The 144,179-nt window shown below is 44.4% G+C and overlaps 3 protein-coding genes and 1 long non-coding RNA gene across 20 annotated transcripts in view; 1 reads left to right on the top strand and 3 right to left on the bottom strand.

The window, feature by feature from the left end:
- The window catches only part of EBF1 (EBF transcription factor 1), a 331,639-nt gene extending 303,793 nt beyond the window's left edge, over positions 1–27,846 (bottom strand). For 5 of the 12 annotated variants that reach the window (XM_037906747.2, XM_037906749.2, XM_037906750.2 and 2 more), the window contains exons 1-6: positions 27,030–27,814; positions 25,172–25,328; positions 24,537–24,600; positions 23,808–23,863; positions 12,496–12,569; positions 3,643–3,711 (exon numbers count right to left, since the gene is read on the bottom strand). In XM_037906747.2, coding sequence (XP_037762675.1) covers positions 3,643–3,711; positions 12,496–12,569; positions 23,808–23,863; positions 24,537–24,600; positions 25,172–25,328; positions 27,030–27,163 — 554 coding nt within the window. In that variant the 5' untranslated portion in view covers positions 27,164–27,814. Of the gene's footprint in view, positions 1–3,642; positions 3,712–12,495; positions 12,570–23,807; positions 23,864–24,536; positions 24,601–25,171; positions 25,329–25,622; positions 25,810–25,900; positions 25,997–27,029 lie in introns of those variants that run through there. The other 7 variants (XM_037906743.2, XM_037906745.2, XM_043553063.1 and 4 more) reach the window with 5 other exon arrangements.
- Positions 27,847–51,296: 23,450 nt separating this feature from the next.
- RNF145 (ring finger protein 145) lies at positions 51,297–107,548 on the bottom strand. Of its 3 annotated transcripts, none has more exons than XM_037906652.2 (11): positions 107,362–107,548; positions 93,865–94,080; positions 84,185–84,293; positions 75,471–75,562; positions 69,791–70,026; positions 64,708–64,883; positions 59,500–59,640; positions 58,003–58,185; positions 55,523–55,670; positions 54,255–54,611; positions 51,297–52,953 (listed from the first exon to the last, which is right to left on the bottom strand). In XM_037906652.2, the coding sequence occupies exons 2-11, from the start codon at positions 94,046–94,048 to the stop codon at positions 52,507–52,509; spliced, it is 2,073 nt and encodes a 690-aa protein (XP_037762580.1). In that variant the 5' UTR covers positions 94,049–94,080; positions 107,362–107,548; the 3' UTR covers positions 51,297–52,506. The 3 variants fall into 3 exon arrangements, with proteins under 3 accessions (XP_037762580.1, XP_043408995.1, XP_043408996.1); XM_043553060.1 differs by lacking the exon at positions 107,362–107,548 and adding an exon at positions 106,297–106,718; XM_043553061.1 differs by lacking the exons at positions 84,185–84,293; positions 93,865–94,080; positions 107,362–107,548 and adding an exon at positions 83,229–83,345.
- A 4,805-nt stretch (positions 107,549–112,353) lies between these two features.
- LOC122466854 lies at positions 112,354–117,402 on the bottom strand. The gene is made up of 2 exons (XR_006292747.1): positions 113,401–117,402; positions 112,354–113,280 (listed from the first exon to the last, which is right to left on the bottom strand). It is a non-coding gene; the product is annotated as an uncharacterized LOC122466854 (long non-coding RNA).
- Positions 117,403–126,381: 8,979 nt separating this feature from the next.
- On the top strand, positions 126,382–142,451 carry UBLCP1 (ubiquitin like domain containing CTD phosphatase 1). 4 transcript variants are annotated; one of them, XM_037907097.2, is made up of 11 exons: positions 126,382–126,578; positions 128,874–129,064; positions 129,589–129,680; positions 130,079–130,164; positions 130,256–130,371; positions 131,603–131,701; positions 132,550–132,587; positions 135,362–135,460; positions 135,965–136,081; positions 138,418–138,545; positions 141,434–142,451. In XM_037907097.2, the coding sequence occupies exons 2-11, from the start codon at positions 128,911–128,913 to the stop codon at positions 141,459–141,461; spliced, it is 957 nt and encodes a 318-aa protein (XP_037763025.1). In that variant the 5' UTR covers positions 126,382–126,578; positions 128,874–128,910; the 3' UTR covers positions 141,462–142,451. The 4 variants fall into 4 exon arrangements, with proteins under 4 accessions (XP_037763025.1, XP_037763026.1, XP_043408974.1 ...); XM_043553039.1 differs by lacking the exon at positions 126,382–126,578 and adding an exon at positions 126,582–126,739; XM_043553038.1 differs by lacking the exon at positions 126,382–126,578 and adding an exon at positions 126,626–126,743.
- Positions 142,452–144,179: the final 1,728 nt, after the last annotated feature.

The raw sequence follows: 144,179 nt of genomic DNA, 5'->3' as shown, positions 1-144,179 counted from the left end.
CAGAATTCAGGAATAGTATGGAACCTGTAGACTGAACATGACCCTTTATGCTGAAGTTAATCTGCCGCATGTTGGAGATTGAAACAACTATCTGTATTTATCTTAACCAGCAGGACTACTGTTTCCTAGATCCATCCATAAAAGGTAAAGAAAAACACAGCAAGCATTGGTATCTCAGTTGAATATCTAGATCTACAATGGTCAGGTGGGTTAAAAGAAAGTTTGCAAGGGTGCCAAGATACGGAAGCAGCTTTCCCAAATCAAGAAATAATATAAAGTTCCACTTTCCACCCTTTGTGACTTTTGTCATTATCATCTTTTCTGATTTTTACAAAGCAAACCTAATTAGGAAGCTCTCTCATTAGTCTTCCAGAAAAATTAGCACAGCTTATGCTAATTACTCCTGTAAAATTTAATAAACTCGTTGAAATGGGAATAGTCTAATGAGGTTTTATTTATTGAACTACGATAACTGTAAGGGAAAAGGTTAGGACACAGGGATATCTAGTGTGGTAATAAAACTACAATTTATTCAATTTCTGCACAGGAATTTTATTGCAAATCTTTTAAATTCAAATATGAGTTATAATTTGAATGTTAAATCAATCTAGAATTTAATATAATAACTGCAAGTGCTACTTTTACTTTATCTAGGATTACTACACAGCCTATTGCTTCACTTGTAACAGGAATCATCGTGCATTTGTGTTGTGACAATAATACCCCTTTTACAATTAGTTCTTGGTGATAGAGCTTCACTCAGATACATGTAAAGCTGAGTTAGTGATCAAGTATACAGGCAATTCTAAAAAGATAATTCCACTGTTTTTTCCAGGAGCTTCCTTGAGATGACTGGTCTATAACAATAATAGATTTATACCTCTCTTCAGAGAAGAGAAGGACGCTAAATTTCTCTAGGTCACTTTTATAATAGACTAAAATATAAAGTAATTTTCTGGACTGTTCTCACATGCACCTACTGAAATTTTTAACCACACTTTTAAGTAAATAAAAAGGTACAGTCCATATTTCCTAAATATCTAGAAAAAAAAAATCTAACTTTTAAGTTGATTGTACATGTTAACTTTGTAGCCATAAAGACTGCTCTATCTGTATCCCACAAATGGCTTTCTTGAATAACCAATCAAAAAGACAGTCACGGGGAAGAACAGGGCAGGGTTTTTCATATAAGTATGGTTGTCTAAAAAACGGTAAGAGTTTAAGTGGTGATTCTGTGTTAAAGTCAGATTAAATTCAAAGATAAGGCTTTATCAGACTGCAAGGCATGTGGGAGTGCTTCAGCCCAAACGTCAAATGAATTCTGCAAGCTCACATACAAATAAAAATAGCTAAATATGGTTCTGCATCTCAATTGACACAATAGTTTAAGATTTAATGCATGCAGAAGTGACAACAAGCGCAACTAAACACACGTTCTGACTTGTGAAGACATTTTTTTTACAACAATTGTTAAAGTACTCCTCTTAAGCTATAGCAGCTCCATCTAGATGTCTTTATACTTTTCAAACCAAAAGGGGAAAAAATGAATAGGATAAATGTCACAAGAAACATCACTAAAGCCACTAACTGTATAAAGCACGTACTTATTTGGCCTAAATTGTCTGAGCTAGCCAGGGCCAAGAAAAGGTTTTAAGTACCCTACTGGGACAGATGCAAAGCAGCAACAATAGCCACACTAATGCGATCCAGGTAACACAATCCTGTTTCAAAAACACAGGGAAGGCTAATTACAGCACTGCTGAGTCAAATTTCTTATCCCATTGCAACCCACAGGAACAGGTCAAAATCAAATGTTATTCAAACCACAGTCATATCAACCTTCGGTATCAAAGTCACAATTTAAAACCAAGTGAAGAACTTAAAAGCTTAACCCATTCACAAGCAAAAGGGGGTTCAGTGCGGGTGGTGAGGTAAGATTTATATTATAATCTAAACAGCATTCAACTTGTTTTTTAAACCTGGTGTTCAAAATTGCAAGTTTTGTATCAGTTTAAGTAAATACTGCTAATTTGATCACTACTAGGAAGTTAAATCCATTTTTTCATATAATTGGTTCGTTGGTTTTTTTCCCTTAAAGCTGCTGAAAATCTGTAGGGTTCGCAGTTTAAATGAGTTGCAACTAACAGCTCTGCCTCTGCATATTGGATCATTAAACAAAATATTTCTGTAAACCAGGTATTAGCATCTTAACATTTCATTTTTCAGTACAATGAAAAATGCATGTGAATTTTGTAGCTTTCATGTGGCTCAAAATGCCCACTTTAACACCCTATTTTATACTGTTCAACTCTGCAGCCTGCTCAGAGATACCTCTACAGAGATGTGTGTTTATATGTGTTCTTTTACTTCCCCTGGTGTTACCTAATTCTAATATCAGGTGAACGGAGGCATAGTTAAAATATATATGTTCGGAGATTAAAACGATCTCAAGATTAGATATTGTAACTAACCAAAACGTTTTCTCTAAGCTGCCAAAGCATGCGCTTGCTGAACAAACTCAAACAAGACATAAACCTGAAAGACTGCCTAAGCACAGTGCCAAGTGGTGCCTCTCTGCTATGTTCTCTTTTATATAATTCTGTTTTGATGTGGTGCTAAACAGATCTGACTCTTTACCTTTTTTCATAAAAATGGACACTCCAGCACAGAAGGTATTTTGAACTTAATATAGCGAACATTAACTCAGACAATAAGACAAAGAAGAACTATACTCTATACTCTGCCTTTTCTGAGTATAGGTTAGTTTCCCTTCAGGGTCCCTGTATTCACCGATTACTGCACGGTATTGCTTTCCCTGTTTGATGACAGACAGTTTCAGTCCTTCATGGCCATTTAACTCTCGCAGAGTAATGCCACATAATAAACTGTTTATCATATATGTTTCCGTACAATGAATTTCAATAATTAAAATATAAAAATGACTATTTGGCTACAACTTTGCATAATTTGCAAACAGACTGTAAATTGCTCAGAACAACTAAAACAGATTTATCGTTCTACAGTGATTTACTTGGTCATGTCAGATTAGTAATATGGATCTGTTTAAAAACACAATAATTAAGACAGGCAAAATGAATTAATCAGCTGACAATATAGTCAAAATAGCACTCCAACCAAAGAAAATAACTGGAGAAAATCTTAGTTTGCAGATTTTTTTAAACTGTTCTTATGCATAAATAAAAACCTTAAAATGTAGATGGATTGCATCCAATAGAACTACTGTAGCTAAAAGTGGTAATGATTCAAACATTTTTCAAATAAAAGTTAAATATTTATAAGCACCCAACCACATTCCATAAATCACAAACTATTATTTTATTCCTGAAGCTTCCCTGGCACAGCATGTGAATTGGGCCACAGAAAGTCAGCAAGAAAAATATCCCCTTTATGAACATGAATCAGATACAAAAACTAGAGCATTCCAAAGAGCAGGTCTCACAGTTACATTCCATATGGCCCTTCCATGGGAATCACAATTGCACAGCGCAACGAATTCGGTATCAACAACAAAATTTCATCCATATATACACACATAGCCCCTTTCCCATTAGCAACACAGCGCAGGTGTTTCATTATAATGAGGAATAAAATAAAATTGAAGGAAACAATAGCGGTCCTTACCTGTCAATTATCACTGGATCTGATGGAGTCTCATTTCTGTTGCCACAGCTTTTCTTGTCACAACACCGGCTACAGAGCAAAAGTGAGAGGATTTAGTGCAACCATTACACTGTAAAATCATCATTACGAACACAGGAGGTTCAAATTGCAAGCTAGAGTTACCATTCTGTCCCTGTCTGGAAATCAGTCGAATTTAGTGGGTCACATATGGGTTAATTACTATGTTTAACTTCTTGCACAGCTGGTTAGTAACGGCAAACATAAAGAGAAAGGGGTTTTGCCTGCTTTCACAAACAATAGTTCAGGGATCACTTCAATGGGGAGTGTGGTCTACCCCTTTTCATAGGGCCAATACACATACATCAAGACCAATAACAAGAGAGGGCTATTTTTCCAGTGTACATAATTTTAACATCTGGGTTGGTGCTCATATTATACTATTGGTTTCCAGGGGAAGCAGAAATTCCCAGCACAATATTTTCCCCTTTTAAAATACTGTTGTTAGCAGGGAAGCTAAACCAGAAATGCCATTGGCTGATGATTTTTATGCTTGAGTGTATCTGTTTCTCTAAGTTTTCAGAGAATTTTAATGATTGCTAACAGTACTATGGAAAGCATAGTGCTGCCGGCTGGTGCCCTGTATTAGGTCAGAGACAAAGCAGGCATGTGAAACGTAAGCTCCCTCTACCAAAGAATTGCTCCATTGCTGACCTTGAGACTTGGATTCTTTTGAACTAAGATGGCTCAGTTTCCAAAGAGAGTTAAGTTGTTGTTTGTGATGATTTCTTGTCAGGGGTTATTGTCTATTAAGAGCCTGACTCATTAAAATATCACACATGATCTCTCTCACAATATATACCCATTTCCACTTAGGGCAGAAAATTCTCCAGAACATAACTAGTTAGAGATGGATACGGACTTTCCTGGGAACCAAACCTCAAAGCCCTTACTCTCATGAGCAGTCCCATGTAACCAATCAGATTCTTACCCACTTCCTTCACCTCCCTGGTGGCAGGACATAAATATCCACCCACCAAGGATTCCCCCTTACAACCCCTCCCCCGTGACTCCCCTTAATAAGGGAGTAAAAGAAGTAAAAGAACACAGCCCCAGGCCGTAGGGGCACTTTGTCTCTGTGCAACCAGGGCAACCATGCAGCCCAGCCTCGGCCTGCCCCTCATTCCTCAGCCCTGACACAGATCCCTACCGTGCCCTCAGCGGTGCCCGAGCTTACAATGCCATAGCGGTTACTAAGCTTCCCTGTCATGCCAGGGGGTGGAGATCTGTTCATGGAGGAACCTGTCTGTGTGTGGATCTAGGGCTGGGGTCCCCTATATTCAGGGCCCTCCCGGGGGCGGTGCAAGGCCCAGGGCAGAAGTGACGACTCCGTCACTTTCAGGGCTGACCGGTCACTTCTGGGACTGACCGTGCCAGCTAATCACGCCGGCCCACGGGGGCCCCCCAAAGTGCAGGGCCCAGAGCAGTTGCCCCAATTCGCCGTACCCTAGGGATGGCTCTGCCTATATTACGCCTAGTTTGTACCTAGATGGCCCCTCTGCATCAGGCAGACTTACTGACTGTGGGGTGACCATATGTCCTGATTTTATAGGGACAGCCCTGATATTCAGAGCTTTGTCTTATCTTGGTGCCGATAATCTCCCCGAACCCTGTCCCGATTTTTCACGCTTGCTATCTGGCCACCCGAACTGACTGGGACTGACAAGCCTCACCACATACAACAAACCTTTCTGTAAGTGCCAGCTTTGCTCTGGGTGGAACTGAAGAAAACTGTAAATTGTACGTCACTTCTATTTTCAATTTCAACATTCAGGGTTAGGGTACTGGTAGGAATTACTGGTAGGCTACTCTTACTTCATCTAAGAGGGACTATTTTGTTCCTGGAGAATGTGGAAGAACACCAGCGCAGGAAGCAGTCATTAGAAATGCCACACTATATAAATAGCTCTGCTGGGAGTATGACAAAGGTTCTCTTATGCTCTGAACAATAGAGCGAATAATGTACAGTAACCCACCAAGACTAGCAAGACAGCCACTAGCCACACTAAAAATAACAAACACCAAAAAAAAAAAAAAAAAAAAAAAAAGGGCTTTACAAACCCAGCCTGTTGAAATGTGGTTTCCAACAGGAAAAAAAAGTTTTGAAGAGGAAAAAAAGACATAATGCTTTTCACTGTCAAAGCTTCAAGGCAACTATTCAGGACTGAAACTTTTCACAGGTAATGCATTTGAGGGATGTTCAATTCTGTGCAAGTCACATTGTTTAGGACAGCCCAAAAAGCTGTATCATTCCACAGTACAACCCCATAACTGACACCAACAACATTAAAAGCCTTGGCACACAAAATATATCAGAATTTAGGAAGGAATAAAATAAGCTCATAGGTCCTGGGGCCTTTTTTCCCCCTTTTTTTGTTTATAAAAGGGAATTTAGCTAGCATATGTGGGATGGCAAAATTTACCCAAAAACAAAGTAATAAAAACCACTAATATTTTTAAATGATTAAATTTTAATTAGAAGCATAGTTGGCACAAGTTAAGACACATAGTTCTTGTGACTAACGTGAAGCAGGGCCAGATTCTGGCATTCTCACTGAAGTTTAGAAGAACCTTATCCCGTGAATAGCCCCATCGACTCCAAAAGGATTATTCCTAGAGCAAGCTGGCACTGAATGTGAGGGTATCAAAACCTGGCCCCCGGGGCCAGAATCTGCCACTCTTACTTATGCTGTTCAAGGCCCCAACCCTAGAAGCCGATCCACATGGGCAGGTGCCAGTGTCCACACATTACCCAAGAGGGGCCTGTCCACATGAAACAAGTTCCTGGATCAGGGCCAAACACCTCACTCTAGTGTTGGGACACGCCCCCTGAAAGGGACCCCTGTAAAGAACAAGCCAAGGTGGAGTGAAGATGCATAAATTAAGATGGGGAGGATTAACACATACCAAGGCTAAAGGGGGAATGGAATGGCTTCATTTCCTTGCAGGGAAGCTCCCTTTCAAAAGTCTGGGAAACACTGCCTTGCTTATTGAGTGGCCATTGAACAGAGCTTCCTGAGCAGTAAGGTACCCGTAAACAGGAGTAGGGTGGACGAATGCAGCCTTGTGTATTATGTGAAGGTGAAAAATAAAGAGTCTGTGCCCTTTTCCTTGCAGCTTAATGAAATACAAGGTAAGGCCAAAATGCTGGGGTTTAAGTGGTTTTTTCCCCTGCTTGTTTTTTACAGTAGAAATTCAAGCATTGTCTAATCCTGGTTTTTCTATGGACAATTGGAGAATTAAGACATCACAGAAAGCCTCAGTTTGAAACCTCAAACTGACATGAGAAGTGATTTTTGTATTCAGTCTGATTCAAACACTCTGAGTTTTGTGAATAGCTAATTAACACTTGGGAAGACAACTGTCTGTGCTAAATATCCACCTCCCTCATCCCTTCAGCTAAGAACCAAGAAAGCTCCCAATACTCTTCTCTGAGTCCTCCAAGAAATCCTCTGGTTAAAACAGGGAAGGTGAGACTTGACATTCTTGATGCTTCCAAGGTTAAAAAGTACCAAAGAAAAGGGTTGTTTTTTTAAAAAAATAAAATAAATACTTTTCTTTATCACCATAATGAATGTGGGGAAAGGGCTCAATCCCAATTTTTTCCTCCCTTGCGGGTCACTTTTCAAACATGCTTTTCTTATGAAGTTCCAAGAGGAAACATAGTGTGCATGGAGGTTCAACTTTTCCCCCTGCTGACCTCTCAAGAAGGTCCACATGGGACAGTGGCCAGGCAGCTTGCATGATGCCTTTCGGTAATGCTGGCATATTTGGGCACGTGTAAACTCAAGCACCATGCAAGAATGCCAGTGCCCATTCTGAAGTGGTACCCAGAGACTGATGGTTGCATCTCTCTCTGATTTAACATGCATTAAAAAGGAAGCCACCAAGAGGCTCTCAACCAAATCTGACCTGAATACAGCAAAGAGAGAGTATACTAATGTACCCTTCTCATCTAGCTCTTCCTGCTCCTTTTGCTTTCTTCTCCTTCCCTATATCAGACGGATGCTGCTCTCTTCACGTCCAGACCAGCCTCCTGCTTCCCATCCACCAGGTACCATCTCTCCCCTCCGTATAGCCTACTTCCTCCAGCAGTCCTTCCTGCCTTCTTCACACCAACCACCTATATGCTCCCTCCCTTGAGCTGCTGGCCAACATCATCGATGATGTTTGCCTGGCCTAGAGCCAGGCCGTGACTGGCCCTTGTGCGGTTGGAAGGGGACGGGAGCAGCATACAGGGAGCCTCCTCCCGTTGCACACGCCATGGAAGGGCCTCCTGACATGACAGTCCCTGCACTTGGGAGCACAAAGACTAGTCCCTCTATGGTTCCTAGGGGACGCCCATGTCCCTAAAGGGGATGGGAAGAAGGCAGGGGCTTGGCCTCATTCCCCACTCTGCACCTGACATGGGTCATCAGCAGGGTGGGGATCCTGAGATCCACAACACGGTCCACAGCCCCTTCAGCTAACAGAAAAACTGGTAGCAGTAGAAAGCTGTTATCTTCAGCATGGACCTGCCACTAGAGGAAGATGGAGACACACACTTTGGCAGTGGGATTCACAGCAACACAACGTTGAGACTCAGGAATAATGGGTTTGGATTCCAGGTTCTGGTGAGGTGTGGGGGGGGGGGGTTTCTATTGAGAGCACAGGACAGACAGTCCCCCTTCTCTCAGTCCTGGAACCCAGTACCATGGTAGCCCCTGGCAGCTAGGCGGAGCAACTGCAGGTAAAGTCCTGCTCAACCCATGCATTCTCACGCAGAAGCTGCTCAGTTGTTCTGGAGCAGCGTCCCCAAACTTTGGAGGGTCAGACCTGCCCTTACCCCTGTCCATGCCCCCTCATCCCTCCCGGAGCTGGGGCCAGGAATGGGGCTGCAGCTCAGGGATGGGGGACACGGACAGAGGCAAGGGGGCAGAGGCTTGGGCCACAGCCAGGGGTGGGTCTGGGCCGGGGCTGCCACCTGGGATGGGAGTGGAGCTGCAGCCGGGCTGCTGTGAGGGGCTGGAGCATGCTCAGTGCAGAGGGCATCTTCCGAGATTTTGATGCCAAATTTCAACAAGTCTCTATTGAGCATGTGCAAACTGCGTTTTTTCAAGAGGCTGATAACTTAGCCAAATATGGGTGGTTTTTCATGGGGATGGCACTAGGCAGCTGTCTGACATCAACCATGCTGCCTAATTTCAAGTCCCTGCTCCACAGCATGGAGATGGTAGAGTTTCTCAGCCCAACAGCTGTCATATTTTTTTTAACATGGACAAAACAACATATTTTCCCTAACTTCATTCTTGGAAATGGCAGAGCCATAGTAGCTTAAACTTTCCCAAAAATACAGCCTTAGCCATTTACCATGCAGAGGGAATTTCAAGCCTGAACAGTAATCAACTTCACCAAAGTTAGAAGCGACTGAAAACAGGGTTTTACAAAGGAAAGTGTCAGGCAATTCTAACTATCGGCGTCCCTACCTGCGCTGCCTGTAACAATAATGAATTCCACTGAGTCAATGAATTCTTCCCAACCATTAACATGTCAGCCAAAAGAACAGCCTTATTTTGTAATCTGCAAAGAACAATGAAATCCCCACAGATAAACAAACACCTGAAATGTAACTCACTCACTTTTCTCTACAATTGTCAGGGGTCTCTCCTGTACATTTGAATTCTTGGTCTTATCCACCCCATAGTTTTAGTACACTATAAATAAACCACTTTTGTCGCCTAAATGCAAAGTTTTATTGTGCAGTTAGTCTTGATAGAAAGCACTGCAGAAAGTTGTTTAGGAATTAAATATCTAAAACAAGCTATTTTAAAATACAGAGCCCTCACTATTTCATGCCTGAAATTAAGAAATTTCATCTTAGGGAGAGCAAGCTGTCTTTCACACCATATGGCTAATGGTAGTGCATAGCAATTAGCTGGGCTGATTAATGGGGAACAGACTCTAATTTTATGCTTATAATTGAGGCTGCATTTGCACCCCTGGTGCAAATTCAGCACATCCCAACTTCCACTTACAACAGGCAAGAAATCAAGAGAAATAGAATGGTATGGAGAGAGATTTTTTTTTTCCTCAAGTCCCCTAAAGAGCATCAGATTTGCAATTTAAAGGAGTGTTAGCAACACAATAGATGACAGATTTGTGTAATAGGGTCAAGCAGCCTGGTAAACAAACAGCACTCCTTACAAATCTGTGGGCTGCCAGGAAAATTGTAATCTCTAACATTTGCAGTATGAAATTTGAATTTGGTTTTTCCCTATCAGGCATGTAACATTTGCCTACAATGGTCTGAGAATTTTTTTTCTACCCCATACTTTGCATTTTTGAAAAACACAGAAAGCAACTAGCGATAAAGGAAGACAATCGTAATAAAGAGCTTGAGCCAATGAATTTTAAGAACTTTAGCATAAACTGCATTAATAGAAGGGAAGACAGCATTTGAATGTCATATTTTTCAGCATTCCAATCACAGAATAAATGTTATTTCAGTCAAAGTACATTGACATGAGTGTAAATCTTAGACGTCGATATGTGCTGGTCTGTTGGCTGAAATCTAGCTGTGTGTATATTCTCCAATTTTTAAAAAAAGTACACCTGGGAAAATTAATGCATCAAAGTCTCTATAATTCCTACTCTTTCAAACAGAGACAAGGTGGGCGACGGAGTATCTTTTATTGGAGCAACTTCTATGGGGGAAAGAGACAAGCTTTTGCACTACACAGAGCTCTTGGGGTCTTTCAAAGAGCATTGAGTGAGATTTCTGCGGGCACTGGCTCTGCAGAAAAATGAAGCCACTCTACTGGGTTTAGAATGGGGATTTGCTTCTGCTCCAATGGAAGTTAAGGGGCATCATGCTAGTGTCTTCAATAGCAGCATGGTCAGGTCCTCCACGTAGAATGATTATTATTTGTATTGTGGTACCACCCAGAGGCCCTAATCAGGTGTACATACAGACATATAGGCAGACAATCCGTGCGCAAAGCACCTGGAATTTAAGAACTAATCAGCCCATTATCCAGTAACAGCAGCAAATATGGACACTGACCCTCAAAACACTTCAGCGGGTGTTTAATTTCGATCAAGTAACCAGTGCCATTGTTGTTCTAGGATTATTTATGTGCAAAAAGTGACACTTGTGCAGCTCAGGGGCCTTATTCAGTACGTACAGTTCATTGTTGGGTCTCTAGACAGCAAGCAGTGCAAACAGGGCCCACTTATTTTAGGGTGATCCCTCAGCTACTGACATGACTCTGCTTCCATCTGTGATCAGAGAATGGCCTGGGAGTCCACAGAAAACCAAAATCACAACGGCAGTCAGGAACTGCAGCACCAGGCACCTCTTGCAGACCTTAGTTTGCCTCCTCATTCCATGCTGCAACTGATGATCTCAAATGTACTTGAAAAACGTGTATTTTAGCAAGACTGAGTTGCAAGCTAAAGGGCCAAATCCTACTAAAAGGGCGGCAGGCAGCCTCACAGACAGCTGAATCAATGCTGTTCCGCTGCACAGGGGTCCCAGCCACAGACTGGCCATGCAAAGGGCCTAATCCACTTACCCCACGTGCCACGGCCAGGGGCAGAACACTGCATCTGAAGAGAGCTGGGCTTGAGGATGAAGCCGGTGACTTAGCACTAGTGCAGATCAATGGGCCAAGCCCACCCAATAGGCAGGCTCTGGTGGTGGAGAATCCACCTGGAGACTTTGCCCAGGCACTCTCAGATCCACAGGGAAAGCCGGAGCAAAGCTCATTCGCTCAGAAGCAGGCATCAGGATTTGGGCCAAACTGCTACCGTTTAGTAAATATTTTTAAAGGCCACCATGCATGCAAGTACTGAGCATGCGTTTTTCACACATTCAAATGACTGCTCTTAACAGCAAGCTCATGCCAAGATTCCCTGTGTCTCACTGGAGAATTCATTCTTTTCAGCATTGCTACTGTCTACCTCCTGCACTCTTCAAGCAGGCAAAACACCCGCTAACTTCCCTGGGATTGCAAAGCCAGGGTCATAAGCGTGTTCTAAGGACTCTGTGAAAAGATCTCCTTAGCAATAAGACAGAGAAAACAGGAGTTAAGCATTTTTACCAGCTAGAAAAGAGACAGGGGCAGCCACCAGTTTTAAAATGGCCACCTTAGGGAGAGCAACTGCTTGGCTCTGCCAAATTTAAAGGGCCAGCCCCAGAAAGGAACGCTGGGGGGAGAAGTTCCTATAAAAGAGAGCAGACCCACAGTGGGGCAAGTTAGGAAATCACCAAGAAAAATCCCCTGTGTTTTGATGTTGCTAGTTGAACAGAGGACTAACCAATTCTGCAACCCATACTGACAAGCGTAGCCCCAGTAAAGACAAACTGCAAGGAAGGTTTGCGTTAAGTGGAAGAAGAGAGAGCTATAAATTTCAAGTCTGAAGCCGGCTGAATTAAAGCCACCTGGGCCATCAACAGAATGCTTTGTCATTTTATTAGCGCAGCTATAGTTGTGAGGTTAGATAATTACAGCTAACAAGATTGCAGTTTATTTTATTATTTTTGGTGAGGAAACATATTCTGGGCCCATTAATGCTAAGGTGTCTAAATGCAAACCAGTAGCCGACTGCTAAGGACAAACCTTTATAAATAATTGAAAACTGGTATGATGACTGAGACTTTGCTGCTAATTACATGAGCAGAACTCTGTTATTTTGGGATTGTTTAACACAAGAAAGATACATTTAAGTCCTAAAATAGCTCCAGGTCCAACCTAGATTTTGAGAGACAAATTCATCTTCTCCTTGCTAATTAACTGGAAACAGGGTCTTTCTTACCTGCACATTATTTCATGTGTGAGAAGAACTCTGCACATTTCTGGGTTCTTGTCTTGGCCTTCATACACTATCGCCTAGAAACAAAATACATTTTTAGCTACACGCCAAACTGAGTTTGGAGAAAATAAAATGCATCACAATAACTGAATGCTGAACTATTGTTGCGGGCTGGATGGCTTGCTTAAACCGACTGCGTCACCGTAAAGACTGCTTTCAAGGTTTGTAGTTGGAGAACACAGGCTGACTAGAGTTAGTTTCCTTCCTCTCAACCAATACATTATGCACATCTTCAGAGCAGTGTGTAGGACGGGCTTTCTTAGTAGTCAAGACAACCACAATTTTCCTTTCAATTCAGAATAAAATATAGACCTAATAGCATTAAAACCCAGAAGGGCTTAGCATACTTTGGGGCCTATTCTTTTTTAAATAATTAATTAAATAAATAAAAACAGCTCATGTATTTTTTATTTCAAAAGCAAGTCTGCTGTACCACCTGGGCACGTTACTACTCGCTACCAAAGAAGTTAGGGTCTGATGGATTCTCCACTCCCGCCCACAGTGCTCGGTTGATTTACAGTTGTATAAATGAGATGAGAATCAGGGGCTCTGAATGCAAAGACCACTGGGAAGTGGGTGAGGATAAAACAAATAGGCATGGATACATGATCTTAGCTGGGTTAGGAGGAAAATCCTTATTATTTGCAAAAACGCTGGGAATACGATACAGTCACATCTAAAATAGGGTCTACCCCTACACTGTACACACAAATGGCACCCGGTTAACGGGTATATGGTAAATGGACTGGCGTTACATGCCAGGCTAAGTGAATAACGCTGCTCACAGCTGATTAGGAATTGTTCCTACCTGCTTAGCAGTGATAGGTATGCATTGAGCAACCGCATAGCTGCATTTGCTGCTGGTAGCAAGAAAGGATGATCTATCACTATTGTTTTGCCCTAGAAAACATTTAAACTAGGTCAGTGCCATACCACAATGTCACCCTAACACGGCACAGCCCTGCACGTTGCTAGCAATGCCCCATGCACCAGTCCCCTGGGAGGGGAGTCAACGAGAATGCACAGAGGGACCAGATGACATTTTCCAAAGCTCCCACATAATTTCTAATAGGATTTAGGCTTCTAAGTCACTTAGGCGCTTTGGAAAATGTCACCAAGTCCCAACAACCCACCCCCAGTGGGGTCTGCCCTTCCCAGAAGCCCAGAGAAGATGTACCAGGGCATCCGTGTGGGGCTGAAGCTCCGTGGGGCTGAGTGGGCAAGAAGCAGGGTTAATTTCCAGCCTGAACTGCCCTCTGCCCTGGGAGAGGAAAGGAGCAGCAGGGATGGGCAATGGCAGCACAAAGCCACCTTGCCGTCAGGGAGCTGGAGAACACACTGGAGGGTCCAGGCCTGTTTAGGGCAGCCCAGGAGTCATGGGTTTGGAGTACAGTTCCTCAGGCATGGCAGTGTTGTCTAGTGGGTAGGGCACTAGACTGGGAGTGAGGAGACCTATGCCCGCCCCCATTTTGCCTGTCTCATCTATTTAGAACGCATGCTCATTGGGGCAGCGACTGTCTGTGTTTGTACAGGGCCTAGCACATGAGGCCATGAAGTCTGCTGTGGCCTGTAAGCACTACAGCAATTCACATAACGCAGTAAGATCCCAGGGCTTTGGTGCTTTAAAGGTTCATGCCTTCCGCCTCCTCCACAAGCCCGTAAACACCACCCCATAGAGGGGAACATTAGAAGGAAATGTTGTGAGGTGGACAGCATGGAGTCCATTCCCAGGGACCCTGCCGGAGGATTTCATACACCCTTAGGAAATGTTTTCCCATTACTCAGTAACCTTTACTTTTATTATTGCGGTATAACATAAGATAACCAAGGGAACCTTTACATCACTAGTTGATTCAGCTACTAAGGCCTCAGATATAATGCTTGAAGGGGGATGAGGTTTTCTTAGCACAAAACGTGTTCCCATATATGTCTGATCCAGTAAAACTATATTTAAAGAAAATACAACTAAGCTACACATGATGAAGTCCCTAAAACCAGCAATAAAATAGTTATTGTAAATAAAAAAGTCTCTTATGTTACAAGATAAAATGGAAATGGAAATATGGAAAGCAATAAGTAACAAATTAAGGTATCTTAATATATGGTAAAAAGAGATGATGATAGACTGGTTTGAATTCAAAAATATCTCCCACTGAAATCAATAAGTGTTCTTCCTATACAGAGTCATGAATCTTAGGTACCATGAGCTGATTTTTTAAACAGGGTATTACAGCAATAATACGTAATATTAACAATATGCTTTATAATATGGATTTAGCAATACCACAAATAATATCAGGGATTGGTTAGTATTATCCCTGCACAGGATCCATGCTAATTTTCATTGCATGACTCCGATGTCAGTGTGTGTCTCCCCAAAGCAACCACCGGTATGTTTTTGCTGTTAGGATAAAACAAAAGACATAAGGGACTGGATTTCCCAGCACTCCATTGTGAGTCCGTCTAATGGGTGTGGCGTTTCATCCCGGGTCTCCGATCCCATCTCACTCCAGTCAGGGCTGCTGCTGTTGCTGACAGTCAGCACTAAGCACCTTAGTCTGGTCCCAAAAGTCCAACCCCACCTTAGTCTGGTCCCACGAGTACAACTGCTGAGAGAGTTCAACACCCGCTGAAGTCAAACCCCTCCCCTCCCCCCCAGGAGTCACTCAGCACCTGGCAGGATTGGGCCCTTAGTTTCAAATCAGCCTGCAGGACAGCAGCAGGTGGCTTGAAAGACACACTGGAAGAGCTGGATTGTCACGTGCAATGGTGGAAATCAGTCAACTCAGAGGGTGGATTACCCCACCAGTCAAACCAGGAGGGCTTTCTAAAAAGTAATTCCCATGAACCAATTATAATGAAAACTTGTGGTGAGAGCCTGTGACCTCTGGGCAACAAAAGAGCCCTATTTTTATTTGATGCGTCAAATGGGAACCTGGAGAGCAAACGGGAAACAAGCAAATCAGCCAGACAATCTAATGAGGGGTTCAGTGCGGAATTTGACTGCTAACCTGGGATAAAGCAAAAGTTACCCCCAAATCAAGTCACTGACTGGAGAAACACCAGACCACTCCTGACACCCTTAGCTGGGCGAAATGCCAGCTGGAATCAATGGTCATGCCATTTCTTATCATGCAGAATTCCCCACTATGTTCTGTGTAATAATCCTTGGCACAATATGACCCAGTCACAATTTTGCCTGAATAAGGATTTGACCCACGATGCAGGATTTGACCCATTATGTTTAAGCCCTGCTTTTTTAAAATATGGTTCACCTAATGTGGGCCAATCGTGAGCCCACTGAAGTCAATGAGAGCAGGATTAGGTCTGCCAGAAACTACAAATGAGAATGAGGAAATTAAATTTCCTCTTTTCCTTTTCTCCCTCTCCCTTCTTTCTTCCTGCCGCTATGTTTACTTAACCTCCAGGTACCCACTTAAATAACCCAACTAAATAGCAATAATGAACACACAGAGTCAACAATATGGTACCTAATCACCTTGTCGGTTGTGTTTATCATCAGTGATCCTCTGCTTGGGTGCATGACGTTCTTTAGCCTTCCAGTACATTAAAGGTTCGTTTTTTGCTTTGTTTGCACTTGACTATTGTTACTGAATCTATACATATTGTAACTTCCCAAAATAATGTATACACATCTCTAGAGCTCAGTCTTCTCTTTGCTTGAAAGTATTATGGGCTTGATCAGAAAGTTATTTTCTTAGCAGGTTGCCCCAAACTCACCCTCCCATAGTCTATTTCCCAATTTCTTTGCGAAAAGGGTGTGTGAACACAACTGTTCATTTACATGAAGCACACATTCAGCAGCCCAACAAAATAAAATGATCAGCTGATATGTCTATTGGCTTTATCGTTATTCTATTCGCTCTCAAACTGTGCTGTTATAAAAAATTATTTCTACAATTTGTTTTGAAAAGGAAACAGGAACTGCTAAAGTTTCAGATCTTTACAGCTGCCACAAGCACAGATTACTTTACAGGAAGAGGCTAAAACGGTGCTGCAGTGAAAAATGTCAGCATTAAATTAAATAAAGGCATTCTTTCACCAAAACTATCTTCATTTCCCAAAATATTGAAATATTAATTTGTGAAGTCTGAGCTTTGGATTGGGTCATCACACCAGGATTCAGCAGAGCTCTGGCACAGTCGTAATCATGCCAAACAGCTATTGCACTAAACAAAGAGTTAAAGTGAAAGTTACGATGTACAAAGTTAGATCACAGGGGCAGGGGATGGGGTGGGGCGAGTGTTGGGCTAAAAATAAGTTTGCAAATACACAGCAGAATCACATTGCAAAAGAACGCCAAAGGAAATACACAATTATATATTTTGTTTTTCCTTTTTGTTTACTTCTACTGTAGTTTTAACTCAATTTATTTCCTACAGTGGGAAGACACTTTAGAAGGGGTTCTTCTTCCTTCTGCGTGACTTTATGTTAAACGTTTGCCTTAAAATTCACCTTCTGTTTTGTAAAACCTTACACCTGTAAGTAATCCTCGTGCAAGAAGTCCACTGAGTAAGACCTACTCATACGAAAGAGTTTACAAGATTGGCCCCTAATATAATAGTGACAGATACTGATTTCCAGTGAAATGAAACAGAGTATGAAGAAGTATCAGCTGTAAAACACTTGTTTCCAGAATATGAAAATTACTCAACTGGGCACACTACAGTCATTCCTTGACTTCATGTATTCAGTGACACTGAATACATGAAAAAGGGAAATATCAAAATAAGGGTCTAATCCTCAGCTAAGTCAATGGGAGTTTTTGCCTGAGTAAAGACTGCCAGATCAAGCCATGAAATAACTGGTGTATAAACTGGAAAGATACAGAGCTAGATTCTGCTCTCTGCTATTCCAGGATCATCCAGATTTCTGCCAGTATAATTGAGGGCAAAATAAGGCTCCCAGTGTCAATTTACCAGTCAAGCAGTCCTGTTTTCAGAACTGGATTAGAAACAATCCTGAAGGAATGAGATCATGTTGAGTATATTATTTGGTTATGTCATAGCCTTGATTTACAAAAGAGAGAGAGAGCGAGAGAGCACATGCACCGAAAGCCATGCACCGTTAAATGCTTCATTTATGTTTCACAAAACAAAATGTCTCATTAATTGAAATAAAGGAATATGAAAAACAATCGGATTTAAAAAAAGAGGGTCTTCTTAAAGATGGGACCAAAGGGTCTTTGCTGGTAATATACAGTGATATAGTTTTTTATATATATATATTGCATATATGTATAGAGAGGATAAAATCCTGACCCCATTTAAATCAATGGCAGTTTTGCAATTGACTTCAATGGAGCCAGGACTTCACCCAGAAAGAGTTATAGCGATATCACCTATATATAAAATGCTGTCAGCTATAACAGCGCAATACATTATTTTGACTTGGAATGATTGATTCGCCATTAATGACCGAATCCTGCACTCCTTACTCAGGCAAAATTCCCAATGATTCCAACAGGGATTTAGCCTGCACAAGTAATGCAGCAGTGGGTCTCAAAGAGAGCGGGTTTAATTCTTTCTATAAAGCTCTAAATAGAATTCACTAATATCTAATTATTTTGTCCAGTCTCTCTATGTCTCTGATATGCCAGCCAGCTTAGTAACTTATTCAGACGAATTAAATAATTTCTCTCTCCTAATATGTTTATTTTTAATGCTTTTCAAACATTCACATGGAAACAGCTCTAGCGTAAATATCCCCGAACAAATGGCTGTATATTACACAGGAGGCAGCAGTTGGGCTGCCAGACTGGGAATGCACTAGGCCATCTGGCTTGAGCAGTCTCTCCAAAATCCTCAGCTTTGTTTTCACCCCCAGACTCCAAACAACACATTTTCCACTGTGATGAGTTTACATTTTCCCAAACACAGGTCCTGATCGTGCATGCAAATTCCAAACTTCTTCATTCCTCTCTGTCCAAGAAAATTAAAATCACCTGCGCTTTTGACATGTTACCAAAGGAACAAGAAAGCTGCTAAAATCTGGCACAATGTAAACGTCTTTGTTTTGTTTCACGTTTCTGCTGAATATCTGATATTCTACTGAGTCTTTTCTGAACTTATGGATAACATTTTCTTTCTTTACACAAATATGTGGCTGCCAATGAAGAATCAGGCTAGGCACTGAATCGAGAGGTGATCAAATATCTGCGTGCACGGCAGGATGCGAAAGGGCAATCAACAGAAAAATGCACTTGCAACTAGAGTTTAAAGTACTGAAAAAAATCAAACCATAAACAAAGTGTGTAAGGCTGAATGAAGGATTTTAACTCAGTAGGACTCTGGATACTGGACTAGAGGTATCACACATGACCTGAAATACTAGGACTCCTTAGCCTTATTTCTATTCACCAGATCTCTATGTACATGAATGGATGGGAAAAAAGAGAAGGGGATAGGTAAAGTATTTACTATTTATTTTCCTACATGTTTCCTAACCGTGAAATATTCAAACGTTACGAAAACTCAATTGAAGGACTGGGGGCATTTATATATCTATATCCTCGGCCTTGTCTGAAAGCACCAGCTTTATTGGAGTGGATACATTTCACATATTGCAGACAAACTCAAAATGCATCATTGTTAGCAACAGACCTACTGCAGTAGGAGCTGCTGGTTTACTGAAAGCAACAGCTATAAAGTTGGGGACCCTACAGGGCTCTGAAGGCAGTAGGAATGTGATACTGATGTCCAATGAGGTGCTGAGATAACATAAAAGAAAATTTAATTAAGACAATATTAACATTTAATGCTTTTACCCTTAGAAAAATAATTTCCCCATATAATGAATTATTTGTATCTAGTATTTACAATTTAGAAATGACTGATGCATTTTATAAACATTGCAGTCACCTCAAAGGGCTGAAATTAGCTTGTCATACCACCACTTCTTTGGTGAAACCACCAAAGGCCAAGCATTAGCCTGGATATAGCATGATACTACATATTTTGAGCCCAATTCTACATTCCTTGCCCATATAAAACTGCCATGGCCACTCCAGTTTGAGATGTGCAAGATAGCAGGTTCCAATTTTGGTGTGTACACATGCACAATGGGCCAGATCCACCTCACATTGCAGCCAATGTCGAAATTCTCAATGAGTTCAGTGCTAGCAGGGTCCTGTCCTATGTCCCCCAGAATATCGCAGGTGACAGAGAATACATACACACCCCACGAACTGTGAATTACCGTGCCGTAGGCATGATAGAGCTTTTATCCGTTTGTGTGTGTGTTGAACATTCAGCCACTCAAGAAATACTAACGTGGCCCGCTCTGTTTAGACTAGGAACTCAGGGTATGTCTGCACTCCAGCTGGGAGCAAGCCTGGGTAGACAGACTCAGGCTAGCAGGGCTTGCACTAAAGGACACTAAAATTAGCAGTGTGGACATTGCATCTGCGGAAGAGACTTGGGCTAGTCAGCCGAGGTTAGACCCAGGGGACTGGGCAGGTTTGAAAACCAAGCGGCTGCCCGAGCCGCAGTGTCCACACAGCTATTTGGAGTGTGCTGGCTCAAGCCCTGCTAGCTTGAGTCTGTGTACCAGTGCTGGCCATCTCGCTCCCAGCTGGAGTGTAGACATACCCATACGGGACCAGGACTCTCTCTTATTCTGTGTGGTTACAGCACCTAGCATAATGGGGCCCTATTTCAGTGGGTGGTCTCTAAATGCTATTATAATACAAAATAACCATTCATGTACAGCTTTCGCTAAAATTATGAGAAATGTGTTATAGAGAGAGAGATCATGGTTTTGATTTACTGAACGTAAAACTCCTTCGCAATTCACAGTTATATAACATTTGCACTTTACGGCTCTGACGTCAGGAATGTACATTAATCAGATCAATTATATCAAATTTTACAAAAATCTGAGGATATTTTACTATATATTCTGGGGGCCTAACCCACTCAAAGCTTTGCTTTTGTGGGATTTTTAAGTTGTCACCAGAAACCTCAGAGTAGCTGTATTTTCAGTCCAGACATTCACAATTACTGAATGTGTGTGTGTGCGCGCGCATCTAGGAGCATCAAGAAGACTCTTGCTTGCTAAAACGTGTATGCTCCTGCAGCAGCGTCATTTTCAAGTAATCGTTTCATTATCCAATTTGTTCTGCGCCTCCTGTATTAGAATACTACACCTCTGAGGAGGCTGACAATATATATTTAACTTTCATTAAAAACTGGAGAAATTTCAGACATAGTTTAATATTTAATTACAATTTGATGGTTAGAAAGTTACTTGAGAATCCCCTATATAATTCACTGTGGCTAAAATATAAATGCTATAGTCATATTTGGGTAAATCTGTGTCATATGCTGTACTTTGCAGTCTAATGAGTATTTTATTGACTGCAATAAAAGCTACCAAACCTCTGAACAATTGCACTCAGAATAAAGAATAAACAAGGAGATTTACTGTTCAGAAATAAGTATTAGGACATGCCACAATTATGACATGATCATTCACAAGTTTTGTTTAAAAAAATGATAAGTAGATCTACATAAAGGACATTCATGCAACTAATAGGAAAGCAAATGGGTTTTCCCCTACAAATACCTAGTAGGAAAGCAAATTAGTTTTCTCCTACAAATACCCTTTATTTCACTGTTTTCTTAGTCCAAATTCAGACCGATATTTTAAACACTGTCTTCATCAACTCTACTGTGCTTTCCCAAATAAAATAAAGCAGATATTTTGCACTAGCTTTATACATGAAGACTAATTAAAAGCAGACAGAGAATTTCCCTTAATTGTAAATATGTTTTATATCTGCATTATTATGTTTTACAAATAAACTGTAATCTCTTTTCTCTCTCTCGCTCTCTCCAAAAGACCTTCTGATGGCTTGATAATAATGAGAGAGCAAGAGGTCAAACAGTGCCTTAGGATGGACTGCTCATATGCAAGATGCCTTTGTTAAAAAAATAATATTTTGAATCCGTTTCTCTACATCAATTAAAAGATCTGTTTTCAACCGAGTTGCATACAGAGGGAAAAAATAGCTTTGCATTTCTGTAATGATATGAAAGCTGTTTAAAGATCATATTTATTGATAATGGTTGTTGTACGGTGTACAATGCAATACGTGGGATCCAAAACAACTAAAAAAAAAAAAAAAAGCTGATATATCCGAAGGAATTTTGTTACTTTAAACATGACCTGACCAATCTGTGCCTGAAAAATATGAGTGACACAGGAAATACTTTCCAAGATGTGTTGTTGAAGGGTACGTTGTTGCTGTTTTAATTCATACAGGCTCTGGTCTATGTTTTAGAAGTGTATATTTAACACAGATCAGATGCATGGTTGAATTGTATATTATAATTACTCCAAGTTTCCTCTTTTTTTTTAAGAAAGGCCAGTCTTCACTGGCAGGAAAAGATGTTTTGAGAGCATCAAAACCAGTTTTCTAAAACAAACTCAGCACATGGAACTTTACATTTTGGTGTCAAAAAAGAACCATACTACAAGCCACAGGAAGAGTGTCTGAGCAGATGACAGTATTTTGAACATACAGGAACTGACATTTCTTCTTCTATGTAAGACATTTAATATTTTAATTTGCTTTTGTAAATAATACACGGAACTTTTTTTCTATAGAAGTAGAATTGGAAACAAGTCCACTAACTGATTAAAAAGACGAAAATTCTAGGGGAGCGGGAGGCTGTTTAAATGTATTTAAATGGAAATTTATGATAACATATCCATGATCTTTAAAATTAGCAGGATAGAATACTAGAATCTTCAGAATGTTAATAATTTTGGAAAAATAATATCTGATTTTTTTCAAAAAATTATTACCCAAAAATACTGGTTTATATATAGATACACACACATACAGTGGTGTGGTTTTGTAGGTATATACACACTTAATTCCTGTTTTGGAAACTAAATGCCATGTTTAAAATTAGTTTCAATCATTTTTTTCAAGCTGGCTGTTCTAAAACTACCGTTATCTTTGACTGTAACATGTATAAAATAATTACTTGTCCTGCATGCACATTTTCAGTGGCTGTTTACACAATGAAAATCACTCATGATTTAATCACTATTCCTTTAAAACAACTAACAAAGTAATTGCACATAAACAAAGGATAAATATTTGCTACGGTGCCTGGCTGGGGTTTTGTGCTGATACGTTTGGTTGCTTATGTCTTTTCATTCTCAGAATTAAAGCAAAAACCCTGGGATCGAAAAGCCTTTAGGGAATGTGGAGCTATGCGTCTTTATTTGTAAAGCTACGGGAAAACGTCTGGGTTTTTGTTGTTTTTTAAATCCTGTCTCTGTTCATAAATGTTTCTTTCGGGACATAACTCAGACTGGGTGTACACTGGACCTTGGATATGAGGAAGCTCAAACCAGGGCTGTTTCTGCACCTTTAAACCCCCAGCTTAGGTGCACCGGCTCGATCCTAGCCAATCTAAAAGCGAGGGTCCGGGGCGCTTTTTGGAACTAGGCTTCCCCCTCCCAGCCACCCTCGCGGTCCGAGAAGCTGCTGTTCGCATTCCCAGTCAGGGAGCCGCGCTTCCTGCGCTCCGCGCTGGGCTTTTATTGCTTGGATCGCATTGTTTGTTATTGTCCCTGTCCCTGGGGGGTTCAGTGTTACAGGGGGGCCTTTGCCCTGCGTTCATGGCCCTGGCTGCAGCGCGGTGCCCAGGATTTCAGGAGGGGAGCTGGGGAGAGCTGGGGGCTGGTTTCATGCGCGCAGCAGCCTCCCCATCCCCGGAGCAGGACGGCTGCAGCTAAGCGCCCTCGAAGTCGCAAAGCTCTTTAACTAGCCGGAGCGGCCAATAAAAGGGGCTGGTTTGGGGGCAATGAAGTCGGGCTGCGAGGGAGCCCAGCGCGGGGAAGGGGCTGGTCCCCCAGAACCTCCTTCGGGGGCTGAGTGTAAAAGGCTCCGAGCCACTGTGGGTTTCATTTCCCCGGCTGCACCGGCCCCCTGCGGAACCGGGCGCCCGGTGCAGACGGGCTGGGCTCGCACAACGAAAAGGGAACTTGACCAACGCCAAAGGACCCTCACACCCCCCGCCGCCGGCTCCAGCACCCCGGCCCCGCTCGGAACCAGCCCCACTCTGCCCCTCACCAGCCAGGGGGCCACAGACGCCTCCTTTCCAGCAGCCCCTGGGCTGCCCCCGGAATCCAGCCCCGCGCACGCTGCAATGGGGGGTGTTTGTCAGGACGAATAACAATGAATGAAGAGCCAGGATCCAGGCACCATCACTTACTTGTTTGGTCATGGAGTCGATGAGACGGACGTAGAAATCCTGCTCGGTTCTTATCCCTTAAAACAAAAGGGGGGGGGGGGATGAAGATGAGCAAGGTGCTGAAGTTCACTGACTCTCCCGGCGCGCCCGGGGGCTTTGGGGAGCGGGGCAGCACTGGGCCCGGTGCTGCCTGCCTGGCCGCGAGGGGAAGCGATCTCCTTCCACAGCAAAGCACCCCACGCAAAACAGCCTGAGGCCAGACAAATGCACCCGCCAGGAAAACGTGCTTCCCCCTTCTCGCGTGGGATGTCCGTGGGAAAGGGAGTCGGGGCTAACATTGCCCCCTGGAAAGCTTCAGCCGTGGCCTTGTTTTGCTTTGCGGTGTGTGTGCGGGGGGGACTTTCAATCAATACTGGGGGGGGGGGCAGGGAAATGTGACAAGAGAAAACAATTCTCAGCTGGGCGCCACTTGGGGGAAAGGCAGCGTGTGCCTGGACCCCACAGCCCCGCGCGTGGGAAGCCAGGGAGCAGGGGGAGGTTATTTCACTGCGCTTTGCAATCGGTGGGTCCTTCTGTTCCTGAGGGCCCCGCTCCAAGCCCAGAGCCAGACTGCCCCGCGGGCCGAGCCCCGGGACCAGCAGGGAGCGGGGCCCGGGGAGTCCTGTCCCGGAGGGGGACGCGCTGGCCGCGGCTCGGAGCTGCCCGGCCGGGCGGGTGGGATCGGCCCCGGGCGGGCGGGGAGCGGCTCACCGTTGCTGTAGAGGAGCTGCAGCCGGTAATGGATCCCGTTATTGGTCTTTTCGCTGTTGGCTTCCTGCGTTGGAGGGAGACACATGGAGCCAGCGTTAAACCTCCCCGATCGCCCGCCGCGCTTGCAAAGCCCGGCGCTTCCAGCTCGGGGTTTATTCCCCCTACCCCGCCCTCCCCCCCAACAGCCAGGGGTCTTGGCGGAGCAGCGAGCGCACACCGGGAGCGCGGCGTGGGGGCAGAGACCCCCCGACCCGGCACCTTACCCGGCCCGGGGCGCGCTTTGGGGGCGCACGGGTGATTAGGCGAGTTGGTGGCTGGAAGTTGTCAAAGTCCCCAAAGGGGGGATGATGGAGGGCGCAGGGGAGCGATTCTGCCAATATCTGAGAACGGGACCCAGCACGGGGGGGAGGGACAGACGGATCGGGACCCCTGGGGGGGTGGGGCGCTGTCGCGAAACCGCTGCCCAGAGCCTCGGCTGGGCCGGACCCATCCCCACGGGGTGCAACATGCGGGGAGCTGGAAAACAGAGCCCCCGGGGCGCACCGGCGGTGCAGAGGGGTCCATGCAAGGGGCAGCCGAGAGGCCGGGGCCGGGCAGGAGCCAGAGGGAGCAGCCACGCCTCGTGGGCCACTTACTTTCTCCTTCTCCACGAAGCCCACGAAGGCAGTGCGCTCGATCTCCACGGGCTGCCCCTGCCTGTCGTACAGAGCCAGGACGAAGTGGAAGAAGTTGGATTTCCTCAGGTTGGAGGGGGGCTGCTTCTCAAAGTGAGCCCGGGCCAGCCCCACTCCGCTGCGGCCAAAAAGACCGGGTTAGAGAGACCGAGCACAGAGCCCCATTCAGCACCCCTTTCCCCCCCAGCACCAGCCAGAGGGACCCCAAAGCAGCTCCCCACGGGCTCTGCGCCCTTCCCCAGCCCAGAGCAGCAGCGGGCGGCTGTTGGGGGGCCATGGAAACTCAGGGCGTGAAAGCTGGGCTCTCAGAACAAGCTTGCATTGCAGGTGAAGCCCGCCCGTCCCTATTTCTGTTCTTGGGGAGGGGGCACCCCAGTTTTGCAGCAGGATCGGTGGTTGGGAAGGTTCCTACTTGTCAAAAATAACGGAGCCTGGAGCCAGCTTGTGCTGCCCCCGACCCATCCCTGTTCGTTACGGGTGCAAATGACAAGTCCGCATTGCAAACAAGAAGCCAGGCGGCAAAGTAGCCCAGGGAAGCAAAGTTCATTGCCTGATTTCGAGATGGAGATGGGTGTGTGATTCCCCCCAAAACCCAGGCATCCAAGGAGAGAAATTTATCCGTTCAACTTATAAAATCTCATCCCGCCCCCGAGATGCATACTAATTTCCCCCCATCCGCATGAAGCTAACCGCCGTGCAGATCAGAACAAGAAATCTGTAACGTGTTATTGCAAAGTGGGGTTGTTTTGCCATTTCCCAAACTCTAGTCAGAGCTGTCAGTAAATCGACCATGTGCCTTCTCCTTCAGCTTGAGCAATAAGCGCTGCCCCCCTTCCCCCCAGGCTTTTGATTCATGGTAAACATCCCAAAGCTGCCTGAGTAGAAAACTTTAAATATTTCAGCATTTGGGTTGTCGCTGCCGAACTTTCCCTTCCTTAGAGGGCTCCAGGGGGAGGGGGTGGGGGATGCTGTGAAATATACCAGAAGATGTCAACATTAAACTTGTTAGCTGATGCTGTCTCGCCGGTTCCAGCTCCATACTCTAGATCACTGTGCGGCGGCGGCAGGAGAGCGAATGACAAGAATTAAAGCTATCGTGGATGCAGCTTTGCAAAAGACACTGGTACTTGTAAAGAAAAATGGCGGGGGGGGGGGAAGGTGGTTCTAGAGGGATGCTTAGAATTAAATATATCCTGGACAAAGCTTTGCTCAACTCACTGGTTGTTGTTTTTAAAGGCGATCCTCGTGGGGATAAGGAGGAGACATATTTTGAATACATCTTTGCAAAACTCACCACTTCTTGGGGGGGGGGGGGGGAGGTGCTATTGAGGGGCTAACAGAAATAAATATACACTGACTACAGCCTCGCAAAGCCCAGTGCTGCTTTAACAATAAAGTGATACCGGACGGATAATATCGTCACATAGGATCTGTATATTTTGCATACATGTAGGTATAAGCAATATGCAAGTAATATACAGTAAGTATATTTTTGATGCAGCTCTGGAAAACTCAGCTTCTTGCCAGCCAAGTGACCACGGGAGGACAACAGGAATACATATCTCCTGGTTACATCTACGTAAAACTCCCCGCTTCTTGCACCCACACACACACACAAAGTGATTCTGGGAAGACCGTAGGAATAAATATCTCCTGGTTACATCTACGTAAAACTCCCCGCTTCTTGCGCGAGCCCCAAGTGCCTCTTTCTGTGGTGTCGCCCTTGCGAAGCGCTGCCGGGCTCCCAGGCTGGGTCTCGGCTCTGCGCGGCACGGAGAGGGGAAGTGGAACTGATGCTGCGAGGCGCAAGCCTACCTACCTCTGCGCGGCTGTGTTCGCATCCAGGACGCCGGCTCCCTGCATCCAGGTCCTGACCGCGTTCATCCCCGCGCCCAGGGGCTCTTCCTTCATGCTGCTGCTACTCCGCTGGATGCTTTCCTGGATCCCAAACATGAATCCCAGACTGTCCGCCCGCCTTAGCTCGGACACGCACAGCAGCGAGGACAGCGCCGGGCAGCGGAGGGTCGCTCTAATCGTCGCGCTCGGCGGCGGCTCTCGGGAGGCTCAGCACCGGCGGCCACACACATTTACCAACGCCCCAAGGAGCCCCGGCTCTCCAGGCAAGCGGCCCCCGGGGCGGGTGGGTTGGTGGCGCTCCCGCAAGCCGGAGAAAGTGGCTCTGCGCAGGAGGACACCCCCGGGGCTGGCAGGAGAAGGCAGGAGCTGGGGTGGCCGCTTAGGAAACAATGGGATCACGCGAAGCTGCTGCAGGCTGGGCTACACCAAGTGTCATTTTCCAGTGACAAGGGAGGCAAGTTTCCTCTTCCGCCGCCCCGCTTTCTCTCCCCCTCTCCCTTCGCCTCTTTTCTGTCTCTTCTTTCCTCCCAGCCCGGGGTCTCTGCCCCCTGCTTTGGCCGCGCAGGACAGGGAGCGGGCTGCCGGAGCCAGGCGCAGGCAGGCAAAGAGAGAGGGGCAGCCGCCCGGGTGGATGGAGATTCTCTCGCCTCCCCCCCTCCCTCCCTCCCGGCCCTGCTCAAACAGGAGTGATTTGCGGGCGCTCCCTATGGAATCCACTTTGACTATCCCCGCCGCGAACCAGGAGCGCACCAGCCCCCGCGGGCAGGGGGCGGGGCCCCGCCGCCCGGCCCCGCCCAGCCCTTTGCATTCTGTCGCCACGCCCCCGCCCCCGCCGCCGCCGGCGCCGCTGGGAGCCGCCCCCCTCATTAGCATCGCCCCGCCTCTCCGGGGCGGGGGGGCGAGGAAAGTTGCGAGGAGCGGGCGGTAGCGGGGCTGCTGCGGGGTGGGAGGCCGTTGTCACTGCGCGCCGTCAGTGCACTGTGCGCGCATAACCCGACAGGCTCGTTTGGTGGGGGCACGGCACACGCGCGCGCGCACACACTGGGGGCACACTTCTGCAAGTGCGCGAACACACTGGGGGCACACTTCTGCAAGTGCGCGCACACACTGGGGGCACAGTTCTGCAAGCGCGCGCACACACTGGGGGCACACTTCTGCAAGTGCGCGCACACACTGGGGCACAGCTCTGCAAGTGCGCGCACACACTCGGGGCACAGCTCTGCAAGTGCGCGCACACACGGGGCACTGCTCTGCAAGTGCGCGCACACACGGGGCACTGCTCTGCAAGTGCGCGCGCACACACACACTGGGGCACAGCTCTGCAAGTGCGCGCACACACGGGGCACTGCTCTGCAAGTGCGCGCACACACTGGGGGCACAGCTCTGCAAGTGCGCGCACACACTGGGGGCACAGCTCTGCAAGTGCGCGCACACACGGGGCACAGCTCTGCAAGTGCGCGCACACACTGGCAGGGCCCCTGGCTTGCACCCAGTTATCCTTGTTTCTTAACTCCCCCCAGCAATTAGCCAAGGGGTGATTAGCTACAGGGAGTTAATAAACACACTCCCTCCAACTCCCCCCTCCCGCCCCCCGCCGCCACCACCACAGACAAAAAGACCCTCCACGTGTAAAGCCAAAACACAGACTCTACTATAGGTCCTCGATTTCCTCTTCATTAATAGCGGGCTATTTGCAGCGTGGCTGGCCGGAAAATGCCCCTGAGCTCGAGGTGTTTCAGAGGCACGGCCGACCCCGACCCCCCCCCTACCGCCCAGGGAAATATACTCGCCCGTGCAGACGATTGTTTAACACGACTCGCGCGGCCGAGGTTAGGATTCACCCTCAGCGACAGGCTGTTGCCAGAACCGCGTCTGGCGCGATCAGCAGCCGGAGGGTAAAAAGATCTTTCAAGGGGACACTGACCCCCCCCCTCCAAAAAACCCCCTCTGCTCTCCCAATGTGCCCGTTTCAAGATCCTCCTCTCCGCCGTAGATTGCCCTCTCACGAACAGGCTCTGAGTCGGATTTATTTCCCATCTAGAGCAGAAGAGCGTCATTAGCGAGAGGTACCAGACCTCCCCTCCAAAGCCGAAATTCCCTGCCTCCTGCCAGACGAACTCAGGAGATGGCAGGAGGTGAATCGTATCGATTTGTCATCAATAACCCCCGCGGGACACGGGTTGCACGTGTTTAACAGACACAGCCACTCCGTCCTACCCGCCCCGCGCCACACCGTGTCTACACGTAGAGTCCGGGGGCGATGCGGCTCGTGTCAGCACCAGAGACAGGAGAGAAATAAGATTATTTTTCTCCCGCCGTCAATAACCCAGGCTGTCATGAGCTAAACAATATTCAGGAGAGTCAACTTCCCTCCCTCTCCCCCGGGCGCGGGGCTCTCTAAAGGGGCAGGGATGATGGGAACAGCGCGCTGGCCTTTAACCCGTCCTTAGGCATACGCAGCGTGGGGCACCCAACAATCTGGGGCACCACCCTCCCTGGCTGTGTCACGGACTCCTGCAATGCTGGGCCAGCCGGCTTCTCCCTGGCCCCTCCCCTGCAACCACTCTCTCCTCAGCTGGGGGCCGGGGGGCCAGGAGCGAAAGTTTGCATGCGAGTGAGCAGGGGGAGCTGGGCCAGGCGGGGGGCGGAGGGGCAAGCAAGGCTGGGAACAGAGCAGCGGAGGCGGAGACCCGAAGGCTGGGAAGAGACGGGGAAGCCGAGCTCGGGGGGTAGAGCCAGGCATGGGACTTTGGGGAGCAGGGGGCAGAGGAGGAACCGGGCTGGGGAGCCGGGCCAGGCGGGGGGGGGCAGGCAAGGCTGGGAACAGAGGGCGGGGGAGAGAAGGGGAAGCCGAGCTCGGGGGGTAGAGCCAGGCAAGGGACTTTGGAGAGCGGGGGTCGGAGGAGGAACTCGGCTGGGGAGCCGGGGCGGATGGAGGAGGAACCAGGCTGGGGGTGGCTGGGGGGAGCCGGGCTGGGAAGGGAAAAGAGCGGGGTGGGGGGGTCTTTTGTCTGGCTCAGTGAGCTAGCAGCGAAGGCCCTAGGGCCTCCGGGGGAGCAGGCTGGTGGCCCCGGGGGAGAGCAGCTGTTCCGAGCAGCCCCCCACTCCTCCTGCCCCTCTCCCCTCTTCTGCCCACATGCCCTGCCCCGGCAACTCCCTGCGATCTCTCTCCTAGTCTCCTTTTCACTCCGCCTCCCTCTGCTCTGAAGTTTAAGCCCAGAGGCCAAGGATCCCCTCTGGACCGTCACCTTTCCTCCCCGCCGGCTTCAGCCGCAGCGGGCCGGGAGCAGGGAGAGGCGCGCACACAGCCTGGCGCGGGAGGAGGGAAAGTTAAAGGAAAGTAAAAGGTGGCGTTTGCTTTTCCTGCCCATTCACTGTATTCCGGTGTCAGCAGGAGGAAGCTGACCCTAAAGCAACGGGAGGAGGGGGATGTACCGGAGCCGAAAAGCAGCAACCAGGGCTGCAGAATGCCAGGGCGGGAGCCACCTCTTAGCCGGGGAGGAAGAGGGACTGGCACCGGACAAGGCTGGAGTAGCTGAAAACTTTTACTTAGGGGAAAGGGACATGATTTTTTTTTCTTGTGGATCCCAGCACCTCCAGGGCTGTCTCTCACGCTGGTAGCATTTTTAAGGAGGGAGAGATCTAAACCGTGCAGAGCTGAGTGGGATTTTAAGGGTCCCTTCAAGAAGGCAGCATCTTCTTCCTCCCTCCTCCCTCCCCCAAAGACCTTTTAAAACCGCCTTAAATAAGCCGAAACAAGAGCCACTGTTCAAATGAGACGTGGCTGGTTAGGGCTGCAGCCCGAAGGTTGAAGCCTGGTTGAAGGTGCGTGTGACTTACCCCCGGGACAATCCCACCCTCCTCCCCCCAGGGCACTGGGGGATCCGGCCCACAGCGCTGCGGTGCGAGCGGAAGCAGAAGGGGCGGCGTTCGCCTTTCTGTCTCACTCTCCCACCGACGCACTTCTCTGGAGCAGCACTTACAGCCCAGTCCGGGGCTTGTCCGACTTGCTCCAGGTGAAATTCCCCTCCCTACCCCGTCAACTTGCTGCAGAGTCATAGCCCCCCACGCCGCCCCGCTCCTGTTCGGGTATTTGTTGGGGGCCAGAGGGTCTGCACAGGGAGGGTGTTATCCTGTCCTGACCGACTCGATGGTCTCGCCAGCTATACGTTTATAGTCCCCAAAGAGAAACAGAGAAACACTAGCAAGCCCGGCTGCTTCATTCCCCGGCAACGTTACCCCTCATTTCTAAAGCGGCGTCACCTAGCACGACCCCTGTCTGGGAGCGCTCAGACCTAACCCCGGGGCGGCTGCAGCTCCGGGCCCCAGGCACGGTGCTGCCCTGAACGAAAGGATCCTTGGCTGCAAGTGCTACGTTGCAATTTCTCCCACTGCCTAAGTCCCCCGGCCCCTTGGCCCTTCGGCCTGGGAAAGGTGCGGATGGAGGAGGAGAGGTGGGTGTTGTGGAAGGGGGGACCTGCAGTCTTCACTCCATTTCAATCGTTTCCAACGGCCAAGGGGCCTGATTCCAAACCTCGGTAGACAGAATCAATAGAGTGACGCTGCAGGTGTCTGATTCTCTAGCTCACCTGGAGTTCAATAAACACATTCATTAAAAGACTGGTCCAAAGCCCGCCGCAGTATATGGAAGGACTCCTATGGGTTTAAATGGTCTTTGGATCAGGTCCATACAGTCAAAAATATAACAGCCACACACCATAGACAGACACTCATGTATAATATGTGGATATAGCTTCACACACTTATACGTGTGTATCAATGTGTGTGTGATATGTATATGCCTAAATATTGTCTGTGGCTAGACACTGTAGGTATGTATGCACACGTGTCTCAAATAGTCAGCAAAGCTTCCCAAATAGTTATTGCCACTGGGAGTTTTGCCTGACCCTTGGGCTTAGATATGTATAAGCACTTACTTATTCATATTTAATATATATGCCCTATCTACTCGCCTATGAATATATATGATTTCACATACCCTGGAGTGATATTTGAATCTTCACACCAGGACACCATGTCATGCATGAGGCATCCCCTAGGGATGCAGAAAAAGAGTGAATACACACAGTCACAGGTGAGTGTATACGGCATGTTTATTGTAGAGGCGTGGGTAAGTCCCTGGGCCGCTCCTGCATGACTTGTATCATACCCAGACTAAATGTCTCCATGGTGAGAGAGACTCTCTGCAATTAAAAGCAATTTGCACCTGCAGCAATTGTTCCTTTCCCAGGGCAGGGACCTGCCAGAAGGGGGGATAATCATCACATCAGTGCTTCGGAGTGAATTCACTGAGCTGGTTGGCGGATTTTGCCCTTCAAATCTCTCCAGGGAACAGGGGGCTGCTTCCTTTCCTGCTCTGGGGCGGAACACACCAGCAGTGTCTGAACACCTCACTGAGCCACAGTGGCCATTCACTACTATAGTGAAAATCACAAGTTCTCTGCTGACTTCTCTGTCGCTCTCTCGCTCACACACACACACACACACGCTGCCTTTAGCTGCTAAACTGCTGCAATTCTCTAGCCCCAACTATGCTTAACCAGCATCTGACACTCTGGGGGCCCCAGCTGCGTAGGGGGTGGGAGAGGCCACACTTCAGGCTCTGCACATTTTCAGAGGTTGTAAGCAACTAATTGTTGCAAGAGTGAAGGAGTTAAAGGCTTGCTCGACCCCTGCAGAGGGGGTGGGAAAGGAAACGTAGCGCTGAAACACAGAGGGGGTGAGAAAGTCCGGATTTTACAGAAAGGGGCAGGCAGCAGGGAATCTGACTTCTGCACTCCGAGGCCTGCCGTCGCCACACACAACTTCTTATGATTTTTATCTTTAAAAGTTCCCACTTACATTTAGCCTCCCTTTCCCCGGATCGGCCAGGGCTGCGCTCTTTTGAACCCCAGTCGAATCATGGGCTGCAGAGGAATTACTCCTGATTGTGCACCAGTGTGAGAGCGGTACCATGCCTGTTGTAAGACTGGAGTGTGTTTGTGTCCTTTCCTCAGCATGGCAAATTAGCTGGGGGGGCTACTACACAAAGTATCACGAGGGGTGTTTGCATGGGGGAGGCTGAGAAGGTGCATTTGGTTGTTCTTTTCCTGCAGAGAGAATCTCTAACACATTAAGATGTCGCTTGCCTGTAATTTGAAGTTACGTGCTCTCACCATACAGTGCAACATAAAACACACAGAAACTTGGAGCCTTGTGTTTACTCACACATGGGAGAAAATTGCTTCATTTCCAAAGCCTGTGTGAATGGCACATTTGGGCTGTGGATTTTACCCAGGCAATGTGAACCAATACCTACAATGTCGAGATAGCAAGGAAGAACAGACTGAGAAACGGGCTGCAGGGTCTGGGGTTTGGGCTCGGATCTGGTGGTGTGGAGAGCAATGTCTTTGGGGAGAGGCTGCCTGGACTCGCACGGGCAGCAGGTACTGGTCCATGCTGGAATCTCGATCTCAGGGGAAGGGATGGAAGTGAAAAGGTGTGTCTACACTTAGGGTGTCCAGATGTCCCGATTTTATAGGGACAGTCCTGCTGTTCAGTGCTTTGTCTTATATAGCTGCCTATTACCCCCTATCCCTGGTCCCAATTTTTTACACTTGCTATCTGGTCACCCTATCTACACTGCAATGAAAAACCCCTGCCAGCTGAACTGGGCTCACAGGGCTTGGGCTACGGGGCTGTTTCACTACAGTGTAGGTGTTTGGGCTCGGGCTCGGGCTCTAGGATGTTGCAAGGTGGACACTACAGTTAAACAGCTCGAGCCCCATGAACCCAAGTCAGCTGACTCAGACCAATCATGGGTGTCTAATTGCAGTGTAGACATACCCAAAGAGGCCTGGCCCAGCTGGCTGGAGTCCTGCATGGATAGAAGCCAAGGCCCCAGGGAGCCGCTGGTGGTTGAAGCCTTAGGACATGGAGGCCTGGCCCAGGCTGAAAGCTGAGACCTCTGGAGGAGCAGGAAGGTCTAGTCCTAAAAGACTGGAAATAGAGACCCATAAAGAGAGAGGCCCTAGCAGGCTGAAACCAGAAGTCCCCAGAGCCCAGGATTCCAGCTGTGCAGGAGTAAGTCTCCTTGTGTCTGTTGACCTGGTTTCTAGCTGGGACCAAGTCCTCTCTTGAGCTTCCAGATAGGATAACTCCTCTTCCCTAGCATCTTGTCTTCCAGCCTTGCAGCCTCTCTTTCCTGGGAGCCCCAGCTTTCAGCCAGCCACAGGGGCCATCAGGCCTCTGTTTCCTCCTGCCTCACCCTAAGGGGTGAAGGCCTGGTTGGAACCTGGGACTTCCAGGGGAGAGGAAGTGTGGTTTTGGCTAGCCAGGAGCTGGGTCGCAGGACAGCCCTGCCCTTGCTCAGCGTTGGGTGGGGAGGAAGGTGATAACTCCACTTTCGTAGATCTATGGGATTCAAGAAGGCGAAGCTAGTGCCTTCTGTCAAGGTGGGGTTTGAGGAGCAGGGCAGCTGCAAGCGGAACGTTAACCTGATGCTTCCTATGCACGAAAGAAGGGACAGGACTGGGTGCTTTGGGGCAGTGATTCTCAACCAGGGGTCTGGGACCCCCTGGGGGCCTGAGCAGGTTCCAGGGGGGCTGCCAAGCAGGGCCAGCATTAGACTCTCTGGGGCCCAGGGTAGTAAGCTGAAGCCCCACGGCACAGGCCTGAAGCCCAGGGCCCGGGCCCCGCCACCCGGGGCTGAAGCCGAAGCCTGAGCAACTTAGCTTTGCGGGGCCCCCTGTGGCGTGGGGCCCAGGCAGTCGCCTGGCTTGTTAACCCCTAACGCCAGCCGTGACTTTTCTATGCAGGAAACCAGTTACTGGTGGCACAGGTGGGCCGTGTTTTTATAGCATGTTGGGGGGTAAGGGGGGGCTCAGAAAGAAAAGGGTTGAGAACCCCTGCTTTGGGGCACACCTCATGTGTATCCCCATAGAGAAGATGTTTGTTTGCTAAAGAAAAGAAAGCCACCTGGCTCCTGCTTATATCCAAGGAGAGTCCACCTGAGGCATAAACCAGCTATCAAACCAAACCATCTCGGAGGCGGCACGGCCACTTGGCTGCTCCCGTGTAACCCAGGCCCTGGCACCAGTAAAAGTCACCCGCTTCCCATTCATTTCCCGATGGATTATCGACTCTTCTCTTGGTTCTCTCAATGAGAAACTCAAGGTTTTTCATTACTGGTGACTGAAGGGTCGGGGGGGGGGAGGGGAGAGTTATCTGCCCCCCCTCCCCCAGTTTAGAAAGCAGGTGTTGGAGGGCAGGGGTGTTAGGTTCCATCTGTCTTGTTAGGAAGGAGGCAGGGGTCAGGGTGACAAGGGCTCGGCCTCTCTGCCTGAGAATGGGATGGAAGTGGAGGGCGGTTAGGGTCTGTCCTATGGGGAATGTGCATTAGGATCCCACCTTTGTCCTGGGTGTTGCAACGCAGCCATACCCTGTGTCACAGGTGATGTCACGGATAGGCGCTCCCCCGCTCCGAATTCTACAATGTTCGGGGTTGGGGAGGGGATTCAGGTGAGTGAGTTTGGCCCTGGATGCTTGGAGCTGCAGTTATGGGGTGTGTCTGGTTCTGAATGTCTAGGCAACAGGGGGAGTCCATCTGCTCCTGAATGCAGGGGAGGCTGCCTAGCCTGGAGGGAGAGTGCGTGGGGGGTTAACTAGTCTGGTTCTGAACTGAGCTGTGGGCTTTTAGGAGCTGTCTGCCAGCCTTGCATGGATGAGCTGGGGAAGGTTACAGGGTCTGTCTGCCTGGCCCTGTCGGTGGAGGAAGAGGAGGTTATAGGGTCTGCCTGGAAGGGGCAGGTTAGGCTGAGACTGAGCCCAGTGATCTGCTTTGCGCTCAGAGCTGCCTACCTCCCTCCCCCGCCCCCCATGAACCATCTGCCTGGGGGCCAACGCGGGATCCTGTATTACAGATCTTACTGCAAGGGCTTAAAACTGCCCCTGGGCCTCACATGGGGCGGGGTGAGGGTGGTGTTCCTGCATCTAATTGCAATGGAATAAGCACCCCCACCCGGCAAATCCTGTGCAGTGAAAGAAACGGACTCAGTGGCCACTCCCTGGGCCCCATCCCAGAGCAGAGGCCACCGCAAGCCCTGTGCCCCCTGAGAGAGGGGAGGGGACAGCCACCAAACAGAGGGGCTTGTTCCTACTTGTCACTTCCCTCTGGTACAAGGCAGGAGGGACTCCGTTTACACCCGGGTAATGCTGGGTTTACTCACAGAAGTGTCACACATTTTAGCCTCAACCTTCCCCAAATAATAATAGTCACCCAGAGAACAGGTTTATTATCTGAATCCCCCACAGCTCATTTAAATCAGTGGATCTCAACCTTTCCAGACTGCTGTGCCCCTTTCAGGAGCCTGATTTGTCTCACATACCCCCAAGTTACTCCTCACTTAAATAAACGACTAGCTTACAAAATCAGACGTACAAAGTGTCACCGCCACACTAGTGCTGAGAAATGGCTGACTCTCTCATTTCTACCATCCAATAATAAAATACATCGGCTGGAACAGAAAGATTGTACTTACATTTCAGTGCATAGAGCAGTCTGAACAAGTCATTGTGTGACATTTTAGTTTGTCCTGACTTCAGGCTCCTGCTTTTTATGCAGCCTGTTTAAAGGAGGCAAATAGCTAGATGAGTTGATGTCCCCCCCTGGAAGACCCCTGCGCACCCCCAGGAGTGCAGGTGCCCCGGGTTGAGACTGGCTGATTGCAACTATAGAAAAGTTCCCGTGTCAAGCAGGTGGGGAGCAGCTTCTGGCTCACCTGCTAGAGGAAGGCGGGGGGTCCTTTATTTTGAATGAAACAGTCACCAGATCACTGAATCCCTCGCAGCTTTTTCCAGAGGCTGCTGCGCTAAGTTCTCTATTTGCTTCTGCTTTCGAGGGACTGGGGGCGGGGGGGGGGGCTGCCTCTTTGGCTGATGAGATCCTTATCCTTTGTCTGTTGCAAGAAAACCCACCACCAGCGGCCCAGCCCCAGTTGGCGAGGGCACGTGCCGTGGGGACCCCGGCAGCAGCAGTTGACACAGTTTCGCTGGCTGAATTAATGCAGCAAAGGGGGGGGGGGGCGGGGTCCAGCTCTTCCCTTTGGGCTCCTGCCTCGACCCTGCTGCAGAGCGCCAGTTTTCCTTTCTGGCTTCCCAAATTAAACGGTCAATTTCCCGTCCCCCCACCCGGGAACGCTAGAACAATTGTTTATAGAGTGGGGGTGCTGAGATTTATTGAACCAGCCCGTAAATCCTGCATATAATGGAAACCACTTCAAGTCGGGGGGGGGGGTGCAGCAGCTCCCCCCTAGTCCCAGCACCTGAGCCCCTCCCCGAAGTTGCGGATGAGAGGGGGGAGGGGCTCCTTCAACTGGGGCACAAGCTAAAGGGGGGGTGGGAATGGTTCTGACGATGCCTTTAATAATATTCCCGCTAAAATCGCCCGCACCCCAGGTCCGGAGCCCCGCGGGGAGCCGGGCCCGCGTCCCAGCCCAGCTGCCTGGGAATCCAGCCGGCGTCGTCCACACGCTCCTGCCGGACGCGGAGCAGGCTCCCCCCCAGCAGGTGCTGCCCAGCGCTGTCCGGGGAAGGGGCGTCCCAACGCCCCAGCGCCCAGCCAGCCCTGCCTGCGCCCCGGGCAGCCGAGCCCCGGCTCGCCCCAGCGCTGCCTCGAACCTGCGGCTCCGGGGGCGAGCCCCGGGCCCCAGCCGGGCCTGGCTGTGTGGAACAACGGGGCCCTCTAGCGGGCAGCGCGGGGAAGGGCAGCGTTACCCCTCGCCCGCTCCCGGGCCCCGGCCTGGGCTGTCTGCGGCTGAGAGGTGCCTCGCCCCAGCCTCAGCTGCCCCCTTCCAGCCGCGGGTTCGGTTCCCGTCGCCCTGCGGGTCGCGGGTGTTTCTGGCTCGAGCAGGACTGTCTGCATGACACCATGGCCTGTGAGATCGCCAATGACTTCACCGGATATTTGCCGGCCCTCCGCGCTGTAATGGAGGGGGCGGCTGCCCCGAGCCTCGCATCCCATTACTTAGGAGGGAGTCATGCTGGGGACTGACTCACACCCTTCCCGAGCATTGGCTCGGCCTTGCACTCTGCCTCCGCTCCCGCACCTGGCACTACCCGGGATTGCTTTCTCACCATGGCCTCACATGCCTCTTCCTTTCCCCTTTCAGGCTCTGTGCTAGTGCAGAGAGAAGTACATGCCTAGCCAGCTGCCCAAGGACCAGCTGAATGTTAAAAGTAAAAAGGGGAGAAAACAAAACTGTCCCCTCAATAAGACACACGGGGCTTGAATTGTTCACCCACTGACACCAGGGGCAGGCTTCCCCTTTGGCAACAGCGGGAGCGGACTTCTGCCCATTGAAATCAGTGTCAAGGCCATGCCATAGATCCTGTTAAGTAGGTATCCCTCTCTCTGTTGTAAGTTAGGCTTGACCGATGAATGCTGAGAAAGAAAAAACACTTGCAAGGAGTCATTTCACTTGATCCACCGCCCTTGAAGTCCTCACCAGAAAAGGGCTCTCATCTTTAGGGTCCTGCCCTGTAGAGGATGTAAATTCCACATTCCCATTTGGGCCCATAGGGCCCAGACCTACTTCTGCTGAAGCCAGGGGCAACAGAGTCAGGCCCCTTATCTTTATTATATGGTTAACAATTATTTGAAGTAGAATCATGTCTGTGTTGTATGGGGATATTTACGGATAAGTACACAGTAAATATCTGAGTTGAATGCACAAACTCGTACGCAAGGTTCAGCTGTGGCATTATTATACACTGACAGGGAATTTGCTGTACTGTCCTAAAGAAGGATTCGACAGGGGTTTGGGTGGCATTGTTACACACAGGTGTAGCTTTGTAAATGTATTACAGCACAGTTTGGACTGTAACAGGCTAAATACATTGTTACTCAGGGTATGTCTACACTAGGAAATTAGGTCGATTTTATAGAAGTCAATTTTTAGAAATCGATCTTATACAGTCGATTGTGTATGTCCCCACTAAGTGCCTTAAGTCGGCGGAGTGTGTCCTCGATACGGTGGCTAGCATTGACTTACGGAGCGGTGCACTATGGGTAGCTATCCCCCAGTTCCCGCAGTCTCCGCTGCCCATTGGAATTCTGGGTTAAGCTCCCAATGCCTCCCCCCGAGAATGCCATGCAGCTGATCACAGAAGCGGAGTGACCGTTTGGCTCGTTTGTCTTTTGGTAGGCTTGCCTAAGCGCCTTGACTTTCATGCGGCACTGCTGTGTGTCCCTGGTGTAGCCTCTCTCCACCATGCCCTGTGCAATTTTGGCATATATATCAGCATTTCTTCTTTTTGATCGGAGTTCGGTCTGCACAGATTCTTCTCCCCATACAGCGATCAGATCCAGCGTCTCCCTTTCGGTCCATGCTGGAGCTCGTTTGCAATTCTGGGGAGACTGCACGGTCACCTGTGCTTCTGAGCTCGCCACGCTGACCAAACAGGAAATGAAATTCAGAAGTTCCCGGGGCTTTTCCTGTGTACCTGGCTAGTGCATCGGAGTTGAAAGTGCGGTCCAGAGCGGTCACAATGGAGCACTCTGGGGTAGCTCCCGGAGGCCAATACTGTCAAATTGCATCTACGCTACCCCAAATTTGACCCAGCAAGGTCGATTTTAGCACTTCTCCCCTCCCCGGAGAGGAGTACAGAAGTCGATTTTAAGAACCCTTTAGGTCGACGGAACGGGTTTGGTTGTGTAGATGCATTTATTTTAAAATCGACCTAATGCATCTAAATTCGACCTAAGCCTGTAGCGTAGACCAGGCCTAATAAAACAACAACAGACTTAACTAATGGTCACTTATCAGAGGGGTAGCCGGATTTGTCTGGATCTGTAAAAGTGGCAAAGAGTCCTGTGGCACCTTATAGACTAACAGACGTATTGGAGCATAAGTTTTTGTGGGTGAACACCCACTTCGTCAGATGCATGTAGTGGAAATTTCCAGAGGCAGGTATAAAGATGCAAACAAGAATCAGGCTAGGGATAACGAGGTTGGTTCAATCAGGGAGGATGAGGCCCTCTTCTAGCAGTTGAGGTGTGAACCCCAAGGGAGTAGTTGGTGAGCCAGTCACAGTCTTTGTTTAATCCTGAGCTGATTTGACACCATCAGCTCAGGATTAAACAAGGGCTCCACTGTAAGAGGCATGCACACCTGTGCGCTCTCAAATGGAGACTTTAAAGCAGTGTCCACTGGCCCAGGCTGCAAGGTGGTCTGGTCTAGTGGTCACAGCTGGGTGGAGGTCTGCACGCACGGGACGGGAGTCACCGGGCAGGAGTTAGAGGAATCGCAAGGCCAGGTCCCATAAACAAGAGTCAGGCTGGAGTCAGAGACCAGAGATCAGGAGGCAAGACAAAATCTGACATTACAGCAAGCCAAGGTCTGTGTAATCCCGCAGACAGCTTCCCTGGGGCAATCCCTGGGGTTAAGTAGGGGCACTTGGCCAATCAGAGGGCCACAGGGTACTGCCACTCGGGGTCTCCTGGGTGGTACTTCCTGAAGCACCTACTTGCTACACTGCTCCCTAGCTGCACCTCTGCATGGCCCGCTGGTGGCACTGTGAGAATATCAGCCACTCCAGGCTCTAGTCCCCGGGTCCTTACGACACCTGCACAGAGCAACTCCTGAAGCATACTCCTCCCATATGAGGGTGTATATAGAGGTGCAGACCTGCCATCACTCAATTCCTTCTCAACTGCAAAGCCAGAGACTCTGCAGCAGAGGGCAGGAGGTGGAGCACCCATAGGGACAAAAGAACTCAAAGGACTGTATAGGTAAGTAACCGCTCCTTCTTCTTTGAGTATATATCCCTAGGGGTGCTCCACCATAGTGACTCCTTGGTACCAATCTCAGCCAGGGTCTCCACAGAACCACATAAGGGATCCAAGGTCTCCCAGGAGTGAGATGGATGGGGTGACCTACCCCACTTCTTTGGGACAGAGGGTTCTTTGTCTTAGAAGTCTTAGTCTTTGGGGCTGCTGCCAAGGGTCCAGCGCTACCAAAGTGGCCTGAGATGTTGTGCCCAATGTACAAGGAGGGGAAATGGACCCTCAGGAGTGGTCCAGTGAGATAAGCTTCAAGTAGCCTCTTTGCCTTTTCTAGGCCTGCCTGTAAAGCCCACGCTGACGTTGCACCTTGGTGGGATGTGAGTGTCTCTGAGACACAGGAGACAGCTATAAGGCCTGTCACTACGGGGGAAAGACCTGGGCTTAAATCCTGGGTCTTCACATAATCTGGCTTGCAAAACACTAAACCTAAAGTCCTGAATGGGGGAGCCACCCCGCCTCCTTGGGAAGCACATCTGTGCTGCAATTAAATCAAAATAACAAGTAAATAACTAAAGTGAGGGGGAAACATCACAGTACGTGAGAAAAGGCGGAAAGCTGCAGAACTGCAGACACCAAGTTTTGCTCCTGAGTTGCAGGTGGTCGAGAAGGAACTGAGTGAGGGTGGGGCCTCACCTCCCGCTAGGCCCACGAGGAGCTGCTCTGCCCAGGGCCGCAGACTCTGCTTTACACCATCCCTGCGAGATTGCACAGGCCTGGGCACATCCTGCGGTCGAGCACCCCTCGGGGCACAGCCCCCAAGAAGAACTTTTCATTTTCAGTTTGAAGCAGCACTTCGGTAAAACGGTTGTGATTTGAATAGGGAAATCAAGCTTGACGGTAAAGAACATCCTCAAGTTCTTTCTGCAGAGGGTGAGTAAAGCAACAAATGGGACATTATGGGTCTAACGTAGTTTACTACCTACATAGTCCTGATCCTGCGAAGTCTGATGCACGTGCTTAATTGTATGCACTGTAAACGCTCCCTTTGCCAACTCGCACTGTGTAAAGTTAAGCAAGTTTCTACGCGTATACAGAATCGGGGGACTTAGTCTCTAAGAGGTGAGTTGGCCCCCTTTTTCAAAATGTGACTGTGATAAAAACTGACCCACTTTATATTCATTTTGCAAGGTTTTTATGGTTTAGGAACATGTCTCAGAATGGCCTCCATTTAGGTACTAGGGATAACTGGAAAACATGTCGTTTTCAGCAACAGATTTCTAATATTTGGGACCAGTTATTTTGTTTATATAAAAAAAACCTGTATCCCCTATACTTATTTTCCACTAGCTGTGGGCTGACTGTAGAAAATGGTACTCGTCTTGGGGGGGGGGGGCGGGGGGGGGCGGTGTTCAGCTGTTTTTTAGAATTTCCTGATGTAAAATGTTGGCCTTGGTGGAAAACAACTTATAATAATTGAACAATAAATGTCCTTCCTTTTAAATTATTTATTAAAATATGTAGCCAGGAAGATTTTCTATTTGCATGAATTCAAAATTATTTCCAAAACCCCCAACCTGTGCTAACTGTGACGAGTAAATTAGCAATTAAAAGAATTTTTATAGCAAAGAAAGTAGTTGATCTAATGCATGAAGGTCAGGCTAAAACTGGAGCTTGTTTTAGTGGCACATTTTTGCATAGATTTAAAATCCTGTGCATACAGAAGGAGGAAAAAGAACCGGAGCCCATAATTGATGCTGGGCAGTTTGTTGATTAGCGCCCAGTGGAATTTGAATAGAACTCGAGCAATTCCAAGAAGCCCCTCGGGTTGTACTGAGCAGAAATCCTGACCTCTATCATATTATTTCTATCATATAAACCTTTATCTGTAGGAAATTCCTAAGTAAGAGATCTCCTTGGTGGCATATAACTGCTTTGTCATTGAGAACACAGTAACAACTGACACTATCTGACTTTTGAGGGGTGCGGGGGAGGGTGATCTTTGAAATTGAAAGGAAAATCCTGGATTTAGAGCAGGTCTCCAGCCATTGTAAAGTTAACTCCCATTTTACTGACACTATCAGAGGCCCAGGCATGAGGATGGCCCCGCAAAATAGATAGAACACTTGGCAACCAGGGCTAACTTGGCATTTTGTGAGAAGAATCGTAAAGATAGATTTTTTTTGCATGGAAATTGTTCCAGTAATTCCAGCTGCCATTGCAAACTGAGAAACACAAATAGGAAAACAAGCAAGGAAGTGAGCCTCGGTGAGCCCTGTGCATTCCTACTGCTGTCACAGTGTTTGCAAGACAGCAGCGGAAGGCTGGACTGGGTTTGTTGTCTTGAGATTTGCAAAACCACAGCACCATCCAGTGGTCACTGGATATAGCACATTTCCTCCGATTGATTTTTTTAAAATATACAGGTTTCAGAGTAGCAGCCGCGTTAGTCTGTATCCGCAAAAAGAAAAGGAGTACTTGTGGCACCTTAGAGACTAACACATTTATTTGAGCATGAGCTTTCGTGAGCTACAGCTCACAGTGTAGCTCACGAAAGCTTATGCTCAAATAAATGTGTTACTGTCTAAGGTGCCACAAGTCCTCCTGTTCTTTTTAAAATATAGGCTTTCTGTTGTTGTCCTTACTAGAATATTTTGATACAGAATCCAAGAGAAGCGTCATTAATATCATCTTTATGAAAGAAGCGAAGGAAGGAAGTGCCCTCTAGATAGTTCTTCAGACAGTCTACGTTCTATTCAGGGTCTTGAATTGTGCCCATCACCAGGTGACTGAGGGCTTTCCAGAGGTCCGTTAAATGACCTGCCTAGCAACCTAAGTGGAACACATGCCTTGCACTGGCTGCCTGCTGTGGGACCAGTTCCACCCTAGGTGCAGATATGTTCCCCCAGGAAAACCCTGGTGTTGGTACAGGAGTGTCAGTGGTGTGGTTGGTGGATGAGGTGCAGCGCGTCTCTGCAAGGGCCGGAATCCGTGCAAAGATGCTAACCCACCTGAGGATGCAGCCCTACGCAAATGGCTGACTGAAGAGGTCCGAGAGCAGCAGGGAAGAGGAACTCAAGTAGGGACAGAGTCTGCTTGAAATTGAGTGCAGAGGGAATGTAGAACTGGCAATAAGTTTGGCTGGAGAGCAACGCCCAGCAAAATCCACTAGTTCTAGGTCTTCTTTAATACTTTGGGGAAAGAGTAGTTGTAACAGCATCCCATCTGCACAAGCCCTGCATCCCAGCACCATGGTTTTAACCCTTGGCAGTGCACGGGGACTTTGGTGAGCAAGCTTAAATTCCAAGGCTGCCAGCACCAGAGTAATTAACCACATGGCGGATCCTTCTTAAGGTCTGAGGCTGGACAGAATAATTTTGCAGCTACTTTATCATTTCAGGGAGAGATGGCTGCACTGCCATAAAGGTCAGGCACCCTCAACATTGTGTAACCAACCACTGACCAACAACTACAAGGCCAGCTTGTACCTCCTACAGCTCATGGACCCAACTCTCCCCATATGAACCTGGCCTTGGCATTTCCATGTCCATGGGGAGCACTGCCTGGTTCTGGGGATTGTCCCCAACCCACCCTGCCCCAGAGTGGTGGGGGGTTCCCCTGGGGCCGAGGAGAGGTGTCCGGGGCAGACCCATCTGGCCTGTCACCCACCAGAGGAATTCACAATAAAGCCCCTCGCATTTGTTCTTCCACCCTGTAGCACTCACACCCGCGGAGGATGTGCCAGCAACCTGGTTTCAATGGAGCTGCACTGGCAGAAGCCAGAAAGGCACAAAGAGCCACGGGGGACCAGGTGTCCTGTTTTCGACCAGAACACCTGCTCGGAAAGGGATCCTGGCGGCTCGGGTCAGCACCACTGACTGGCCATTGACTGTCCGGTTGGCAGCACCATGCAGCGGGGCTGGCAGGCTGCCTGCTAACCTCTGCACTGTGCGGCTCCCGGGAAGTGGTGAAAGTGATATACCTTGACTTTAGCAAAGCTTTTGGTATGGTCTCCCACAGTATTCTGGCCAGCAAGTTAAAGAAGTATGGGCTGGATGAATGGACTATAAGATGGATAGAAAGCTGGCTAGATTGTCGGGCTCAATGGGTAGTGATCAACGGCTCGATATCTAGTTGGCAGCCGGTAGCAAGCTCGGTTTTGTTCAACATCTTTATCCATGATCTGGATGATGGGATTAATTGCACCCTCAGCAAGTTCGCGGATGACAAGCTGGGGGGAGAGGTAGATATGCTGGAGAGTAGGGATAGGGTATAGGGTGAACTAGACAAATTAGAGGATTGGGCCAAAAGAAATCAGATAAGGTTCAACAAGGACAAGTGCAGAGTCTTGCACTTAGGACGGAAGAATCCAATGCACCGCTACAGACTAGGGACCGAATGACTCGGCAGCAGTTCTGCGGAAAAGGACCTAGGGGTTACAGTGGACGAGAAGCTGGATATGAGTCAACAGTGTGCCCTTGTTGCCAAGAAGGCCAATGGCATTTTGGGATGTATAAGTAGGGGCATTGCCAGCAGTTCGAGGTACATGATTATTCCCCTCTATTCGGCACTGGTGAGGCCACACCTGGAATATTGCATCCAGTTTTGGTCCCGCAACTACAGAAGGGGTTTAGACAAATTGGAGACAGTCCAGCGGAGGGCAACGAAAATGATTAGGGGGCTGGGGCACATGATTTACGAGGAGAGGCTGAGGGAATTGGGGTTAGTTAGTCTGCAGAAGAGAAGAGTGAGGGGGGATTTAATAGCAGCCTTCAACTACCTGGAAGGGGGTTCCAAAGAGGATGGAGCTCGGCTGTTCTCAGTGGTAGCAGATGAAAGAACAAGGAGTAATGGTTTCAAGTTGCAGTGGGGGAGGTTTAGGTTGGATATTAGGAAAAACTTTTTCACTAGGAGGGTGGTGAAGCACTGGAATGCGTTACCTAGGGAGGTGGTGGAATCTCCTTTCTTTGTGGTTTTTAAGATCAGGCTTGACAAAGCCCTGGCTGGGATGATTTAGTTGGGGTTGGTCCTGCTTTGAGCAGGGGGTTGGACTAGATGACCTCCTGCGGTCTCTTCCAACCCTGATATTCTATGGTTCTATGTGTCGTCCCCCTCCCCAGCTCCTATGCATAGAGGCAGCCAGGGGGCTCTGCAAGCTGCCCCTGCCTTAAGTGCCACCCCCACAGCTCCCATTAGACGGGAACTGCGGGGGCAGCACCTGTGGACGGGGCAGCGTGCAGAGCTGCCTGGCCATGCCTCTGCATAGGAACCAGAAGGGGGACATGCTGCTGCTTCCAGGAGCTGCTTGAGGTAGACACCACCTGGAGCCTGCATCCCTGAGTTCCCTCTTGTGCCCCAACCCCCTGCCCTAACCCTGATCCCACTCCCGCCCTCCAAACCCCTCATCCCTGGCTGCACCCCCAGCCAGAGTCCTCACCCCCTCTCACATCCCAACTCATTGACTCAGCCTGGAGCCCCCTCCTGCACCCCAAACCCCTCATCCCTGGCTGCACCCCCAGCCAGAGTCCTCACCCCCTCTCACATCCCAACTCATTGACTCAGCCTGGAGCCCCCTCCCACACTCTGAACTCCTCCTTTCTGGCCCCAGACAAGAGCCCGCACCCCCAGCTGGAGCCCTCATACCCTCCTGCACCCTAGGCCCCTGAGCCAGCCTGGTGAAAATGAGGGAGGGAGGGTGGCAAAAGTGAGCAAAAGAGGGAGGGGAGGATGGAGTGAGTCGGGGGCAAGGCCTCAGAGAAGGGGTGGGGGCCTCAGAAGAGGGGAGGGGCAGGGGGCAATGGTGTTCAGTTTTGTGTCAGCAGAAAGTTGGCAACCCTAGGATTCTGGAGAAGGGGCTAGAAGTGATGGGGCATAAAACTCTCAAAATAAATCTCACATGTGCCCCACTCAGTGAAAGAAAACAGAGCTAAGAAAATCCCAGGGCACTTCAGAGCTCAGGGATGAGAGCTAATTATGGACATGCAGGATCCGCTTCGGAACAGAAAATCTGTCCTCCTTGGTACACCCAAAACCTGTCACTTCCCTGCCCAGCTCTTTAGGGCAAGGATTGTCTCTCTGATACATGTTGCTACAACTTCTAGCGCTACGGGGCTCCTGTTCACGACTACTGGGTGCTACTGTAATTTTTTTTTTTTTTAAAAGAGAAGCTGCCAGTTGGAGCTTTGGCTGAATTGTTACTAATCCTAGAAATGTCTGACTGCTCCCAGTTATGGTTCTTGGGGATATCGTGCTGAAGCAAACACCTGTTTACTCTTTGGAAGCCTGCTTGTAAAGTAATAGTACAGAAAATAAAATCCTTAATATGGGAGAACTTGAAATTTGACTATAAAATAAAATCGGTTCCTGAAACAGTGTAACCACCTTCCCTAATGTGCTTCACCTGTATTGCTAGATAGTAAAATGGTTTTCTTTAGCAAGTCCGGGCCCAATTCTGCACTGCTCACTGATTGGAGTAATTTTTACTCAGACAAGTAGACCATTGATTTCACAGACACTAACCGTTGTGACTACCGCAGCCGTGTGAGCGACTTGCTCAGCTGAGTGGTGATTGCAGGACGGGGCCCAGGTTTTGCCAACTACTTTAGCAATTATTAATTTGCGTTGCAATAGTGCCTCGAAGCCCTAGTCCGTTGCACTAGAGTCTGTACTAACACGGAACAAAAAGATGGTTCTTGCCCCAATCCAAGTACTATGCACAGTCTAAGTAATAGCTTTAGCAATACTGTGAACTCTGAACACATCAGGGAATAACTATGATTTTTCCTGCTCCCTGGCAACTTTTTCTGGCCTGCCTTTCGTCCTCTGTAACTCAGCATCATTGTGAACGTCCCATATTTCAGCAAGATGATTAGACAGACAAAGTACAGAATCTCAAACATGTAGGGCCTTAAAAGTTTTATTTTGAAAACAGTGTTTCTCATTTTAACAGGCTGTCCTTTCTCATTTTGCTGTACTTATCAACACAAACTTCCCAATGTGCAGGGCCTTTGAGAAATTAATTTCCATCTAAAAACAAACAAAGCTTGAAATAGCTTATGGAGAAACATCTTTCAAGGACATTTCCTTTTAAATTGCACAATACAGCTCTTAGCAGGGAAAATAAATAAAACTTAATCCCTCTGCATTCCAGCGGGGATTTTTCCCCCAAGCTTGCAGTGAACAGATTGTTTAAAAAGTGTGCGATGGTCCATTAAAAATATATTTAATTTACAAAAAAAAGATGATATGGGACGGATCTCCCCTCCTATTAAGATCAGTTGTTTTTGGTATATTGCACTCTTGTAAATGAACTATTTTAACAACTCTCCCGTCTCAAACAGTTCATATCTGTTTGTGCAAATTCTAAGGACCTTCTGGCCTTTGGCTGTGTGTAGCTAAAGACCTGCAGCTGAAACTGGTAACATTAAGGACGAGAAACATCAGCGTCTTGGAAATAACGACTGTGGGCAAAAACTGCATTCTAAGACTGGTTCCTTTCTTTTGCAGTGTGTCCGTTTAACCAGAATGGCTCTTCTGGCTTTGTATGCCTGCAGGCATGCCCTGTGGTTGATACTGTTTATTGTCCTCTAGTCTGCTAAGAACTCAATTGCATTTAAAGCAACTCCCCTCAAAGACAGACTTACTAAGTCATGGCTCCTTGTTTCTTTACAATGTTCATATGTGCTATTGTTCATTTGCAAAAGATTCATAAAAAACAGTTTAAAGTTGTACAGTGAGTTTCCTGAATGGTTTATAACCAAATCACTGCTTTGTTTCTTCATAGCAAAGACCTGGGCTTTGCATGGCTTGGGGTGTTTGAGACTTCTCTTCACTGGACATTTGCATCAACGCCGTACCAGGTAACACAAAAAGTCTCTAACACTAGCATCCAGGGCTCACACAGCACTGTAATAAACGATTATGGCTACAAACAAACCAGCCATAGGCCTTGTCATGACTAGGAAGAGAGTTCGGCTTTTCCGGCATGCTAGTTATGATCTTAAACACGATTATGCACATAAGGAGTCGAGCGTCCACCAGGACCAGCTAGTTACGTTTAAAAGCACTAAAGCATCTTGACAGGAGGTGCAAAGGGGTGTTTTAAAAAGGCATTAGCTAAAGCATTTTCAAACATAACCGGTTTCTTTAGTCCAGGTAAGACCAGAGAGAGCTCATGAGTTGGATATAATTGAACATCGTCCCTTAAGATCTCCACATGGTTGGTACATGGTGATGTGTCATCTCTCTTGTTCCACGGGCAAGTGAGGCCACTAGGTCATACCAAGCTATTTTGGTCTGCAGTCAGTTCACGCACACTCTACTTGGCATTTCTGTTTGATCAGCTACGCCAGGTAGAGTAACCTCAATTTTTGGGTGGGCGATTTCCAGGGGCCTGCTTTTCAGTGGGTGAGTGCTCAGCGCGTCTGAAAATCGGGCTCCTTTGAGAGTGGACCAGATTTTAATAGATGGTCCATAAAACCATTTCCCCCTCCTTAACTGCAGTTGCATAGAATTATCTCTTCCATTTGTGATGGGAAAACATCCTTGGGACAGCTACCGCCAGTGCTTACACAGAAAAGTGATATGAGGGAGGTATTTAAAAAGGTATTTTTGACTGCTTGTTTAACAGCTGGAAATAGAGCCTGCCCCATGTGTGACAATCAGGGACCAGACACCCAAGGGGAGAGCAGGTTTAAACCCCCCAAATAAGCAGGGACCCTTAGCAAGTGCTTGTAGATTACCAGCAGACCACGAGCCACAGCAGTTTGAGAACTGCCAATATATAGTAAACCAATATTTTTACCTGTGTCCCACTGCACTAGTGTCTCAAAATTGGAATTCAAATTTAAAATCAAATCTACTTTTCACTATTTACATTGCTTACTTTAAAGCATTTCTCTGTGATAGAGCAAAAAAACCCAGCAATGTCAGTTTCATTCTGATTTAGTTACACTCAATGCAGCACATCTGGGTTGCAAACACTGCAGGGGAAGTATTGAAAATAGATTCCATGGAATTTTTAAACCAGTATGTTAATGGACAGTACTTTGGTTCGTGTTTTGGTATTGATTTTCTTGTAAGAGTTCATTTTGGACCAAGCAGAGTTCCTTCAACTTAGTCTGTTTAGCTTTCCTGGAAAAAAAAAATATATATACAAATTTTCTTTTTAAGGGATATTCAAGCGGTTTATGCCCAAATTTTCATCTGAGTTATAATCTGATAGTGAACACCCTTCCAATTCTAAATATTAATAAATCAAATCCCACCCCTGTGGGCAGCATAATCTAGGGGATGGGGCACTGGCCTAGGAATCATATGGGGGGAGAGACAGAGTGTCAGGAACATTTCCTCCAAGTATAAAAACTTGAAACTGATGAACTTTTAGTTCACAATGTTTTTGATGATCTCACAGATACCTCAAGTGGGTGTTTGTGCTTTGATCTCTCCTTCTCTCCCACCACGCTTCTCTTGGGTCATCTTGTTTCCTTGTTGCCTTCCTAGACACCTGGGGCTCTGCCTTATCCGTTCCCCTCCTACAGCTTTGCTCCCTGTGCATCAGTGGAACAGACAGATCTCACACGGATCAGAACTTCTTCACATCAGCCCTGAGAGCTTTGCTTGGCACCTTCTGGCACATGACTGAGGACCTGGATTTTGGAGTTCATGGTTCTGGCTAAAAACATGCCCTAGGAAATGAGAGGAAATTTGTGTTTTATAATACTGATCAGTACCCTGTTAGGATCCTATGCAGGGCCCATCCGCAACCCTTACACCTCCAATAACTTAAAATTGGTTGCAGTGAAGCATGTCTAAATATGGGCATCAAAAGTGAAACACTTGGAACTGTACAATTGTGGACTTTGTTTTGGGAGAGGTCAGGCTATCACGGAAAACAAGGATGAAGGAGAGTTTGACTGTCTGCCACTGACGCACTATACTGATGAAGAAAAAATTTTAAAAGTGACAAATCAGTGAAAGTTTCTCCCTATTTTTCCACTGAATTCTACTTAATTAATAAGCCAGTGAGTCACAATGGTCAAAGAAGCATATGGCAAATGTTACCGTCACTCACTAAGGAGACATGGCAGTACATTAAAAACGGAAGACACTGACGCATGCTCTTGCCATTGATATTTTCAACTCTCAGGTGAGAGCCCCGGTCAAGGTATTTGCTGTGGGGACCAGTAGCCCAGCAGCACTGTGGGAAGCAGCATGCTTAGGCTGGGGGGGGCAGAGAACAAAACATACCGTTTTGTAGTTGCTCCTCTAGGTTAAGGCACTGGTGGCAATGACAGGTTTTAACAACTGGAACGGTCTTTGGCTAGAACAGCACTGTAACACACGTGGGAGTGAGTATCAGATCTGCTGAGCTCAGAGGGGAATGCAGTCAGTCTGCATGCACATATAATTCTGGTACCACCTTCTGCTTAAGAATCACATCACCAAATATAAAAATCTTCAAATGTAATTTATTAAGACATTCAGCTATGTCTGTTCGTCTACATCCAAATTTACTACTAAAAATAAAATCATATCACATTTCACGTTAAGAATACCAATTTTGAAAAAAACACTTCAGAGCCAAGCCTATTGTATAAATAAGTGACTAGTTTCTTTTCATATCAAAATTCACATAAAAAATTTCCTGCCCCCACTCCCCCCTCCCATCCCTAGTTCTATCTGAAGCCGTGATGAATGTAAAAATTTAAGTATGGACACATGCGTGTCAAAGAATAAAGGTGCAAATTCTATTAACAGCTTTAAAAGTGGCATTTGCGGCGTTTGATCATACATGTTTCTGTACTCATTCCCAAAGTGCAAATATTGCCAGAGTTTAACACTGTTTCAATTCAGCTGCAAGAATTAGACATTACACAGGATCAAACAGTATTGCAAGGCCGCTATCTGTGCCCTAAAACTCATCCCACTCTCTCCTGCACTTTGCAGTGAAGGGCAAAGTGTTCATTAGAGCTTTAGTTTACTTCACATGGCCCATACTGTGCATAATATATTAACAAAAGTTTCATATACATCAAAATATTGAAGACTCCGTCATAAAAGTCAAGAGTCACTATAGATTACATGAATGCAAATGTAATTGCCCCACCAAAAATACCCAATGCATACACGCAATGTATTAGAGTGCTTCCATCTTCCAATACAATCAATGCTGTTACATCTTTGATTTTGGCTTCAGTGCTGTACAAAATTTTGTCAGTAATCATGGCTGCGCTCCAGTCAATGCAGAAAAACAGGCCAAAGCATTCGAGCATCTCTCACTGGTACCCTGGGACATGGTTCAGTGTGATTCTTCCTCCCCACCCCAAACACAAGCTAATGGTTGTGTTTCTTTCGCACCTCACACCCCCCTACTTCTCCTCCTTCCCCTTCACCCGCCCCGTGAAAATACTCTATGTCCATGTCATTTGTTTCCAGTTTCTCCCTCCCTTGCAGTTCAGAAGCAGTTTCTGAAGTCATCTCTGTTGAATCGCCTTGGAATTGCCTCTACCAGGCAGCCCACAAAAATCAGCATGGGATTTTACATTTCGACCAGCATTAATTGCTAAACTTTTTCACAACTGTGGAAGGGTAAGTTCGCTCTGCTGAGTCAGGCACGGGTCTCTGACATGGGTCTGTTCCTACATCATCTTCTGCCACTTCAGAACTGGATAGAAAGTCTCGGGTCCTGAGTGAGAACCTCCTCCTGGCCTCCAATCGGTTCCTCCACAATAATCTCCCCCTGGCTGGCCTCAGACGGACACGTGTCACAATCCAGATTCTGAGAATCATTCTTGGCATCCTGAGAGTGCTCCTGGTGATCTGGCCCTTCAGCCACTTGTCCGTTACGATCACTAGGGCTCTCTTTTAGATTTCTCTCCTCCTGGTGTTCAACACCAAGATGTTCAGTTGCTTCTTGATGACCAGTATTTTGCTCTGCTCCAGGGTTTGGCTGTGGAGCTGGCTCTGGTGCCAGTCCTGGTGGCTGCGAGGGGTTTTTAAGTTGACAGTGGCACAAAGGACAGGTCTCTTGCACATACAGCCATTTCTTAAGACAACCAGAATGAAAGAAATGGCTGCATGGTGTGATCACAGCAGATTTCATGTCCTGAAAATAATAAAAATCAAGATGTCACACAACAGCCAAACACCCTGTCCTCCCAGAACTGCCCTACATACTCCACCTGACCTCAAGTTTACTCGTGAGATGAAAATTCTAAGGTAAGACGTGTAATGATTTTTCTACATACACACAAACCTCCACATAACTTTCAACAGGCACAAGACCAGTAAGTTTCCAGAGGAAAAAAAGTGATAGAACTCAGGTATCCAGCCTCATGAGGCTGATGACAAAACAATTGCAACCCCATGGAAGTTAGCCCCATACAGATTAAAAGCAAGCACAAAGGAACTGTTATTTACAACGCTTTGTGGAAGTAGTTGTAGGGTCTGGGTTACAAAGTACTAGGTGGAAAGACAAACCCAATAGTCCACTTGTAACCACCATGGTGTGAGAGCAGCAGAGTAGAAATGAAGTGCCTAGACCTAAGGCACTGAGGTGAGACCAGGGATTTTTACTCAAATGCAAAGTAAGCTTTTGTTTTAAATAAACATTTCAGATCACTGAAACCAAGTTTGGAGCCAATCCAATCTTAATAAAATCATGCTGCATTCATCCTAGGGTTACTCTCTCACTTCCATTCACAACAAACATGATTTCCCAGGGAGGAAAGAAGCACACCTGTATTCTTTTCTTTTTTCCAAAGCACAAAGTGTGGTAAAGATAGCGCTTCCAGTGTTAACTTCTAATTTCCTTACTTCTGTTGGCTTATGTTAAATCCTTCCCCTTACAGTAATTAGGTTTATTTTTCTTTTATAACCAGTGTTTTACATTAAGCAAGAGTGGGAATTAATCCATGGAGATTGAATTGTTTCTACGAAACCGTACGATACATTGGCTAGCGGTGTACATACAACCTTACAGGAAGCCATAAGAGAAATCTCCCCAATTGAAAAAAAAAAGTCATTGATTGGTTCTACTAGAGAGACTAGCTTGGCCCATACTCACTGGAAATGCTTCAGAACCTCAGATACGTTCAGGAGTATGACACTTGCTTTAGTTACATCTGAAAACCGATTAAAAACAGCAAAAAACAAACGAGAAAAAAGCTATTCTGGTCTATTTAAATTTCTTAATTTCCATGTTAGTTTGTTCTAGGTTTCCAATGCAAGGACTCCCTCCAATTCTGCACTAAGCCAAATTACACACAGCAGAACTCTGTGGGGATTGCAACTGAAACACAACCAAAGTCACTGCTCTCGTTACAGCACCGGAGACTAACTCCACACCATCCAAAGGTATGTTAATAAGAGTCACTCCCCTACAGTTCTACTACTTGAATTGCAAACCTGGTAGCAGATGGCACAGATATCATTGTGTTGCTCCAGCTGCTCCTCTGTGGCAGTGGGCAGCGATTTGATCTTATTCACAGCATCCCTGCGGAGAAGAAAACTTTTCCACCCCAGCTGGGCCCGGAGCCACACATTGTAATAGGAGTGGATGAAGATTATCATTGAGCCCATCACAGTCCATTCTCCAAAGATAGTCTCCGAGACGCCGTATGCCACGACGCAGAGAGCCACGAGGAATTCCAGCAGCCGGTATGTGCCGTTTACATAGTAAATTACATCGTCCATATTTTCTACTGGCTCTTTTCTGAACTCCTCAACCATAAACAACACATAAATGAAAAGTGTTCCAAGCACCTGAAAAGAGGATAGAATGACATGGTTTCAGCATTCAGGTCCCCAGGGTAAGTAGAGTTCAGTACACACAGGGCCTCCCTCATCTGGAAGCATATAAACCCCAAATCAGCCAAGTACTTGCTTAACTTCAAGTAGAACCTAAATCCATCCCTACTCACAAAGCATGAAGCTTCTGCTTAAATACCAGGGAAACCCATGCTTAAGTGCTTTGCTGAATCAAGGCTGTAGTTAGGGCTTGTCCATACAGAAAATGCATATTAGAGAGGTGTGATTTCTAACGCGCACAGGCCTACTGGTGTGAACACCCTTTGAGACAGCACTACGTTCATGTGCACGAGGGAACTTTTAGTTCATGCCAGAAGGGTCTACACGTGGGCCAGTTAGCGTGGGACATGTTGGTGCACTTTAGAAATCACACTTCTCTCGTGCACAGTGCCCTGCCACGCAGACAAGCCCTTACAGACATGGACAGTGACTAGACACACACAGACATCACATGACAAGCTTCCAAGAGCTATTTTTTAAATAGTGAATTAAAAAATGAAAATGAGGATACACCCCCCCACACACAGGAAAGTACGTATGTATGCATGTTTTGGACACCAATATATTTTCAGATCACCTCTGTCATGGAAGTCTCCTATAACGATGCAATCTATGTGCAGTTTGGAAGCTTATTATTGTAACCAACATGCCCTTCCAATCCTACAGCATTATTTACAATAAATATTTTAGTTCCCTGTGTTCTCAGCCCAGCACTAGAGTACTCTAGCCGCAGGAAGAGATAAATAAAAGATTTTACATCCCAGCTTCTGCACTCTAACACTCCCCCCAGCACTGTTCTGGTCATATCCCGTTACCTTAGGGAGAGAAAAAAAATAAATGACTACCATGAGGCTAGTGTGCCTTACCTGGAGGGAGGTTAGAATACTGCTAGAGATAATGATCAGCAGCCAGAAATCCATGTGGAAAAACTGACAAATCATGTAGGCCATGTATGCTGGGAACACTAGCAAGAACAAGCACAGGCTGACTGCACGGAAATGCTTCCACAGGCTCCTGCAGGAACAATGCAATGGTTGGGATTCAGACAACTGGCATCCTCTCACTGAGAGGACAGTGGCTTATGTATCTACGGAAGGCTTTTACTTTACGAAAAGGAATTCTTAATTTCCTCAAGTACAGTCTAATTCGCAGTACAAACAGACAGTTATTCTGATGGAAGTTCAGTTCTTTCTTCCCTGTGCCTTTCTCAGCACAAAGTGGAAAGGCTACATCCTCAGTGAGACAAAGGCAAAAATTAAAGACTACAAATAAGTTACATAGGTACTGCCACAGCGGATCAGGTCAGTGGTTAAACTAATTGTCTCTGGTCTCTGACAGAGGCTGATACCAGATGCTTCAGATGAAAATCCAGGAAATCCCATTAGAACAATTATGGAGTAATCTGCTCCAGGCAGTCCATGCGCTGAAGCATAAAGGTTTGTAAGGTTATTTTAAATGCTATCTGGTATACCTGCAGAAGTTTCCCCATAAAAACATCTCATACTTCGACTCTTACTAGACTCTTTACTAGCCTCTATAACCACCTGTGGAACTCACTGTCACATGACGACTGTACATCGTGTAAAAGTATTTCCTTTTATCTGTTTTAAATCTGTTGCCTTTCAGTATTAACGGATGTCACCTTGCTCTTATGAAAAGCGATGAACTGTATTTAGATTTTTTAAAATAAAGACATCTATTCCAAGGCTCTAGTTATCTTAACATACTTGATCATGAAATAAGTACAATTAAGTTAAACCTCAGCAGCACTGAAATTGGTTCCACGGGAACTCAGCCAAACAGCCCAGCCATCTACCTCTCCGTGATCAAGGAAGCATACCCTCAGCCTTCTCCAAAGACTTTTTCAGATAGGTGTCTCTTGCAGTATTCTCCAAAAGAAACCAAATTCAGGCTATTTCAGATCAAAGGGGAGCAAGTTCCAGAGTCTCAGAGTGAAAGCCCTGCCAGCTGTCCCCTCCCTTTTATAACGCATAGCTCTTCACTATTTTGTAGACCCCTATCGTGACCCCTTTTACTAATCTCTCCCCTACACAGTCCTAATCTCTTCACTCGCATCCCATTTGGAAATCTTTCCAGTGCCTCTAGTCATTACTCGCTATGTCTTTTTACACACATTTAGTTCCAGAAATAAGAGATACACTGAAACTGACAAACGATAGTAGAAGGGAAGAAAGGAGAGAGGAGAATTACCCTAATTTGACTGCAACTAAGGTTAGAAGAAAAAAATTCTAAAATTAACTGAATTTTGTAAATACCTGTATTCCTTCTGGGTTAGGGGGGAGGGGCTTTCCCCACCTCATTTGTTCAGAACTCCCTACAAATTCAGCTTTGGACCTGGCAAACAGTTACAATTTGCTGCTACCAGTGACTATCTGTTTGAGAACCAAATACTATCTCCTGGCTCTACTCCCTTTCCTTTCATCAGCATATTTAGAGTTAACATGCCACAGAGACTGTGTTGACCACAAGCAACCTCTGAGCCGAACAGACTCACTGGATATAAATAAACCTCCTCTTTTATTTAGAACGCTTACAGATTACACAAGGGGAAGAGAGACATGCAATTAACATAGGAAATGCAGTTTCATGCCAGAACACCAAAGACAAATAAAGCTCCTTAAAGAAACACAAAGAAATCAAAGATAACAGGAAAAAACCCAGCAGATCAAAACATCCACAAGACTCCCTTCTTCCACTCCTCAGGTTCTCTCCATAGACACCTCCCATTCCAGGCCTACAACTGGTCCCACAAGCTTGGGATCCTGAAGTTAATCTATGGACTATTACAACTTAGTAGAATTTTTTCCCCATGATTCTATTAAATAACTGGCTGTTTCCGTGACATGCTGAACTGTGGTTTTGTTTAGCCAAGAGCAGGGCTCAGTGTCTCGCAGTGCGGGGTGATGACTTTCCTTGCGTCATGTAATACCCACACAATTCCTGATGCCCGTGGCTGCAGAGCAACATGATCCTGTGCAGACTAAGACATGCTCACAGATGAGTCTTCATTAGGACCATGCGACCCAAGTCACTTTCCTTCTGCAGAAGGAATCATGTTGCAAAGCATCTCTGTGCTGGTGAACATCACTGTGTGTGTGTGTGTGTGTGTGTGTGTGGGAGAAAGGAGCAGGGAGGAGATAAGGAGAAGGAGCAAAGAAATGAGAACTTTCTGTATACTAACCTTATTATTCTTTAGTCTACAAGAATGTGGACCACCTTAATTACCTTTTGGTAGCCCACAAGGCTATCAGGCCATACATTAGTGCGCTCACCTCTACAAAAAAGAGTTTTAAATAGCTTTCAGTTTAGAAAGTGCATTTCTTACTTGTCCCTTGAAGCTCCCAGTGCCAGAACAATGGGATCAGCAATCTCCAACATGGACTGAAGGATGGATGCTACCACAATGAAGAGAATAATACTAAGCAGGAATGCCCGATGGACAACTTGAAGCTCGATTAAACCAGTCTGCACGGCCAAGATCAGGAGAGTGACTCCTTCTGTCATCCCCCTTTGGGTTGGGGTTTTGAAGAGAAAGTGAAAATAAAATGCAGAGGGTTAATTTTGCTTCATCTTAAAATAAAAGTCTGCCATGTATGAAATCAACAGTTTGTCTAGCCCTTTGTTTCTGATTCTATTTTAAGATTTCTTTCTGCCTTGTATGACCTCAGGAAATTAACATTGATATATTTCTTTAAAAAATACTGCTTATGCTTCTTTGTAGCTTGTAGAGGCTTCGCTGACCTTTACTCTTTAATGTATGCAGTGGTGCTGTAGCCATGTTGGTCCCAGGATATTAGAGAAACATGGTGGGGGAGGTGATATCTTGTATTGGTGAGAGACAAGCTTCAGGTCGGGGCCTGAAGAACTCTGTGTAAGATATTCCCTCACCTGCCTTGTCTCTCTTTTCCTTTAATGACATTCCTGTTTGAAGTCCTACCACTTGGGTAGACTTTGAAAGCAATGAATTCAGAGTTAGACATACAGCACAACTTCCAATGTCGCTAACAGACACTCTAGAACAAAGAGTCCCCTGAATGTCCCACTTTCACTCTTGTGGTTTTGAAGTTGAAAGTGAATTTAATATTTCTGACGTAGAGACAATGACAGCACTGTCTTGAAGCAGTTACAGCACAGCGTGGACTACCCATGACTGGTTCTCCCCCACGCCCACAATGCTCCTGCACCATTCCTGGGCAGCCTCACTTTATACTCACTGCAATTCCCACTGACTCACCTCAGAACCCAAAGTACAAACAAGTCCTTCACTTGTGGCTTGAACCAGCATTTAACCTCCTGGTAAAAGCTAACATAGTAAACCACAGGGCCACAACTAAACTCCCAATTTTATGTCAGGCAGTTGTGAGAAGCACAAGAGAAACAAGTTGCCTATATTCTTCGGCAGTTTCCCACAGTAACTTTTAGCTGACCAGTGCAAATCTTCCACAAAAGATTAGTTTGGTTTCACATGTAGTTACATGGGGGGAAATGAACCAGGAAGTTAAAATATAACTACATAAGCATTTAGTTTTTCTAAACATTTTTAGATTCCTTTAGTCACTGATCCCCATGAAGACACCGCAAAGAATCTAAAATCCCAAAGAGAAGCACTGTATGTATTACAGAACTGCATGACTGCCATTCTAAGATTCATGATAGACATTTCCATCTCAAACCCTTTAAAATAGTGTATTTGGGCTAATAAATAAGAAGTGTGTCAGAATTCCTATGCATTCTAAGGCGTTTATAACGGGTTAAAATAACTCAGTTTAACAAATGCCAACCTCAGTGCTACGTAGTTCTAAATATGCTGCCAGGCACTTACCTGTTCATAGCTGGGTCATTCATGAACGCTCGGTAGCCCTGCAAGTAAAACTTGCAGAGAGTCAAAACTCCCAAAGCAACAAAGGAGACCGTGAACACCAATCCCAGGAGTGAATATGGAGTGCTGCAACATTCTGCAATGCTAGGGGGAAAACACAGTTTAATTAATAAAAAGATTTCTTCAATTAAGAGTCTGAGCTGGTTTGAAATCACATCTGGATTGGCTTAAAAAACAGAACATGAGAAGCCCCACAAGTACATGCACGTTCTTCTACTGAGACAAAATTATGAGAGCAAAAGTCCACTATTTTCTCCTCGGACATCAAAGGTCAAAGATTCACTGTTACTCAGTCACAAAAACGCATTGTTATGTCTATCAGCTGATAAGCAAGCCCATGTGGTTCCCCATTGCTCATTCAGATTGTGCTTCAAGACAACCCCACACGGTGGTGCTATCTTGCTTTTACTTTAATAAAGAAGAGTACTCATTCTCAGGCACGGAAGAGTGATGCATTCAATTCACTTAATGACATTTCAATCCAGTTACCACAAGATGACGCAAAGTTACAGTAGATCAATCTGATTGATTGGTTAGTTCCCACACAGCAATACTACCAGGATGCCAGTCACTATATAGTGCTCATATAAACGGTTATTAAAATGGCTAATAAATTGAAAAGTTTTTCATAATTCTGGTCTGAAAAGTGATCTGAGATCTTGATATTCAACTACTGCTGACCCACAAAAGAGGCCTAGTACAAACTTCAAATAAACTATACCAAAGAGACATACGGTCTTTAAACAATTATCTGAGCGAGAACACAGGATGCTCTCACTCTCAGGCCTACTTCTCTTTTGATTTGCTACTACAGTGAAGTCACAAGGTGAATCCTCAGCTGCAACAAGAGCTGGGTGCAACCAAGTTTGAGAAATCATCAAAGAGCTGTTTCAGCTCACTCATCCTGGGGCCTGTTTTCTGTAGTCCTGGACCAGTGCAGTCTAGAGCAGTCTCAGTGTTTCTCCAGAGTACAACGGCCTTTAATGGGAATCAATCACACTGCTACTATGGCCATACATCCTCCCACCTCCAATGTCAGCAGAGTTGGAAAGCAGTGGTGTAGAGCTGCTCTATTCTTGCTTTCTCTAACACCAGGGAGTCCTCAGCTACTCAACTCAGGGCCACGTTCTGGCACCTTTGGTTACGACAGCAATCCTGGTTCCTTCAGGACAACAGGCTGTTCCCAGAGAAATTATTAGGATGTCACATTGCAGCATTCTGATTAATTCACTGCTGGGTCAAGTAGAAGCAAAGTGCTCCAAGAAAGAGCATGTGTCAGAAAAACTAGATGGAACAAAGGAAACGATAAATAGTTGCACTGGTACTCAGTCCATTTTTAAATGTTTTATACGGCACCAGAGAGGTAACACAACAAAAGCAGGTCATTTCTTTTTAAAGTGTCTGTGTAATATAACATCTCAAGTTTTATTACAGATCATTCTGCTTATTCTTCAGCAATCCAACATTTTAAGTTAAAATATCCCTCCTCCCCTATTTGATAGGGCATGAAAGCCTTTTGTAGCTGAATAGGCTGCTCACTAGAAGCTTCTTAACTTCCTGGCTATGCCTCTGCACATGAATGGTAGCTGTCTTTGAAAGAACACCAAAGCAGAGAATTTGGAAGACTCTCATTCATCATACAATCAAGGGGTACTCCTGATAACTCATCAAATCCTCCCTATTCTCCAGTGGGAGTGATACAAGCCCTTTCGGAAGGTGGCCTACAGATATAGAAAGCATAGAGTCTGTAATGGAACACTGGCTTCTAAGAACACTCCTCACCACCAGAGCTCTCAGCAAAGAAGGGCACGTCTACAGTACCAAAACAATAAGCATAAAGCTCAATGTGCACATGAGACAGATTTGTCTAACTGGTTGGAAAAGAAGAGTTATGCCCGATGATTGTGGTACAATGTGACTTGTAGTGACTCCTCCAAGTTCCCAGTATGTTGCTCTGGTGTGACCACAAATAGGAAAGAACTGGCCAAAAAAGGTGGTAGTCCCTGTAAGGGATGACTATCTTCCAGGAACTGTGCTTGCGCTGGTGTTCGTCCCTCTCAGTACTGGTCATGTGCGATGTTTAAGATTAAGGGCCCCGCTATGTGAGGTATTTTTGAATAACTTCAGGTTTTTTTCCAAACTTGTCAGGAATGAAGGAACTATAGTTAAGGGGAAGTCTGATCCAGGATAGCTGAGCCTCCAGGTAGGCTCCATAATAAAGAACTTTCAACCCCTCTAGCAAGCATGCTACCACCCTTCCTAATGAAGTTGAAGTGGAGATAATTTACTGTGTAAGGGACTCAGAGGAGCTTAAAAACCTCAAACAAAGGACTGACTGGAGAGCTTTCAGATTTATCCTTATGTGCCCCCAGGTGTGAGCTTGTAACTGTCCTGAAGGTTTGAATTCTTGCCATCTTCAAAAAAAAAAAAATACAACGAAGGCTGTGTATTGTTATTGTTTGTTGTGCATTTGTGGAAGCTTAACATTGCTATTAAATGCACTCTGATTGCTCTTGCTTGAATTCCGGAGTTGTACAGCTCTAGGAAATAATTCATTACCGCTAATAAAGGGCACGTGTGCACACACTGCTCTTTTCTGGCAGAGAAACATTTTTCCATTTTACTAAGTAGACTGCAGTACAGTGAAGTCTTCTGGCTGACTAGAGAATCTTTCTTAGCTTGTCTAACAAAATGAAATTTTAACATCCTCTCCTGAACAGTTAGGCTGTCAGAGATAAAACCTGCTACTGGAGCTTGTTTCTCTTCTGAAGAAAGAGTGCTACTGTTGCATTTTCTTACCATGGCACAGCAATGCACCTTTGGCCCCCACAACACTGGCATAAAAGTTTCCTGGTTGTGTGTGTTGCTCCCAGGCAGGTAAAAGATGACAGCAATTGCCAAAAACCCACCAGGAAGGATGCCTTGAGGAGAAACATCCCCAGAGCGTGATGAAATTGAGTCTAAGAGAAAAAGTCTGGTGCTTTCATGTTTTCGGCTGTACAGAGAAAGTCTAGCAAGTAATATTTTCGAGATGGCATTTCGTTTAACTCTCACTTATTATGAAGATACAGATTTATTTTGATACCTGGCAGGCAAGTTCTACCTGATGTATATGGATGATACATGATCATTCACACTCTTGCCCCTCAATTCTATGGCACAATTCCAGAATCTAAACACTAGAACTGGAAGTGGTTTAGATTGCACCAGGTAAACCTGTGTTTTAACTTTAAATAATTTCAGTAACTGGAATACTGACGGTTCATGCCTGCAAAGACCAATGCTGATTAACAGGGAGTGTGTCACGGAGTGTGTCAATCTGGCATTAAAAATCTTTGCTTTTGGAGATCTTGTGCATGTAGCAATAGCCACAATATTTGCCAAATGCATGAGGCGTGTCAGAAAAATCTAAGTTCCCCTGCTGTGCCATGCTGTAAAAGCCTCTGCTCTCTGCCTGTGGCCAGACACACTGCACACATCACTAGTGCACAGGCTTCTGTATTAGGCACGGTGGGGAGCTCTGAGCCTAAATGACTCAGTGATGTGGGAGCTAGTGGGTCTTCTCTGCGAGGAAGAGTCATTTCATCATCCCCAGATTCCTTACCTTCCTGCTGTCAAGGGTCTCAGATTTCTGACCCTAGTGACAAGAGTCAAATTTTCCAGTTCTTCACAAGCAGCAAAAAACCTGTCATCTACCCAGCAATTTCTTCAACTCAATCACAGAAATTAGAGATGGAAGAGACCTATTAGGTCATGCAGTCCACGCCCCTGGCAACTGCTACAGTACAGCTAGGTACAGTCAATATTCTACTTTGTGCAAAATTAAAACTTCAGTGGAGGTGTAAAATAGTTGGGGGTTTTTTGGGGGGGGAGGAGACTGAAAACTAATCACCTCTGTTAATGTTGTAATGCAATACAATACTGATGGTACTATTCATTTTAATACGTAATGTGATTAAACCCCTGGCGTTTCTCTGTTTATTTTAAGTTGACAATGAAATCAGAAGACTCGAGTACTGTGATGGACACAGGGCCATATGTGAAAGGTAAGTGACAGGAATGTTCTAGAACCTTGATCCTGAGACTGTGGTGTCAAACAGGTTATTCTAAAAACAAAACCTTTACAGAGAGTTAGGAGATGCTGGCAATGTTTCTACTAAACCACACAAAGTTGATAGACAAGAAGGTCCCAAATGCAATAAGAAGGTGAAGGGAAAGACTGGCGAGTCATAATCTAGTAAGGGAATGACTGGAGACGGGTGGAATAGGTTTCCTATGCTTTCTCTAAACCTTGTAGAAAGATTAATGCCAAAAACAAGACAGGGAAGAGGTATGAAAAGTTCCCAAGCACCAAGGTACTGAGAATGTCCCTCTGCTGATGAAATGGTCCATAAGAATGTGGATTGCTAAATAAAGACACCCTTCAGAACAAACCAAACATCAGAAATAGTTTGTTAGAGAATCCAGTCCAATACCCTGAAAGCTAGATTCAAGAGGAATCCAACTGGGGAACAGCGTAGCATACTGGGATATTTAGGATCACCATCAGAAAGATAACCCAAGTCTCCTCTTCCTGAGGAAAATACTTTTTTTTCCATGTGTGCTTTATTTCTGATTCTGCTGATATCATTGTGGATGGAATTCCCCATGGTCGTTGTTCATTGCTAAACTTTCAGTTATGGCATGGATTTCAATGCACTCCAGAACGTGTTGCATATCACAGCTGAAAATAAAGCCTCCAGGACCCAAAAGACACATTGATTCCTCAACACAATCCTACAGACAAGTACCAGAGGAGGAATGCGCTAGCTAGCCTCAGCTGGTGATATCTGAGTTTGCTGAGTCAAATCTTTTGAAGCCCTACCAAACTTCTGAACTGAAGCTCTGAGTGTGCAGTGGTTTGCCCATCACTAAGTTATATTTTGTATTCACTGGGAGCTTTTCCATAGTTCTGTTAATACCCCTCTCTCCTGAGCTGCTGTGAAGCAGAAGGCTTCACTGAACTAATATGCATGATGGACAAATATTTACTGGGGACTAGAAGAAGACAGCTGATTTAAACCATTCCATCTGTAGAAGACAGTAGATTAGTTCAGGAATACAAACAATGCATGCACAGAAAACAGCTTATTATGGACACTAGTTAATTACCTTGTCAGAAAGAGGAAGAGAAGCCTCTCTCTTGAGGCGGGCTGATCTCGTGTGCTGAAATAAGAGTAGATTTGAAGAGCAAATAAGACAAGCCAGAACACCATGAACAGAACGGGGACCACCAGCTGGTTCCACAGAGACATCCCCAATGCCAGGAGACCGTACACCTCCACTACCTGGGCAAGGTAAAGACAAGACCAGTTTGTTGTATTTGTTCACATCCTGTATGTTTATAGAGATAACAGAATAGAAAAAACAAACAAACATTCAATTCATTTGCAATTCAAACCATGAGTCGGATTCATGTGGCATAAGTGGGTCAGTTACAAGGATTTGTGACTTTGTATTTCTTTGACCTTTTGTTAAAGGCGGGTGCTAAGTGCCTCAGACACCTGTCAGAGCAGAGGCTAAATATCTAAAAATTGGCACATTTGCAACATATGACTGTTACAGTCTGGACAGCAATTCTTTTAAAGTTTATGCTACTCCTTGTACAACGTTAATACTAGGTGACTATGGAGCAATTTTCAGAAAGCTGGAAGGCTAATCCCTTAAAAGTGACAGGGAAATTATTCATCACTAATACTTCTACAGATGGCTTTATTTTAAATCAAATGTCTGTTTCTCACAGCCAAGACAAGAATCACACAATGGCTACAGAGTACCCACTAGGAAAGAGGTGGGCAAACTATGGCCCGTGGGGCCACATCCGGCCTGCGGGACCCTCCTGCCCAGCCCCTGAGCTCCTGGCCTGGGAGGCTAGTTCCCAGCCCCTCTCCCGCAGCCTCAGCTCACTGCGTCACCAGCACGATGCTCTGGGCGGGGGGGCTGCGAGCTTCTGGGCAGCGCAGCTGCAGAGCCCGGCCTGACCCGGTGCTCTGTGCTGCGCGGTGTGTGGCTGGCTCCAGCCAGGCGGTGCGGCTGTAGAGCTGCCAGCCACCAGTGCTCCAGGGAGCACGGTAAGGGGGCAGAAGGGTTGGATAGAGGGCAGAGGAGTTCGGGGTGGTGGTCAGGGGTGTGGATAGGGGTCAGGGCGGTCAGAGGACGGGGAACACGGGGGTTGAATGGGGGCAAGGGTCCGGGGGGGGCAGTCAGGAAGGAGCGGGGGGGTTGGATGGGGCGGTGGGGGGCAGTCAGGGACAGGGGTTCCTGGGGTGGTTAGGGAGAAGGGGTAGTTGGATGGGGCAGAAGTCCCGCAGGGGCAGTCAGGAATGAGAGGAGGCGTTGGATAGGGTGGCAGTGAGCGGGGGGTGAGGATGGGGCAGGGGCCCCGGGGGGCATCAGAGAACAGGGTGGGTGGATGGGGCAAGAGTCCCGGGGGGAGGGGCGTCAGGGGGCGAGAAGTGGGGGGGAATAGGGAACGGGGACCGAGCCACACCTGGCTGTTTGGGGAGGCACAGTCTCCCCTAACCAGCCCTCCATACAATTTCCAAAACCCGATGTGGCCCTCAGGCCAAAAAGTAAGTTTGTATTTTAAAAGAAAAGAGAATTAGAGAAAAAACTTGTACTTTACAAGCATGTAACTACTAGTATTTTAGAGTGAAAGATTGAGTAGGCAAATCATATTATTTGCAGATCCCTGTCAACACTGGCAAACGTTACAACATATTACAGTGAGGTCCCGTAAATGTAATTTCTATCATAGCTGATTAACAAGCAGCCGACTAGTTTGGTGGCCAGAAGTAGCCCCTGCTCAGGCACTACAAAGGATCTGCAATGTCCCTGCGAAAGATTCCTGTGGCACAGGAGCAGAACGGGACCAGCATAAGCAACCCTACACAGAGAGGGGGTGCACCTATAGTATTGAGCAACATGGGGGATTCTGGGAAGCTCTGTAACTTGTAGGCAGCCCCTGAAGTTGCTCTAAACTTATACCAGCCCCCAAAGTCCAGAAGCCAGGATGCATAAGGTGACAAAAAGTTGCTTTTGCCCATCCTCCCCCTGGGCTTAGTCCCCTGAACCGCTGGGTTCAGCAGATGAAGCTAAACATTGGGCCTGGGTGTTTTAATATCCCCCTTCTCCCAAGTTTTTCCACTGCTATTACGAACAACTGTTTGCAATACTACAGTTGCAAAGCCTTCAACAACTGTGAGGTCACAACTACTGGATTAAGTTATTACTGAATAATTCATGCTGAAGTCAGCAACTACCACAAGTGATGACAAAGGATGATGAGTACGTCATGTTAAAATCAGGTTAGGGCAAAACTCCAATCTGGTATAAGCAGATTCATCTTCCTTGACCTTCAATGGAGTTGCATCTACTTACACCAGGTCTGAAAGGGGGCCAATTTTTTCACCACGATTTTTGTTTCTGGAGTAGGGAATAGGCTCTAGATTTCCACATTAGTGAGCTCCTTAAAAATAAAATTAGAAGGGTGATTTTCTTGTTTTTTCCAGCTTTCAATTAAACCAGATTATAATCATAATATGCAGCCCAACACGATTACAATTGTTCCCATTTGCTGAGGCTGGCATAGGCAATTTGCCTCAGAAGCACCTTCCAAAAAAAGATTACCAGAGGCATTAACATTTCTCCTAATTCCAGCCAGTTCTCTCTAGCATACATTGCACACTACTATTTTCAGCTGTAGCTGCTTATTATTCTAGCAGCATGTTGTTAATACCTTCCAAATTGTTCCATAGCCACACATGAGAAGTTATGCCCTTGATTTGCACAGGGCATTGGTAGAAACATGGCATGAGCAATGCTCCTTGGAGAGCTTATACTAGAATATTTTTTCTTAAGGCCAAAACAGTACTACATTGACTAGTAAACACAGATTTGAAAGACAAAGGGGGTCAGTGAGGCAGCCCAAAAAAAAAAATGACTTACCTTTCAAATCTTTACAGTGATTTTAAAAACCAATCTAATTAGTACACTTATAATGGCCCATAAAGTGGTAAGGAGAATAGACAAAAACAAACACTTGAGTAGCTTTTCCTTCGAGCATGCATATGGCATTAAAACAACCTCAAGATATTCAAGTGTTCTTAACACAAGTGCCAGAGAAGAAAGAAGTGTTGACAGTACATTTATGATGTCACTGCACTTTAAAAGCTTAGATCAACAGCTAACACTTGAAGTCAGTTTGAGTTTATTGAGTATGGGTTTATTGGTAAGCTACATACAAAACTATGTTGGATTTCAGGCTTTTTTTGCTCTTCTTTATGATGTTCAGAAATGACCATCTTCCCAAAACACCCTGCTGACTTATACTGTTGATTTTGTATTACCACCACAGAAATGTGGAGAGTCTCAAGTCTGGTCTTCCCTATTCTTGGGAGAAGGTATCTCAGATTTGGCTTGTGAGCTTTCATACTTAAATGAAGAGCAATGAATCTTTGACAAAGACATCTTTTCAACTAAACGTGTTAGGCACTGAGGTTAAATAGGTGTTAAGAAAAAACACAATGCCCAAGTTTCAGATAGGCCTTGTCTGCAGTAGGGAATTTTACCAAAAACAATCCCCACTAGTGCAACTACATTGCGGGACATTGCTGGTGCAGAGTAGAGCTTTTACCACTATGTCATTTTGACCTTCCCTAAGCAGAGTTAGGCAACACAGTAGTGAGAACACCAGTGGCTGCAGGATGTTCATCCACACTAATAGTCCCACCATTTCTACCACATTTGGTAGCAACAACAGGAACTTTGTAGGACAAATGGTTAGCCTAGACAAAGCCGTAAAGATTTCGAGGGCGAGATCAGATCAGAATATTAAGGGAAAAAGAAAATTCCTTTTTGCAGAAACCTTTTAGGGCTTCTTTATATACAACACAGCAGTAAAAACAGAGTGCAAGCCAAATTTTATTTTTTTTTCTCCCTTTCCAGGTCACTTTTAAAACACTGTCTGCTCAGCAAGCGGCCAAGCAAAAGTTTTTGGAACATGTTTAGAACCAGACACGTAATTCTGAAGAGTTTCCAAAGGAAGTCCATGTAGGTCAGAGTGCCTTACACACATGTGTGGTAGAACCTATTTTTAAAAACAGTGAGATGACATGGATTGTTTTCATTGGAGAGGCAGCCTATCTTCATATTCTGCATAGAAACTGCAGTCTCAGTCAATTCTCCATTCCCTCTTGATACATGTAACTTCATTATTCCCAGTCACTTTGCATTTTGCTGGGCCAACATATGCAACTTGGGACTTATGTCTGGCAGAACTGGAGCACTCCATAGGGACTGGTGTTCATTCCTGTCTCTCTCTGCAGCCAAAGAGTATATAATAACCCATGTTATCAAGCTACAAATGGGGTTTGTAGCACAGCTGGGGTTTGTACACGGGTGCTGGTTGAAAAATTTGACAAGAGTTACTCTGCCTGACAAAAGCCAGGAAATTCCTTGTTAAAATTGTCTGAAAGCTTCCCCATGTTTCAGTCTGTTCTGATTTGCAGTAAGCCAATTCTGAAGTCTCTCTTTCAACTGACTTGCATAATTGACATTAATGAAAGTTACATCAATGGGAAAATGGATGCCTTTGCTATGAGTGAATTTCCAAACTGATGCTTATGTGTATACAAATTAGTTAATGCATTTTAATATTCCAGAAGTGTAAGTTATTCATAGTTTATTCTTGGTTTCATGTTTCTTCTTGGATCTCTCATTTCCAGCTCAAGATAAGCTATACTTACAAACTACCACTTTTCTACACAGAGCATTATTATATACATCAGAATTACTGCAATTGTTTTTGTGGGTGCAGTTTGCTTTCCAAGAGGGGCTTATTTCAGATTTAGCAACTTTAATGTCCATCCTACCGAGGCCCTGGTTTTCATCCAATAAAACCATGGGTTAAGCAAACTGGAGATCAAGCAAGTCGCATAAGTTTAGTGATCAACCAGGATTAGAATCCAGGTCATTGCTCTAACTGCTAGTCTATGCTGTCTTGCAATGTAACTTTAAAAAAGTGGAAGAGGACATTGCTAAAACAAACACAATATGGAATGATAGGAAAGCACAATTAACTCCCAAAACTGAGCCATGGACGACATTTTGCAATGACTGTTTTTTCAGACCACAAAATGTAAAGTAATACCACAATTGGAGCCAATGAACCTGTTATGATCCATGTACAGCCTACCTGGACAAGCTCTCGGTATGCAGATTTCGCAAGATTATATGGTACTAGAAGATTTGATGCCAGAAAATAGAGCACTTCCAAGCCAGTGAAAATCATGGCAAATTTGTTGATGACGACAATGGTTTCCAGAGGGACGAGGCACAGCCGTGCCAGCAGAGGGAGCATGTGAGCAGAAAAGAGCCAGATCTGTTTGGTTTTCATGACGCAGGAGCACAGGGTGCATACCACCAGCTGACCTGAAAACAGGACAAAGTATTTTATAGCAAGCTGTTCACCTCCTCCAGGAAAAACACATCTTAATTTAGCTTTCCAGTAAAGCATCTAACAGCATCCAGTTCTACCATGACAGTTCTGCTAACTACAGCACACCTGTTATGAAACTGGATTTTCCTGTATCTTCGGAGGTTCACACATGACATCACCCTCAGAGTGCATGCTGGATACGATCTCACGGTGTGTCGTAGGAAGAAGTTTTATCAGAGAAAAGGCTGACACACCAAGTATGGCTTCTATCTGCTCGCTAAAGGAAGGACCTTGGAACAAGCCCTACGACCACTAGGCAAATCATCTCTTCGCCCCTCCTGTTAGCTTCACCCACATATGTACAGACGGCTGAAGCCCAGCTGCGCTGTCATTTCTTCCTGAGATAGGAGGAAGAGAAGGAGTGGCTGGGGGGCTATCCGGAGATCACTCTCCAGCCGCTCAGTCTGATGGCAGAGCAGAGAGCGGAGGCTGCTAGCAGGGTGCCCAGCTCTGAAGGCAGCACCGCCACCATCAGCAGCGCAGAAGTAAGGATGGCCTGGTATGGCATCGCCACCCTTCCTTCTCCACTGCTGCTGGCGGCAGCGCTGCCTTCAGAGCTCGGCAGCAGGAGAGCAGCAGCTGCTGGCCCGGTACCCAGCTCTGAAGGCAGGCGCCACCCCCAGCAGGAGCACAGAAGTAAGACTGGCATGGACTACTCACTGCTGTGGGTAAAACGTGCGCAGCAAGTCTCCCCCCCCGGCTCCTCTCGCACCTCCAAATACTTTCTGTGCCCCCCAGTTTGAGAACGTCTGGTCTAGAGAATACTTAGTCCTGCCTCATTGCAGGGGACTGGCCTAGATCTATTGAGGTCCCTTCCAGTATTACATTTCTAGGATTCTGTGGTTTGCACACAACTCTCAAGCAGACATGCCAAATCAGTGGGAAAAAAAATGCAGAAACTGGGCTTGTTTTTGGCTTAATTGGCTTGTAGCTTGTTTGGCTTGTAGCTTTTTTTTTTTTTTTTTTTTTGGATTGGCTCCTGGCAAGCAGGGGCAAGGGGGGGAGAGAGTCAGGGGAGCACAGCAGGCCCACCACAGTCCCAGACTGCACGCCAGGGGGAATCTAGTCACAGAGTATTGGGATTCTTAGTGATTGGCTTGTTTTGGCCTTGTTTTGAAATGGAATTAGCTTGATTTTTGGCTTATTGTGAAAATCGGGGTGCTTATTTACCACGTAAAAGTTGGCAACTGTGCTCTCAAGCTGCACTTTGCACTATACTCTCAAAAGTATATTTCTCAGGAACATAAATATCACATTTCCAGCAAGTAAACTTAGTATATTTGCCCTGTCTGCTGCCTCCCTTCCTTGATATGATTCTGAGAGAACGTTTTCCTTTAAATGGATAAAGAAAACAATGAAGACCCCAAATCCCTCCCTCTATCATTTTTCTGCTCTCTGTCCATCCCCCGTCACCCACTCTCAGCCTCTGTCCCCAGTACATGAAATTTGTTAGCAGATGGGAGAAAATCTTTGAGGGAGCCCTGGTTAAAATACTGGCAGCATATCACTGTGCATTAACAATTTTCTGTTACTCAACTGCTTGTACAATTGGATTGACTCCAGTTACTGTGACTCATAGTAACTAAGGCAACCCAGCTTTATAGACAAAAGAATACCAAAACTAACACCAATACTTTTTTGGGTACAGGCATGACATAATTATCTAAAGTGAAATTTTACCACAGCACCAATTTGGTATCCTTGGGCTTTGTCTACACTAGCACTTTTGTCGGTAAAACTTTGGTCAGTCAGGAGTGTGAAGTCACACCCCCTTGACCAATGTAAGTTTTACCAACGGAAGTGCCCATGGGGAAAGCAGTAGGTCGGTGGAAGACACTCTCCCACCAACATAGCTACCACTACTCGTGGGGGGTGGTTTAATTATGCCGACAGGAGAGAGCGACTACATGGGAGACCTTGCAGGAGCGCAGCTGCAGCGGTACAACTGTGCTGCTGTAAGGTCTGTAGTGTAGACATAGCCTTATACTTCTCTTATAAAGAACGTCACTGGATCTCTCTTGATTTTGAAGAGCAGGACCACAGATCTAAGTTTCATCTGACAGAAAGTAGTGCGACCATGTTCCCTTACTAATCAACATGCCAAATGGGTAGCAAGTCAATGTTATGCTAACTCCCTGAGAATACCCAGCAGTCTCCTCTTCCACCTTTGGAATCTAAGCACTGACTGAAAATTACTTGTCGCAGGAGGGAGGCTGTATGTCACCAAATTAAATAAACCAAGTACTTTATCTCACGGCTCTGATCTGCTCTCTCAAATCGGTGTCGTGTCATTTGTTTACCCCTTCAGAGAGGATATGAAAAGATCTCTGACGGGACTTTTGATGAAAAGGTACTCCCCATTCCATGCTAGCAACAGCATGTTTGTTAAAGATAGCTAGAGAGAGAGACAGAAAGAACTTGGAAAGACAGTCAGATTATCTTGGGGAGGTGGTATTATGTGATAAAAACCATTGACAACATAAGGTGATATAATTAGTCAAAAGAAAGGAACTTGTTCTGAATGTCAAAACAGAAGAACAGACTGTGCCAACAAACTTACTAACCCTCAACAAATCCACTCGTCTACTGGCATTCTGAAAGTTGCAAACCATGGGCTGAGTGATGTGTTGGAGCAGTGCTTATGTATCCTGTCTCCTGCAGAATTTAAGAGCTCTTCTTCAGGGAAGGAGAAAGTAGGGAACAAGGACGGCTGTCTCCTGTGGAGCGCCTGAGCTCTGAGAGCACAAAAACATTTTTCTGCTCCCAAGACCTCTGCACAGTTTTAGCAGCCTGAATCGTCTAGCTCATGAGCTAATAGAAGACTTGTTGCAAGCAAGCTGACATGGTAAACCTTTCCTCCAAATCATTTAATATAGAACTGTCTGTGTTTTCATAGAATCATAGAATATCAGGGTTGGAAGGGACCTCAGGAGGTCATCTACTCCAACCCCCTGCTCAAAGCAGGACCAATCCGCAATTTTTACCTCAGATTCTTAAATGGCCCCCTCAAGGATTGAACTCACAACCCTGGGTTTAGCAGCCAATGCTCAACCCACTGAGCTATCCCTCCCCCCTCCACCTCCCCACAAAAGGCTGATGCTGACAAATTCTCCCTTTCTTCCACATTAAGCCATTATGTTTTTTTTTAACTGTGGTTAAAATAAATATACACTATTGGGGTTACATCTTAAGAAGATTAATGTTGTGGGCAGCATAGTTTCCAAAGCCACTTAGCTTTGGAATTTTCCCAGCTAACATGCTCACAGGATGTCATGTTTATACAAGAGACAACCCTCAAATGATACTGTTTGCAGCACTAAGGCATATACTAGCAATCTCAGTCAGCAATGGTCAGCCTGAGCCACAGGCCTGCAGGAAGAAATGGCTGTTGAAAGCCCATTTACAAACACTGCAGACATGAGGGCTATAGGAATTTCTGTACATAAGAGGGAGGGAGTTTGGGTGCGGGAGGGGGGTCAGAGCAGCGGGTTGGAGAATGGGAGAGGGTGCAAGGTGCTGGATCTGGGGGTGCTCACCTCTGGCTGCTCCCCACAAACGGCGACCTATCCTGGCTGCTCCTAGGTGGGGGCAGCATGCAGAGCCACCTGCCATACCTCCGCCTAGGAGCAGCCGGGACAGATCACCGCTTGCGGGGAGATGCCTAAGGTTAACCCCCCCCCCCCCCCAATCAGGCACCCCACCACCACTCCCCAACCCCGCCCCCAAACTCCCTCCCAGAGTCCGTGCACCGCACCCCCTCCTGGCCCCACACCAACTGGGCTATACACCAGAATTTCTATGAAGATCAGAACTGCTGGTTTATAGAGCTTTCCCGTCGGTGAAGTGCCAGATAAAACAGCTTTTACTGTAGATGAAATCCTTCAACCTCAGCAAAAGGAATTGGAAAGGGCCTATCTTAAAAGATTTTTGACTTCCTATCATTCTATGAACACACACTGTAAACATTCCTAAGTTCTCCCACTGAAATGTGGTAGGGTTCAGTGACCTTAATACCAAAACATGTTCTTTACTGGTCAAAGTTCATCCTGAGAAAAACTGCACGGACTCAGTGCTAGAAAAAGGGATCTTCACATATGCAAAACACATTTGCTGTTATGAGTAACACTTTTGAGAAAGACTAGCTCACGAGCCATCAAGTCAAGCTCAGTTAACCTCTGCATTTCAGTAAAAACTAGGGAAATAATATTACTGGCACTCAGAATTTAAAATAGTTATTTGCACCCTTGTAGGTCCACCTACACAAACTTCTGCATGGTAGAAGACATCTCTTAACCTCCAGGTATGTCTGCTTCCCTGAGTATATATAATGGGAATAGTGCTTACCTAACCCACAGGGCTGTTGAGGACGAATGTTTTTGTTCTGTACTTTTAAAAACAGAAGTATCAATCGTGCATACATGCTTGGTAATACTTGGAATTTCTATAATGCCTTCCATGTGAGGAATTCAAACAGATTTGAATTACATTGTTAAATTAAATCAGAGCCAGGGAGTCAGAGAACTAGTCTATCAGTGAGACAGGAAGGGAGGAGAATTAATTTTAGGAACTGAAACTATAAGGGTAGCAACTACCAACATGCTGGGTTTTATTAACTTAGTCTTGAAGGCAACACAGACCATAGCATTCTCCACTGCTCCTGCCCTTGGACACTGAACCAAGGGACCTGTTGCCCCTAGATGAGACTCTCAGATCTCCCCCGACACATTCCAGGGAGCCAGAGACAAAAGTAAAAAAACCCCAACATGTACTGTACCAGCACTCTCACTAAATCAACTGTTTTAAATGAATTCCTATTTCCTGGGCAAATTTTCAGCCACACTAATCTCCTGTATGGAAAAGATTTAAAATCCTTCTGTAGGTACATATAAAAAACCACTCTGCACTTTTGATAGAAGCCTCCAGTGACTGACAGCATGTTTTTGTTGCTTCAAGAGGAGTCAAATCAGGTTAGCATGCCAAAATCTCTCTTTACTACAACTTAGTAGGTTTGTTTTGTTACATGAAAAACAAAGTGAAACTAAAACTTTTACAATCTAATATTAAGAAAACCAGGCACCGTGAAAGTTTTAATTTATAAGCAAAGTTGCAACCCAAGGGAATGTGTTTATTAGTTAAGTTGTAGTAAATGAACCCCCCCACCCCGAAGATGGAATTACATCATAAGGCAGCATGGATCCAATCATCTCCATGGAAAAATACATATTATTACTATTTAAAAACCTATCAATGTCTGTAATGGTAAGAGACACTCAGGCCCAAGAAATTAAAAAAAAGGTGCATGCAGAAGAGATCAGGAAGAGAATTAAGAAACAAGTAGTTATTTCTGCCACCCCTTAGATGTTTAAACTGCACTTACCTATTAAGGCGGTCATGAAACGATTCATGGAGAGAGGTTCTAAATACATTGGCCCTTCATATCCCGACTCCAGCTCACTCTTAACATAATCCCTAATGAACAACAACAACAACAAAAAATTAAGAAGTCTCTAACCAGCTTGAAAGGACTTTACTTCATATAATATGCACCTTTGCGGCACACTGTATTTAACAGACTGAAGTTACAAGAAAGTTTTGGAAAGAAACCATTTCACTTTTCAGTGATGCCAATTTAAATATTTCTTTTCTGTCCATCAGTTTTTCTCCTCCCAGCTCCACGTCAAGCAGTTTTGTAACTGGAGGGATGAGCAAAAATGTCCTTCCGATTCATTTGCTGGTGAAACCACTGTCAGCTTTTTACTAAACGGTCATTTGTACCACTTTAAAAACCTGTCTCTTTAAATGGAAAAGTGTCAAATCATATTTGACTTCAAAAGAACTACTCATGCTTAAATTTAGGAACCAACTTAAATGCCTTGCTGAATCACAACCTAAATTAACAAATTACACAGACCTCTCAAAACGTGTATTTTAATGAATGGTGCTCAAGTTAAATGAGTGACTGAGTAGTTTTAACTTGGACATGCAGCCCAGCAAGCTGGGGAGGGTATCAGAAAACATTTTACAACAAGGTGAACTTCTCTACTTTAACATATTATGTATAATGCAACAGTTTTTGTTTCAGTGGTCATATGACCAGCATTGCTGGTTTGGAATGAAATATTCCACATGTGGTTGTCTTCAAGAACTCCAACATAAGAGAATAACTTATTTTTATCATCTGCACAAGTAACTCACTTCCTTTTTGTGTGGTGAAATTTAATTTCCTCAATTTAGTATATGAAAATCCAAACACTCCCTATCTTGACCAACAAGAATGCATTGCCACCAACTGAAGTATGCATGGAGGGAGATAGCAGCTTAAGACACCAGAAGTACATGATTCAAGAGCAACAGACCATTTAGGAAAAGCAGAGGTCAAAGTTCTATGAAACCAGCCAGTTTTTGTTCTTTGTCTAATAGCTAGAAGGCACTCCTCTCTCCACCCCACCCCTCATCGCTCCCCATTTCGTCTAATTTCTTTCTTTTGTTTTTAAACCTAAGTACCAGGCGAAGTTAATACTTAACATTAACATTTGAATGTCTATCATAGTGCTTCATGAAAACAAGTCATGGACAGCTGAAATAACGTGATGTACATAATTTATGTATCTGTGTCACTCTTGGTATTTATTTATTTGCATTGCTCCCTCAGTAGAATATGTATAGTTAAAGGGAAGGGGGACAAATTCACATACCCATATGTACCCACACACATTTTCGATTATTTAAGAACAGGATAGCGTGCAATAGTCCAATGTAAGTATTCTTCCACTAAAGATGGGGATAGAGAACATTGCAGTGCAAATGAGAAGAGAAAATATATTGATGCTCTGCCTGCTTCACACCTTTACGGAGATGGGGTAAATGGGCTGCTTGCCCTGGAACCAGTTCTTTGGCTCCATTCCTGCCAGGGAAGGAGGGGGCTGAGGCAATCTTGTCAGGTCAGCATTGCATCTTGCCGGGCAGGTCCAGTCTCTCCAACCCTGCTGGTTGGCTAAGGTGACATCACCTGGAGCAGGCTGTGACGGAGACAGCATCCTGCCCACAGTGCTGGCTGAGTTCCAAAGCAGTAAGGAGGAAACAGGTAGGCAAACCCTTCATTTTGCTTCTGGCTTTTCATGGCCTGCCTTGCTCCCCGAAGCTTGCAGGGGTGCCAGCCACTGTAAATACCTAGAAGAGGAGCAGAGCTGAGAGGACAGTCTTCTTAAAAATCCGAAACAGCCCTGGGATACAACTGGAAACTAAACACATAATTAAACCAAACTGCTAGCCTAAACATTTGAAATAAAGTTTGCTATTTCCTTCGGAGAAGCTCTCCAGCGAGGAGGACTGGCTGAGCCACTAGCTGCTGGGGAGGCAGAAAAAAACTTGGAGGAAACTTCAGGATGCGGGGCATTCCCTGCTGCCAGTGACTGACAAGTCTGGTTCTGCCCCCAAGCAGGCGGAAGTACTCATGGTAATGGATCTGTGGACCTCTGCAGAAAGAATATGAACATTTAGCACCTCCAAATAAAAAGGACATATTGGGACAATACAGCAGTCACTCCAGTTAAAGCAAAAGCAAAAGCAACCTGGTAACAGATATCCCCATATCAAACGAAAGAGGAAAGTCCTTCCCTTCACTTGAACAGAGAAAGTGCATGTGACCCGCTGCTAGTTATCCAACAAATTCACACTGCTTTAATGCAGCTATGCCCTGGGATTCAACCTTGTGCCAGTTAAACATGGAGAAATACTCCAGCTCTATCCCGACTTGATAAACAGTTATGCTTTCACCCTGCAATTCACCTTCTCATTTGCAAAAGGTCTCTGGAATTCAGAAGTTAATCTCAAGTAGTAAAAACAAACACTTCAAAAATCTGTTCTGTGTATGTGTGACAGACCTGCTTGCTCAATGCAGATTTTCAGGCATCATAGTACGTGCCAAGTATGCTGAAATCTGGCTCTTTAGACCGTAATCTGCATTAAAATACATGAGGATGGAGGAGAAATCTAGAGGATTGGTTTTAGAAAGAACTTTTGTCCTTCTCTTCCCAACACCAGTTATACACAATTCCTCTTCTCTGCTCAATGCTGGTGAGAAGCAATACTTTTCTTCTTTGAACGGCGGTGCTGTGGGGTGATATATCACCTGTGCCGGTCACCTCTTCAGTCCTCAAAATGTCTCTGGAGAGGAGACCGATTCCTCCAGAGTGTATCTTGGGCCCTTGCCTAGCTTTTATCATGGATATTAGTATTGAGGGCAGTGCCAGGTCTCTGGTCCCCTGATCCACTCCCATTCTGACTGAAGACATAGGAGCTCTGTCCTTGAAGGAGAGATGTTTTCCTTCCAGCACGTCCCTTCAGTTTTGGAGCTATATTTGAGCTCTGTCTAGCTGCATAAGTCCGAGTTCCTTTACCTGTGGGAACAGGTGCTGGCTTTGTTGGCTGGGGTTGTCAGCACTGAAGATTTCATCAACACAGAGGTGGTCAGTGTCTAAGATGTCAGTGCCAGTTCTACCGGAGTCCTCTTTGCCTTCTTTCTGATGCCCGATCCAGATGTATGATTTGCCCTCAAAGAAATGCTGTCCCATGCTGGTTTAGCTGGCCTTGCTCTGGTAGTGATGATCACCTCTGGGTTTGAAGTGACCCACGTGGACTGCTCTAGCTGATGTAGTTTGAGCTGAACATCCCTGGATTTGCAGACCCTGAAGAAAAGGACTTGCACACAGAGCACATGTAGCTCTCCCCAGGTAGAATATGCATTAGCAATTATCCCCTATAAGGATCAGTCCATGGCAGTACAGGCAGGGTTTGGAATCCACCATGAGGCATGGTGGTTGGTGCAAAGCACCTCGCACCAATGTTCAGCAGTGTCACGGACTGGGGATGGGATTATTGGGAACATCCCTCGATTGGGAGCGTGTAGATAAAAAGTCTCAACAAACCTGGTTAAGAAAACAACAACAATGTAAATGTCTTTAAAGGGAGTAGCTGGTCAGACACTCACTGGGTTCATTCTCATGGCTGTGGGTGGTACGAGAGAACTGAGAAAGGGTGGCAACCTCTACACCCTTTATGTACTCAGATGGGAGAACAAAGAGGCACAGGGCGCATGCATGGCCATGACAGACACTGCTATTCAAGAGACTCTGATCTCAAGTGCATGCGCACCTACAGTAGATCCACACTGACATGCACTCAAAGGAGATCTGATGCATTCATTTTTCTACAGGCTTTTAACTGCAGCAACATTTGAAGGAAAATAATTTATATCGTGACAGCGTAACAGATCTGTAAAGTACTACATTATAAAACTGTAGCACAATTTTTAAAAAAAGTATTTGTAGATGAGTAGAATCCTAATTTCTTATCCAAAATTAGTGAAACATCACAGCAGTGATTTTCTTATTACATTACATTAGCAGCACAAGCATAATGATCTTCTGGTACAGATATTCAGAAGAGGCCACGAACAGCTGCAGTGCCATACAAAGATGCTGACAGGACTGAGTGTGCGCACTCAATTTTGGTCAATTAAAGCTTTATTAAGCTGCAGCTTTTACTTCTCAGAATCGTTCATTCTATTGGAATAGTGTAAAAACAATTATTTTCTTATTAAATGAAATGTCTCATATGATTTGTGTTAGCTTTATATTTATGTCCTAATTTTCTAAGATCAGATTTCCAGATTTACTGCTGTTGGGAATGCAGCTCTAAAGCCAATCCAGGTTGGAAAGTTAAAAAAAGAAAGCCACTCACAATCAACTAGGAATAACTAAGGCTGCGAGTTTGTCACAGAGGTCACGGATTTCGTGACTTTCTGGGACCTCCATGACTTCGGCAGCGGCCAGTGCGGCTCACCCAGGGGCCACCTGAGCAGCTCGGTCAGCTCCCGGGCCAGCCACTGCTTGGGCAGTCTCAGGCCACCGCACACACCCTCCACCCCCTACAGCAGCAGCAGGAATTTGGGTTTGGGGCCTGAGAGGGGGTGAGGGCTCTGTGTGGCGCTTACCTCGGGATGGAGGTTCCCCGGGAGCGGCAACATCCCTCAGATCTTAGAGGCATGGCCAGGCAGATCTGCATATTGCTTCCGCCTGCAGGCACTGCCCCCGCAGTTTGTAGCCAATGGGAACTGCAGAGCCGGCACTCAGGGCAGAGGCCACGCCTCCACCTAGAAGCTGAGGAAGGGGGATGTCACTGCTTATGGGGAGGTGCGGATCCAGGTACGGAGTCTGCCAGCCCCTCCCCAGCACCTGTGGTGCCCCCGGGTCACTCCCCCACCCCAAGATTTAGTCAGGGGCATATAGTACAAGTCATGGGCAGGTCAGGGGCCATGAATTTTTGTTTACTGCCCATGACCTATCCGTGACTTTTACTAAAAATACCCATGACTAAAACAGCCTTAGGAATAACCTATATTTCTAAACAAAAGGGACAATTCAGATAGTGCTTATATTTGACTCATACTTTTACATTCTCACACATGGAAGAAAGGGTCTTCCGTTTTTAACAAAGGTGCTTTGTAGTTAACTGTTGTAACACACAGCGGTTATCTGGCCCAATTGTGTCATGCCACTGTCATTTACTTTGGCTAATCAGTCTCCTCAATTAATGTCAAACAAGCCCACCAAAAAACAACTCGATGTTTCATGTCTTGTGTCATATGAAAAACAAATTAAGTTAGATATAAAAATAGTTCCTGCTTGTTATTCCCCCCCACTGGAACCCCATAATTCTCAATGCTGCCAATTGTGGGATAGAACCACAGCACAACAGGAAAACAAGGTGTATGCAATGATGCAGGGTTCTTTTCTTTATCATAAGCACAATTTCCAGCACTACTTATTACAGTTTCCAGTGAAAGATTGTATAATAGCATGGTTTGTGCAAGAGGCTGATGTAACTGTGTATAAAATAGAGGAGCATCTACTTTTCATGAGGGGGCATGTGAATCTGCCTTTCAGGTTAGCTTGGATAGGAACATAAGAACGGCCATACTGGGTCCCACCTAAGGTCCATCTAGCTCAGTATCCTGTCTTCTAACAGTGGCCAAAGCAACATGCTTCAGAGGGAATGAACAAAACAGGCTATCACTGAGTGACACTCTGAGTGGAAACCTGAAACCAGAGCCAGGAATAAAACCCAGATGTCATGACTCTTAGTCCTGTGTCTTAACCACAAGTTATTCCAGAAGTGGAACAGCAGCACTGGAAACAGAAGTTCTCCAGTGATTCAAAAATTCCAAAAGGCTGCACATAACATCAGCTGGCATTCCTGACTGAGTAAATCCTGCTGTTTCACATTTTAAGTTGTCTGTCAACCATGGTGTGTTTGTAGTTCCCCAGCGCTACTTCCTCACCCATCTTAAACAGCATGCCAGCTAATGAACTGCAGTAGATTCAACACCAAGTTATTCAAACCATTTAAAACTAAACAGCAATACCGCGTTAGACTATTTGAAAGAATAGTCTGAATACCTGCTTCTTGTAATTTTAGTGCATTAAGTCTACTAGACAATATAAAAAGCAAGCTGGATGCTCAATAAAGTGACAATATGTACAGTACAGAGCATATCTGTACATTAGTCACACTTCATACTGTACTTTTAATGCGAAAGACCCTGGGCGAACCTGAAAACTTTTTGAGGGGTGCTAAGAGTGGTGGTTCTCCCATTATTACTGTCATAAGCTGCTGTGGGGAGCCTACCACCAGTCAAGGATGACTGGACCAAGCTCCCGCCAAAACCAGTCCGTACTGCTCCAGGGGAATGGGTAAATTTGCTCGAGAATGTCAGTAAGCCACATTTTAGCCCTGCCAGCAAGCTCTGTGCCCCAACACGGCTCTTCATCTGGCTAGACTTTGCTCTACTACTAGACTGTTGATTTGATCCAATTGTATTTTTAAAACGGAGCCTGTTTTATCTGCAGTGCTACTGAAAGTGAAAAATTAGGGTTGCAGGTTTGTCACAGTGGAGAAAAAGGTCACAGATAGCATGATTTTCCCATTTGTCCAAGCTTTGTGTGCATATCCATGTGCGTGATTTCCCTGCTGTAACAGCTCCAAGGGGCTGGGCCGGCAATGCCCAGACAGAGAGGCGAACTGGGGTGCATGGCGTTGCAGCTTGGCTTGGCCTGGTCACCCCTCCATCATGACAGGGGAGCAGCTAGGTCAAATTTCAGTGAGAGGCATTGCGATAGGGCGAGGTTACAGCGCTGCTCAGATTTGGCCCACCTGCCCTAACGAAGGTGCAGCCAGGCCAAACCTGAGTAGCGCAGCAACTCTGTGCACCAGGTCACAACGCCCAGAGCGGGAAGCCAGGCCCAACCCCATAGGACCGAGCTACTCCATGATTTTATATAAAAATGCCATGGCAAATCTGCAGTCCTAACTACATTTAAATGAAAATCTTGCATATTAACTCATTATTAGGAATTGTCTAACAAATCTGTGGAGCCGAGTACCAATACAGCAATGGTTCATACAATACAGCAATACACTGTCATAAATCCTATGTCTCACAATATTCATAAGTTGATATAGTAAAATTCAAAAATTCCAGTGAAAAAATAATCAGAATTAAAATCCAACAGGGGGCCATGCAAAGACTACATATAAATTGAAGTTTATGCACTCTTTCCCCTTTTTTCAGGTTAAAAGACCAAAGCTCAAGGCTGCAGAAGTCAAGGCACTCACTCTGAATCTTCTATCTGCATGCCCTCTGGAACAAAAGCCCACCTGCATTTGATGAACACCCGAGAGAGCACGCACACTTAGGATGTCATATTAGTATCCTTATTCTGATTTAAACACCCAAGATCTTAAAACAAAGTTAGGCTTCTTTCTCTAGTAAGTAAATACAGTCTTTAAAATACTAGGACAAACATCTGTAAACTACAGCTAGAAAAGCTCAGGATTCCCAGGGGAATAATTAGGAAGCCATCCTCCTTCCTATCCAGGAAATATGAGGCCACAATCCTCTCCCCCACATTCAGAACACCATTAAAGGAAACCCTAACAGCCACGACATCAATACATTGTAACTGCCCCAAAACCTCTATTTAAACTTTCCTTGATAATGAACAGATTTAACCAAAAGGGAAGTTTCAAAGCATCTGCTGGAACAACAATTTTACCATGTAAATAACAAACCTACCATTTTATACAAATCAGTTTAAGATGATGTTTTCAAATATTTTCCACCACTGGGCATCAAAAGGATCAGGTCCAATTCCACACTTCAGATATTTCTTTGGGAAGCCTCCTAACAAAATGATAGTTTTTCAGGCTCCAATCCAAGCCTTTAATCAAAGTGAGGGTTTTTATTTTGGATTAAAATATATTCAGCAACACCGAAAGAACAAATGAAAGATTTACTTCGGTTGACTGTATCGTCGCAGACCTTTCCACTGTGTCTCACTTTACATTTTAGACGCACTCGTATTTGGCGTGCTTATTTATTACTGTAAGATTTCTAATCAGAACTACTGATTTATGAAAGTAAAATAATGGACAATATAATTTATGATAAAGAAATTCATATTCCAGTATTAAAAAGTTTCCAACACTATTATTCCACACTTATCCCTCTCTATGGCTCTTTATTCCACATTTTCTCCTTTGTCTAGGCACCAGCAAGTTGAAAGGAACAATCTGTCTTATTCTCCTAGTAAAACATTTGTGAAACTCAAAGAGATGCAGGCACTCTCTCTTCTTGGTCCAACAGAAATTATGTGCATCACAAAAGCAATGTATTTTCATACTGGATAGGAGAGAGACCCCCTGTGATGGCTAGGGAAGACTGATGGGGGATTTTAAAATAAAGGCTTTATGGGCCCAACACTGGCCCACATGTCCACGATCCAACACTGAAGTCAATAAGTCAATGGAAAAGATCAGGCCCCACATGTCTTCCAACAGAAATGGAGCAGAATTGGTGTTAATCCTGTAACTTCTTTTCAACACAAGGAAAGACAGGATATATTCCAGACAGCTAAATGAAAGAAAAAACAGACCTTCCCCTCTGTGTATGGCTACTACTGGCAAAATATTAATTACATAGTTTTTCAGATTTGAAAACCAAGTCATGGGAAAAATTTCACACATTCTTACCTGGAGATTTGGTGCCCAGCATACAGCAGCAGTGCAGTCAGAAAGTACAGGTAGAGCTGAACCAGGTGCTGTCTAGGTAAGGTTAGGAGCACAACACTTAAGATGTAACCTGGAGCAGAAATCAGAAGTTGAAATGAAACCTCAGATGTCTTTTAAAAACTCTTAGACATCACTCTCTTACTGCAGGATTTAAAAAAAAACAAACATGCACCTGGATACAAGAGAGGAAAAACACACGGGTGGCATACATGCACATACAGCTCCATTCACTTCAGTCAAGTTGCATCTACTTATATCAGTGGTGAAACCCACCCATGATATTTTGGCAAAAGTCAAAGTGATTGCAAGATTTGAAACAAGACAAGAGAAAGATGTGTGTGTCCAGGCTTCCCTCTTCCCTTGGGCACATGTTTAAGTGTAGATAAATTTCAGCACTAGCATAAGCAAAATGTCTTCATTGTAGGGAATAAATATCAGTGAATATATCTACCACATTCACAAAATGATCAAGTTACAACAATGTAAAGACTCTAATGCATTACACAGATAACTTACAAATGAAGGTTTTAAATGTAAGCAAAATTAAACTTGTAAGTTACTTCAGTTCTCTCACCATTCATTTTCAAATCTGAAATCCCTGCTTAATACCACAATTTGAGACTGAAATTTAGGTTCTTCTCTACACTGCTCCAATTCAGGCAAATTCCCAGGTGATGCTGTTTCAAGCAAGGGCATACTCCAATGGCGACAATTACATCTTTCCTCGCCTCCACCTGGGGTTTGCACCGCACCTACTTCAATGGCTGTCTAGCATTTGCGGAAATTGAGGAAAATTACCAATGAATACACAGCTTTACTGTTCAAGAACACAGCCTGGTTAGTGAGTAGCTCAAAGCAAGAAACAAGATGTTGGTCCTTCTTTTCACACATCTTTCTATCAGGATGCCTAAATAAAGTAGACGTTGCAAAGCCTGCTTCTTCAGGGATTCAGTGATAAGTATCTAATGTTTGGCACTCCCTAGTATTTCCCCAAAGAGACCATAGGGACAGAGAGCAGGAATCCTACGCACACCACATGGTGTCCTGTTTGTCCTTCGTTTTGAGCTCTCTGCCACAGAGATCCTTATTTCAGAGGTTAATAACTTAAGTGACTGGCACTAAAATCCATTCAGCAAATCTGTCAAGAGCAAAGGATTTCCTAGCAGCTAAGAACAAAACATCTTCAGAAGGGCTCATCACACAGATCATAGATATGTAGTAAATGCCACTTGTTTTAAAATATCATGCATCTACTTAGCAAATTCCCTACTTGGTCACAACCTTTTTAACTAGACTTGATTATGCTGTTTTGAGTATATTGTAAGATAGTTATGAGCATGAAACAGCACAGAGATTCTTGAATAAATATTCCAAGTATATATATATATATATATATATGAGTAATTCAATAACAATTAGCTACTATAAGACAACCTACCAATCTGGTATGTCTCAATATTTAATAGGGTGCAATCCCAAACTAAGACAAATGTTGATGTAGAAACACTCCAATTCTCCTCAATTACCAGCAACTTAGTATTTCCCAACTCCAGTGGTTCACCTCCATAAAGCTCTTGTAGCTGGCAACAAGCCCATAGAAAAAACTTCAGACCCATAAAATAGCCAAGCAATCAACAGTCCATTCAGGCATGTAAAAACTTCCTTATTCCATGTAAGGGTAGGTAGATAAAACTTATTTGCTCACCAATTTTTAAAAAAATACATCTATAAATGTACACTTGTAACAGCAGAGCCGTTTATTATAATTTTCCAAAATTTCCTGAAATCTTGCATTAAACACACAAAGCTGTGATAAATTAAGGCGTCCATTGGAGGGTCACTATTTTTCAAAGTTCAAGGCACAGTTTACGCTCCCTGCTGCAAACAGGAACAGGACTATAATGCCACTGAATTTCCACAAAGCCCCTGAATGTTTTTCTTTTCTTTTGAGCTTTAAGTTCAATTAAATACAGCTATTTTGTGGAGCCTGAGGCCTGGCACTGAAACAGTTTGCTTACAGCAATTAGGGTGTTTTAGATGAGCTAAAAGAAAAGGAGTACTTGTGGCACCTTAGAGACTAGCCAATTTATTTGAGCATAAGCTTTCGTGAGCTACAGCTCTCTTCATCGGATGCGTTGTTGCATCCGATGGAGTTAGCTGTAGCTCACGAAAGCTTATGCTCAAATAAATTGGTTAGTCTCTAAGGTGCCACAAGTACTCCTTTTCTTTTTGCGAATACAGACTAACACGGCTGCTACTCTGAAACCTTAGATGAGCTACATACTTCTAATTAATAAAGCAAACGAAACGTTCATGTCCTCTATTTCTTGGCTAAATAGAAAATCACATTTTATCAGGTTTATCTTTTTCTCTATTCTCCACCTCCTCCTCTCTCATCAAACACATGAACAGCAACCACAAGGACTGCTGGGCAACATCATTCCTTAAGGCTGAACCTGTATTTAACTGTCCTATGTCACCCCAAGAAGAACTAGCTGGAAGAAGGGTCCTAATATTTGGCATGCCTGGCTTAAATCCCACAGACCAAGCAACAAGTTTTGGCTCTCTTTGGGATACAAGAACTAAGCAGATGTGCACTTCTGTAGCCAATGTTAAGGTCAAAGAGGGGCACACCAGATTACGAAAATTCAATTAACAGCCTCCAAAGACAGATGTGAAGGTGACTTCAGCTGGAAATTTGTTTATATTGTTTCGAAAGTGTTTAACCCTGTCACATTAGCAGGTGCCTGCTAAAACTGCCACGTGTTACATGTTTTTGTTACTTACTCAGTATCAAACAATCCAATCCAAACAATGTTTAATGTAATTGTAGCAAACCAGAAATCAACAACAAGCCTTCCTCCTTCTTAAATGCTCTGAGGACTTGAGGTGACAAAAAGGTGGCAACGCTCTCTAGTCTCATTCTCTTAATTCCTCCAATTCGCAATTAGGGGTTAGCACTTTCAGTGGTGCTGCCCAGTACTGTACCACTCTACGACTAGTATCTCCTTCTCCAAGTCTCACTTTAAACCCTCCCTTTTCACTTTAGCCCATGATTCACCCTAAATCTCACAAGCTTTTCCCTTTACCTCGGTGTGCAGTCTTCCTTTGCTGTAACTACTTCAAGACTGTCTGCTCTGTCCTTTACCACTTTCATATTTCAGCTCTTAAGAGCAAAGAGATGGAAACAGATGACAGAGCAGGAAAGTCACTGTAGCAGAGTGTTTTAGAGCTGCCGCTGAACAGGGCTATAGTATATTTGTAAAAGGCAAGAAAGTTCAGCACTAAGGCAGTTACTGCATCCATAATGCATCCCTGTTGTGCTGGAATATCGTAGAACATACTGTGCTCATTCTTCCCTTTGTGATCACAACTCCAAATGAATAATGGGAGAAGAGACTCTCAGGGCTGGTCTTCACTACAGGGAGATATTGCATCAGGGATTGATTTAGTGGGTCCTTGAAGACCCGTTAAATCAATGGCAGAGCGCTCTCTGGTCGACCTCAGTACTCCAGTTCCCAGAGAAGAGTAAGAGAAGTTGACCGGAGAGCGTCTCCCGTCGATGCAACTCAGTGAAGACACCCGGGTAAGTCTACCTGAGCTACATCGACTCCAGCTACGTTATTCATGTAGCTGAAGTAGTGGAACTTTGGTTGACTTACCCTGGTAGTGAAGACAAGCCCACAGACACCTCAAGGAGGAGAATGAAATTCAAGTGCAAATCAAAGGAAAGAACAGATCGTAACAGAGTCTGGAAACCCTTGGTTTAAAGGCCATAAATAGCGATGGTCCTCAATGCATTGCAGTTGGTAAGCAAACCAGCAGAGCCAAGATTGCCGCAGCAGCTTTAGTGATGAACGTTGCAGCTCATGGATTCAGACCAGAATTTCAGTGTTAATTTCTATGCAATTTTTGCATTTGCTATAATTATTTTTTTAAAGGGGAAAAAATATCAAGTAGTTTCTTTTTCATTTCATTATTTACAATTCCATTCTGAAGCTTGAAAAAATAGACATTTTAAAACACGTCACACAGCAATATTCACATTTTTGCAGTAGAGGCCTTGTTCCCAGAAGCGGACCAACATCATTACCATTTGGGATGCCTCTGACAAACAAAAATGGAAAACAATTCATTAACAGGTTGGCTTGTTACAAGGAAGAGGAAGTGCAAATGTAGACAAATCAGAAGGGCTATATTTCACTCCCTTTTTTTCCTGAATACAAGTGTTAATTTCGAAGGAAATTCTACTTCAAATTAGAGTTAAAGGAGGTCATTTTGGGGGTTAAAGTAGTGGACCTTGCCATCTTAATAACAGTGTTACTTTCAGTGACAGTGGATAAGTTTGCAAAGACCAGAGTTGCTATGATGAGTGTCACCTTCTCTAAAGGAAGGAAATATGATGCCCTAAACCCTGTAGCTATTCTGCACACATAGCAGCTACCTACTAATTTGGAAAATATTTGCATATTAATGGACAACATATAAACGTAAAATTGTAATCTTGCCTAACACTCCCTGAAAGGATGGAAAAGCAAATGCACCCTGCATTCCCTAGGAGCCCAAAGGAAGGAGATCTGGCAGAATCAGACAATTTGGGGTCCCCTCTCTATCCTCGCTCTGACTTCCCCGCCATTCTATGCTGGGCCACAATCACGCCCCAAACATACTACAAAAATAAAGAGAAATAACTAGAAGACTTAAGGAGACCAGCTTAAACACAGCTAAATGAAAACAATGTACATTACTAGCTAGCCATGTATGATCTCTGTTACAACTTGTTGGTTCAAACAGATAAAAACCCTTAAATAGTTGAACATTCACTGTTCCACTACACAGCTGCGCAGCGTCTGCCTTTCAGCATTTCTGTTTGTGTACCTCGAACAAGTAAGTTGTGTCCAAGTCACTGTCCCACAGATACATATAATCTATTTATAGCCCTCTGCTTCTTTGAAGGACCAGGCATCAAAGTCTTTGATGTGCTGCATATTATTGCATCCTTTAGAACATATATCAACACAATTCAAACGATACAACACATTATGTTTATGAACCTTTTTAATTTCCTTTTTTTTGCATGGTTACATTTCAAATATATTTTGCCCATTTCCAATAATTATTTGAAACTGTTACAGCTTAGGTTGTGCAGGGAAACTTTGCACATAAGAGTCAGTTAAGGAGTTCATAATATTTGTCTCAAAGAAAGAATAGTATCTCTTGGTGGTTGCTTTTGCAGAGCCACGTCAAAGAAACATTGCCTCCATAAAGAAACAGCAGCTGGTTGGCAGGACGGGAAGGAGCCATACTTTCAAGGACCAGGAGGTAACTGTACAGGAGCTTGGATTCTTTCCAAGAAATGAATTTCCCAGGCCTCGACTATCTCTGCCTCCAATCTCTCAGGGGAACTGACAAATTGCCCCACAACATCCTGTGGCAGTGAGTTATAGCACTAGGAACCACAGGATATGCATCAGATATCTGTGGGTCTCAAAACTGAATCACATGCGGGCGCAGACATGGAGTGACAGCAAGCATGGAAAACTCAACTGCTGGTCTGTATAGCAGCCACACACTATTGAGTTATGCTAAAATGAGATGACTAACTCACGACAGCCCAATTCAAGAGTAGATTGCAGAGAAGACAGTCTTACAGTGAGACTTAAGAAGCTCAGTCTATTTCGTTTATCCAAAATAAGGTTGAGAGGTGACTATCAGTCTAGAAGAACCTACTTGAGGAAGAGGTTTCTGATAAACTCTTTAGTCTATCAGAAAACAACATCCAATGGTTAGAAGATGAAACTAGACAAATTCAGTTTAAAAATAAGGCACCAATGTTTAACAGTGAAGGTAATGAACCACCGGAACAATTTACTTACAGATGTCGCAGATTCTCCATCACTTGAAGTCTTCAAATCAAGACTGGATATCTTTCTAAAAGATGTGCTATAGCTCAACCAGAAATTATGGGTCTGATGCACAATTTACTGGGTGAGATTCTACAGCCGTGTAATGCAGGAAAGTCAGACTAGAGGATCATAGTGGTCCCTTCTAGCCTTAACATCTATGAATCTAATCCCACTAATTGAACTCCTGAAAAATAATAGAAACAAACCATTCTTTTTCCTCATATCTCACCTTAATTCTCCTTTATACCCCACTTGGACCACCAGGAACAAGTCCCTACCAGGGCCCAGCAAGATGGGCTCTTCATAACTGGCAGACACAGATATATCCCCTGCTGACCCTCCCCTCAAAAGACAGCTAGCTTCTCTGTTAGAAAAGCTGAAGAACTTGAAGTGCAACGTCATATAGCATCTCCATGAACGTGTAAGACAATCTCCTGCATTATATATGGCCTATAGGCACAATTCATGAAAAATTCTCAAGGCTGAAATTAATCCACACGTCTAGTTACTAGGACTAGATATAATGCCAAAATCCATATCAGTGTTCTCTACCAGCCAGCCAACAACAGTAGCAACAGGAATAGCTTCTTCTGTACTCTCTTACGCATGTTAACTAAATAATTCTTCAATGCAATGTTAGCGTGCTGGTTTTTAAAATTTAAACACACTTACTGGGAGCCAAGTTCTTTGTAAACAATACCAAAGAACGCCTTCAAAAAAAGAGAGTTTATGCAAGAGTTCAATAGATTAGGGAACCACAAACCAGCTCATTTATGAGCTAAGTAACCTTTTGGCAGACAGCCTCATAAATCTAGAATCAACATACTTTATCTTTAAAAAGATCAGACAAGGCTTCCCAATCAAATATAATCATCATGCAACATTTGTGTAGTTCAAGCTACTCAGTGTACATTTTGCTCTCTTGGTACGGTCAGTTACTTTGCACAATGCAGAAAATATACTGACAAATACACACATGGACATGCCGACATGCAAAAACTATCAATTTTATAAACATATAAACTCTTCAGTACATTCGATGGTTATCCAAACTCTCATTCATGCCAATCTATCTTCCTGTTCTAATTATCCAAACACATTTAGTGTCATTCAACCATTTCAAATATTTGTTTGAAAATAAAAATCCCAACTAGCACTGGACTCAATTTCTTTTATCCTGACGATCCGCAATGAAGGGAATCAGCTATTTCCCTTGCTGGATTCTTTCAGAGAGATCTCATAGTTCACTGTTTGTAACTTAATTCACTATCATGGAAGTAGGCTCTTATCATAACTGAGCCTTTGGCTCATGATAGTCGTGACTTCCATGATGGTAAATTGGGTCATTATTGAAAGAACCAAGTGGGAGTAGCCTAATTATGCAAGGGGATGATTATTTCAACAAAATGCACTGCACGCGTCACCGGGATATTGCAGAGAGCTTAACCATAAAACATGATTAAGATAATCAAGAGTAACAGAAATTTGCCTGAAGTGGATTGGCATATAAGGGGTGCCTAGTGCAGGTCAGGAAATTGGGTGTGGCTGTTTGAGCCTTTGCCCTATTATGTCAGTGGGAATTAATTCAGTGACTGCCTGATATTGCCAACAAGTGGCTGCAATGTTTTTTCAGATCCTGCTTTTGCTGCTGTAAATGTGACCAGAGGCTTAGCCAACTGACACATTTTTATATCAAAATTTTAAAAGTAGATTTTTTTTTAAAAACATGCTTACAGCAAGTTGCTATGCTAATCAAGCCCTTCACCGATAAATATCTTTTCCAAGTAGATTTGAAATCTCCGTCCTCTCCCGAATTGGAAGGGAAAGGATTCTCTTTTCCTCCTCCTCCTCTGTGGTTTACAGAAAGTTACACTGGCTTAGGTAAAGGTGTGTTTTTAAACTGATGCGTTACCTAGGGAGGTGGTAGAATCTCCTTCCTTAGAGGTTTTTAAGGTCAGGCTTGACAAAGCCCTGGCTGGGATGATTTAACTGGGACTTGGTCCTGCTTTGAGCAGGGGGTTGGACTAGATGACCTTCTGGGGTCCCTTCCAACCCTGATATTCTATGATTCTATGATTTAACTAAATTAGTGCAAAAAAACACACAACCCCCCCCCCCCCCCCAACCCTGTGTGGACACAAACCAATTTAACCAGGGTAAACTAATTTAGTTTAAATCAGCAAGGAATCAATTTAAGATAAATCAATATAAGCCAAAATTATAGCAATTTAAGAGTATCCACAGGGTTTTCTACAAATATAAACCAGATTCAAAACCGGTTTTAGCTAAACAAATGCAGCTTTGTGTAAAAACAATGTCCTAGAATTCCTCCCAGAGCAACAATTACAAATCAGAGCACTAAAAGCACAAAGACTCAATATTTTAAAAGTAAGAAGTGAAAATACTGCTGTAGAAAGAAGGAAGGAGGATGAAGGGAAGGCAAAAGGGGAAAGAAAAGTGAGACGCCATCATTCCAGTATTTAAATAGGCACCCAGCTGAGTAATGCTATAGCAAATGACCGTAAAGAAAAGCTGTTTCAGAGATATGTCATTAAGCATATTTCTCTAAAAATTGACTTATTCTGCAACTACTTTTATATTACAAACCGATTTTGTGAACTCAAATTCCTGAAAATGTTGTGAACCTTTTTTTGGCACCACCGCCACCATATAAATTAAGGACCCTGTAGTTCTATCAGGCACCGTCAAGCAGGCACTGCCCCATTATTCCCACCCCAACCCACCTCTCCCCCTGAAGAGCAACTACTACTACTGGTAGTTTTACACTGAAGAGCAGCAAGTATATTCCTGAAATTCTCCACAAGCATCACATTAAATCAGCAAACCAAGGGCCATAGACCATATTTTCATTTGTAATCAGGCAAAAATGTAATATATAAACATCACTTGCTTACACCTACTGAACAGCCCCCCTCTACCCCCCGCAAAGTTATCATCTGAGGTTCACAGGAGTTCAAATGCAACAATGGGGAACCAATCTGTAATTAAATCACATACTGTAGCCAATCACAACCCTTTAGAGTTGGCCCAAGAACCAGGGTCCTTTCATCTCCCAAAAAACAAAGCTAGAGCTTTGGACCAGGCTTCTACTTCTAGTTCCCTGAGTTGTGAGTAATTTATCTAGAAATTCTGTCTGCAGCCCATGGATTTGTTACACATTCCAATCCACTGTCGGTGCTCGTACTATTTTGAAGGCTTAAGACTTTAACCCAAAGTGCCATATCTGTACTGAGCTCAAGTAATAGAGTTTGAAAGCTGGCTTTTGTCAAGCTGCAGGCCCTAGTTCAGAGGCAGCAACTCATTTCCCTCTTTCTAGTCTTTTATTTAGCTTCAAGCAACTAGGTTAATTTTTACATCACAATTAACCATCCTCGCTCTCCTGTTCATCTGTCAGATGCACAGCAGTACCTGATAAAACCATCCCCATTCTGGTACTCTGTTCTTCCCGTGCATTAGTAGCATTTCACTCAACTCATATGTGATACGTATCATAAATCCTTTTGAGGCTATGCAATAAACCTCATTCTGATAATTCACTAGGAGATTCTAGAAAGGGATCTCTGTACTGCTAGGATAAACAGCACCATTTTATTAGTTAGACCAAAAGGTGTTACAGCCAAAAATATACTATTGTTATTTTATTGCATTCTTAAAATTCTTGTGGCAAAATATTAATTTGAAACTATATTATCTCTGTGAGGTGTACAGACTTACCCACATAGTGCATGTTGAGGGCCAAGTACTTGTACTGGAAAAGGGGATTGTTGTTGAGGCTACTCCTTTGGATCTGCTGGAAGAAGGAGCTGACATCCCATCTGTACAAGACATCCAAGAGCATGATGCTTGGGACCCTCAGGGCCACATTTAACACTGCCTCCAACTTCTCCTTTGCAGCCATTCTGTTCCTTTTCAATGAACTTGTAGCAGACTCTAAATAGCACAAGACAGACAAAAGTAATCAAATGAATCTCACTGTACAGCCAGCCATTAGGCATCATGAATGTATGAATGGAGAACACCATGGGGCCATATATCAGTAAACGAATCAATTGAGTTAAACTCAAAAATCCAGACAGCATAGCTTTTGCTTTTTGCTATATTAAGAGGAGTTTGCTAGCTATTTTCCATAAAGACTTACTGTGCTTTTATTATTATTATTATTTTTGGACAATGCTCTTCCACTTTGAAAATGTGTTGTGAAAACTCATTAGTAAACACACTTGGGTTTTAGAGCCAAAAAAAGCAGCAGAAAAAACCTAATGAATTCCCAGATTAACTTGAAATCTCTCTCTATAGCCTTCTGAGATGAAGCAGCTTTTGAAATACATGCCAAGTAAAAATAGTTTTTTGAAGTGTTAAACGTTAACAAATTAATCTGTTTTTGAAACAGTTTTTACAATAACCCTTTGGGTAGTGGTATAGACATGTTGGTCTCTGAATATGAGAGAGACAAGGTGAGTAAGAGAATATCTTTTATTGAACCAATTTATGCTGGTGAGAGACAAACTTGCAAGCTACCCAGAGCTCTTCTTCAGGTCTGGGAAAGATAATCGAGGCAGCAGCACCACTGCAGCACTTCAGTGAAGACACTACTATGTTGACAGGAGAACTTCTCCCTCTCAGTGTAGTTACTCCACCCCAGATGGGAGAAGCCCTCTCGTTGACACAATGCTGTCTACACTGGGGGTAACTGCTTCGCTCAAGGCTGTGGATTTTCTACAACCCTGAGCAACACAGTTATACCAACTTAAGTCAGCCTGAGGTCTACATTACAGCTTATGTTGGCATACCTTATGGTGACATAAGTTACACCAACAGAAGTGCCAGTGTGAACATAGGCTCAGGCCAGGTCTACACTGCAGACTTATGTTGGTATAACTATGTTGCACAGGGGTGTAGAAAATCCACTCCCTTGAGCGGAGCAGTTACTGATCTACCCACTGGGGCAGACATGTGCCACTTGCAGAGGTGGTTTATTATGCTGAGAGCGCTTCATCAGATGGAGCTGTAGTGTAGACCAGAACCTTTCCCAGACCTGAAGAAAAGCTCTGCATAGCTCAAAAGCTTGTCTCTTTCACCAAAGGTAGTGGTCCAATAAAAGATATTACCTCACCCACCTTCTCTCTGTAATTGTGAGAGAGACACAGTGGTGAAAGAGAATAAGAGATATTACCTCAACCACACTGACCCTCTAATATCCTGGGAGTGACATGGCTACAACACTGCATTTTACAATCATGACATTTTAGGTTTGTTTCCTCCCTGCGGCTTGAAGTAATTTTAAAAGTCTAATCTTGCTTTTATTATTTGTGGCATTCGTTGACCTCTGTTTGTATATATTTCTGCAAACAGCATTTCTTTTAGATTAACATCAGTAAGGCAGCTCCATCCTGATTATACTAATGTAATTCACTACAATGGCCCATTACAGTAGTACTCTGGAATTAGGGTTTGGTTTGTTTGTAAAGTGAATTTAGTGCTCATGAACTGGGCTAGATTGATAGCAGTGGAGACTGGAGGGTTTTGTTTAGCTATAGAAAAGACACAGTATAAGTTTCTCTACAACAACCTGTTAATGTACCTCAGTCAAACTGGAAAGACCATATAAAGAAGTAAAAATAAAAGGAGGACTTGTGGCACCTTAGAGACTAACAAATTTATCTGAGCATAAGCTTTCGTGAGCTACAGCTCAGCATCCAATGAAGTGAGCTGTAGCTCATGAAAGCTTATGCTCAGGTAAATTTGTTAGTCTCTAAGATGCTACAAGTACTCCTTTTCTTTTTGCGAATACAGACTAACACGGCTGCTACTCTGAAACATATAAAGAAGTGAATAGGTTCAGTCTCCATGCACATTCAGACCATGGCCTTCAGCTAAGACTTTTAGCTGGTGCCAATTGTAATGGTTTTCATGAGGACAACACCTGTCCATTGTAGGAATGGCAATAAGGCAATGCATTTCACACAGACCAGCAGGAAATCAATAACCATTTTCAGTTCACTCCCACCCTGGACCTATTTTCAGGTGAGTGGATTTGGAGAGGTGCTGGGAGAAGCAGGCTAGAAGGGGAGGCTAAAAAACTGAAATTTTTCAGGCATCTGTATGTTAAGCATGTTCCAATTTTGTTGTTTTCAGGCTCAGTCGCTACTTGAGGAATCTTTATCACCAAGTCATCATTTATTGAGAAAAGAGAGAGAAAGAGAGAACAGGGCCTGTGGAGAGATGATGCAACATGAGCATCTGTGATTTCAAACCCAGCAGTGGGAAACTGTTTAAGCAAGTGGAAACTATCACTGTTGGGAGATTTGTGTCCCAAACCAGGCTCAAAGGGTTGAATGCCCCAAATATCAGAAGAACATTTCAGAAGAACTGTACTCTGTCCAACACTCTGAACAATTTGCAGAAGCAAAAGATGCCTTTCACTTTGAAAAAGCTGTGAAATGCATTTCAAAACTATGAGCAATTACTATTGGTATTTTTGAGACTACCACGATTGGCTATAAAAATAATAAAATCATTTGTACCAAGGCAATATGGAAGCCCAGCACAAAACTAAACCAGACTATTCTGCTGAAATATTAATATTCTCCAATATTGTTAAATTGTAATTACAGCAAGGTGGAAAATGGTTTAAGGCACCTTACTTTGGGATGCTGCTCATTGTAAATTTAGGTTTTATTTTTTTTTTTTTACTCACAAATGCTCGCCACTACTGGATGGCTATGAAATGCAGAAGTTTAAATAAAAAAATACTGGAATTACATTTCAGTGCCATAATACTGGACAACTAACTTTTGTGCAGAGGACTGGCACAAGGGATATGAACCACTTTAAGGGCTTGTCTTCACTATGGAGCTAAATCGGCACTGCTGTAATGGATGTAGTGGCATTGATTCAGTGGGTCTAGTGAAGACACGCTCAACCAATGGAAGAGAGCTCTCCCATTGATTTCTGTACTCCATCTTACAGAAGCAGTGCTGGCGAGAGAGTGTCTCCCATCGACATACCGTAGTGTGGATCCTGCAGTAAGCAGACATAAGCTACATCGACTTGAGTTACTCTACTAACGTAACTCAAATTGCATAGCTTAGATCGACCAGCCGCAGTAGTGCAGACCTGGCCTAAGTCTCACAGAAGCCCTCAAACATAAGATACTGTAAAAAATCATAATTCATGGTCAAGTTTTGCAGGTGGGAGGGAAGGGTGCATTAAGACCTGCACAAGGCATAGGGACACAAGTGTTTTCAGCTCTAGAAGAGTTAAAGCAATCAGAAGCCAATACTGTCCACCAACGGTAGCCCACCTTCCATAGCTCTCAGGAAGAAGTGTAATTATTTTTATGTAGCACTTGATCAAAAAAAAAAAAAAAAAAAAAAGGCCAAAAACAAGTAGTCCTAACAAATTTACAAAGTGGCCTATCAGTCTGATCTCAGTAAATCATGGGTTGTAGGGTTTTTTCAATTTTATAAATTCAGACTGATTTTTGTATACAATTCCCACTCTTCCCACTATTTTAACAGAACTGTAAACTCCAAACAGCACATCTTTCCACCTCATACAAAAACAGTAACAGCCATACACCAAACTGCCCACACAATATCTTTCTAAGAAGCATTACACAATAGCATGTAAGACGAATTAAAAAAACAGTCAAAACAATATAAGCATCCTAAAATATGAATAAGCAAAACCACTGCCCAAGCCACTAAAACACTGTTCTGACCGCACAAAACACCCCTGCAAATAATTTACATATATTTTTGCTGTGGTATAAATTAAAAAGAGCTTTATGTATTAAAATATTATTTTAAAGAAAACAATTTTGGATGCAGGCTGAATATATAGAAGAAAATTTTAGTCAGATTGATTTGAAATTGCAAGCCTATACTCAGAAGAAGTGTCAAGATAAATAGATCTAGTTTAAGAGCTTATGTGAAAAAAAGTTAAAGGTACTGTGAATTTTAAGTAGCTTTTTCCAAGTCTTTTGTTTTTTCCAAATACATAAATTCACCAGCCCTTATGGGGGCCAAACTATCTACAGATTTTTTAAAAGCATTAAGGTACATCTTGACAACCATGTTGAGCTCCAAGTTCATATTATTTGTTGCTTAAAACAAACAAACAAAAACAAACCTATGAGGCTGACAACATGGACTTTATTAAAAAGCTCTTACATATCCCAGAGTCATATCTGACCAATCAGCTGTATGGCACAATATCTACATATGCAGAACAAGAAAAATTAAGTTTTATTTAAGGGCCCTATTTAGTACTCCTTACTCACCCCAAACTCAAGCAGAACTTACCTGCTTTCCCAAACACAGGCTAAATGGGGCCATGAATAACTCAGTTAATTGGCACGATTTGGGCAAGCTTGCTTTTCCCTTCTAAATTCACAAACCTATACTTGGGAGCTTAAGTGAACTGTACAGCAGAACCTCAGAGTTACGAAACCAGAGTTACAAAACTGACCAGTGAACCACATACCTAATTTGGAACCAGAAGTACGCAATCAAGTGGCAGCAGAGACCAAAAAAAGCAAATACAGTATAGTACAGTGTTAAATGTAAACTACTAAAAATATAAAGGGAAAGTAGCATTTGTCTTTTGTATAATAGTTTCAAAGCTGTATTAAGTCAATGTTCAGTTGTAAACTTTTGAAAGAATCATAACATTTTATTCAGAGTTACGAACAACCTCCATTCCAGAGGTGTTTGTAACTCTGAGGTTCTACTGTATTTGTGTCTTAACGGTACAGTGTAAAATTTCTAAACCTAGTTTTTAAAAACAACTTTGACAACCGTAACATGGTGCAACTGGTAGGCAATATATTACAGAAAGTGGCTACCCTGGAAAATCATAGCAAATCTTGTCCCTGCATAACAAGAGACACAAGGTGGGTGAGGTAATATATTTTATTAGACCAGCTTCTGTTGGTGAAAGAGACAAGACTGCATAACAAAACATCCAATATTCATGAGATACCCTTTTAAATTATGTCTACGAGAAATCTGCAAGCTTTAAAGCCTAAAATGCAACTGCTGCCAAGTTACAATACAATGTGCTACACGTGAGCAAAGTCCATTATTCTAAGCTCTTGATATGTGACAAAAATCTTAAAATACATTATTTTGATTGGGCAAAAAAACATTAAACCTTTATATGCTTAGAAAAAAAGTCAATATGAGCAGCTGGATGCTCACCTCTTCTGAAAAACCAGGCCAGTCATTTAAGGGTATGTCTACCCTTCAAAGTTGGGAGTGAGCATGCTAAAAATAGTTGTGTTGTGGAGGCTCCATCTAGTCATGTGACTTCAAACCCACCCTACATCCTAGGTTCGAGCTTGGGTGTCTAGCTGGAACATCCAGATGTTTTTAACATGTCTGTCTACCTGGGCTGGGAGGTTCACTCTCAACCGAAGAGTAGACAAACCCTAAGTGGCCAAAAGTTGACTTAAGAGCCTAACTTAAGGCACACCATTTTGAAAAACACGGCCAGTGCATTTATTACAAGTGCAGGTCATGCCAATTTCGGAATAGATAAAATACTGCTGAAAAGAATACAGTACCAGCAAACTTTTGATTAAAAACTGACAAAAAAAACTCTCACACTTTCCCTTGAATAGGTTTATTTCTAAGGCTTTGTCTACACACAAAGCTGCACAAAAATGCAGTCTGCATGCAGGTACTCATAGGTTTAAATCTGACTTACATTAGCTTGCATCAATAAATGTACAGGCATGACCTAAATCAATATAACCAGTTTTACACCAATATACGAGTCCACATACCCAAAATTCACCCTGGTTTAATTCAGCACATTTAAGTTAACCCGATAAAATTTCTTCATGTAGACAAGCCCTAAATACAATGCTTAGTGAGTAGTTACAGAAACACACTAAAGGTGGAATATTTTCAAAAACACTCAGCGCTGGCTTAACTGCTCCCACTGAAGACAATGGTAAAAAATACCACTGACTTCAGTGAGAGCAGTTAGTCCAACTCCTAGTGTATTTGAAAATCCTTCCCCAAGGGCCCCAACCTGCAATACGCTCTGCGCTCCAGTCTCTCACTGGCTACTATGGGCAGAAAAGGCACTCAGCACCTCACAAGCTCATGTCTTGAAAGGACATCTGCAAGAAATCTGCAGAGAAATCTGCCAGAAACTGAAAAGGGACATAGGTCCAAATTCTGCTCTTATACTTGTGAAACCCTACTGATTTTGGATGCATGGGTGTAAGAGCAGAATTTGGTCCATAGGCTGCACTTACACACTGGGGAAAAAAAACAAACATTATTTTATAAGACTATTGCTATGCAAAGCTTTGATTTTTTTTGAACTAAACTTAACATAAGAACGGCCATACTGGGTCAGACCAAAGGTCCATCCAGCCCAGTATCCTGTCTACTGACAGTGGCCAATGCCAGGTGCCGCAGAGGGAGTGAACCTAACAGATAATGATCAAGTGATCTCTCTCCTGCCATCCATCTCCACCCTCTGACAAAGAGAGGCTAGGGACACTATTCCTTACCCATCCTGACTAATAGCCATTAATGGACTTAACCTCCGTGAATGTATGCAGTTCTCTTTTAAACTCTGTTATAGTCGTAGCCTTCACAACCTCCTCAAGCAAGAAGTTCCACAGGTTGACTGTGCGCTGAGTGAAGAAGAACTTCCTTTTATTTGTTTTAAACCTGCTGCCCACTAATTTAATTTGGTGGCCCCTAGTTCTTATATTATGGGAACAAGTAAATAATTTTTCCTTATTCACTTTCTCCACACCACTCATGATTTTATAGACCTCTATCACATCCCCCCTTAGTCTCCTCTTTTCCAAGCTGAAAAGTCCTAGCCTCTTTAATCTCTCCTCATATGGGACCTGTTCCAAACCCCTAATCATTTTAGTTGTCTTTTTCTGAACCTTTTCTAATGCTAGTATATCTTTTTTGAGACGAGGGGACCACATCCGTATGCAGTATTCAAGATGTGGGCGTACCATGGATTTATATAAGGGCAATAATATTCTCTGTCTTATTCTCTATCCATTTTTTAATGATTCCTAACATCCTGTTTCCTTTTTTGAATGCCGCTGCACACTGTGTGGACATCTTCAGAGACCTATCCACGATGACTCCAAGATCTTTTTCCTGATTAGTTGTTTAACTTGGTTAAACGTTTATTTAAAATGGAACACCTAGCTGCATCAGAGACTGTTTTGACTAAGGACTATTAAAAGATTCAATGTCAAGGCTGGTAAGCCTAAAATTAGACCCACCAGCTGTGCTCTGAGTGCCTGCACGCACATGTTTTCATAGAATCATAGAATATCAGGGTTGGAAGGGACCTCAGGAGGTCATCTAGTCCAACCCCCTGCTCAAAGCAGGGCCAATCCCCAATTTTTGCCCCAGATCCCAAATGGCCCCCTCAAGGATTGAACTCAAAACCCTGGGTTTAGCAGGTCAATGCTCAAACCACTGAGCTATCCCTTTTCTTCTATAAGCTAGCTGCTTTTTAAAAGCTTTTCAAAACCATTGTGTCTGTGTTTTCCTAATAATTTGGAAATTTAAACCTTTAGCGCAGCAAAAGTTTAAAAAGGATAAACTCCAGCAGCTTTCTCAAAGTCTGAAATTATCTGAAAAACCAGACAATGCATGATCTACACCCATACTTACAAGATCCTGCAGCTAACTACTTATAATGCGGTGTATAGTCACTATACCTGTACCTCAGCTATAGCTAAGAGTTTATCACTAGTAATACCTCATACTTACATCTCAATGCTTCTGTGTTATGCATGTCTGCTCTGTTCTTGGGAGCAGGAGATTTGAAATATAAAACAATTCTGAGTTCTTCAGAGAGTTGGATTCTTGTAAACCGGCACAGTGTTGAAATATACAAGAACAAGACAGAATGGAGGGACAATGTTATGTGCCAAATACACAGAAAAAGCCAGTGCTGATAGAAGGCCACAGAGAAGTCCAATATTTTGGGTTTGGGACTGATGATCCAGCAGAACAGTTCTGTTTCCAGAGCTTTCATTAACTCTTTTCTTCCTGCCCCAGCTCAAGGGAAGTAAAAAATGTACGAATTGCATGTAATTTTTAAGTGAGGGTATGTTCTTGGCCTGCCAACAATGACAGCATACTAATATTTTGCAAAGAGAGGCTGGATATGGTGCAGACTTGCAAATAACTTATACTAAAGCAGCAAATGGAAAATTAGTATTATGCATCGTAACACTATAATTAGGGACTTGTCAGCACTTCCGCTAAAACCCAGTTTTCATGGTTTACTACAGGAGCTCAGCAATTTCAAATCATATCAAGATGGAATTTAGAGTTTAAATTCTAAAAGTTTTACAATGAGGCAGTACTGCAAGCAGACATAGCCTTGTTGTTATTTGAACAAGAAGTTATGAGCATACATCGTATTTTTTCCTATATGGTGCAATAAAATGAATGGTTAGAGCACTGACAAGATCAAGTGAACAGAGGTCGCTATTTTCACCTAAAAAGCAAGTGAATTGTTAAATGAAAAGCAAAACATTCAGGGTCCAATAACCCACCCAAAATTAAAGACAAATATGAATTGAGGCATTCAATCCAGTGGACTGAATGCATCTGATGAAGTGACCTGTAGCTCACGAAAGCTTATGCTCAAATAAATTTGTTAGTCTCTAAGGTGTCACAAATACTCCTTTTCTTTCCACCATATACTGTTATGCGTGTACACACACACACTGTGTGTGTGTGTGTGTGTGTGTGTGTAAGAGTGCAACATATGTCTTTGATACCGCCCATCTACTTAGGCACCAATCCTGCCAAACATGTACATGTGCCTAACTTTAAGCACCTTACTCAGTCCCACTGAAGTAAACAGGACTACACACACATCTGAAGCACCATGAGTAAGTTTGCAGGGTCCAGTTTGGCCTGTAATGCATTGTCTGTATTTGATTTAGGTTATAAATAATAAGAGGCAAAGAATGTGTCATCCTCTATATTCCTACAGTGCCAACCAAAGCACCTAATTGTTTCACAGCAGCTGTATTCTTTAAAGACAGACTGTAAAATATGATATGCCTCTTGTCTATTCTTTACACCCAAATACACAAAAACTTGTCTCCCAAGAAGACTGAACTCTGGCTAAAGTTTGTTGGAAAAGGGGGTAAACAAATCAACATAGAACCCAATCAGCCAGGGGAATGACAGAAACACAGAACCTTTCATTTATATATCACCAGTTCAAATCCAGATAAAGTAAGAGTGGCTGCCTGTTTTGTGAACTGTGTGAAATTAGCTGGTGGTTTCAGTCCAATTCTTTGAAGACAGGAGAGCACATCTTTAACAATACCATAACAAATTGCATCTCTATGTGAACATTTCAGCAGAAATGCCAAAGAGTGAATTGACATGGAGACTGAAACACCCTTAGATCCTGTCCAACTCTACATCTTCTAACCAGCCAGAGCCTTGGTCACCTTAGCCAATCAGTTTGTGCTTACAAAGCAGCTTTTTTGCCATCACAACTGTATTTGTGAGTCCACCTAACTATGTTTGTATCAGTGTATTCTAGGAAAATCTGGGCAGCTATCCTATAGTGCCTCTGCAGGGGACAAGAGTGCCCAGAGCACATGCTTGTAGAGCAAGGACAGCAGTGTATGGGATAATGCAATACTGGATGTCTTGTCTAGCTACCAGCCAAACTGAGTAAGTGGGCCCACTGAGGATATCCTGTACACCCTGCAAAGAAACAGTGTGCTGAACTTGTTATAGGAACCACAACTATGTAAGACGGTGATACTAACCATTGTTACTAACCTACTTTTAGGTACTTGTATGCGGACACAAGCAACATTTAGCCATGACAGTAATTGGTTACACAATCAGTTAGATGATGTAGCGTGGACAGGGCTTTAGAGAGGATTCCTCTAGCTCAACATTGAAGCACAGTGGGCATTTAGGAAGCTTCAGTCTCCAGGACTGTCAAACAGTCTTGCATTTTTTCCTACAACTAGATTTACATGATAGCAAAGAAGAATGAATGGCTGCTGCCATTAGGAAAAAAAAAATTAAAAGACATGGAAACTCAAGATGCGAACACATTAAAACTTTCACAAGAACATACTGGGATGATGTACTGTAGGACGTTTCAGAGGGCTGTAAAACATCTTTCTTAAGGTGAAAAACATCCAGAATTCAATTATACTACAATCTAAGAACCCTATATCCTGCAAAAAATTATATGCATGCTTAATTTTACAAAATGCAAGAAGCTGTTTACTTCAGGGGGACGTATGTAAAGTTAAGCAGGCAAGACTTTGCAGAATCAGGGCCTAAGACAAAAGTTAAAAAAAATAATTTCATAAGGGAGTGACTTAGCCAGATCACCCTTATCCAAAAGCAAAATGAATCTTACAAAAGTAAATGCAAGTGACACTGATATGTCACAGTGTTTAATGACTGCAGCTATGGCATGTGGAGAGTATTTACAGTGTATCTAGAACATATAATTCCCATTAGCTTAATTTTTATAACCACAAACATACATGTTAAAAAAGGTATATTCACTTATAGTTAAAATGACATTCTATGTAGTACTTGGGTCCAAAAAAGCACAAATTTAAAATTAAATATAAAACTGTGTTCTAGTGGATTGAAATAGAAATTACCTACAGTCTCCATAAAAGGGAACCAACAGCAATGAGTCTTCATCTCCAGTTTAGTAAACAGCATGGAGATTTTTTTTTAAAAGAAGCCAATACCAAGCATAAGGCAGATGACAAATTTCAAAGACACATACCAATCCATTTACTGTTTTATTGGCTTTATGTGCATTTTTTTCTTAAAATCTATCCCACAGAGTTAAACTGCTGAAGAACTGAGGCAGTAATCTATTTCCATCAGCTTCAACAAAGGTCCCTGGTGTCTGCTCAAACACAGTCTGAGAGAATTAATAGTAACTTCAATGGATTTACAACAGCATGAAACTGGTGTAAGCAAGATAAACATTGGCCCACTATATTTTGGACCCAGGAAGAACATCCATTGTTCTGTATTGTAAAATGGTTACAATCCTGCTACATAAAATCTCTCTCAAAGACCACCAATTCCTCATTACATCATGCAACAATATTAATGAATTTAGGGATTAAAACAAAGCTTCCTACATGCCTTCGGAACAGGAAAATGTTAATCCTAACATCTTGCAATGAATAGTAGTAGGCTGACTAAAACCAAGGCATAGCTGCAGTTTCTCTCCTTCACAGACAGCTGATCATTTAAAATAGTTGGCATGGACAGCCACAATAATGGATTGTGATGATTTAATATCTGCAGTGTCTTACAGAAGAGAAAAAAATGAATTTCTAATGAAAGCTTTGTTTTTACTAAACTACACATCAGTGTGATCAAACAAAAACTAGAATGGTTTCCTGTTTTTTTCAGTTTGAAACCTAAAGGATACATTACATTTAAAAAATGTACTGCAGTCTAACCAGATTTAATCTAAAAAGTCAAAGCATAGTAGTCCAGAAGATGAACTGGTAGAGAAAATTTTTGTACTAAAACTACAGAAGAGAGTTCACACGCACATTGAAGGGACCACAGCACCACCTAATTTTTGTTTTTTAAAGCCTAAGTAAAAAATATTTTCAATTAAAATATCACATGCAAACAAACCACTTAAGAGTTGTGTCTCAAAGGTCTTCCAGAAGTCTTCTAGTTAACGGAAAATCAAAACAGTTCCTTTTTGTAGGCAAAACCAATTTTGCTTTGTGTGCTAATTTTTTTTTTAAACTTTAAAAACATCCCCCCCCCCCACAGCATCTTATTCTCACACATACTCTTCTTCCCCCTTGCAAAGTGCTGTTATATCTGAAAGGGAGGCATCATTCTGATAACAGTCCATATGTCAAAGGCACTTAACACATGGCACCATACTCCATCGTACACTAAAATTCAAGATACAAAACCATGTCACAAGCCTTATTGTAAAGAGAGAAGGAAGATCTTGAAGAAACAACTAAAGTGACATCAGCGATAAAGGCAGAGAAAGTTAACCAGACGGAGAAAGAGAATGTCTCTTACATAACCATCATCACCGGCTTTTAAAATAACCGGGCCTCTGCCCTTCTCACTTCCTTACCTGAATTTCACAAAGTCTGCTGTAGGGGCTGTTTCTCACACATAAAAACTTGCAGTGTCTGCCCTCAAGAAAGCGTTAGCGCTATTTAAAGTCCTGTCCCCTTCTCCGAGGGCTGCAAGACCCGCATGTAAACAGAGACACAGGGAACCAGAGCACCGCAGCCTCTACCACTGAGCCATAAACCTCGGTCACGACTGCAGCACCGGCTCATCCTCTGGGCTTGAGTCAAGCGCTGCATCAACAGCCCAACTCTCTGTTTGTAAACCCAATTCCTCCTCCTCATCCCAGTGCCTTTCCAAGCCGGGACCTATTTCCTGTTCGCCCCTGCCTGCAATGCGAGATGTCCCGCTAATCTCTGGTGCTGCTGCAGAGCCCCCCGCATCCCCCGCTGGGGCCCCGCTGAGCTCAGCGGCGTCTGAACTCCAGTAACCCCGGCACGGCGCGCTGCAAACCAGGGCCCGCCGGCCGCGGAATTCCCCCCGCCGCCCTTCCCCGCAGCCGGGGGGGCCAGATCCAGAGGCCCCGCGGAGGAGGAGAACTGGGGTGGAGCAGCGGTATCGGGGGAGGGGAAAGGGGGGCGAAGGATTCACCCCCCCGCCCCCACCCAAGGGGAGGATTTGCGGAGACGGCGGAGGATTCGGGGTCGGGGAGGGGGGAGCTGGTGGGGGGGGGATCGGGGGGCCCCTCAAGGGGCATTTGTGGAGAGAGAGAGTGGGGGGGGTTCAGGGGGCCCTCGGAGGGGGGGTCTGGGGATGGGGGGGCAGGGGGCCCCTCGGGGGGGCTAATCGGGGGAAGGCTGCTTGGGAGGCTCACGGGGGAATGCGGAAGGGGGGCAGAGGCTCGGGGGACCCTTGGGGCCGCGGGGAATTTGGGGAGTCGGGCGGGGAGGGGGACGGAGGTATTTGTGGAGAGAGTGGGGGGGGCTCAGGGGGCCCCTCAGGGGGTGCGGGGGGGCTCAGGGGGCCCCCTGGGGGGGATTCGGGGAGGGGGGCTGGTTGGGGGGAACCGGGGGTATCTGTGAAGCGAGCGGGGGGGCTCAAGGGGCCCCCGAGGGCGGCCAGTTACCTGGGCCGGCGAGGGTGGCTCCTCCCCGGGCGGGCGGGTCTCAGTCAGAGCCGCGGCTCGGTGCCCGGCCTGCGCTGGCTCGGCGGGGGCGGCGGCGGCGGCAGAGCGTCTCCCGCCGGCACCATCCTCCCCGCGCGGCTCCCGGCGCCCCGAGCGAGCTCCAGGCCCCGCTGCGCCCGGCCCCGGCTCCCGGCCCCGCCCCGCCAGCGGGCGGCGCATGCGCGGGCCGCGCGGAGACAAAGTACCGCTCCCGGCGCCGCCCCGCCCCCCCCGCGGCAGCGCCGCCACTGGGCCCGCGCGGGGGGCGCGTCGGTCCGGGCAGCCCCCTCCGCCGCGCGGCGCCTCCAGCTCCTCCCCGGCCCGGTCCGCCGGTGCACGAGGCTCCCCCTGCCCCCCCATGTGTGCACCCCCCCCCCGGCACATGGGTGCACGAGGCTCCCCCTGCGTGCACCCGCCATGTGGGCATCCCCAGGCACATCAGTGCACAAGGCTCCCCCTGCCCCCCATGTGTGCACCCCCCGGCACATCGGTGCACGAGGCACCCCCTGTGCCCCCCCCGCATGCACCCCCCACGGCACATCAGTGCACGAGGCACCCCCTGCGTGCACCCCCCATGTGTGCACCCCCCCGGCACATCTGTGCATGAGGCTCCCCCTGCGTGCACCCCCCATGTGTGTACCCCCCCCGGCACATCAGTGCACGAGGCACCCCCTGCGTGCACCCCCTCATGTGTGCATCCCCAGGCACATCAGTGCACAAGGCTCCCCCTGCCCCTCCATGTGTGCACCCCCCCGGCACATCGGTGCACGAGGCACCCCCTGTCCCCCCCCCGCATGCATCCCCCCGGGCACATCTGTGCACGAAGCTCCCCTTTGATGCACCCCCCATGTGTGCACCGCAGGCACATCGGTGCACGAGGCTCCCCCTGCATGCACCCCCCCGGCACATCGGTGCACGAGGCTCCCCCTACGTATACAGCCCCCCAAAAAACTTGGTGTCTGCAGCTGCCCCGAGCTTCGTCACACACACACACCCCCCTCCCGGGTGCACACTGCATTTCCCCCTCTGGGGCATTTGGCCCCGGGACTGCAAACTGCCGCCCTCGCGAGCCCCCCTCTTCGTTTCTCTCCTTAGTGTTGTTTTCTGGTTACAGACTCACTGCTCCGGGCTCTGTCTAGAGCGAGACTCGTACGTGTGTGCGGGGCGGGTAATGTCTCAACGCTTCACATGTCTGCGGATTGTCCCGCGCTTGCCAAATAGTACCGGGCTGAGCATTGCAGCTCTCTGGATAGGTAGGTAAGGGCTGTATGGCGATCACCTTACCAAACACTGAAATGCAGCCACCCCTGGACTGGATCACAGCTGCGGTTTAGCAACAAATACCTACGATTTAGGACAGGAAGTGAAGAATATTGCAGTTGAGGGAAATTACAGTGGGAATTAGGGACAGACGATTATATGGTTTGGGATTTTTTCCTCTAGCTCCCCTCATAGCAAAATCTAACCTCTGAAAAGAATCCAGTTATCCAAGTGGGAATTTGGTCAAGACACAAGACCTAACACATCTTTTTCAAAAGTGCAACAAGCTCTTCAATAACCATAAGAGAGCACACAACATCTGTTTCATGTCTCAACCAGAAGACAATGCAAAATTCTTTCCTGCAAGAGGGAAAGACTGAAAAATGCTTTGTGATCAATTCCAAATAAGGGAGTCTCCCTCTAACTACAGTAACAGACTTGAAAGATGTGTCTAGTATATATTTAAAATGTCGGCAGCTACGTAACTGAAGCCCTAAAACAAATTTGTTACCATTTCTCTTCTCCAAAAATGTCACTAAAGTCAGAGGCTTGGTTTAAATTATGATGAAAGATTATTTTTTTAAATGCTAACGACCCTTGGCCAAGTCTCAGTTCTGCCTGTTTCAGATTTGAAAGATATAACAAGCTATGCTATAAATCAGAAAATCAGCCCTCAACATCTGGTAAAATTCCGGCGTATAGTCTCTGGATGGAATTTTCTATAGACACCTCTACATTTATAATATGTTTAAAAAATGAAATTCAGTGAAACCCTGTTGTAAAGCACACAATGATTTAGCAATTAAAAAATATTAAAACTTACTATAAGAGTGATGCAGTATCTTTTATGGGACCAACTGAACAAGCTTTCGAGCTTATCTCCCCTACTCTGTCTCTCTCAGATCCTCGGACCAAAATGGCTGCAACACTGCAAAAACTTACAAAATCTTTTTCAATAGTGTACTTTAATTTCAATAGTGCCTTTGTTGCAGGACCTACTAGGAGATAATTGACCTTTTGTTGTGATGCTTTGACATCTTTTTCAGCTGGAGAGAATATTTTGTGTCACAGTCAGTTCTCTCATACCACAGCCCTGAATGGCAGGAAGTATTGTTTAAAGACCCAGTCCCACAGCCCTTACTACTGTAAATAGTTCCACAGGAATACTCATATGAGTAAGGCCTGCAGAACTGGGGTCTAAATGTGTGTTGTGTGTGGTAAAGCAAGAGTTACAGCCAAGTCTGAGTAATGAATTTGTCCTTCTGGTTTATTAATTGTAAAGCTCCATTGTTTGAAGCATTTCAAATTAAGCAGCACAAAAGCACTAAAAGTATTCAAAAGGCAAAAATCTTGTTGTGTCCAGGGGATGGACTATCCAACGTAAGTTTTTTCCTCCCATGTCTTACATGAGGATTGGAGGACTTCCCACAGAGGCACAGATTCTACAGAAGTGTAGCGTTAGATCTGAAGCCATCCAGTGCTACTGAGAACAGATATTCAAAGAACAAGCTCTGTCCATTCTTTGAAAATTCCCCTGGTCTGAGTGCCCCAAACCTTCTTCAAAACACTCAAAGACGACCATTTGAAAATTCCCCTATCTTCTTTCTCTACAATGTAGAGTCTACATACAAGTAACTTCTGTTTCTGTGGGATTCAGTCTACATTCACTGAAATCAATGGCAAAGCTCCCATTGGCTTTAATGGTGCAGTATCAGCACCTGTGAGTCCTACTCCATATAATCAGTAAAAAGAAAAGGAGGACTTGTGGCACCCTGTTATATAATCAGTGGTACTCCTGCTGGGAAGCATGAAAATGGCATCTTACACAGAGAGAACCATCACATCACTCACAGTTACAGATAATGTGACAGTCATTTATAGGAAAGGTTTTGAAAATTCCTTTTTTGACATGTTTCTATTCTTATTTGGTAAGTATTTATGTAATAAGGGTATTATAACAATCTATGAGTTTTCCTTTCAGTGTGCAAGCAAATGATAAGAATCCAATCTCAGTTTTTGTTTTGTCTATCATCTCTCATATTTTTCATTCTGAAAAATGTTTTCGTTCAGAAAGACAAGCTTCTAATGGGTAGACCAGGTACATGGCTTTGCAATTGCTCCAGTGTCATATTTTTAAAAATCGTTCTGCTTCACTTGTCAGTGATTTCAAAGGCCTTTTATGATTCTCCATTATTGTACTTCTGAATTCAGTTATCATTTACATCTCGTTAGTAACACAGGGAAACAATTTGGATTCCAAACTTTTAGCAATCAGCAGAAAAAAAGCTGGCACATATCAGAAACAAAAGCTCTGCTGAAGTCCGAAGAAAAGCCTGCACGGAGGCATCTCATTAAAACTTTCAAAAGACCTTCTCATAGCTCAGAGATAATGTGGAAGCTGGTGACAGTGGCTGGACATGTGCCAACACCTCAAATCAGACACAAAGAAAGTTTCTTTGAGGGGTATAACGATGCTGGTTCTGGTGGGACCCAACTGAGTGTGCCAATTCAGGACAAACTGCTTAAAGCAGGGCAGTTACAGCCCAAGGCTGGGGTTTCTATGCACACCACGGCAAACGAAACCAGTCAGACAGAGAAGACTTTGGTTTTACCCACTGGCTAACCACAAGTCACACAAGCAATTCCCTTAGACACTCCAGTTTCCCAGGATCACCACCAGTGCCACTCCTTATGGGGACAAATGGTTATGAAAACCAATACCCCAGTAAAAGAAAAAAGGTTCTCTCAATCCCAAAGGACCAAGCCCCAGACCCAGGTCAATATACAAATCAGATCTTACCCACAAATCACGCTGTTGCCAATCCTTTAGAATCTAAAGGTTCATTCATAAAAGGAAAAAGATAGAGATGAGAGCTAGAATTGGTTAAATGGAATCAATGACATACAGTGATGGCAAAGTTCTTGGTTCAGGCTTGCAGCAGTGATAGAATAAATGGCAGGTTCAAATCAAGTCTCTGGAGAACATCCCCAGCTGCGATGGGTCATTCAGTCCTTCCTTCCTTCAAAGCTTTAGTGTAGCAAAGTTCCTCCAGAGGTCAGAAGCAGGATTGAAGACAAGATGGAGGAGCTGCAGCAGTTTTTTATATTCTCTTGTCATGTGGTCTTTCTTTCTTTGTCCCAAAGACAAGCTGTCCATCACATGGCATGGAAAAACCTCAGAGTTCTGTCCATAGGCATGTCCCTGCATACCTTGCTGAGTCATAAGGCGAGTCTGCCTTTTCTCAATGGGTCAGTTGTATAGCTGATGGTCCTTAATGGGCCATCAAGCAGGCTAGGCAGAGCTGACACCAGCTTGTCTGGAGTGTTCCCCAGAAGCATAGCACAAGTTTGAAATACAGATAGTACAGAGCCAATATTCGTAACTTTAACTACAAAAATAATACACTCATGTAGACAGCATAATCATAACCTTGTCTTAGACACCTTATTTGACCCCCCCTTTATACAAGATTTGGTGCCACTACAGGACTTTGGTTGCAACAATGATCTATACGGTCCCAGCTTAAGTCAATAACGTCACAAGGGGATTTCAAGGACAGCAGAAACACTGGCCTGGATGAAAATGCAAAGTATGTCCAAGATGGAAAATGATTGGAGGCTTTGTATTTTAGTGTTTTCCATGCAATTATTGCAAGAAACATTTATGTTAATTTACTTACACACACACAAATAAAGGTTAATCTTTGTATGTATTAGGTACAGTGACATAATGAAGTGTAATGATTATACACACAAACTGTGTCAAAAGAACATTATTAAAGTTGCAAAGTTGGGCACTGAAAAGTTAGGAAATGTCCGATTTTGCTCATGCATTAGGACAGTCTTTAATTACATGATCACATACTATTTTTCCCACACAGGACCCCTGCCTCATTCAGAGCACAGGATTCACGGTGCTCACTTAACGAGGAGCAGCAGCTATCGGTATTTTTTTTATCCTCGTCGTGTGTGTGGCACCAGGACTTATTTACTGCACACTATTCAAACTTGGCTCTGTACACAGAATTATGGATTTCCTCACGGTCTTTTCTATGGTGCTCATCACTATGGTATCTAAGTGCTTACACTAATTAATTATCTTCACAACTCCCCTGTAAGGTGAGAGGGTGCTATTTACAGGTGGGAAGCTGAGGCATAGAGAGAGTAAGGTCAAAAGTATCCACTAACTCTGGGTTCCCAATCTGTCACCTAGATCCAAATCCTCAAAGATATTTAGGTGCTGAATTCCCAATGGAAGCGCAGCTTCCATGGACTTCAGTCGCAGTTGTGAGTGCTCAGCACTTCTGCAGATCTGACCTCATGCCAGACAGGTCTCATATCTGGCACCCAGCAATGAGGAACGCACAATTAGTGACCGCCTATGAAAAGTATGGTTTAAGCGCATCACATCGGAACTCTAGGAGAAGAACGTATAGAATCCAATTCTCCAGAGCAGCATTCAACTGCCTACATGAGACCACCTTTTCTCTTCCCGTAATCCCCTGCATCATGTATTACACACCTTTGAACTTTTGCAACAAATGAAGCAGCAGTCCTACAGACATATTCCTTTACTACACAACGCCAGAGAAGGTTCTTCCTGTGAATGAGGCAAGGGTCCTGTGGAAAAATAGTATGTGATGATCTCATTTTTTGAAACATACTTTTTAGTGTGCAATTTCCAAGGTTTTTTAAAGGAGAAAACTGAATAAACAGAAATTCCATCATGTGGAATCATACTGACTCCCACTTGGCTGTCAGCAGGGTGTCCTTTGGATCCACAGCACAGACCTCTGCCTCTGCCAGTTCTTCTAACAGAGTAACTCATAGCAGTGGTAGGTTGTCACCCTCTCTGTGGACCAGCCACTAGAGTGGGATAAGAAGCATCCTTTGCCAGTGGGTTTCACAGCTATTTGCTGACAGAAGAATGAGGAGACTCAGGAATCTTGGGTTCCGTTCCAGGCTTTGGAAGGGAGTGTTCTCTAGTGGGCACAGTCACCTCTGACCGTTGTCCCCAAGTATGACCCCTTCTGACCCATTCCCTTCAACCAGTCCTGTGTTCCCCACCCCTGCCTCCTCATCCCATTCTCCTTGCCTACCCAGCCCTAGTCTTCATCCCAATTCTAGTCTCATTGCCCTGCTAGTCTTAGTTTCCACCTTGAGTCAGTCTCCACATCTGATCTGTCATTTCCCACACAGGCTCCCAGTCTTCTTGCCCAGCTGCCCCATATTCCCCCCCACCCTAAGCTCCTCAATTTATCTGTCTTCCCCCAATTCCAAGTGTCCTTGACTAGCCAGCCCCAGACTGTCTCCCCCTGGCTCCCAGAACCCTCCCACAACCCCCCTAAACTCTTAATCAGTCTTCCTCCTCTCCCCTCAGACTCCCAATTCTTCCCCTCCCATCTTCCTGTTCCCAGTCTCCTGGCCCAGTCAGTCCATCTCTCCCCCATCTCTACTTCCAAACTTTCCAAGATACTGTTTCTCACATCATCATTGAGAATCATATAGGAAAGACCAAAAATCAGCAAGAAAGAAATCAAGATTTTATCATTATCATAATAATGAAGGACGCGGACCCAAGAAAAATCTATAGCTCCCAAAATATACAGCGTTTACTACTGCCTAAGTAGTAATGTGCTAGTCTCTGTATTGAGAAGCTCTAAAACATCAGGTAGAAGAGAGAGCTGGAGATGCAGGGAAAGTGATGAATGAATATTTTCTCTGCAAGCAAAAGTACCACAATTATCTATCTTACTAAGGCGCCCAACATCCTTCTCCAACTCCAGGTAACCCAGAACATAACAACAACAGAAATAAATAAAATTGGGTCCAAGAGTAGAAGAAAGCCAATGTTCAGATTCAGGAAGTGATGAATTAGATCATACATATTATGCCACCCTCTAGCAATTACAGCATGTACCAACACCGATATTAAACAGTCCTCACAACACTCCTGTGAAGTAGCTATATAAGTACTGTAAACTCGATTTTATAGATGGGGAAGCTGAGATACAGACTAGGGAAGGCTTATATTTTCAAGTGTCCACTAATACTGAGTGTTTCAGTTTAAACTTGAGACACCACTGTCTCTCCAAATGGTCCCCTTACAACAGACACACCCCAAATTAGTGAACACTTGAGAATTTAACCCTAAGTGACTTGCCTAAAGCTACACAGTGACTCAGATCAGAGCCATCATTCAAATTCAGGAGTTCCTAAATGTCATGACTGGGCACAAAATCCACTAGAAGATCATGCTGCCTGTTACATTACATTGACAATCACTGGTCATGACAAGCAGTGCAGGCCTGAATAAAAGCTACACTTGGCATGAACTAACTCATTTTGCAAAAATTTGAACCTATTCAGATACTATAGGTTTTAATGTTTGACTTGTACTCAGATCCTATTGGATTCACCTACCCCTTCTGAGAGACTATGAAAAAGGGAGCAGGGTGCGGGGCAAAAGGAAAAACAAACATGAAACTGTGCAAAAAAGGCTGAAATGGGAAACCGAGATTAATAAAACTTGTTTAAAAAATAACACCCACAAAACACCCACTGGTGCACTGAATGTAGCGGTTCTTCTGTCCCTGAGAACACAGACTCCCCTTTACATTTTTTTTCCTGGCATGTGTTTAATTTAAAGGGAGGGTGGGGGAATGTCACAGATTCAGATGATTTTTCCAAACCAAAAAACAGTCTGAGGGGCTTGCAAAGCCTAAAATTCTGGACAGTCGGCCCATCTATAATCCATACCACATTAAGGCCCTGCTCCAGCACCCATTGCAGTCAGTAAGAGTGGCAGATGCTCAACACCTCAGGCTTGCAATGTTGTTACTTTTGCTTTCTAACTCATTCACTCTTCACAATCTAGAATTTTTCCTTAATAGAGCATTCCTGAAGGCAGCTTTCTGTCTGAGATTTCCATACTAACTGTTTTCTATTTTTAACGGCCATTTTAAAGGATCCTTTTGTTCCATTTCCCAAATAGAGCTACATACTGCGGCTGCTCTAAGCGTTTGATCCTGCTCTCTAATATGCAATATGCACCACACTTTAGGAAGTCAGCCACTTGGCTTCAGCACGTATGCACAGGAACACATTTTGCAAGATGCTCAGCAGTGCCTGCCAGGAACATGAGCTGCTGGACTGGAGCCAGTGTGCATCGGTTTGATGTGCCACCACCTCTTTTATTTCATTCCGGAGCATACCAGGACAGAGAGGACATCGGGAGAGGCAGGAGGGAAGGCTTGCTTTTAACATTTCCATGTGTTTTTCTTCTTGATTTCCTGCAGTTACAGTTACCCCATTCTGTACCCAGTGAGCACTGTCCACAAGACTTACCCTTTAACTACACAGAAGAGACTGTGCTGTCTAGATTTAACAAGAAACTAGGTACCACCAGCTCCCAGACTTTAATTCTGTGTGGGCTTAGACAAGTCACTTAACCCACTCTGGACCAAATTTAGAATTGCATCCACTTATGCCAGTATTGAATTTGGGTCTGCGTGCCTCAGTTTCCCCAGCTAGGAAACGATCTACACCACAGGGGTGTTGCAATTATTAGTTAAATGCTTGTATTGTGCCTAGCACAATGGGGTCCTGCTCCCTGGCTGGGGCTTCCTGTCATTATCACAATACCAATAATAAAAATAATTTGTGCATCATATCCCAGGAACAAAGTATGCAGTATAAACACTGAGGCCTAAAATGACCTCTTCTCTTCAGCTTCATTCCCCAGACCAAATAAGAAAGCTTACTTACTTTTTTACTTCATTATTTTTCTCTTAGACTTGTAAGAACTATCAAAGATTTCAGAGATAGGGAAACTACCAAACTACGTGACATCATTTTCCTACTCAACATCTTTGAAGAGAGAGGAAATGGGATCCAGCCTTGTAGGAGTATGGGGGAGGGTAGTGTTCCTATGTAGCAGGACGTTTTAATCTCAAAATACGACTTTGTTAATTGCTATGTACAACTCTGGAAGCTCCCCCATAGAGGGACACGTCAACAGAGGACAATTGCATGTCATAAAAGGAAAATATGATTTCAAGGAAAATGTCTTCTTGTCTGAGACAGACACAACAAACAGTATGTGAGATGCATTTTAAAGGTGTAACTGCCATTTTGGGGAAAAAGCTCATTATCTGCTGCTTCTCAGTGTCTCTTAAAATTACATATTTTTGTAAACTCCTCCATCACATATAGTTTATTTAGTGAGGCCCAAAAGTATCAAATTAAAACTTTTTACAACTTCTACTTGAGTTTTCATATGTAAGAAATCAGGCTGTTTGCTGCTGAACAATTATTCCCTAACTTCCATAAAACAGGAAACCCCCATGTTACAGGACATCATCTCTGTGCAGAGGTTATTTTTCTTTCTCTGCAGTACTTCTGCCATCAGCAACAAACAAATAAAACCCCTTCAAATGATGTCCATCCGCAGTGATTATTCAGGAGATCCTTGAGGGGAGGGGTAGCCTCTGCAGAGTTGGTGCAGGGAGACACCAAGCCTGATAGGAATCACCTGAGAAGTTGTAATAGCCTTGGGTGGTACTAACTGCTGAGTCAAGATCCCTAGGCACTGAGGAACCTCCATCTAAAGGGTCTATTGCAGGGGTGGGCAAACTTTTTTGGCCCGAGGGCCACATCTGGGTGGGGAAATTGCTTGCAGGGCCATGAACGTAGGGCTGGGGCAGGGGGTTGGGGTGCGAGAGGGAGTGCTGGGTGTGGGAGGGGGTGCGGTGTGCAGGAAGGAGCTCAGGGCAAGGGGTTGGGGCAGAGGAGGCGTACAAGGTGTACGAGGGGGCTCAGGGAAAGGGGTTGGGGTGCATGAGGGGGCTCAGGGCAGTGGTGCAGGGAGGGGTGAGTGCGGGAGGGGGCTCAGGACAGGGGTGCAGGAGGGGTGCGGCAGGGGGTTGAGATGCAGCAGGGGGCTCAGGGCAGAGAGTTGGGGTATGGGGTGCAGGAGGGATTCAAGCTCCGGCCCAGCACCGCTTACCTGGAGCGGCTCCAGGGTGGCAGCGGCACGCACCAGGGACAGGGCAGGTTCCCTGGCCCCGCGCCACTCCGGAAAGCGGCCGGCACCTCATCCATGCAGCCCCTGTTCCCTGTTCCTGGCCAATGGGAGCTTTGGGGGAGGTACCCACAGGCAAGGGCAGTGCGCAGAGCTCTCTGCCCCACCCCCACCGCACCACAGGGACATGGTGCCAGCCGCTTTTGGGAGCGGCAGGGGGCCCGTGGCGCCACGGGGCCGGCAATCCCGCAGGCCGAATCCAAAGCCCTGAGGGGCCGGATCCGGCCTACGGGCCGTAGTTTGCCCACCCCTGGTCTATTGGGATGATGATGAGAAGGAGATGCACAAGAGAACAGGAGTTGGAAGCTATGTAAAAGCACAGAACCTCTCAGTGCATGGCCCTCTGCCTCCAACAGATTCCCTGGAGTCCGCATGGATTTCAGAGGATCCATTGGGCTTCAGACCAAACCCACAAGCTGCTCCATAAGTGCCAACAATAATCTAGGGAAACATAAATGAGAGGAACCTGGCAGTTTTCCTGCTCCCTAAATGCCAGCTCTATGTTTTTTCACTGGAAAAGACAATCTGATCCACTAAGAGTGAAAATAAGTGTCAACAGAGAAAAGAAAAGGAGTACTTGTGGCACCTTAGAGACTAACCAGTTTATTTGAGCATGAGCTTTCGTGAGCTACAGCTCACTTCATCGGATGCATAGCATATCGTGGAAACTGCAGAAGACATTATATACACACAGAGACCATGAAACAAAACTTCCTCCCACCTCACTCCCCCGCTGGCAACAGCTTATCTAAAGTGATCCTCAAGTAGAGCCATTTCCAGCACAAATCCAGGTTTTCTCACCCTTTCCCCCCCCCCCCCCCCCACACACATACAATCTCACTCTCCTGCTGGCAACAGCCCATCCCCCTTTGAAACCCCTCTTTATAATGCGCATGATAATCAAGGTGGGTCACCTCCAGCACTAATCCAGGTTTTCTCACCCCCCCCCCACACCCCCCCCCTTTTTTTTTTTTTCCAAAAACCACACACACAAACTCATTCTCCTGCTGGCAACAGCTCATCTTACAATGTGCACAGCAATAATCCAAGTTTAACCAGAACGTCTTGGGGGGGGTTTTGCAGGAAAAAACCAAGGGGAGACAGGCTACCTTGCATAATGACTTAGCCACTCCCAGTCTCTATTCAAGCCCAAATTAATAGTATCCAATTTGCAAATGAATTCCAATTCAGCAGTTTCTCGCTGGAGTCTGGATTTGAAGTTTTTTTGCTTTAAGATAGCGACCCTCATGTCTGTGATTGCGTGACCAGAGAGATTGAAGTGTTCTCCGACTGGTTTATGAATGTTATAATTCTTGACATCTGATTTGTGTCCATTTATTCTTTTACGTAGAGACTGTCCAGTTTGACCAATGTACATGGCAGAGGGGCATTGCTGGCACATGATGGCATATATCACATTGGTGGATGTGCAGGTGAACGAGCCTCTGATAGTGTGGCTGATGTTGTTAGGCCCTGTGATGGTGTCCCCTGAATAGATATGTGGGCACAGTTGGCAACGGGCTTTGTTGCAAGGATAGGTTCCTGGGCTAGTGGTTCTGTTGTGTGGTATGTGGTTGTTGGTGAGTATTCGCTTCAGGTTGGGGGGCTGTCTGTAGGCAAGGACTGGCCTTTCTCCCAAGATTTGTGAGAGTGTTGGGTCATCCTTCAGGATAGGTTGTAGATCCTTAATAATGCGTTGGAGGGGTTTTAGTTGGGGGCTGAAGGTGACGGCTAGTGGCGTTCTGTTATTTTCTTTGTTAGGCCTGTCCTGTAGTAGGTGACTTCTATGCATCCGATGAAGTGAGCTGTAGCTCACGAAAGCTCATGCTCAAATAAATTGGTTAGTCTCTAAGGTGCCACAAGTACTCCTTTTCTTTTTACGAATACAGACTAACACGGCTGTTACTCTGAAACCTGTCATTATGCAAGGCACTGCATTTAGCCGCATGGAGTGGAAATCTATCAACTGCATGAAAAAACTTGTACAGATACAGACAGACATCATCTTCCTTTCCAAATGCAAACAGATGGACATCGTACCAAAAGGACTGAAGGTAAAAAATCCATTACAATCTACATACCACACAGACTATGCTGACAGCTTGTGCCACACGCTCTCAAAGAAACTGCAGAATCACCTGATCAACATCCTCTACAGCAAACAGGGGAAGATTAAGAATGAGCTCTCAAAAATGGATACTCTCATAAAAAACCAACCTTCCACACAAACTTCCTCGTGGCTGGATTTTACTAAAACTAGACAAGCCATTTACAACGCACACTTTACTTCTCTACAAAAGAAAAAGGACACTAAACTTTCTAAACTACTACAGGCTACAAGGGGCCACAGCAATGATTCCCTCAACCCACCCAGCAATATTGTTAATCTATCCAACTATACTCTCAGCCCAGCAGAAGCTGCTGTCCTATCTCGGGGTCTCTCCTTCTGCCCCTCCACCCCCTCGAACATGATACAGTTCTGTGGTGACCTAGAATCCTATTTTCGACGTCTCCGACTCAAGGAATATTTCCAAAATACCTCTGAACAACATAATGATCCACAGAGGCCTGCCTACCAACATTACAAAAAGAAGGATTCTAGGTGGACTCCTCCTGAAGGTCGAAACAGCAGACTGGACTTCTACATAGAGTGCTTCCGCCGACGTGCACGGGCTGAAATTGTGGAAAAGCAGCATCACTTGCCCCATAACCTCAGCCGTGCAGAACACAATGCCATCCACAGCCTCAGAAACAACTCTGACATCATAATCAAAAAGGCTGACAAAGGAGGTGCTGTTGTCATCATGAATAGGTCAGAATATGAACAAGAGGCTGCTCGACAGCTCTCCAACACCACTTTCTACAAGCCATTACCCTCTGATCCCACTGAGAGTTACCAAAAGCATCTACAGCATTTGCTCAAGAAACTTCCTGAAAAAGCACAAGATCAAATCCGCACAGACGCACCCCTGGAACCCCGACCTGGGATATTCTATCTACTACCCAAGATCCATAAACCTGGAAATCCTGGGCGCCCCATCATCTCAGGCATTGGCACCCTGACAGCAGGATTGTCCGGCTATGTAGACTCACTCCTCAGGCCCTACGCTACCAGCACTCCCAGCTACCTTCGAGACACCACTGACTTCCTGAGGAAACTACAATCCATTGGTGATCTTCCTGATAACACCATCCTGGCCACTATGGATGTAGAAGCCCTCTACACCAACATTCCACACAAAGATGGACTACAAGCCATCAAGAACACTATCCCCGATAATGTCACGGCTAACCTGGTGGCTGAACTTTGTGACTTTGTCCTTACCCATAACTATTTTACATTTGGGGACAATGTATACCTTCAGATCAGCGGCACTGCTATGGGTACCCGCATGGCCCCACAGTATGCCAACATTTTTATGGCTGATTTAGAACAACGCTTCCTCAGCTCTCGTCCCCTAACGCCCCTACTTTACTTGCGCTATATTGATGACATCTTCATCATCTGGACCCATGGAAAAGAAGCCCTTGAGGAATTCCACCATGATTTCAACAATTTCCATCCCACCATCAACCTCAGCCTGGTCCAGTCCACACAAGAGATCCACTTCCTGGACACTACAGTGCTAATAAACGATGGTCACATCAACACCACCCTATACCGGAAACCTACTGACCGCTATTCCTACCTACATGCCTCCAGCTTTCACCCTGACCACACCACACGATCCATCGTCTACAGCCAAGCTCTGCGATACAACCGCATTTGCTCCAACCCCTCAGACAGAGACAAACACCTACAAGATCTCTATCAAGCATTCTTACAACTACAATACCCACCTGCGGAAGTGAAGAAACAGATTGATAGAGCCAGAAGAGTTCCCAGAAGTCACCTACTACAGGACAGGCCTAACAAAGAAAATAACAGAACGCCACTAGCCGTCACCTTCAGCCCCCAACTAAAACCCCTCCAACGCATTATTAAGGATCTACAACCTATCCTGAAGGATGACCCAACACTCTCACAAATCTTGGGAGACAGGCCAGTCCTTGCCTACAGACAGCCCCCCAACCTGAAACGAATACTCACCAACAACCGCATACCACACAACAGAACCACTAGCCCAGGAACCTATCCTTGCAACAAAGCCCGTTGCCAACTGTGCCCACATATCTATTCAGGGGACACCATCACAGGGCCTAACAACATCAGCCACACTATCAGAGGCTCGTTCACCTGCACATCCACCAATGTGATATATGCCATCATGTGCCAGCAATGCCCCTCTGCCATGTACATTGGTCAAACTGGACAGTCTCTACGTAAAAGAATAAATGGACACAAATCAGATGTCAAGAATTATAACATTCATAAACCAGTCGGAGAACACTTCAATCTCTCTGGTCACGCAATCACAGACATGAGGGTCGCTATCTTAAAGCAAAAAAACTTCAAATCCAGACTCCAGCGAGAAACTGCTGAATTGGAATTCATTTGCAAATTGGATACTATTAATTTGGGCTTGAATAGAGACTGGGAGTGGCTAAGTCATTATGCAAGGTAGCCTGTCTCCCCTTGTTTTTTTCCTGCAAACCCCCCCCCAAGACGTTCTGGTTAAACTTGGATTATTGCTGTGCACATTGTAAGATGAGCTGTTGCCAGCAGGAGAATGAGTTTGTGTGTGTGGTTTTTGGAAAAAAAAAAAAAAAAGGGGGGGGGGTGTGAGAAAACCTGGATTAGTGCTGGAGGTGACCCACCTTGATTATCATGCGCATTATAAAGAGGGGTTTCAAAGGGGGGATGGGCTGTTGCCAGCAGGAGAGTGAGTTTGTATGTGTGTGGGGGGGGGGGGGGAAAGGGTGAGAAAACCTGGATTTGTGCTGGAAATGGCTCTACTTGAGGATCACTTTAGATAAGCTGTTGCCAGCGGGGGAGTGAGGTGGGAGGAAGTTTTGTTTCATGGTCTCTGTGTGTATATAATGTCTTCTGCAGTTTCCACGATATGCTATGCATCCGATGAAGTGAGCTGTAGCTCACGAAAGCTCATGCTCAAATAAACTGGTTAGTCTCTAAGGTGCCACAAGTACTCCTTTTCTTTTTACGAATACAGACTAACACGGCTGTTACTCTGAAACCTGTCAACAGAGAGAAAGTGCCACCTCCTCTTAAGTCAATCATACTAGGCAAGCTATTTAAATGATTCTATTTTAAAAAGTTAGTTTCCCCTCTTCATATACCTTTATAAAAAATATACCGCAAAAAGATAAAACTTTCCTAGCTATAAACAGAGCCTCATGATCACCATTAGAAATTACTTTCCTATGTTGTCATAAATAAACATGCAGTGGTACAAGATTGTGAGTTGGTTATTCATCTCCCTGACACGCCGTGAACATTGAAAGGTGACTTCTATTTGTATGTGCTACTTTATTTTTTAAAACTACATTTATGGATTACTTCTTTTCAGTAGCCTACCAAAACCAGAGATATTGACAGAGTAGTAAATGAACACTCATCTAATAAAGGGTACGTATACACCAGCGCTGCTGCTATGCCACTGTAGCATAGACACTTGCTACAGCTACAGAAGGGTTTTTTCTGTTGTAAATCCAATCCTTTACAGCAGGTAGGTTGATGGAAGCAGTGTCTACAACAGGGCTTAGGTCAGCTTAACTAATGTCTCTCAGGGGGGTGTAGCTAGGTTCACCTAACTTTAGGTGTATGGCCAAAGAGTATGGCCAGGTCTACGCTACAAACTTACATTGGTATCACTCAGGGGGATGAAAAATCTAACTTCCAGCACAGATAGCACTGTGTTGACAGGCGAGCTTCTCCTGCCGACAAAGCTACCGCCTTTCACGGAGGTGCATTAACTACACCGATGGGAGAAGTTCTGTCAGTGTGGTAGTATCTTTACTAACGTGCTACAGTTGCGTTGCTGCAGCTTTTCTAAGTGTAGACCTGCCCTCAGACTGCTATGCTAGTGTGGCTGAAGAACTTCTGTAGCCAGCAACAGAGCCTCACATTGTGGAAATCTTCTCTTGTAGGGTGGATGTAATGCTGTGTTAAATGGGTCTCATGCAGTGAGCTGAACCAAGAGCCACTGTAGGCATGTAGCTTAACTGGGGCCCAATCAAAAGAACTGGCGCTAGAAGTGTTGGGAGCCCTAGTGTAGATTGGGTTTCAGTTGTCAATGCAGAATTCAGCCTCTTGCCAATTAAGCCTTGACTACACATAGCAATTACACCAATTTAGTTAAATCATTTCTAAATCTATTTAGTTAACTTGGTACAACCCTCTCTCTCATGTTAATACCATTTAAAATGTAGCTTAATCTCCTAACATATTGAATTAAGTTAAATTTATATTAGCTACTCTTAAAACTGATTTATGAGTGTCCATTCAATAGTGTTCTACTGAATTGATTTAGACAACAGTTTAGTTAAATCAGTGCACTTTGAGTGTATTCAAGGCCTTAGACATGATCCCAGCAGGGTTAGATGACATGCTGAAAACTCTAGTGAAATCCAAAATGCTGTCGACAATAAACGGGAATTAGCAGTGGTGGAACATTTTTCAAACATTGCCTAGTGCAAAGAAAATGCTGGAGAAGTAGTAAGTGGAAGGACAGCAGAGAGGATGTGAAATTGGAGAGAACAGGGAGAAAAAGGAGGGGATTAATGTAGGAAACAGTAGAGTGAAGGCAGAATTCTGTAAACCTAATAAATGAACAATTTAACTATGTGTTCGTGCATATTGGTTTAGACAAGTTCAGGTATTTGTCCTGGGATTCATTTAGGAGGACTAGGTGTTTTTGCTCTTCAATTACCACCTCTATCTTTCCTCCATTAAATTGGAATTTCTGAGGGCAGGTTTGGATCCCTAAAGCTGGAAAGTGTTTGTCACTCCTGGTTTCATAACTGTTCATACACTGATGTCTCACCAAACTTTGGTTGCCCCAGTCACAAGAACACAGAAATGATCACATTGGATCAGACCAGCAGTTGATCCAATCCAGTATCTGGTCTCACCAGTTTCCTCAGAGGAAGTTTATAAGAAACTGTACAACAGGTAATTATGGAACAACCTTCTTACATGGAAAGTTTCTTCATAAACACTGCCAACTAGAGGGTGACTTATGCCCGGAGGGTTTATATCTCTTCTACACCTCTGATGTAACTCTGGATGTTCTTGCTAGCCATGTAAGTGCTTGTCTCACAGAGCCTGCCCTATACTATACCTAATGAACTTGGCTAATTACAGATAAGAATCCAGAAATACCCATGGTAAGATAGGCAGGTAACAATTTAATTCCAGGCCATGTTTACTGCCTGCAGCTGACAATTATCTTTCCAATTCTATGAAAACTTCAAGCTGAAACACACTGGAACAGGGTAGGGCATCTAGTAAACAGACCTTCAAGTACAGAATACCGTTTGCTACTAATTTAGAGTGAATTTATTAAGGCGTGTGGGTTTTTCCATGTATACAAATGAAAGCCTGCTTCTGCCAGCCTGAAATGTTGAGTTAATGACCAGCCAGTTGTTGAGCTACCTGCTACCCTTCTCATTGCCACAACTCCCAGCCAACAGATATGGAACTTCCCCTTCCCCAACAGCCAAGGTAGCTTCCCCAAGTAGATACAGCTTCCAACACACACACAGCATCCCTGGCACCTAGACACCCTCTACCCCTGCTGCACAGTCCCAGCCCTTGAGGCCGAGACACCCCCTTCATAAGCATGCATCCCAGCCAACATGCATGCAGCCTCCTCTTGCCCACCAGCCATACCAACCAGCCCAACGTGCATACAGCCCCTAAATGCACATATAACTTCTAGTCTACAAAACCAGCCAAAAATTCATTTCCACTGAATGCATCCGATGAAGTGAGCTGTAGCTCACGAAAGCTCATGCTCAAATAAATTGGTTAGTCTCTAAGGTGCCACAAGTACTCCTTTTCTTTTTGTGAATACAGACTAACATGGCTGTTACTCTGAAAACCATTCCTGAGACCGAGACACGCCCCCCCCCACCACGTCCCCTACAGAGCCCCTCCCTCCTGGGGACCTAGACTCCCCCACCCCCTCAGAGCCCCCCCATCCAGGGGGCCTAACACCTGCCCCCTCAGAGCCCCCCCCCTTCCAGGGGGCCTAGGCCTCTCTCCCCTGCCCTTCAGGGCCCCCCCCACCTAGGGGGCTAGGCCCCCTTCTCCTCCCCCCTGCCCTTCGGAGCCCTCCCTTTCCGGGGGCCGAGCATCCTCCCCCTCAGAGTGCCCCCCTCCCCCTGCCCTTCGGAGCCCCCCCTCCCCGGGGACCTAGCATCCCCCCCCATAGTACCCCCTCTCCCTCGGAGCCCCCCCTCCCCGGGGGCCTAGCATCCTCCCCCTCAGAGTGCCCCCCTCCCCGGGGGCCTAGGCCTCCCTTCCCTGCCCTTCAGCGCCCCTCCCCGGGGGCCTAGCCCTTCAGAGCCCCCCGACCCGGGAGGCTCACCCCAAAGGCCCAGCCACCCCGGGTCCCCTTCAGCGCTGCAGCCCCTCCCACCACCGCCACCATGGCCAGCCCCCTCCCCCTTCAGCTCCTTGTCTCTCGTCCCGTCGAGGCTCGAGGGCGCACGCGCGCTGTGCCGAGGCCCCTTGTGCAGGTGGAGCCGCGCGCACATCCGGGTTACTGGTGGGCTGCGCGCGCTCGGCGGCGGGAAGCGGATCGCCCACTCCTGACGCCTGCCCAGCCACATCCGGGTCCTTCTCCACTACTACTTCCGGGTCGCGGGGGAGACGGCAAGTTCCGCTTCCGGTGTGGCCGGTACCGGGAAAGTGCCGGTTCCGTTACCCAGGGTGAGTGAGGGGGAGAAGTCGGGACTGGGATCCCTCCTCCCCCCCCCCCACCGCTCCGTGGGGATGCAGCGCGGCGGGGGTGGGGGCGCTTCTTCCTCAGGGGCCGTGCCCGGCGGGCGGGGCGGCTCCCGGGGGACAGCGCCGTGGCTGGACTGAGCTGGGTGGGTGCCACAGGTGCGCCCCCGATGCCGCTGGCTGCAGGGCACCAGCCATCGCCCTGGCTGGCGAGTGCCTGCGGGCAGCGGGACGGGCCGAGGAGCCGCGGGGGGCCGGCGGCGATGGGGGGCGGTAGCCTCACCGCTCGTGGTGCGGGCCTGCGGCGTGCCCGGGAGATGGGCTGACATGGCGGCCTGGGGCGAGGCGGTCCCTGTGGGCGGTGGGATGGTATCTCAGTGTGCAGGGGGCTGGGAGTTGCTAACCCGCGTGTTTAGAAACTCTCCCCTGCCTTCGGGGTGTAGGTGCTTACGCATGTGTCCGTTGCATTAAGGAAAAATGAGGGCGGTCACGAGCCTTGGTTGTAGGAGCCTAGTTATAATAAGCCCACTGGCCCCTACTAGCTTGGTAGGCCCTCGTGTCTTGTCCTCCATTTCTGAATAATGGTCTAAGCTGTGACTCCTCAGAGCCCTGGTATACAGAAGACCTACGATAGGTGAAGTGAAAGGGAGACTGTGGAGCGCTAGCAATGGAAGTCATTCTGAGTTTGACCAAAACAGAACTTTTGCAGCTGTGCAAGATGCAAAGAGCTTTATCTCCACCATAACATCTGAATTTCTAACTGGAAACATTCTTCTGGATGGCGAACAAGCTGGTTAATCTGTTTGCATCCACTAGCAGAGCTGAGTGTTCCTGACAGTGAGGTGCTCTCTCTCATTTTCCAGATAAGAGCCTTTGGATTTGGACAGTGCTGTTTGTCTTGGGGGAGGGGGGTGGCAAGTCATCTGAGACCAAGTTTCCACCAGTGTTGCTCACTGAAGTTCAGGGGGTGCTGGGTGACATGCAGACACAATCTGAATTAGAAGCTAGTTCCTCTCAGCTAGTGAAGACCAATGGGAAGGTGCTGGGGTCACTTTTGGAGGGCATGATGCTAGCTGTTGCTAAATAAATGACTACTAGACCTTTGCCCAATAAAATCTCTTGATGCTGCAGGTTTATCACACTTTAATTTTTTTAATGGAAGATTCTTGAGGAAGCTGTGATGCCGCTTCAGGAGTGCATGAAGTCCTTTGCTCTCTTTGATCCAAGCTGTTTCCTTCTAGGCCCATCCTGGGCACATTTGAGAAAGCTGATTGGTTCTGATAACTGATGATCTCTTCCATGCACTTGCTGTAGATGGCCTCAGCACTTCTGTGCGTCAGCTCTTTCCACTTTCTAATGCCAGCCTTCTGTTTGTCCCTTGGGACAATCTATCACTGGTGATACAGGAGCCTTCTCCTCTTCCCCTCCTGCTAATCTGGAACAGCCTTCCTTTGACCTTGTACCCTCACTGATTCTCCACCCATTTTCAAACCTCAACAGAAACCATGTTTTCTTCCCTTCTCTATACTACTAATCTCTCTTTCCCTCTGCTATTTGTATGTTGCTGTGTGTGACTTAACTGTAAACTGTTTTGGACACACATGAATGATACTAAGTAAATCAACATTAGGGTTATTTTGAGTGAACTATAAGGTACTTGTTATGATGTAATTGCATTGTCTGGGCAAGTGTTTTGGCTTTGTTTTCACACACCTACTTTGATAATGGCACAATAAAATATGCCCTGGAGTGTGTTGTATTACACATCTGTAATGGTGTAAATGAGTAGGGAAGGCGAATGCTTAAATTTAACTATCAAGATTAGAAATATTTTTATATGTAGTTCTTCCATAATTACATGTGTAGAACTCACACTCTTGACAGTCTCATTGCTTAATAGTTCCTTAGTGCAGTTGAGATTTGCAGTGACTATGATTGTGACGCTGCTTTACTATAGCTGGGTGCTACTAGCATAGACTGGGCTGGATGTGCATTGAATCAGCATTGTTGGAGCACCGTAATGAATATAATACTGCTAAATTCAATACAAATGTAACTACAGGCCCCAGTTTTAGCTCTGCACTTTATCCCTCAGTTTTAAAACTTGGTCATAGCTGCTGCAGTTCATACAAAATTAAAAACTTTAAACAAACAACCTAAGTAATACTGCAGCTTTTAAAATACTGTAAGTATAAACTTAATTGCCTTCCAATTAAATGCTGTTCTCAGTTCTGTATTTTTTTTAATATCACCATCTCTTTGTCCCTTACCTTCTTGCAGATATTGCTGGCAGTAATACTGAACATATGCTTCAAGGATGTCTCTCTCTCTCATAATAAAATGGGGTGGACAGGAATATTCTATAACCTCATTATCAGAAGATGATACAGTGTTAGATCTTAAACAATCTCTCAAAGGCCTTACAGGCGTGCTACCAGAGCGCCAAAAGCTGCTTGGACTTAAAATGAAAGGTAATTCTTCACATTAGTTATTGGTGGAGCTGCGTAACTCATCAGAGGAAGAATCTGCTTTTATGTGTCCAAGCTGTATACACCAGTGGAGCTCTCTCCTCCCGACCCTAATGGCTATGGATTTTGGATGGGTGTGTTCACAGGGATGTCACACATCACAAGATGTTGCTTAGCGTTGGTACATCATGCCTGTTTTTAAATGACTGATGTGAAATTTCTGCAAATTAAAGTTTAAAAAAAAAAGTAAACTGCAAGTATGAGAGGGATTTTATGTATAGTACCTGGGCAATGAAGCCCCCGTCTTGATTGGAGAGTCAAAGCGCTGTTGTAATATAAATAATTTTTTATTTCAGTTTGGCATTACTCTGTATTAATACAGGTTCATAATAGTCTATCCTTGAACATGTTAGTGACATAGGGAAACTGAGGCTCCAATGACATGGTATTTAGTATGGGTCTGTCATCTTAAACCAAATGAAATCCCTCGACTTCAGTGCAAAAACAATGATCTGCTTGTGTTGTAGGCAAACCTGCAGACAATGATGTTAAGCTCGGAGCTCTCAAACTGAAACCAAATACTAAAATCATGATGATGGGAACTCGTGAAGAGAGTTTGGTAAACATTTTCTTTTTGCCCATTTGTTTCTATAAAATTATGAACTGCATTTTGTCCTGTGTTTCCTAATTGTGACTGAAATTCTAGTGTTCCAGAGACAAGTTGGTTTAAGAATAATGGCACCATACCAACTTTGCTGCTCCTGCCTTGTGTGTAAAATGAACTTCCCTGTAGAACTATAATAGATTTGCATGTTATAATTGCTGTAGTGATCAGTCTTAAGTATAAGCTCTGTTATGTGCTTCTAGCACCTCTGAAACGTTTCACTAATTGTGCCACTGTTAAAATGAAAAGCATATAGATTAAGCAGTTTTATCTTTTTCCTGTAATGTGTTGTAACAAAATCCTGAGATTCAATGTGTTTATTTTAATGCTGCTGTATTTTTTCATCCCTCTAGGAGGATGTCCTTGGACCACCCCCTGACAATGATGATGTAGTCAATGACTTTGATATTGAAGAAGAAGTTGTTGAAGTAGAAAATAGGTGTGTTATAGCCATTTTAAGAAAAGATTGCAATGTTGCTGAATGTTCAGTCCTCACTTGTTAACTATAACTGTATGTACTGTTGTATTAGGGAAGAAAACCTACTAAAAATTTCCCGCAGAGTCAAAGAGTACAAAGTGGAAATTCTGAATCCTCCTAGGGAAGGGAAAAAGCTGTTGGTACTAGATGTTGATTACACACTGTTTGGTAAGTTATCGAACTTTTTTTTTTTTAAGAAATTAGTCTGTTCATTAACTACTATGTTAGCCTTTGATAGGTATTTTTCCCCTTACAAGTCACAGTTAATAACATCTGCTTGTACCTCCATACTGCTGCCTTGTACTCTTTTTTTTGTCTTGCATTGCTACTATTTTTAAAATAGCCTTATGCTTTATCAACATTGAATACTGTTGATTTAAGGCCGCAATACATAAATTTGCTACTTAGGGATGCAGAGAGAAGTTAAGTTTATACTTTCATCCTAATGCACCAGACCCTTGCTAGAACGCGGGATTTGGGATCCATGCACGGTACCACGTTATAGCAGGGACCGCATTAAAATGAATTGCAATTAAAGTAATTAAATTTGGGATCCATGGCTGCAACCGCCTTATATGCGAATTTGTGCTATATAGATGTGCGTTCTAGCGAGGGTCCGGTGTAATTTTCCTTTTGTATGCTGTCCCAGGCATTGAGGTGGCAGTGAATGGAAAAACACTTATTTAAAATATGATAAAGTCAACCTGTAGGTGGTGATGTTTCTCTTTTTGGTAAGAGGAGATTAGTTCAGGGTTGATTCTCATGGAGTTTTGAAACACCACTCCATAATACACTGCATATGAAAACTACCAAAATGGTTTTTCTCTGAGAGATCAGCATTTTCTTATGACTTCACAGACTGTATTGGGATATGGGGACATTATGGAGTTTGACTCTAAACCTTACCAATTATCTTTCTCTCTCCTTTCCTCCAACCGCCTAAAAATTATGTGTGAGATGTTTGTAATCCAGGATCAGAATTCAAGTCATTAGTAAGAACATGAGTTGAAGGTGCTGTAATAATGAGAGTTTCACAGGAAGCCATTTTCTAATGAAGGCAGACTGTTATGCTTGTGTGTTTGACAGTAAGAATCATTAAGGCATATGGTCACAAATATTGCCTTTTGAAATAAAGGAGGAAAAATGGTCTTATGGTTAACTGGACTCTGTCTGAGGGAACCTATGTTACATTTTTGGCTCTGCCACAGGCTTGGGCAAGCTACAGTCTCTCTGCTGTAGTTCCCAGAGTGGGGATACAACTTCCCTGTATAATAGGGTTTAGGAGAATATATTAATTGTTTTTTGAAGTGTTGGGTGTTTCATTGATGGGGCCCATACAGGAATCGGATTTAACAAAAAACATGCTAAACTAATAATGAATTGTTTGTTTTCCTCTCAGACCATAGGTCATGTGCAGAAACTGGGGTAGAGTTAATGAGGCCATACCTTCATGAATTCCTGACGTCTGCATATGAAGATTATGATATTGTAATTTGGTGTAAGTTATTTTCTTTACCAAATGAAAATCTTGTGAATTGTTTAGCATGTGGGATGCTGCAGTAAAGTTGTTAAATATAATTGCATCTTTTGCTGTTTATTGTAAAACCTGACGCAATACCTTAATTTTGGCTGTATTGAATTTAATCCCTGAGTGAGTAGTCCGTTCATGCTCAGTAGTGATTAGATCTATTTTTAGAAAGATGGTAGACCTCATGTAGCTAAACACAGTATACTGCCCATGCAAATAAATGAATGTGGTGAAGAAATGAACAGGGTATAAAACAATATCGAATATTACTTTGTACAGATTAACAAGGAATTGAAGGGATTAAGATGTATGTTAAACATCCATACGCTGCTTGATAATGTGCATATATCCCAAAGCAGACAATAGATAAAGAGTATTCATCAGCAGAGTGGGGCAGGAAACAAGCAAAACTGTTGCCATTATTATAGGGTGGTCACTAATCTGCCCTAACACACCAGTTGGTTTCCTGTCTTCTCGCAGGTTGAGGCTTGTCTCGAGCTGAGCTATAGTCTAATTTTTTTTAATGTAGCTTTAATCATGTTACAGCAAAATGGTTAATTTAGTTTAAATAGTCTGCCTTTTAAAGTGTGTGCAGAATTTGATCTAGTCTGTTAGCTTTTTCAAGCTAAAAGGAATTAGTTTCAACTAAATATTTTACATAGGAAACAAACTTGAGGACAGTGATGGAGGGAAAATGTAATGATAGTTTAACTTGTACCAAGCAGTTAAACAAAAATGATAGTTTAAGAGAACTGAAACTTAACCTTTCACTGGTTCATCTTGATAAAGTGTTCTTCTCCCTCCTCCCCTTGTTTTAGCTGCTACTAATATGAAGTGGATTGAAGCTAAAATGAAAGTAAGTTATGTCTGGAAATATCATTTGTTTCTATTATGTTGCTAGTATTTGGTAGATGGGGTTTGTAACCTTTAATCAGACTGTGTTCAGCAGCTTATATAGCAATACTAGCAGTTAGGGAGTGTGGGCAGGGCGATAAAAAGCTGTTTGGGTTTTCTAAAAGTTCATAGTGTTTTTAAAACAGTCTCCCTCACAAAACTGAGAATAATTCTAATTTTAGAATTCCATACAAAGTTTCACTGCAGTAAGTGTTAAATTTACACAGCTAAAATATGAGCCAGGAGGTGCTAGAGATTAGATTGGTCATGCAGATTTTGCTCTCATTTGTATATATAATCTGTAATTATATCAAATACTATTTTTCATAAATGTAATGCAGTTTTTTAAGTGTCCATAGATACACATGTAGCATCCTAGAGAACAGCAGGAGGGAGCCCCTCCCGTTTTTTCCTTGCACCTTCCCCAATGGTGGAGTTCTGCTCTCTCCTGTGCCTCTTACAAAGTCCATAGGAGCCCTTTCAGATCCAGTTCTTTACTGATTTAAGCGCAATAGACAATTAGCTAGTGACAGCACAGCTGACTTAGCTGTGAACATATTTGCAGCTAGCTTTAGCTATCCACTTAGTGAGCTTAGTAAAAATTGCTGCATGCTTGGTTTGTAATTTTCAAATTCTCAAAACTCAGTCAAATCAAAACCAGTTTCAGTTCCAGATTTATGCCTTTTGTACTTCTGCTGTTTTGGCTTTGTGGCTGCCATTTTTGAGTGGTTTTTTTTTAATTGGGAAAAGTATATTTTCCACTTTGCTTATGCTCAGAATAGTCATGGTCTTTTTATAGATCAGCTTTAGGTAGAGATCAATGATAGAGAACTTCAGGCAAAGCTATGAAAGCTTTGAGTTATGAATGAATGAAATTGGGGTGAGAATGGTAAACATGACCCATCCTTAACTATGGTCAGTTGTACCCCACTATGATAAATAGGTCTGTCAGACTTTCCTGCTCTTATTTTTTTATTGGCTAGCGTTTATTGAGAGGGAAACTTCAGAGAGTTTACATTTCAGTTCACTGGTACTAAAATATGGTTTCAGACCAATGTGGATATATGATTAAATATCTTTGTAAAAGGGTTGCTTACCACTCGTGAGGTGCAGCTGCTGCCTCAGTTTCCCCTCTCTGGTTGGTTAGCACTCTAGATAAAACCCACAATCGTCCTGTCATAGGTAAAGGAAAGTCTAATGAAATAAGATATCCAGAAAACCAATAATTTGCCTTTCTTTGGCCACAGCCCATTCCCTAGATACATGCAACAATCTCCCCTTGATTGCAGGGATAGAACCAGACTACCTCTAGATGGTACCTCAGCGCCCCAGGGGCACCTGTGTGATCTCCCTCTACCATGGGCTGCAGGTAGTCCTGGATAGCAAAGCAGTCATTTGCTCTAAACTCAGCTGTATCTGCTTCGCACTCAGGCTTTCCTGGTTTCCTTCTCTGCTGGGAGCCCCACTGTGGTCCAGGCCTCAGTCTTGGTCACTTGATTCCCACCGATAGCAGTTTGCTGCTTCTCTCTCTAAACTGAGCAGAAGACCTCTCTTGTATAGTTGTCCCCTTCCATAGCTTCAAGCTTATGTTGCTTCTAGCCTACAGTTTGCATCCTCCATTTGGGAACAACCACCCCCAAAGTACCTGGCCTTAAAGGGCTGAAACAGAAAAAAGTTCTGGAGCTGTCTTTAAAGGGTCACCACACGCTGTTAGTTCTCAGAGGTAACATCTGCAGCAACAAAAGTAAGGCAGAATAACTCAGTTTAATTTTATTCTTATCACACACACATAAATGGAATTCAGATGCTGTTTAGCATTTCGCTTTGGTATAACACTGACACTGATCTATGTAGAGAGCACTCTTCATCTGTAAGAAGATTCACTTTGTACATAACAGCAAGGCACTCAGGTGTGGCTAGATGTCTGAAGGAAAGCTGTTGCAGTGGATGGTTTGTGCTTACTTGGCGCATGGTTCTGAATTTTAATTCTGGTATGTGCAACAAAGTAATAAATTTACACATTATAGCAAAGTTTAGTGTTACATGATAGTTTTAAGAAAGGATTTGAAATAGAAATGATGCAGTGTCATTTACTCAAAGATTATTTTCTATAAATGATCTAAGTTGTCTGTGCTCCCATTGTTTCAGGAGTGGCCAGGTCTATAAAAGGTGAGCCAGATCTGTTGCAAGGCTGATTCTTTCATTAGGCACTTACCCTTCTACTGTCCCACATGTTGACTACTATCATATTTGCTTGGTCTTTGGGCCTGGCTATAATGTGGAACAGGAGCAAATTGAAGAAAGGAAAACACACGCTCTTTGTTACACACTTAGCTCTAGAGACTGAGCGGGGGTCTACATCATCTAGAAATTTTGGAGAACATTGCCCCCTCTTCTCTTCTTGCTTGTTGTGGATACAGGGATGATACTGAGGTGGGTCAGAAGCTCTCTGTATCTTGTCTCTTCACTGAACTCACTGATTTTATACGGATGTCAGTTGTTTATGAAGTTTGGCCCTAGGAATTGCAATACTACACTCACACCAGTTTTTTGTGTTAGTAGAATTCTGTACTTTATTCTCGTTGAATAGGAGAGTAGAAATCTATTTTTTGCATGTCTCCGTTCATCCTCCGCCGCTGACCCCTTCACAAATATAATGTGTTACAATCAAAGTTTTTAATTGATAGCAGTAAAACTGTCTGTCTGGAATTTCAATTATTAATCTCTGTTACCCAGGAGCTGGGAGTGAGTACAAATGCAAACTACAAGATAACCTTCATGTTGGACAGTGCTGCCATGATAACGGTGCACACTCCAAGGAGAGGACTAATAGATGTAAGAATCGTTTTGTATTTCCTAGATTAATGGTTTTCCTCCTTTTAAACAGAAAGGTTTTTTCTTTTAAAATAGCTAGTGATCGGAACCCCCTTATATATTTTTGTTTTAAGTTTGTGTTGGGACTTGCACATAAGAAAACCCTAAAAACCAACTGAAGTTCAGGAAGGGGGACTGGGGAGAACAATCTCTCTGTAGCATTTTGAATTTACAGTCGTTCTTTGGCTATAATAGACAATGTGGCTGTCAAACAACTAATAAATAGGGCTATTGGGAGAACATTCATTTGTGTCACAAGACTACTTTTCACGATATACATTTAATGAGTAATTTTGAAGTACTATATTGAAGACAATAGACTGCATGCACCTGCTAATTCTTCAGCAAAAGGATAAGTGAAAAGTACAGTAAAGTTGCAATACTGATGGTATGATTTCCACATCTCTTGCAATCTTTACATCATGTGTTTTACCTCAGGTAACTCTTACACACTTCTATTTGCAGGTGAAACCTCTTGGTGTTATATGGGGCAAATTTTCGGAGTTTTACAACAAGAAAAATACTATCATGTTTGATGATATTGGACGAAACTTTCTAATGAACCCACAAAATGGACTAAAGGTAACTTTCAATGAAATTATTAGCAAAGCAGCAACAAATGAAAGTAAATAATTGACTTCTTATAGCTGCTTTCTGTATTTCTTTACTGTGTTTTTAAACTACTGTGAGATGTTGATCAACAAAACACAATGCATATTTGATAGTTTAAAAACAAAGAACAACTATTTGGACTAGATAATCGCTTTTTAGTAGTAGGGAGATGTACTGAATATGGTATTTTGATTTACTGTTAAAGTAGAAACATTTAGACTACTGAAATGAAGTAGGAAGACTAAAGACCAATCAGATTGGGCCCCACTGTACTTGGTGCTGAACAAACATAGGATAAATGACATTAAATATCTTGTTGCTGTACTTTATCAGAGGTATGCCAATATAAAAAAGGTCCTGCTCCTATGAAATCAGTGGTACTGCAGAAATGCAAGTTATCATACGGAACAAAATTGCCAACTAACTTCTGTTTTCAGACTCCTCATTATTGATGTTGATTCAGTAAATAGAAAGAAAGAACACTGCTTGAATTTCTGATAATGGGTTAAACTGTCGTGGTGTTCATGAGGAAAAAAAATCTGGTCAGTCTAAGAAATAGGACTCCAAGATGTTTGTACACGGACATATGATGGATGAAATTGTATGAAATGTTCAGTAAGAAATGTGCACTGTTTTGGGAAGCAGAAGATTATCAATGCTCTTTCTGTGAGGGGACTGCCCAAGGATATTCCTCCAGGGCAGAATCCTAAGAGAAGTGTATGGCAAAATGCTATTAGTGAAGTAGAGGGGGAAGAATGGTGAGTGGCTAAAATGAGGCAAAGGTATAATACATACCAAGACTAAGGCAATTGTCAGCAAAGCTATATTAAAGCCTTCTTTTTCCAAAGAAGCTGTCACCCTAGTAAAATGTTTATGTTGGATGAGATATGTTATTGAGGTAATGCCACAAAGTTCAAGGAGATGAAAACTACTCTTACATCCCTTGTTGTAAAATCTATCTGGTTGTGTTAGAAATTGTGACAGACCAGTGCAAATCGCTTGAACATTCAGTCTGACTAGAGGGAGAAGTGATGAAGTGCGAGACGGACAGAACAGTATCATTACTTGTTCACGGGGGTACGGCACAAATGTGTTACAGCCCAGATTATATTGACAGCAAGACAAATTGGAGGTGGTTGTTGAGAGAGGATGTTGGAGGAGAGGGAATCAAGATCAGATTTTCAACCTAAGGCAAAAGAATTTAATCAGCCACTCCACTTGGGCTTCACTGATTGTCCAAAAGCTTATGATACAAGTAGATAGCGAGATTTGGAATGAGTTTCACAGCTCCTTTAAAAAGTCACAGTCAACTCAAAATCATTTAAGTTTTTTGAACCCTCTATTGTTACAAGCAACACCATAGATTACTGTGACACAAAACTTCCTTTTCAGTTTTATTTTGTGCAGTTATTTTTACTTTGTTCCTCTCCCCACCCCCTTTTTGGTGGTGTGTGTGGGGGTGTCTTTCACAGAATAATAGGGGAGAGAAAAATGATAGGGAAAAATTGTAATGCCAAACTAGCAGGGGAATTGGGGGAAGATGCAATACCTGAAGTTTCATTGACTTGTATTTGACTGTGTCCCTTTAACTAACTCAGAAGTCAAATAACCCGTAATAGACATGTTCAAGCTAGAATAGCAGCAGATTGATCTGGGACTGGAAAATACCTAAGTTCTTACTATAATTTTGTAACCTCTGTGGTGAGATGGCAACAGGGACAGACTGAACAGAAAAGTAACAGTAGTGTTCTGTTATGGATATTTAAGGGACTTCCTATCTATGAGGTAGAAAGTTTTCTACAGAAACTTGTGGAAATGATAATGTCTCAGTTATGGCCATCCAGGCGTCCAGATTCCAAATGCAGTATGCATACCACATAACCTAAGACTTTAGTGAACTGAGCTTCAGATTGTAGGCACTTCTGGACTAACTAGCGGGAAAGTAATTATGAAGAGTATCCTCCTTTGCTCCTGTTTGAAAACAATGAGACAGCAAGAATTTTATTTTCTAGTTGGTTTAAGCAGGTGGGCATTTTCATGAAGGATGAGATCTCTCAAGAATTAAAAGCCTATAAAGTACCCTGTTCTGTATAATACTAGAAAAGACTTAGTTGGTATAGTTTGTATACAAATTATTTTTGTGTAGACTTTTCTGGGATTTCTCTTTACATGAATGAGTGGCAGGGACGCCTAACTTACTCTGAACAGTATACTTACTTCACAAATAATAAAAGTATACCTAATTCACAAATAACCAAATGTGAGAGAATTGCAAGTGTTGTGTTTATACTTCTGTCTCTCAATAGATAAGACCCTTTATGAAAGCACATTTAAATCGGGATAAAGACAAGGAGCTTTTAAAGCTTACTCAGTACCTCAAAGAAATAGCAAAATTAGATGACTTTTTGGAACTGAATCACAAACACTGGGAAAGGTAAGGACTATGTCAAGCTTTCTCCCTCCCATCATCCCTAAATACTATATCCTGCTTTAAAATTACCTGGAAGGAAAGACTGCACTGCTACACACACTTCAACTTGAGATGGGATGGGTCTCTAGTTTTTGGTTAGAACTTAAGGCTTTGATTTATGACCTAACCCACTAAATGGTTTGGGACCTGACAGTTTGGGTGAGCACCTCTTGTTCCATGTGATACTATAGCAGTTGTGGTCAGTGGAAGTGTTCAACCGAACTGCTCTATAGTGGGGTATGGAGGTTAGGGTGTTCTCCATCAGAGGGCCTGGAAGTCCTTCTCTTCCCACCCCCAGTCTGACAGTCTAACTTTATTAACCTTCAGGGCATATTACAAGTCTTTTTTCAGAACATATGATTAAAGGGTCAGAGGTGGTTAAATGTGGATCACTGTGTATAATGAGGTTCCTAATTGTTAATGAGGGTTTATGCTATGCAGAGGGGTTATGTTGTGCACCAGGTTTGGGCAGTAAAGTATTAAGGCTATATAGCCTTTGGGGGGAGATTTTCAAAGGCATAAAAGGCAGGTAAGTGCCTAACTTCCATTGAAAGTCATTGGGAAGTTGGGCATCTAACTCTCATTTGTGCTTTTGAAAGTCTTCCTCATAATCTTTATACAAGTGCCCTGAGCTTTGAGAGGAGCTTGCAATACCATACAATAAATAAATGTGAATGCAACATGTAAATGTGAATGCAACATGTTGTTTGTCTCAATAAAAACAGCTCTGGAAATTTGTTAATCTTAATTAATTAGTGCTGTATGCTACTTAGCATGGAGGCCAAATGCCAAGTTAATTTTAAATTAACCCTTTGGAACTCTCTGCTGTGAAGGCCAGTTACAGGGTGTTTTTAATAAAGATTATAAAAGCTGTGATGTTACCATGGTGCTTGACATCTCCCAACTGTAGTAAGAGGAGAACCCTAAAAGTGGAGTAATTGAATGGCCTTATTCTTTAATGAATCGTCATCAAAACCTTAATGTTTAAAGGCATCTTCCTTCAGAATTTGTCAGACTCCTAACAGCAGAATGTTTAGACCAAAAGACCTTAGAGAGCTATATGAGGTAATTTCAGATTAACTGAAATTTGATTTAAACGTGTTTGTATATTTAGTTGTTACTTTCAAAAATAGTAACCACGTCTGTGTTGGATTGTAGGAAATCTACTTTTCACAGAGAGGAATGATGGTGAAATCTTGAAAGCCGCCTCTAACCACCACCTTTCCATCACCCAGTGCATTAATGATCATAGGTCTTGAATCATTCCATTTGTAATAAGTCATTCAAAGGCATGCTGGTTCTTAAGCAGTGTCATACAGCCTATTATAAAAGAGCTCGTGTCATAAATATAAAGGGAAGGGTAACCACCTTTCTGTATACAGTGCTATAAAATCCCTCCTGGCCAGAGGCAAAACCCTTTCACCTATAAAGGGTTAAGAAGCTACGGTAACCTAGCTAGCACCTGACCCAAATGACCAATGAGAGGACGAGATACTTTCAGATCTGGAGAGGGGGAACAAAGGGTTTTTCTGTCTGTGTGATGCTTTTGCCGGGACCAGATCAGGAAGGCAGCCTCAGAACTTCTGTTAAGTTAGTAAGTAATCTAGCTAGAAATGCGTTAGATTTCCGTTTGTGTAAAGGCTGGTAAAATAAGCTGTGCTGGATGGAATATATATTCCTGTTTTTGTGTCTTTTTGTAACTAAGGTTTTGCCTAGAGGGATTCTCTGTTTTGAATCTGATTACCCTGTAAGGTGTTTACCATCCTGATTTTACAGAGGTGATTCTTTTACCTTTTCTTTAATTAAAATTCTTCTTTTAAGAACCTGATGGATCTTAACAATGAAAAATCAAAGGGTTTTGGTCTGTGTTCACCTGTACAAATTGGTGAGGATTCTTATCAAGCCTTCCCCAGGAAAGGGGGTGTAGGGCTTGGGGGGATATTTTGCGGGAAGACATCTCCAAGTGGGCTCTTTCCCTGTTCTTTGTTTAAAACACTTGGTGGTGGCAGCATACGGTTCAAGGACAAGGCAAAGTTTGTACCTTGGGAAAGTTTTAACCTAAGCTGGTAAGAAGTTTAGAGGGTCTCGCATGCAGGTCCCCACATCTGCACCCTAGAGTTCAGAGTGGGGAAGGAACCTTGGCAGGGTGGTGGGATCGTTTTGAACTAGAAGCACAGCAGGATTTTAAAAGCCAGTTTTGTAAAAGGTGATTGCAGCTGTAGATTCTGTGTGTCTGCCTGGGGGACAGAGCAGCAGGCATAACAAAAGGATTTTTCTGTAGGCTGAGAGCAGCTATCGGGTTACAGCACAGCAAAATTTTACAAGCCAGGTTTTTGGGGTGTGTTGTTTTTTTTTTTTTCTTTTTTCTTTTTTCTTAACTCTCAGGTGTAAAGTTAGTTAAAAACAGAGAGGTTAGGATGACAGACTGCACTGATGACAGACTGTTGGAATTAGCCAGATTTGAGGCTGAGGAAAAACAAAAGGAAATCTAACGCATTTCTAGCTAGATTACTTACTAACTTAACAGAAGTTCTGAGGCTGCCTTCCTGATCTGGTCCCGGTGAAAGCATCACACAGACAGAAAAACCCTTTGTTCCCTCCTCCCCCTCCAGATTTGAAAGTATCTTGTCCTCTCATTGGTCATTTGGGTCAGGTGCCAGCTAGGTTACCTTAGCTTCTTAACCCTTTATAGGTGAAAGGGTTTTGCCTCTGGCCAGGAGGGATTTTATAGCACTGTATACAGAAAGGTGGCTACCCTTCCCTTTATATGTATGATAGCTCTTGTACCAACTAACATTCTCCCCTCCCCCCATTTTATTTTGGTTAAAAATAATTTGTTTTGTTTCTTTCAGGTACCTTTCAAAGAAGCAAGGACAATAGCTTTAATAAACTCTTGTGGCACTGAACTAAAGGAAACATAATTTGAGATCTTTGGACTTTTCCTTGCTTTTCTGCTAGAACACAATAGTGCTGGACACTGACTCAAACACCAGAATGACTGCTTATACTTGGTCTTCCAGTTGGTTTGTTCTAATTTTTTTTTTTTAAGATCACAGCAATAAGCTCAAAGAGAGAAATAAGTTACTTTTTCTTGCATTCATTTCCGGTGTTATTTAAAATACTTTCTCTTTCATTGCTGCCATAATACCCCCATAACCATTAAAGAGCAACACCATTCTGAAACTGGAAAAACAATTGTTTAGACCAAAAAGGTTGAGTAAGGAGCTAGTCTTGGCATTCTCTGAATTCTATCAGTCCTCTTTCCCCTCTGTCTTAGAAACAGTCTCCCTCTCCCATTCCACTATTTAAGACTATAAAATACAAGCTGTCTAATTTTGGTATATATTAGTATGTCAGTGTTTCTTTGTGCAAGACAGTTCAAGATTGGAAAGCACCACCTCTAAGGCAAATATATACCTGTGTGCAAACTTTTATACTATAAAGCAGTGGATTACTGGAATACAAAAGACAAAATTACAGAGGGAGAGAAATCCAACCTTGTTTAAGTGAAAAGCAGTCTGCCTGAAGAAAAATTCTCCTAACCCGATAAAGGGTGTAAACCTCAAATGAGAGAGTCACATTCCTACTAAAGCATGAACAAAACCCTTGTTCTGTTCTAGTTAACCTTGTCAAAGTGCAAACACTGTGTTTCAATTATAATATTCAGCCATACTGTTTTTAAAGTATAATTTACTTGCGCTGCTTGAGCCTGCACTATAGAAGTGATGTGACTGCTGTTTTGCATTACTGACAGTCCTGCATTATGCAGTTCTTGTATTTGAAAGAAGACTGACCCTTTCAAATAAAGATGGTATATATTGTTCTTAAGGAACTATAGCAGTTGTGTAAATAAAATACCTTTTTCTTAAAGTGTTGGTTGCATGTGTCTTATGTTATTTTTCTTAACAAGGATCTCTTTCTCCTTCCCCATATTAATCTTACACAATTTTTAAGGACCCTCTTTTCCCTTCTGTGTGAATAACCCTATCATTGAATCACATGAGGATTTTTGCATCTAATTGTCCTAATTTTAGTGGGAAATGGTTCTGGGTTTTATTGTCAAAGAAAACAGGTTGGGAAAGAGATGTACTTCATTAACTACCTTTACTAAGTAAATGAACTATGACACTACATTTCAGGACTGATCAAATTCTCACTGAACTAAATAGACCTTAATGGTGGGAGCTGGATCAGGCCCTTATCTAGCTCTGCACCTGCGCCTAGTACATGTACCTTTAAGGCCACAGTTCTGCCATCAGATCCAAGAGGGCACATCTTTGCATTCACATGGAGTCCCACTGAAATTAACAAGAGTCTGCCCACATGGATCAGTTTGCAGGATAAGGGCCTTAGCATGCAGCTTAAATTATTACTTGTATTTTGCACTGAAGTGTCCATAACTTATTTTAAAACTAGGTTTCCAAACTTAGAAAAATGTACCACTAATTGAGTATTTACATACCAAGCCTCAAGTTTTTTTTAAAAAATGACTGTCTAAGCTGGGAAAGTATTATCCTGCCTACCCCCTTATAATGCAAAAAATGCTGAAAAACAGGTCAACTAAGCTAGTCAACGACCAAAATAATTGGTGGGCAGGAATAATCAAAGGAAATGTCAGCACAAAAGGTGAATTCTTCAGAAAGATGAGCATGGGATTAAAATTGCAACCTTAATTATAGTAGGGGCAACTAGTAATATGCTTTGGGTTTAAAAAATGGATGCTCTACATATTTTTGATTTAGCAAAACTAAAAGCTGTGAACTTTCAGTAAGCTAAATTGGGGGTATTAGTTAACATTGTGACCAAGATTTTTTTGGAGTTGAAGCTTGTAACTCTATGAACTCCATATACATTGCCTCCCACTGTTTTCATAAGAATTTGGTATGGATTCAACAACAGTAAATCAAAAATGTAATGTTAGTCTGTAACCCTATGTAGGTAAATCTAATATTTATGTCTTTTCCAAGCATCTTTTTTACGGTCCAGGAAAGCAATTTTGTTTCATTAGCGTTATACTCTCAGAATCACAGAAACGTAGGACTGGAAGAGACCTCAAGAAGTCATCTAGTCTATCGGCCCCGCATGCTGAGGCAAGACCAAGTATACCTAGACCACACTTGACAGGTATTTGTCTAACTTGTTCTTGAAAAGCTCCACTGATGGGGATTCAACAACCTCCCTTGGTAACCTATACCAGTACTTAACTATCATAGTTAGAAAGTTTTTCCTAATATCTAACCTAAATCTCCCTTGCTGCAGATTAAGCCCATTGCTGCATGTCCTATCTTCAGTGGACATAGAGAACAATCACCCACCCCTTAACATATTTGAAGACTATCAGGTCCCCCATCCCCCCACCCCAGTCTTTTCTCAAGACTGAACATGTCCAGTTCTTTTAACCTTTCCTTCTAGGTCAGGTTTTCTAAACTTTTGATAATTTTTGTTGTTGTCCTCTGGACTCTGCTGTTTGTCCACATCTTTCATAAAGTGAGGTGCCCAAAACTCAACACAATACTCCACCTGAGGCCTCACCAGTGCAGAGTAGAGTGGGACAATTCCTCCCGTATCTTAGATATGACACTTCTGTTACTGCTCCGC

This window comes from Chelonia mydas, chromosome 8 (genome assembly GCF_015237465.2).
Source record: "Chelonia mydas isolate rCheMyd1 chromosome 8, rCheMyd1.pri.v2, whole genome shotgun sequence".
Classification (NCBI taxonomy): domain Eukaryota; kingdom Metazoa; phylum Chordata; order Testudines; family Cheloniidae; genus Chelonia; species Chelonia mydas.
Note: the sequence above shows the minus strand (reverse complement) of the source record. Positions and strands in the feature narration are given on the sequence as shown.

Bases quoted from the DNA above. Each gene is read 5' to 3' on its own strand.
- RNF145 (XM_037906652.2), bottom strand. From the start codon at position 94,048: ATGGCTGCAAAGGAGAAGTTGGAGGCAGTGTTAAATGTGGCCCTGAGG. The intron at 58,186-59,499 runs GTAAGTGCCTGG...CCCAACCCAAAG, and splicing joins AATGACCCAGCTATGAACAG to GGGGATGACAGAAGGAGTCA. The intron at 55,671-58,002 runs GTAAGAAATGCA...TTGTTCCTGCAG, and splicing joins CTGGGAGCTTCAAGGGACAA to GAGCCTGTGGAAGCATTTCC.
- UBLCP1 (XM_037907097.2), top strand. From the start codon at position 128,911: ATGTCTCTCTCTCTCATAATAAAATGGGGTGGACAGGAATATTCTATA. The intron at 129,065-129,588 runs GTAATTCTTCAC...CTTGTGTTGTAG, and splicing joins GCTTGGACTTAAAATGAAAG to GCAAACCTGCAGACAATGAT. The intron at 131,702-132,549 runs GTAAGTTATTTT...CCCTTGTTTTAG, and splicing joins TTATGATATTGTAATTTGGT to CTGCTACTAATATGAAGTGG.